Source organism: Triticum urartu, chromosome 4A, assembly GCF_056163025.1.
Source record: "Triticum urartu cultivar PI428250 chromosome 4A, HENAU_Tu73, whole genome shotgun sequence".
Lineage (NCBI taxonomy): Eukaryota > Viridiplantae > Streptophyta > Magnoliopsida > Poales > Poaceae > Triticum > Triticum urartu.
The window spans coordinates 609,815,596-609,959,774 of NC_141876.1; positions in this window are offsets into that span (position 1 = coordinate 609,815,596).

Here is a 144,179-nt window from a genome sequence, read left to right on the forward strand (position 1 = left end):
CCGACCTCCCACCGTAACCGGGAACTCCCCGAAATTTTCCTCGCCCTCGCTTCTACCATGGTTTTTTTCCGTCATGGATGGCCCAAAGAATGTCGTGCAGCTGCGTCTCCGGCCCGCCCAGGACTAAAAGCCCATTTTCTGTCATGCTTTTTTGTCATAGAAGTAGGAGCCCACCACATCTATGATGATACCGGGTTTTGTCACAATTATCGTCATAGAAGTGTCATATGTATGATAGAAAAAAATTTCGTTCGGCCCAAAATGTCACGGATGTGTCTTTTTTTTGTAGTGTTATCGATAGAAGTAGACGAAAGAGGGGATGCCTTCCGGTGCATCCCCAAGCTTTGGCTTTTAGGTGTCCTTAGATTATCTTGGGGGTGCCATGTGCATCCCCAAGCTTAGGCTCTTTCCATTCCTTGTTCCATAATCCATCAAATCTTTACCCAAAACTTGAAAACTTCACAACACAAAACTTAAAGTAGAAAATCTTGTGGGCTCCGTTAGCGAAAGAAAACAAAATACCACTTCAAGGTACTGTAATGAACTCATTCTTTATTTATATTGGTGTTAAACCTACTGTATTCCAACTTCTCTATGGATTATAAACTATTTTACTAGCCATAGATTCATCAAAATAAGCAAACAACACACGAAAAACAGAATCTGTCAAAAACAGAACAGTCTGTAGTAATATGTAGCTAGCGCAAGATCCGGAACCCCAAAAATTCTAAAATAAATTTCTGGACGTGAGTAATTTATCTATTAATCATATGCAAAAAGAATTAACTAAATAGCACTTTCCAAATAAAAATGACAGCAGTACCCATGAGCGCTAATGTTCCTGTTTTTTACAGCAAGTTCAACAAGAATTTCCCCAAGTCTTCCCAACGGTTCTACTTGGCACAAACACTAATTAAACACAAAAAACACAACCAAAACAGAGGCTAGCTAATTTATTTATTACTAAACAGGAGCAAAAAGAAAGGAATAAAAATAAAATTGGGTTGCCTCCCAACAAGCGCTATCGTTTAACGCCCCTAGCTAGGCATAACAAGCAAGAATAGATCTAGGTATCGACATCTTTGGTTTTCAATTTTTTAGCGGAATTAAGCTCGAATCCGGGAGGTTCTTTATGTTTCCCTTCATATTCTGAAATTTTTAGATCTAAAGAATCCAACTGCTTCTTTCAAAGGGTTATCAACATATTCGTGCGGTGAATATTTCCACTAATGTTCTTAAGATGTTCAAGAGATTTCTGCAAGATTTTAGTAACTTCACAATTTTTTTCAAAAACTTGTGTCTCTTCCTGAGTAGGATGAGGCCCCTTTTGTTGAGGTAGTGTTCCCACTATACCTTCTATAATTTCAAGTGCAATATGGGGATCAATTTCAATAAAATTGCCTTTGGCAACGCAATCCAAGAGTTGTCTATGAGACATATTTAATCCAACATAAAAATTGTGAAGCAAAATTCTCAGATTTATTTTAGAGGTACAATTATGATGAGATTCCATTATTCTCAACCAGGCATCTTTTAGGTTTTCTCCTAACCTTTGTTTAAAGTGAAAGATTTCAAACTCAGGGGTCAACGGAGAAGATAAGGGACTAGCCATAACGACAAGCAAACAAACTAACACACGAGCAAACAAAAAGCAAACAGGCAAAAAAAGCAAATAGAGAGAGAGGGCGAATAAAACGGCAAGGGTGAAGTGGGGGAGAGGAAAACGAGAGGCAAATGGCAAATAATGTAATGCGGGGGATAGGATTTGTGATGGGTACTTGGTATGTTGACTTTTGCGCAGACTCCCTGGCAACGGCGCTAGAAATTCTTCTTGCTACCTCTTGAGCACTACGTTGGATTTCCCCGAAGAGGAGAGGATGATGCAGCAGAGTAGCGTAAGTATTTCCCTCAGTTTTTGAAAACCATGGTATCAATCCAGTAGGAGGCTACGCGCGAGTCCCTCGTACCTACACAAAAACAATAGCTCAACGCAACCAACGCGCTTAGGGGTTGTCAATCCCTTCACGGTCACTTACGAAAATGAGATCTGATGGAGATGATAAATAATATTTTTTTGGTATTTTTTGGTATAGAGATGCAAAGTAAAAAGTAAAAGCTAAGTAAAAGAGAAGCAATAATAAAGTGATGGAGATTGATATGATGAGAAAGAGACCCGGGGGCCATAGGTTTCACTAGTGGCTTCTCTGAAGAGCATAAGTATTCTACGGTGGGTGAACAAATTACTGTTGAGCAATTGACAGAATTGAGCATAGTTATGAGAATATCTAGGTATGATCATGTATATAGGCATCACGTCCGAGACAAGTAGACCGACTCCTGCCTCCATCTACTACTATTACTCCACTCATCGACCGCTATCCAGCATGCATCTAGAGTATTAAGTTAAAAACAGAGTAACGCCTTAAGAAAGATGACATGATGTAAAGGGATAGTTTCATGCAATATGATAAAAACCCCATCTTGTTATCCTCGATGGCATCAATACAATACGTGCCTTGCTGCCCCTTCTGTCACTGGGAAAGGACACCACAAGATCGAACACAAAGCTAAGCACTTCTCCCATGGCAAGAAAAACCAATCTAGTAGGCCAAACCAAACTGATAATTCAAAGAGACTTGCAAAGATAACCAATCATACATAAAAGAATTCAGAGAAGATTCAAATATTATTCATAGATAGACTGGATCATAAACCCACAATTCATCTGTCTCAACAAACACACCACAAAAAGAAGATTACATCGAATAGATCGCCACAAGAGAGGGGGAGAACATTGTATTGGGATCCAAAAAGAGAGAAGAAGCCATCTAGCTACTAACTATGGACCCGTAGGTCTGAAGTAAACTACTCACACTTCATCGGAGGGGCTTGGATGATGATGTAGAAGCCCTCCGTGATCGATGCCCCCTCCGGCGGAGCTCCGGAACAGGCCCCAAGATGGGATCTCGTGGATACAGAAAGTTTCGGCGGTGGAATTAGGTTTTTGGCTCCGTCCCCGATCGTTTGGGGGTACGTAGGTACATATAGGAGGAAGAAGTACGTCGGTGGAGCTTTGAGGGGCCCACGATGTAGGGGGGGCGCCCTCCACCCTCGTGGCGGCCTCATGGCTTTCTTGACGGAGGGTCCAAGTCTCCTGGATCTTATCTGATGAGAAATCACGTTTCCGAAGGTTTCATTTCGTTTGGACTCCATTTGATATTCTGTTTCTCCGATACACTAAAATAGGCAAAAAACAGCAATTCTGGGCTGGGCCTCCGGTTAATAAGTTAGACCCAAAAATAATATGAAAGTGGAAAATAAAGCCAAATATAGTCCAAAACAGTAGATAATATAGCATGGAGCAATCAAAAATTATAGATACGTTGGAGACGTATCACAAGGTATCAATCCAGTAGGAGGCTACGCGCGAGTGCCTCGCACCTGCACAAAACAAATAAATCCTCGCAACCAACACAAATAGGGGTTGTCAATCCCTATAGGGCCACTTACGAGAGTGAGATCTGATAGATATGATAAGATAATATTTTTGGTATTTTTATGATAAAGATGCAAAGTAAAATAAAGGCAAAGTAAATAGCAAAGTAAATAACAAAGTAGTAGGAGATTTATATGATAAAGATAGACCCGGGGGCCATAGGTCTCACTTGTGGCTTCTCTCGAGAGCATAAGTATTCTACGGTGGGTGAACAAATTACTGTTGAGCAATTGACAAAATTGAGCATAGTTATGAGAATATCTAGGTATGATCATGTATATAGGCATCACGTCCGAGACAAGTAGACCGACTCCATCCTGCATCTACTACTATTACTCCACTCATCGACTGCTATCCAGCATGCGTCTAGAGTATTAAGTTAAAAACAGAGTAACGCCTTAAGCAAGATGACATGATGTAGATGTGACGCCCCGAGACCGATGTGCCAGGTGTCTTCCAGTTATTCGCTGACGTTGTCATGTCATTTGCTTGCGTCTTGCATCTTATCATGTCATCATGTGCATTGCATCATCATGTTTTCAAAACTTGCATCCGTCCCGGTCTCCTTGTTCCTTCCATTGTCCGTTCTGAGCCCAGACACACTTGCACGCGCCCGCGGCACCTCTGAAATATTATTTTATAAGTGGGCGGAAACTTTTCTCGGAATGGGTTGAAAGTTGGCGTGCGTTGTTGTTTTGTTGTCAGTAGACCGCCTGCCAAGTTTCATTGCATTCGGAGTCTGTTTGACGCCTCAACCGTTAAACTATAGCGGCATTAGAGCCGGTCTAACGTCGGACGTTTTCGGTCTCCGAAAACAGTCGTTGGGTCTCTCTCTTCTCTTCTCTCAGCTCTAGACCGTCAACACAGTCCACTACCTACTGCCAAACCCAACGTAGGCTCTATCATTAGCCCGCGGACCTCCTCGCGCGCGCGTCCAAAAACTGTCCCGGACCCGACCCGAGCAGTCGTGACCGATGGGTCCGGAACATCCCCAAACATCTACAAAACGTCACCGTTTTCTTATTTGGGCTCCCTAGCCTATTTTTCCTGACCGTCCGATTTTGATCGAAGGGACGAGTTATCCCCTAATCTAACCCACACCCACCTACTATAAATAGCAGTGCAATCATCGGACCAATCCCTAATTTCTAGGGATCCTACCCTAGCGCCGCCGCCCACTTTCTCCTCAATTTCAGCGCCCCCCAGTCGCCACCTGCCTTCCTTGATCCACCCCGCCCCCTACTTCCTAAGCCCAGGCAGCCCTGCCCCGAGCACCCCCGTAAGCAGCAGCTCCAGCGAGCCCTGCCGTCGGTGGCCACCACCAGGCTGCACCTCTCCTTCCCTTCTTCCCCTATGCTTTTCTCTCCTTCCCCTTCGATCTCTCTCACGATCTCCCTCTCTCTCTGTACTTCATCGCCGCAGGAACGCCCGCCGCTCGCGGAAGCCACCAACGTCCGCCTCTGGCCAGATCCGACCATCTCCGACGCCTCCTCGTCGGATCCCGCCGTCAAGTCCCCATCCCGTTGTCGCGTGGAGCTCTACTGCCCAAGTCCTTCGTCCTGTCGCTGCGCCAAGTCCCCGCTCGGTTCCCCCTGCGTTGCTGCGCCGCCCCGCCTCGCATGCTCCTCAAGACAGCCGTCGCCGACCTCCGTTCCGTCCTGTGCACCGCCAAATCAAGTCTGATGCCCAAGCACCGGATCTAGTCGAGCTCGCCGCCCCTCGCCTTCGTGCACGACGTTCCCGTCCCGACCGAACCTGTCGTCGCCCCTGCCTCCTCCGCATCGGTCTGCTGCGCGAGGGAACAAGCGCCCCTGCTTTGACTTCTCATCGAGACGCTCCAGCCGCGCCGGAGCCGCTCCTTCTCCCGCCCCGCGAGCTTGCCAGCAGCCGCCGCCGTTGACTCTACCTTGCGCCGCCTCCTCTGTTCTACGCTCGTTCGAGCGGGGAGGACAAGCGCTGGTGCGTATGGGCTTCCCCATGAGCATCGTCAAGGCCCAGCGTGTCGCCAGCCCACTTTGCCCTGCTTCCCCTCTCCACCCACCGGGCCAAGCCCAGGGTGAGCTCTGCTGCCCCCACCTTATGCACTGTAGGCCCAAGCACAGTTTTGGCCCATGTCATGTTTTTTTCCTGTAGATGATTTTGTCTATTATTCCAGAGAACGCCCGTTTTGCAGAAAAGTCCCTAAACATCATGCATATTATATCCCACCAACCGTGCATCATATTAAAGTAAGTTATATATATAATGCTTAGAATTTTGTGTAGATTAATAATATTCAACTTTCATGCATGTTTAAAATGTCTAAAATGTTGTTTGGTTAAATTTGCTCCCATGTCATGCAAAAATGCTTTAATTCATAACTAAATAACCGTAACTCTGAACCTAACAAACTTTATATGTAAATGGGGTAGAATTTTGCCTAGTTTAACATGGTGGCATCATCTTGCATGTTTAATAACTATAAAATATGGTTTAGGGAAGAACAGTACCAAACCTAATATATGCATATGAGGATTTTCCGGAATTGTTGTTCGTTGTCTTCGGCCTCATTTAAACTTGACTAGATAGGTAGTTTTCATTTGCTTCACCCTCTTGCCATGTTTAACAACATTTAATATTGTTGGGTACATAAACAAGATCGAACTAAATAAGTCACGTGGTGTTTCGTCAATATGCAACAGAGTTGCATATTGAGCTCCACTTAATCTGTAGGGTTGCTTGTGCACTTTGCCATGCCATGCTTCATTAAACCGGACATGCATCATACTTGAGTGTGCATCATGCCATGCTCATGCGAAGGTTGTTTACCATGATTGTTTGCTTCTTTCCGGTGTTGCTTCTTCGGGTTGGTTCCGATAACATCGTATTTTGAGGATTCGTTCGACTACGTCCGTTTGTCTTCATGGACTCGTTCTTCTTCCATGCGGGATCTCAGGCAAGATGACCATACCCTCGAAATCACTTCTATCTTTGCTTGCTAGATGCTTGCTCTTTGGCTATGCCTATGCTGCGATACCTGCCACTTGCTTATCATGCCTCCCATATTGCTAAACCAAGCCTCTAACCCACCTTGTCCTGGCAAACCGTTGTTTGGCTATGTTACCACTTTGCTCAGCCCCCTCTTATAGCGTTGTTAGTTGCAGGTGAAGATTGGAGTTTGTTCCATGTTTGGAACATGGATATTTTGTTGGGATATCACAATATCTCTTATTAAATTAATGCATCTATACACTTGGTAAAGGGTGGAAGGCTCGGCCTTATGCCTGGTGTTTTGTTCCACTCTTGCCACCCTAGTTTCCATCATATCGGTGTTATGTTCCCGGATTTTGCGTTCCTTACACGGTTGGGTTATAATGGGAACCCCTTGACAGTTCGCCTTGAATAAAACTCCTCCAGCAAGGCCAAACATTGGTTTTACCATTTGGCACCTAGCCTTTTCTTTCCCTTGGGTAGGCCTGCCCAAGGGTCATCTTTGTTTAAACCCCCGGGCCAGTGCTTCTCTAAGTGTTGGTCCAACCCAGAGCACCGTGCGGGGCCGTCCCTTGGCAACTTGGGTTACGTTGGCTCCCGTACGCTTAGCTTATCCGGTGTGCCCTGAGAACGAGATATGTGGAGCTCCTATTGGGATTTGTTGGCACAGCGGGTGGTCTTGTTGGACTTGTTTTACCATTGTCGAGGATGTCTTGTAACCGGGATGCTGAGCCTGATCGGATTGTCTTGGGAGAAGGAATATTCTTCGTTGACCGTGAGAGCTTGTGATGGGCTAAGTTGGGACACCCCTGCAGGGAACTGAACTTTCGAGAGCCGTGCCCGCGGTTATGGGCAGATGGGAATTTGTCAATGTCCAGTTGTAGAAAACCTAAAGTCTATTTTAATTAAAATACATCAACCGTGTGTGTGTAGCCGTGATGGTCTCTTCTCGGTGGAGTCCGGGAAGTGAACACGGTGTTGGACTTATGTTTGACGTAGGTTGTTCTAGGATCACTTTTGATCATAGTTCATCGATCGTGCTTTGCCCTCTCTTCTCGCTCTCTTTTGCGTACATGTTAGCCACCAAATATGCTAGTCGCTTGCTGCAGCTCCACCTCATACCTTTACCTTCCCTATAAGCTTAAATAGTCTTGATCGCGAGGGTGTGAGATTGCTGAGTCCCCGTGACTCACAGATACTTCCAAAACCAGTTTGCAGGTGTCGATGTTACCGAGCAGGTGACGCAACCAAGCTCAAGGAGGAGCTTGATGAAGATCTTGGTCTTTGTGTTGTTCCATTCTAGTTGATCAGTAGTGGAGCCCAGTTGGGATGATCGGGGATCTGTGTAGCATTTGGGGTAGTCTTCTTTTATTTTGGGTTTCGTAGTCGGACCTTGATTGTATCTGGATGATGTAATGCTTTATTCATGTATTCTACGAAGTGGCGATTGTAAGCCAACTATGTATCTTTTCCCCTTATTTATTACATGGGTTGTTGTGAAGATTACCTCACTTGCGATATTGCTTTCAATGCGGTTATGCCTCTAAGTCGTGCTTCGACATGTGGGAGATATAGCCGCATCGAGGGCGTTACAAGTTGGTATCAGAGCCTTCCCCGACCTTAGGAGCCCCCCGCTTTATCGAATCGTTGGCGTTGTTGAGTCTAGAAAAAATGTTTTGAGTCATTTAGGAATTATACATATATCGAAGAGTTAGGAATTCTTTTTACTCCTCAGTCCCTTCGTCGCTCTGGTGAGGCATCCTGACGTAGAGTTTTGACTCTTCTCTTCTCAAATTTCACTAAAAAAATTTAGGATCATGCGGGTATCTTGGAATCGTTCCGATGGTTTTGTGACGAGAACATTGTTCTTGGTGCCTCCTGACATTTAGGGGTTGTGGCAGTGTCCTGGGAGTTGAGCTCCGAGGTGTTGTCGTCACAATTTTATCGTTGCAGTTCTGGAACACCTGAGTTTAGTTTCGCCGACATCGAAAATCTCTTTTATGTAGTTGTTGGTGAGATAACCTCGAGGCCACCCAGTACTGGGGCGGGAGTTCGGGAGTATTGCCATTACTCTTATAACGGATGCTTTTCGAAGGTTGAGGTAAATGATTTCCAAAGGTTTCTTGGTTATGTGTTGAAGGATGGATACAGCTGGATGTAGGATTTGCTAGTTTTGGGTGAGATATTATGCTTCCCCTGTATCCCCAACACCTGATTGCATAACCAGAAAGTTTCGGGAGTTTATAAGTGGGAATTCAAGTAGCTCTTAGGATATCTTTTCGACATATGTATGATATGAAATTGGGGTTTGACGTCTAGTGGTCCACCTATTCACGGTCAGTTTTACAGTGGTCTCGTTGTGTGTTAAAGAGTCCTTAGCTATGCCGACTCGGGGACGCTTCGAATGTCATGTGTGCACTGCCTTATACATGATGGTGCTGTGCGATCGAGCCCGTGTAGACCCCACCACGAAAACTTCAAACGAAATCTCTATCATATGTTTGTTCTGGCTTATTCTGCAAGCCAATCCTTTGTTTTGTTTTGAGTTGTGGTATTCGAGTTGCTTCGAAGTCAAATGTTGATTCCATACCTTCCCCAAATGTTGTTCTCATATTTCTATGCGGATACCAATCCTTCATGATAATCGAGATTGTCATGTCAATCTTTTTCTACCGGCGTGTTTCTCTTCAAGTGGATCCGATCATTTTCAACATCGGCAAGATCAACTCAGTTTTCGTCAACGGTGTTTGTTTCATCCGTCTCCAAGTTGCCTTTGTTTTCCCGCCCACCCACCCCTTTTTTTCTTCAATGACTCAGATTTCTTAATGAAGTATGCATTTTATTCATGTGAAGTCTCTTCATTTTTTTTCTTTCTATGTTCTTATCCGGTGATTCTCATGAAGATCCTAACGGAGCCTCAAGTTCATCATTATTCGTTCTTTTTCTTCTTCGGTGGGTTCAAGTCAAACTTTGTTCATCATATTCTTTTCCTTGTTTCAAATGTTTTCTCGTGTCGGTGCACCTCTTAATCATCCACTTCTCGCCATTCATTTGTTCCGGAGTGCTGAAGATATCTCAGAAGGCTCGTCTTGTCATTCAAGATCCATTCAAGCTATTTTGGGGTTGTTATCTCAGTCAAGCCATTTAAATCTCACCGGTGCATTCTCTCTTTTAAATTGTTTAATGGTGTTTCTTTTGAGTGGGGCCTAACCCACAGGTCTCTTTCCAGGATCTTACCTGACTCCTCTATTTTCCCGGAGCTATTCCCAAATCTTTCCATGTTTGACGTAAGAATGATTTATCATCAGTCAAATGCCTTTCTCCAAGATCGGTTAAATTATTTTCATCGTTCGCTCAATCTCTTCGCTTTTGATTCTTCCGGAGTGCCTCTACAATTAATGGTGGTGTTTCTCATCATCATTCTCCGCGTTTGAAGACCGAAGAAGAGTTTTACCTCCATATCTTATCCGTTCTCTCAGAGATTCATGGTTCTAGTTCAAGGCCATCCTCTCATAATTGTTTTCGATTGTGAGAATTCTTTTCACCCATCTGGAACAATTCAGGAGTATTTTTCAGTTTGGTTATCCGGATGCCATCATCTCAGAATTATTCATTCCATCTTTCAGCGATCATTCTCCAAATCTTACCGGTGCATCGCTCAAGTATTCGTTAATTAGCTCAAGATCTCTTCATTATCTTGTTTCTAAATTCTCTCAAGCATCTTCGTTCATTTGCTAATTCTTCCCGGTGCTTCTTTACCTTTTCTTCAATCGTTTTCAATTCTTACGGTGGTTCGTTAAAGATTTCTCTTCCTTTATTATTGTATCAATTCATTCGTTGTTTCAATCCTACCGGTGGTCCATTAAGTTTGCGCTATATCTATCTAAATCCTTTCTACGAGAATAAGTCGTATGCGATCCGTTGCTTGTCATCAATTTAAATTGGTGAAGATATGCTTAACGTAATTCTTATTCTTGCTTCACCCAAGTGATTAATTCCTTATTCTGGAGGCTCATAAAATTCTCGGTTTCTCTTGTTTCATCTTTTCTTTTCCGGAGTTCCAAGTTTCCACTTTATCTCGTCGCAAAGCTTCATTTAATCTTTGCAAGGTTTCACTTTGTGTTTTCAACTACTCTCTCTTCTCGTTATGCTTTTGTTACCGGAGTTCTTCATGGAGACTCTACATGATGGTTCTTAAAGGATTAAATTCCTTCTCGAAGTGTTCATCAACATTCTTTTCAGAGGAGCTCAAGTATTCTTCATCTTGCAATCTGGAGTGCAATTCTTCCTTCCGTATCAACAGAGGTGGTATTTTGTCATTTTTGATAATTTGAGTTCATGTCTCATGAGTCACATGTTGTCAAGAATGAGTTATTTAAATCCATCAATCTCGTCATTGGAGTTATCTTGGGTTATATTTCACCTAAAGCTTTCCCTAAGGATCATCGTTATTTGTGGTGCTCATAAATGAACCAAGTTCTTAATTATCCTCCCGGTGAGATGAGTTTCTCGTCTTCTTGTTCATATCAATCTTACTTTTTTCCCGTGAGTGGCAGGTTGTCACCGCATAATTTTGAGATGTATTCCATAAGACCATATCAAGCTTATTCTTTTCGTTGTTGGTTTTCCCAACAACTCCGTTCTAGCATTTGTTGTAAGCGTGCTCTCTTAAGATCTTGTTTCCCTTCGTTCATTCCAGTCCATTCTCACTTTTGTTCCAGAGGCATTGTATTGTTGCTCTCTTCGACCCATCTTCTTGTTTTGTCAGGATCGTGTTCTTTTATTGTTTTATCCATTTAACCGGAGTGTTGTGTCCCCTTGCTCAAGCTCTTTCATTTTATCAAGTCTTTCATCTCTTTTCAACCGAACTATTACCGAATTTGTTCTTCCTTGTTCCTCTTTTCTAATGGAGTGTTTTCAACTTCGTTCATCTCTGCTGTGTTCTTTCTTTCAATTTGTTCAACTTTTCAAGGTTCTTTGGTTTCACTCGTTTTTCGAAGAAGCAACTTAGTTTTACCTCTTATCTTCCTCTTCCTTTTCCCTCCGGTGCCATCCTAGATCTCGGGGCGAGATCCTCTTGTAGTGGTGGAGTGTTGTGATGCCCCGAGACTGATGTGCCAGGTGTCTTCCAGTTATTCGCTGAAATTGTCATGTCATTTGCTTGCGTGTTGCATCTTATCATGTCATCATGTGCATTGCATCATCATGTTTCCAAAACTTGCATCCGTCCCGGTCTCCTCGTTCCTTCTGTTGTCCGTTCTGAGCCCAGACACACTTGCACGCGCCCGCGGTACCTCCGAAATATTATTTTATAAGTGGGTGGAAAATGTTCTCGAAATGGGTTGAAAGTTGGCGTGCGGTGTTGTTTTGTTGTCAGTAGACCGCCTGCCAAGTTTCATCGCATTCGGAGTCTGTTTGACGCCTCAACCGTTAAACTATAGCGGCATTAGAGCCGGTCTAACGTCGGACGTTTTTGGTCTCTGGAAACAGTCGTCGGGTCTCTCTCTTCTCTTCTCTCAGCTCTAGACCGTCTATACAGTTCACTACCTACTGCCAGACCCAACGTAAGCTCTCTCATCAGCCCGTGGACCTCCTTGCGCGCGTCCGAAAACTGTCCCGGACCCGAATCGAGCAGTCGTGACCGATGGGTCCGGAACATCCCCAAACATCTACAAAACATCACCGTTTTCTTATTTGGGCTCCCTAGCCTATTTTTCCTGACCGTCCGATTTTGATCGAAGGGACGAGTTATCCCCTAATATAACCCACACCCACCTACTATAAATAGCAGTGCAATCATCGGACCAATCCCTAATTTCTAGGGATCCTACCCTAGCGCCGCCGCCCACTTTCTCCTCAATTTCAGCGCCCCCCAGTCGCCACCTGCCTTCCTTGATCCACCCCGCCCCCTGCTTTCTAAGCCCAGGCAGCCCTGCCCCGTGCACCCCCGTAAGCAGAAGCTCCAGCGAGCCCTGCCGTCGGTGGCCACCACCAGGCTGCACCTCTCCTTCCCTTCTTCCCCTATGCTTTTCTCTCCTTCCCCTTCGATCTCTCTCACGATCTCCCTCTCTCTCTGTACTTCATCGCCGCAGGAACGGCCGCCGCTCGCGGAAGCCACCAACGTCCGCCTCTGGCCAGATCTGACCATCTCCGACGCCTCCTCGTCGGATCCCGCCGACAAGTCCCCATCCCGTTGTCGCGTGGAGCTCTACTGCCCAAGTCCTTAGTCCTGTCGCTGCGCCAAGTCCCCGCTCGGTTCCCCCTGCGTTGCTGCGCCGCCCCGCCTCGCATGCTCCTCAAGACAGCCGTCGCCGACCTCCGTTCTGTCCTGTGCACCGCCAAGTCAAGTCCGATGCCCAAGCACCGGATCTAGTCGAGCTCGCCGCCCCTCGCCTTCGTGCACGACGTTCCCGTCCCGACCGAACCTGTCGTCGCCCCTGCCTCCTCCGCATCGGTCTGCTGCGCGAGGGAACAAGCGCCCCTGCGTTGACTTCTCATCGAGACGCTCCAGCCGCGCCAAGTCCGTCTCCAGCCGCGCCGGAGCCGCTCCTTCTCCCGCCCCGCGAGCTTGCCACCAGCCGCCGCCGTTGACTCTACCTTGCGCCGCCTCCTCTGTTCTACGCTCGTTCGAGCGGGGAGGACAAGCGCTGGTGCGTATGGGCTTCCCCATGAGTATCGTCAAGGCCTAGAGTGTCGCCAGCCCACTTTGCCCTGCTTCCCCTCTCCACCCACCGGGCCAAGCCCAGGGTGAGCTCTGCTGCCCCCACCTTATGCACTGTTGGCCCAAGCACAGTTTTGGCCCATGTCATGTTTTTTTCCTGTAGATGATTTTGTCTATTATTCCAGAGAACGCCCGTTTTGCAGAAAAGTCCCTAAACATCATGCATATTATATCCCACCAACCGTGCATCATATTAAAGTAAGTTATATATATAATGCTTAGAATTTTGTGAAGATTAATAATATTCAACTTTCATGCATGTTTAAAATGTCTAAAATGTTGTTTGGTTAAATTTGCTCCCATGTCATGCAAAAATGCTTTAATTCATAACTAAATAACCGTAACTCTGAACCTAACAAACTTTATATGTAAATGGGGTAGAATTTTTCCTAGTTTAACATGGTGGCATCATCTTGCATGTTTAATAACTATAAAATATGGTTTAGGGCAGAACAGTACCAAACCTAATATATGCATATGAGGATTTTCCGGAATTGTTATTCGTTGTCTTCGGCCTCATTTAAACTTGACTAGATAGGTAGTTTTCATTTGCTTCACCCTCTTGCCATGTTTAACAACATTTAATATTGTTGGGTACATAAACAAGATCGAACTAAATAAGTCACGTGGTGTTTCGTCAATATGCAACGGAGTTGCATATTGAGCTCCACTTAATCTGTAGGGTTGCTTGTGCACTTTGCCATGCCATGCTTCATTAAACCGGACATGCATCATACTTGAGTGTGCATCATGCCATGCTCATGCGAAGGTTGTTTACCATGATTGTTTGCTTCTTTCCGGTGTTGCTTCTTCGGGTTGGTTCCGATAACGTCGTATTTTGAGGATTCGTTCGACTACGTCCGTTTGTCTTCATGGAATCGTTCTTCTTCCTTGCGGGATCTCAGGCAGGATGACCATACCCTCGAAATCACTTCTATCTTTGCTTGCTAGATGCTTGCTCTTTGGCTATGCCTATGCTGCGATACCTACCACTTGCTTATCATGCCTCCCATATTGCTAAACCAAGCCTCTAACCCACCTTGTCCTGGCAAACCGTTGTTTGGCTATGTTACCACTTTGCTCAGCCCCCTCTTATAGCGTTGTTAGTTGCAGGTGAAGATTGGAGTTTGTTCCATGTTTGGAACATGGATATTTTGTTGGGATATCACAATATCTCTTATTAAATTAATGCATCTATACACTTGGTAAAGGGTGGAAGGCTCGGCCTTATGCCTGGTGTTTTGTTCCACTCTTGCCACCCTAGTTTCCATCATATCGGTGTTATGTTCCCGGATTTTGCGTTCCTTACACGGTTGGGTTATAATGGGAACCCCTTGACAGTTCGCCTTGAATAAAACTCCTCCAGCAAGGCCAAACATTGGTTTTACCATTTGGCACCTAGCCTTTTCTTTCCCTTGGGTAGGCCTGCCCAAGGGTCATCTTTGTTTAAACCCCCGGGCCAGTGCTTCTCTAAGTGTTGGTCCAACCCAGAGCACCGTGCGGGGCCGTCCCTTGGCAACTTGGGTTACGTTGGCTCCCGTACGCTTAGCTTATCCGGTGTGCCCTGAGAACGAGATATGTGCAGCTCCTATCGGGATTTGTTGGCACAGCGGGTGGTCTTGTTGGACTTGTTTTACCATTGTCGAGGATGTCTTGTAACCGGGATGCCGAGCCTGATCGGATTGTCTTGGGAGAAGGAATATTATTCGTTGACCGTGAGAGCTTGTGATAGGCTAAGTTGGGACACCCCTGCAGGGATCTGAACTTTCGAGAGCCGTGCCCGCGGTTATGGGCAGATGGGAATTTGTTAATGTCCAGTTGTAGAAAACCTAAAGTCTATTTTAATTAAAATACATCAACCGTGTGTGTGTAGCCGTGATGGTGTCTTCTCGGTGGAGTCCGGGAAGTGAACACGGTGTTGGACTTATGTTTGACGTAGGTTGTTCTAGGATCACTTTTGATCATAGTTCATCGATCGTGCTTTGCCCTCTCTTCTCGCTCTCTTTCGCGTATATGTTAGCCACCAAATATGCTAGTCGCTTGCTGCAGCTCCACCTCATACCTTTACCTTCCCTATAAGCTTAAATAGTCTTGATCGCGAGGGTGTGAGATTGCTGAGTCCTCGTGACTCACAGATACTTCCAAAACCAGTTTGCAGGTGTCGATGTTACCGAGCAGGTGACGCAACCAAGCTCAAGGAGGAGCTTGATGAAGATCTTGGTCTTTGTGTTGTTCCATTCTAGTTGATCAGTAGTGGAGCCCAGTTGGGACGATCGGGGATCTGTGTAGCATTTGGGGTAGTCTTCTTTTGTTTTGGGTTTCGTAGTCGGACCTTGATTGTATCTGGATGATGTAATGCTTTATTCATGTATTCTGCGAAGTGGCGATTGTAAGCCAACTATGTATCTTTTCCCCTTATTTATTACATGGGTTGTTGTGAAGATTACCTCACTTGTGATATTGCTTTCAATGCGGTTATGCCTCTAAGTCGTGCTTCGACATGTGGGAGATATAGCCGCATCGAGGGCGTTACAAGTTGGTATCAGAGCCTTCCCGACCTTAGGAGCCCCCCGCTTGATCGAATCATTGGCGTTGTTGAGTCTAGAAAAAATGTTTTGAGTCATTTAGGAATTATACATATATCGAAGAGTTAGGAATTCTTTTTACTCCTCAGTCCCTTCGTCGCTCTGGTGAGGCATCCTGACGTAGAGTTTTGACTCTTCTCTTCTCAAATTTCACTAAAAAAATTTAGGATCATGCGGGTATCTTGGAATCGTTCCGATGGTTTTGTGACGAGAACATTGTTCTTGGTGCCTCCTGACCTTTAGGGGTTGTGGCAGTGTCCTGGGGAGTTGAGCTCCGAGGTGTTGTCGTCACAATTTTATCGTTGCAGTTCTGGAACACCTGAGTTTAGTTTCGCCGACATCGAAAATCTCTTTTATGTAGTTGTTGGTGAGATAACCTGGACGCCACCCAGTACTGGGGCGGGAGTTCGGGAGTATTGCCATAACTCTTATAACGGATGCTTTTCGAAGGTTGAGGTAAATGATTTCCAAAGGTTTCTTGGTTATGTGTTGAAGGATGGATACAGCTGGATGTAGGATTTGCTAGTTTTGGGTGAGATATTATGCTTCCCCTGTATCCCCAACACCTGATTGCATAACCAGAAAGTTTCGGGAGTTTATAAGTGGGAATTCAAGTAGCTCTTAGGATATCTTTTCGACAGATGTATGATATGAAATTGGGGTTTGACGTCTAGTGGTCCACCTATTCACGGTCAGTTTTACAGTGGTCTCGTTGTGTGTTAAAGAGTCCTTAGCTATGCCGACTCGGGGACGCTTTGAAAGTCATGTGTGCACTGCCTTATACATGATGGTGTTGTACGATTGAGCCCGTGTAGGCCCCACCACGAAAACTTTGAACGAAATCTCTATCATATGTTTGTTCTGGCTTATTCTGCAAGCCAATCCTTTGTTTTGTTTTGAGTTGTGGTATTCGAGTTGCTTCGAAGTCAAATGTTGATTCCATACCTTCCCCAAATGTTGTTCTCATATTTCTATGCGGATACCAATCCTTCATGATAATCGAGATTGTCATGTCAATCTTTTTCTACCGGCGTGTTTCTCTTAAAGTGGATCCGATCATTTTCAACATCGGCAAGATCAACTCAGTTTTCGTCAACAGTGTTTGTTTCATCCGTCTCCAAGTTGCCTTTGTTTTCCCGCCCACCCACCCCTTTTTTTCTTCAACGACTCAGATTTCTTAATGAAGTATGCATTTTATTCATGTGAAGTCTCTTCATTCTTTTCTTTCTATGTTCTTATCCGGTGATTCTCATGAAGATCCTAACGGAGCCTCAAGTTCATCATTATTCGTTCTTTTTCTTCTTCGGTGGGTTCAAGTCAAACTTTGTTCATCATATTCTTTTCCTTGTTTCAAATGTTTTCTCGTGTCGGTGCACCTCTTAATCATCCACTTCTCGCCATTCATTTGTTCCGGAGTGCTGAAGATATCTCAGAAGGCTCGTCTTGTCATTCAAGATCCATTCAAGCTATTTCGGGGTTGTTATCTCAGTCAAGCCATTTAAATCTCACCGGTGCATTCTCTCTTTTAAATTGTTTAACGGTGTTTCTTTTGAGTGGGCCCTAACCCACAGGTCTTTTTCCAGGATCTTACCTGACTCCTCTATTTTCCCGGAGCTATTCCCAAATCTTTCCATGTTTGACGTAAGAATGATTTATCATCAGTCAAATGCCTTTCTCCAAGATCGGTTAAATTATTTTCATCGTTTGCTCAATCTCTTCGCTTTTGATTCTTCCAGAGTGCCTCTACAATTAATGGTGGTGTTTCTCATCATCATTCTCCGCGTTTGAAGACCGAAGAAGAGTTTTACCTCCATATCTTATCCGTTCTCTCAGAGATTCATGGTTCTAGTTCAAGGCCATCCTCTCATAATTGTTTTCGATTGTGAGAATTCTTTTCACCCATCTGGAACAATTCAGGAGTATTTTTCAGTTTGGTTATCCGGATGCCATCATCTCAGAATTATTCATTCCATCTTTCAGCGATCATTCTCCAAATCTTACCGGTGCATCGCTCAAGTATTCGTTAATTAGCTCAAGATCTCTTCATTATCTTGTTTCTAAATTCTCTCAAGCATCTTCGTTCATTTGCTAATTCTTCCCGGTGCTTCTTTACCTTTTCTTCAATCGTTTTCAATTCTTACGGTGGTTCGTTAAAGATTTCTCTTCCTTTATTATTGTATCAATTCATTCGTTGTTTCAATCCTACCGGTGGTCCATTAAGTTTGCGCTATATCTATCTAAATCCTTTCTACGAGAATAAGTCGTATGCGATCCGTTGCTTGTCATCAATTTAAATTGGTGAAGATATGCTTAACGTAATTCTTATTCTTGCTTCACCCAAGTGATTAATTCCTTATTCTGGAGGCTCATAAAATTCTCGGTTTCTCTTGTTTCATCTTTTCTTTTCCGGAGTTCCAAGTTTCCACTTTATCTCGTCGCAAAGCTTCATTTAATCTTTGCAAGGTTTCACTTTGTGTTTTCAACTACTCTCTCTTCTCGTTATGCTTTTGTTACCGGAGTTCTTCATGGAGACTCTACATGATGGTTCTTAAAGGATTAAATTCCTTCTCGAAGTGTTCATCAACATTCTTTTCAGAGGAGCTCAAGTATTCTTCATCTTGCAATCTGGAGTGCAATTCTTCCTTCCGTATCAACAGAGGTGGTATTTTGTCATTTTTGATAATTTGAGTTCATGTCTCATGAGTCACATGTTGTCAAGAATGAGTTATTTAAATCCATCAATCTCGTCATTGGAGTTATCTTGGGTTATATTTCACCTAAAGCTTTCCCTAAGGATCATCGTTATTTGTGGTGCTCATAAATGAACCAAGTTCTTAATTATCCTCCCGGTGAGATGAGTTTCTCGTCTTCTTGTTCATATCAATCCAACTTTTTTCCCGTGAGTGGCAGGTTGTCACCGCATAATTTTGAGATGTATTCCATAAGACCATATCAAGCTTATTCTTTTTGTTGTTGGTTTTCCCAACAACTCCGTTCTAGCATTTGTTGTAAGCGTGCTCTCTTAAGATCTTGGTTCCCTTCGTTCATTCCAGTCCATTCTCACTTTTGTTCCAGAGGCATTGTATTGTTGCTCTCTTCGACCCATCTTCTTGTTTTGTCAGGATCGTGTTCTTTTATTGTTTTATCCATTTAACCGGAGTGTTGTGTCCCCTTGCTCAAGCTCTTTCATTTTATCAAGACTTTCATCTCTTTTCAACCGAAGTGTTACCGAATTTGTTCTTCCTTGTTCCTCTTTTCTAATGGAGTGTTTTCAACTTCGTTCATCTCCGCTGTGTTCTTTCTTTCAATTTGTTCAACTTTTCAAGGTTCTTTGGTTTCACTCGTTTTTCGAAGAAGCAACTTAGTTTTACCTCTTATCTTCCTCTTCCTTTTCCCTCCGGTGCCATCCTAGATATCGGGGCGAGATCCTCTTGGAGTGGTGGAGTGTTGTGATGCCCCGAGACTGATGTGCCAGGTGTCTTCCAGTTATTCGCTGACATTGTCATGTCATTTGCTTGCGTGTTGCATCTTATCATGTCATCATGTGCATTGCATCATCATGTTTTCAAAACTTGCATCCGTCCCGGTCTCCTCGTTCCTTCTGTTGTCCGTTCTGAGCCCAGACACACTTGCACGCGCCCGCGGTACCTCCGAAACATTATTTTATAAGTGGGTGGAAAATGTTCTCGGAATGGGTTGAAAGTTGGCGTGCGGTGTTGTTTTGTTGTCAGTAGACCGCCTGCCAAGTTTCATCGCATTTGGAGTCTGTTTGACGCTTCAACCGTTAAACTATAGCGGCATTAGAGCCGGTCTAACGTCGGACGTTTTTGGTCTCCGGAAACAGTCGTCGGGTCTCTCTCTTCTCTTCTCTCAGCTCTAGACCGTCTACACAGTTCACTACCTACTGCCAGACCCAACGTAAGCTCTCTCATCAGCCCGTGGAACTCCTTGCGCGCGTCCGAAAACTGTCCCGGACCCGACCCGAGCAGTCGTGACCGATGGGTCCGGAACATCCCCAAACATCTACAAAACATCACCGTTTTCTTATTTGGGCTCCCTAGCCTATTTTTCCTGACCGTCCGATTTTGATTGAAGGGACGAGTTATCCCCTAATATAACCCACACCCACCTACTATAAATAGCAGTGTAATCATCGGACTAATCCCTAATTTCTAGGGATCCTACCCTAGCGCCGCCGCCCACTTTCTCCTCAATTTCAGCGTCCCCCAGTCGCCACCTGCCTTCCTCGATCCACCCCGCCCCTACTTCCTGAGCCCATGCAGCCCTGCCCCGAGCACCCCCGCAAGCAGCAGCTCTGGCCAGCCCTGTCGTCGGTGGCCACCACCAGGCTGCACCTCTCATTCGCTTCTTCCCCTATGGTTTTCTCTCCTTCCCCTTCGATCTCTCTCACGATCTCCCTCTCTCTCTGTACTTCATCGCTGCAGGAACGGCCGCCGCTCGCGGAAGCCACCAACGTCCACCTCTGGCCAGATCCGACCATCTCCGACGCCTCCTCGTCGGATCCCGCCGTCAAGTCCCCATCCCGTCGTCGCGTGGAGCTCCACCGCCCAAGTCCTTAGTCCTGTCGCTGCGCCAAGTCCCCGCTCGGTTCCCCCTGCGTTGTTGCGCCGCCCCACCACGTATGCTCCTCAAGACAGCCGTCGCCGACCTCCGTTCCGTCCTGTGCACCGCCAAGTCAAGTCCGATGCCCAAGCGCCGGATCTAGTCGAGCTCGCCGCCCCTCGCCTTCGTGCATGACGTTCCCGTCCCGACCGAACCTGTCGTCGCCCCTGCCTCCTCCACATCGGTCTGCTGCGCGAGGGAACGAGCGCCCCTGCGTTAACTTCTCATCGAGACGCTCCAGCCGCGCCAAGTCCGTCTACAGCCACGCCGGAGCCGCTCCTTATCCCGCCCCGCGAGCCTGCCAGCAGCCACCGCCGTTGACTCTGCCTTGCGCTGCCTCCTCTGTTCTGCGCTCGTTTGAGCGGGGAGGACGAGCGCTGGTGCGTATGGGCTGCCCCCTTCGCATCTTCAAGGCCCAGCGTGTCGCCAGCCCATGGTGAGCTCTGCTGCCCCCACCTTTTGCACTGTTGGCCCAAGCGCAGTTTTTGACCATGTCATGTTTTTTTCCTCTAGATGATTTTGTCTATTACTCTAGAGAACGCCCGTTTTGCAGAAAAGTCCCTAAACATCATGCATATTATATCTCAACAACCGTGCATCATATTAAAATAAGTTATATATATAATGCTTAGAATTTTGTGTAGATTAATAGTATTCAACTTTCATGCATGTTTAAAATGTCTAAAATGTTGTTTGGTTAAATTTGCTCCCATGTCATGCAAAAATGCTTTAATTCATAACTAAATAACCGTAACTCTGAACCTAACAAACTTTATATGTAAATGGGGTAGAATTTTGCCTAGTTTAACATGGTGGCATCATCTTGCATGTTTAATAACTATCAAATATGGTTTAGGGTAGAACAGTACCAAACCTAATATATGCATATGAGGATTTTCCAGAATTGTTGTTCGTAGTCTTCGACCTCATTTAAACTTGACTAGATAGGTAGTTTTCATTTGCTTCACCCTCTTGCCATATTTAACAACATTTAATATTGTTGGGTACATAAACAAGATCGAACTAAATAAGTCACGTGGTGTTTCGTCAATATGCAACGGAGTTGCATATTGAGTTCCACTTAATCTGTAGGGTTGCTTGTGCACTTTGCCATGCCATGCTTCATTAAACCGGACATGCATCATACTTAATTGTGCATCATGCCATGCTCATGTGAAGGTTGTTTACCAGGATTGTTTGCTTCTTTCCGGTGTTGCTTCTTCAGGTTGGTTCTGATAATGTCGTATTTTGAGGATTCGTTCAACTACGTCCGTTTGTCTTCATGGACTCGTTCTTCTTCCTTGCGGGATCTTAGGCAAGATGACCATACCCTCGAAATCACTTCTATCTTTGCTTGCTAGATGCTTGCTCTTTGGCTATGCCTATGCTGCGATACCTACCACTTGCTTATCATGCCTCCCATATTGCTAAACCAAGCCTCTAACCCACCTTGTCCTGGCAAACCGTTGTTTGGCTATGTTACCACTTTGCTCAGCCCCCTCTTATAGCGTTGTTAGTTGCAGGTGAAGATTGGAGTTTGTTCCATGTTTGGAACATGGATATTTTGTTGGGATATCACAATATCTCTTATTAAATTAATGCATCTATACACTTGGTAAAGGGTGGAAGGCTCGGCCTTATGCCTGGTGTTTTGTTCCACTCTTGCCACCCTAGTTTCCCTCATATCGGTGTTATGTTCCCGGATTTTGCGTTCCTTACACGGTTGGGTTATAATGGGAACCCCTTGACAGTTCGCCTTGAATAAAACTCCTCCAGCAAGGCCAAACATTGGTTTTACCATTTGGCACCTAGCCTTTTCTTTCCCTTGGGTAGGCCTGCCCAAGGGTCATCTTTGTTTAAACCCCCGGGCCAGTGCTTCTCTAAGTGTTGGTCCAACCCAGAGCACCGTGCGGGGCCGTCCCTTGGCAACTTGGGTTACGTTGGCTCCTGTACGCTTAGCTTATCCGGTGTGCCCTGAGAACGAGATATGTGCAGCTCCTATCGGGATTTGTCGGCACAGCGGGTGGTCTTGCTGGACTTGTTTTACCATTGTCGAGGATGTCTTGTAACCGGGATGCCGAGCCTGATCGGATTGTCTTGGGAGAAGGAATATCCTTCGTTGACCGTGAGAGCTTGTGATGGGCTAAGTTGGGACACTCCTGCAGGGATCTGAACTTTCGAGAGCCGTGCCCGCGGTTATGGGCAGATGGGAATTTGTTAATGTCCGGTTGTAGAAAACCTGAAGTCTATTTTAATTAAAATACAACAACCGCGTGTGTAGCCGTGATGGTCTCTTCTCGGCGGAGTCCGGGAAGTGAACACGGTGTTGGAGTTATGTTTGACGTAGGTTGTTCTAGGATCACTTTTGATCATAATTCATCGATCGTGCTTTGCCCTCTCTTCTCGCTCTCTTTTGCGTACATGTTAGCCACCAAATATGCTAGTCGCTTGCTGCAGCTCCACCTCATACCTTTACCTTCCCTATAAGCTTAAATAGTCTTGATCGCGAGGGTGTGAGATTTGCTGAGTCCCCGTGACTCACAGATACTTCCAAAACCAGTTTGCAGGTGTCGATGTTACCGAGCAGGTGACACATCTAAGCTCAAGGAGGATCTCGATGAAGATCTTGGTATTTGTGTCATTCCAACCTAGTTGATCAGTAGTGGAGCCCAGTTGGGACGATCGGGGATCTGTGTAGCATTTGGGGTAGTCTTCTTTTATTTTGGGTTCAGTAGTCGGACCTTGATTGTACCTAGATGATGTAATGCTTTATTCATGTATTGTGTGAAGTGGCGATTGTAAGCCAACTATGTATCTTTTCCCCTTATTTATTACATGGGTTGTTGTGAAGATTACCTCACTTGCGACATTGCTTTCAATGCGGTTATGCCTCTAAGTCGTGCTTCGACACGTGGGAGATATAGCCGCATCGAGGGCGTTACAGTAGAAGGATAGACTCATGCAATATGAAGAAAACCCCATCTTGTTATCCTCGATGGCAACAATACAATACATGCGTTGCTGCCCTTACTGTCACCGGGAAAGGACACCGCAAGATTGAACCCAAAGCTAAGCACTTCTCGCATTGCAAGAAAGATCAATCTAGTTGGCCAAACCAAACTGATAATTCGAAGAGACTTGCAAAGATAGCCAATCATACATAAAAGAATTCAGAGAAGATTCAAATATTATTCATAGATAGATTTGATCATAAACCCGCAATTCATCGGTCTCAACAAACACACCGCAAAAAGAAGATTACATCGAATAGATCTCCAAAAGAGAGGGGGAGAACTTTGTATTGAGATCCAAAAAGAGATAAGAAGCCATCTAGCTACTAACTATGGACCCGTAGGTCTGAGGTAAACTACTCACACTTCATCGGAAGGGCTATGGTGTTGATGTAGAAGCCCTTCGTGATAGATGCCCCCTCCGGCGGAGCTCTAGAACATGCCTCAAGATGGGATCTCGTGGATACAGAAAGTTGCGGCGGTGGAATTAGGGTTTTGGCTCTGTATTTGATCGTTTGGGTGTACGTGGGTATATATAGCAGGAAGAAGTACGTTGGTGGAGCAACAGGGGCCCCACGAGGGTGGAGGGCGCGCCTGGGGGGGGGGGGTAGGCGTGCCCCCCTACCTCATGGCCACCTGTTACGTGTCTTGACATAGGTACCAAGTCTCCTGAGTTGTATTCGATGAGAAAATCACGTTCCCAAAGGTTTCATTCCGTTTGGACTCCGTTTGATATTCCTTTTCATCGAAACCCTAAAACATGCAAAAAAACAACAATTCTGGCTGGGCCTCCGGTTAATAGATTAGTCCCAAAAATAATATAAAAGTGGATAATAAAGCCCAATAATGTCCAAAACAGTAGATAATATAGCCTGGAGCAACAAAAAAATTATTGATACGTTGGAGACATATCAGGAGGATGGAGGAGGTGGACGGTGGAGATGAACAGTATCCCGTGGAGTCCCGTTTTGCGGTACGCCACACCCCTCCCGATGAGCAGGACCCCCGTTTCGACCGTAGGAGGTCCGTTTCGTCCGTTTTGCGGTATGCCACACCCCTCCCGATCAACAGGACCCCTGTTTCGACCGTAGGAGGTCCGTTTCCTCCGTTTTGCGGTACGCCACACCCCTCTCGATCAACAGGACCCCTGTTTCGACCGTAGGAGGTCCGTTTCCTCCGTTCTGCGGTACGCCAGGCCTCGTTTCCATCGCCTGTTCCGTCCAAGCCCTCCCAATGAACATGACCACGCATTCCGTTCCGACCCAGCCGGTTGGCTCCCATGCGTTCCGTTGCCTCCCGTTGAACACGACGCATTCCGTTGCCTCCCCATGAACACAATGCATTCCGTTGCCTCCCCATGAACACGACGACGACGTTGTTTCTCCGTTCCGACCCAGCCATGTACACGAGCCCTGGCCGTATGTATGCGCGAGTAGGCGTTCGAGACCCTGCCCGTACGTACGTACGTGGCCGTATTTTCTTTCTTGCACCCTGGCCGTTGTACGTACGTGTACATGCTACGTGCGCGCCTCTACTACGACACGTATGCGCCTCTACTATGACACGTGCGCGCCTCTACATCGACCAGTATATATGTACGTACACGTTCGCGACCAGAATGACAACTCTACGTACGCTTCGACAAGATCCCATCTTGAGGCCTGTTCCGGAGCTCCGCCGGAGGGGGCATTGATCACGGAGGGCTTCTACATCAACACCATAGCCCTTCCGATGAAGTGTGAGTAGTTTACCTCAGACCTACGGGTCCATAGTTAGTAGCTAGATGGCTTCTTCTCTCTTTTTGGATCTCAATACAATGTTCTCCCCCTCTCTTGTGGAGATCTATTCGATGTAATCTTCTTTTTGCGGTGTATTTGTTGAGACCGATGAATTGTGGGTTTATGATCCAGTCTATCTATGAATAATATTTGAATCTTCTCTGAATTCTTTTATGTATGATTGGTTATCTTTGCAAGTCTCTTTGAATTATCAGTTTGGTTTGGCCTACTAGATTGGTTTTTCTTGCCATGGGAGAAGTGCTTAGCTTTGTGTTCGATCTTGTGGTGTCCTTTCCCAGTGACAGAAGGGGCAGCAAGGCACGTATTGTATTGATGCCATCGAGGATAACAAGATGGGGTTTTTATCATATTGCATGAAACTATCCCTTTACATCATGTCATCTTTCTTAAGGCGTTACTCTGTTTTTAACTTAATACTCTAGATGCATGCTGGATAGCGGTCGATGAGTGGAGTAATAGTAGTAGATGGAGGCAGGAGTCGGTCTACTTGTCTCGGACGTGATGCCTATATACATGATCATACCTAGATATTCTCATAACTATGCTCAATTCTGTCAATTCCTCAACAGTAATTTGTTCACCCACCGTAGAATACTTATGCTCTTCAGAGAAGCCACTAGTGAAACCTATGGCCCCCGGGTCTCTTTCTCATCATATCAATCTCCATCACTTTATTATTGCTTCTCTTTTACTTAGCTTTTACTTTTTACTTTGCATCTCTATACCAAAAAATACCAAAAAAATAATATTTATCATCTCCATCAGATCTCATTTTCGTAAGTGTCCGTGAAGGGATTGACAACCCCTAAGCGCGTTGGTTGCGTTGAGCTATTGTTTTTGTGTAGGTACGAGGGACTCGCGCGTAGCCTCCTACTGGATTGATACCATGGTTTTCAAAAACTGAGGGAAATACTTACGCTACTCTGCTGCATCATCCTCTCCTCTTCGGGGAAATCCAACGTAGTGCTCAAGAGGTAGCAAGAAGAATTTCTAGCGCCGTTGCCAGGGAGTCTGCGCAAAAGTCAACATACCAAGTACCCATCACAAATCCTATCTCCCGCATTACATTATTTGCCATTTGCCTCTCGTTTTCCTCTCCCCCACTTCACCCTTGCCGTTTTATTCGCCCTCTCTCTCTATTTGCTTTTTTTGCCTGTTTGCTTTTTGTTTGCTCGTGTGTTAGTTTGTTTGCTTGTCGTTATGGCTAGTCCCTTATCTTCTCCGTTGACCCCTGAGTTCGAAATCTTTCACTTTAAACAAAGGTTAGGAGAAAACCTAAAAGATGCCTGGTTGAGAATAATGGAATCTCATCATAATTGTACCTCTAAAATAAATCTGAGAATTTTGCTTCACAATTTTTATGTTGGATTAAATATGTCTCATAGACAACTCTTGGATTGCGTTGCCAAAGGCAATTTTATTGAAATTGATCCCCATATTGCACTTGAAATTATAGAAGGTATAGTGGGAACACTACCTCAACAAAAGGGGCCTCATCCTACTCAGGAAGAGACACAAGTTTTTGAAAAAAATTGTGAAGTTACTAAAATCTTGCAGAAATCTCTTGAACATCTTAAGAACATTAGTGGAAATATTCACCGCACGAATATGTTGATTACCCTTTGAAAGAAGCAGTTGGATTCTTTAGATCTAAAAATTTCAGAATATGAAGGGAAACATAAAGAACCTCCCGGATTCGAGCTTAATTCCGCTAAAAAATTGAAAACCAAAGATGTCGATACCTAGATCTATTCTTGCTTGTTATGCCTAGCTAGGGGCGTTAAATGATAGCGCTTGTTGGGAGGCAACCCAATTTTATTTTTATTCCTTTCTTTTTGCTCCTGTTTAGTAATAAATAAATTAGCTAGCCTCTGTTTTGGTTGTGTTTTTTGTGTTTAATTAGTGTTTGTGCCAAGTAGAACCGTTGGGAAGACTTGGGGAAAGTCTTGTTGAACTTGCTGTAAAAAACAGGAACATTAGCGCTCATGGGTACTGCTGTCATTTTTATTTGGAAAGTGCTATTTAGTTAATTCTTTTTGCATATGATTAATAGATAAATTACTCACGTCCAGCAATTTATTTTAGAATTTTTGGGGTTCCGGATCTTGCGCTAGCTACATATTACTACAGACTGTTCTGTTTTTGACAGATTCTGTTTTTCGTGTGTTGTTTGCTTATTTTGATGAATCTATGGCTAGTAAAATAGTTTATAATCCATAGAGAAGTTGGAATACAGTAGGTTTAACACCAATATAAATAAAGAATGAGTTCATTACAGTACCTTGAAGTGGTCTTTTGTTTTCTTTCGCTAACGGAGCCCACAAGATTTTCTACTTTAAGTTTTGTGTTGTGAAGTTTTCAAGTTTTGGGTAAAGATTTGATGGATTATGGAACAAGGAGTGGAAAGAGCCTAAGCTTGGGGATGCACATGGCACCCCCAAGATAATCTAAGGACACCTAAAAGCCAAAGCTTGGGGATGCACCGGAAGGCATCCCCTCTTTCGTCTACTTCTATCGATAACACTACAAAAAAAAGACACATCCGTGACATTTTGGGCCGAACGAAATTTTTTTCTATCATACATATGACACTTCTATGACGATAATTGTGACAAAACCCGGTATCATCATAGATGTGGTGGGCTCCTACTTCTATGACAAAAAAGCATGACAGAAAATGGGCTTTTAGTCCTGGGCGGGCCGGAGACGCAGCTGCACGACATTCTTTGGGCCATCCATGACGGAAAAAAACCATGGTAGAAGCGAGGGCGAGGAAAATTTCGGGGAGTTCCCGGTTACGGTGGGAGGTCGGGGGCCGAGCGATGTGTGCTTCTCTCGTACACGTACGCGCGTGTGTGCGACACGTTGGCTCTAACTGAACCCGAGCGAGGCGTTGGGCTCTAACTGAACCCGAGCGATTGCACTGCAGGCTACGCGTTACTGAACCTGAGTGATCGATCGATGGCTGTTAACTGAACCCGATCAAGCGATTACTTCGCTATTGCTGCTAACTGAAGCCGATCGATGCTGCCTCTGGATGAACAATGAGCATTGCGGGGGGGTTGGATGAACAGTTCCCGGTGGGGGTTGGATGAACTGGACCCCGTGGTGTTGCCTCTGGATGAACAGGACCCCGATCGATCAAGCCGGCTGGGGCTAGATGAACAGGACCCCGTGGAGGGCTGGATGAACAGTAGACGGTGGAGGGAAGGATGAATAGTAGCCCGTGGAGAGGTGGTTGAACAGGAGCCCATGGAGAGGGCTGGTTGAACAGTAGCCGGTGGAGTAGCGCGCGGTGGAGGCTGGATGAACAGGAGCCCGTGGATGAACAGTCGCAGGTGGAGGCTGGAGGACGTCGACGGTGGATGAACAGTAGCTCGTGGAGGCTGGAGGGGGTCGACAGTGGAGATGAACAGTATCCCGTGGAGTCCCGTTTTGCGGTACGCCACACCCCTCCCGATGAACAGGACCCCCGTTTCGACCGTAGCGCTCCAATACAAGTCCGTTTCCTCCGTTTTGCGGTACGCCACACCCCTCCCGATGAACAAGACCCCTGCTTCGACCGTAGGAGGTCCGTTTCCAACGTTTTGCGGTACGCCAGACCCCTCCCGATCAATAGGACCCCGTTCCGAATGTAGGAGGTCCATTTCCTCCGTTGTGCGGTACGCCAGGCCTCGTTTCCATTGCCTGTTCTGTCCAAGCCCTCCCGATGAACACGACCACGCATTCTGTTCCGACCCAGCCGGTTGGCTCCAACGCGTTCCGTTGCCTCCCGATGAACACGACGCATTCTTTTGCCTCCCCATGAACATGACGCATTCCGTTGCCTCCCCATGACCACGACGCATTCCGTTGCCTCCCCATGAACACGACGACGACGCTGTCTCTCCATTCTGACCCAGCCATGTACACGAGCCCTGGCCGTACGTATGCGCGAGTAGGCGTTCGAGACCCCGCCCGTATGTACACATACGTGGCCGTATTTTCTTTCTTGCACCCTGGCCGCTGTACGTACGTGTACATGCCATGTGCGCGCCTCTACTATGACACGTGCACGCCTCTACATCGACCAGTATGTACGTACACGTTCGCGACCAGAATGACAATGCTACGTACGCTTCGACCAGGTGGGACCCGACTGTCAGGCACTTCCTTGCCTGCGAAGATGTAGCTGGTGGGTCCCAGCAGTCAGGGGGTGAATCCTTGTTTTTTTTTGCCCGGACGCACTTCCTTGTGTGCGAAGATGTAGCTGGTGGGTCCCAGAAGTCAGGGGGAAAAGTTTTTTTGCGAAATATAGTGGCCCGTCCGGTGGGTCCCAGCTGTCAGGTGGAGGAATCATTATTTTCCGTGTAATAAGGAGGCACTTCCTTGCTGCGGCCATGGACCCAGTTGTCAGCCTCTCCATGTACAGTCCACGTCCGATGGAAGTCGTTCCTTGACCACGTTGACTACGCCGCGTCTAGAGCACCAGGGCGGTCGACGACGGCGAGGCCTAGGAAGGGGACGACACGGAGGCAGGGAAGAATCGGCAGTTGTTTCCCACGCGGAGGGGAGTACGACTGTACGAGGGTTCACTGGTTCGTCTGCCGTCGCCGAAGAATAACAGCAGGTGTGAGTGAGTAGAGGGGTCGCTACGCCAGCGATGGGAGTATGGTCGGGCGGTGAGGCCTGCGCGGCAGCACAGCCGGCCACGAGGAGGAGGAAGCAGGCAGTCCCGCCAACAGTCAGTGCTTGTGCGTCAACCTTTTTTTAGGAAAGCCTCAAATCTGTGGAAAACAGCATACAACCCATCTGCCATTATTTCTAATAATTTACAGCCCATTTGCTAATTGTTAAGGTTTGATGTGTTTTGCATATTTCGGTGCGGTCCGAACTGTTTTTAATCCCAAAATTTGGACTGACATTCAAACTAATTTTAAAAATAAATGTATATAAATATAAAATCCAACAAATTCTCCACATATAAAAATTAATGTAATTTAAAATCTTGAAATGAAAAAAAAAGATATTTGAAACTAATTGTCGGTTTGATGTGTTTTAAAAATGTACAACCCATTTCTCATTACTGATGGGCCATTTTCTTGGCCAGCTGAATGAAAGCTCTCCTCGTCTTGAAAGATTTGCAGCCCAACAGGCCTGACAAAGCGACTTACTTGGCAGTCACAAAAAGACTGGGCTGTGGCCGTGGACCCAGCTTTCAGCCTCTCCACGTACAGTACTCTTCCGATGGAAGTTGTTCCTTGACCACATTGACCACGCCACATGGAGAGCACCACGGCGGTGGACGATGGCGAGGCCTAGGAAGGGGACGACGCGGCAGTGGAAGCCCGCGCGGAGAGGACTACGAGGGTTCACTTGTTCGGCTGCGGTGTGCGGCTGCCGTCGCCGCAGGGCCTGGCCAGCGGTGGGAATAGTAGGGGGCGGTGAGGCCTCTGCGGCAGCGCAGCCGGCCACGGGAGGCAGGAGCATGCGGCACGACCGGCGCTGCTTTGGGCGGCTGGCGCAAGACGACCAGAGGTTGAAGAAGCACTACAGCCGTTGGATGGACATCGTACGGTCACTGGAGCTAGAATCATTCATATTGACTAAGTTGACAAAGCCCTTCATCCCCGTCAACTTAGTAGGCCCACAAGTCAGCCTCCCAGCAAGGTGGGTCCCAGCTAGCCGGGGGAGTATTCATTTTTTTGTGCGTAATAAGGAGGCACTTCCGGTGGGTCCGAGCTGACAGCGGGGGGACGTTTTTTTCGTGAAATACGGGGCCCGTCCGGTGGGTCCCAGCAGTCAGGGGGAAACGATTTTTTCGCAAAATACTGGTGGCCCGGCCGATGGGTCCCCGCTGTCAGGTGGAGGAATAATTATTTTGCACGTAATAAGGAGGCACTTCCTTGCTGCGGCCGTAGACCCAGCTGTCAGCCTCTCCACGTACAGTCCACGTCTGATGGAAGCCGTTCCTTAACCACGTTGACCCCGCCGCGCCGAGAGCACCAGGGCGGTGGACGAGGGCGAGGCCTAGGAAGGGGACGACGTGGAGCCGGGGAAGACGCGACAGTGGATGCCCACGAGTAGAGGAGTACGAGGGTTCACTGGTTCGTTACGGTGTGAGGCTGCCGTCGCCGCAGACTAACAGGGGGTGTGGGTGAGTAGAGGGATGGCCTGGCCAGCGGTGGGAGTAGTAGGGGGCGGTGAGGCCTACGCCGCATCGCAGCTGGCCACGGGAGGCAGGAGCATGAGGCACGACCGGCGCTGGTTTGGGCGGCTGGAGCAAGAAGACCAGAGGTTGAAGAAGCACTACGGCCGTTGGATGGACATTGTACGGTCACTGGAGCTAGAATCGTGCATATTTACTAAGTTGACAAAGCCCTCCGTCCCTGTCAACTTAGTAGGCCCAGAAGTCAGCCTGCCACTAAGGTGTGTCCCAGCTAGCAGGGGTATTCATTTTTTTGTGTGTAATAAGGAGGCACTTCCGGTGGGTCCGAGCTGACAGCAGTGGGAACATTTTTTTTGCAAAATACGGTGGCCCGTCGGGTGGGTCCCAGCAGTCAGGGGCAAACGTTTATTCCGCGATATACTGGTGGGCATCCGGTGGGTCCCTGCTGTGAGGTGGAGATATAATTATTTTCCGCTTAATAAGGAGGCACTTCCTAGCGGCTACCGTGGACCCAGCTGTCAGCCTCTCCACGTATAGTATTTTTCCGATGGAATTCGGTCGTTGACCACGCGGCGCCGACAGCACCACCGAGGTGGACGACGGCGAGGCCTAGGAAGGGGACGACGCGGAGCCGGGGAAGACGTGGCAGTGGATGCCCACGTGGAGGGGAGTACGAGAGTTCACTGGTTCGGCTACGCTGCCGTCGCCGCAGAATAACAAGGGGTGTGGGTGAGTGGAGTGGAGGGATGGCCTGGCCAACGGTGGTAGTATGGGGCGGTGAGGCCTACGCGGCAGCACAGCCGGCCACGGGAGGCAGGAGCAGGCGGCACAATCGACGCTGCTTTGGGCGGCTGGAGCAAGAAGACCAGAGGTTGAAGAAGCACTACGGCCGTTGGATGGACATCGTACAGTCAGTCGATCTAGAATCGTGCATATTTACTAAGTTGACAAAGCCCTTCGTCCCCGTCAACTTAGTAGGCCCACTATACTGGGTCCCAGCTAGTAGGGGGAGTATTCATTTTTTTGTGCGTAATAAGGAGGCACTTCCTTGCGTGCGAAGATGTAGCTGGTGGGTCCCAGCAGTCAGGGGGGTGAATCGTTTTTTCCCGGACGCACTTCCTTGCGTGCGAAGGTGTTGCTGGTGGGTCCCAGCAGTCATGGGGAAACGTTTTTTCGCGAAATACGGTGGCCCGTCCGGTGGAGGAATAATTATTTTGCACGTAATAAGGAGGCACTTCCTTGCTGCGGCCGTGGACCCAGCTAGTAGCCTCTCCACGTACAGTTCACGTCCCATGGAAGCCGTTCCTTGACCACATTGACCACGCCGTGCCGAGAGCACCAGGGCGGTGGACGACGGCAAGGCCTAGGAAGGGGACGACGTGGAGCCGGGGAAGACGCAGCAATGGATGCCCACGCGTAGAGGAGTACGAGGGTTCATTGGTTCGCTGCGGTGTGAGGGTGCCGTCGCCGCAGAATAACAGGGGGTGTGGGTGAGCAGAGGGATGGCCTGGCCAGCGGTGGGAGTAGTAGGGACAGTGAGGCCTCCGCCGCATCGCAGTCGGCCACGGGAGGCAGGAGCACGAGGCACGACCGGCGCTGGTTTGGGCGGCTGGAGCAAGAACACCAGAGGTTGAAGAAGCACTACGGCCGTTGGATAGACATCGTATGGTCACTGGAGCTAGAATCGTGCATATATTGACTAAGTTGACAAAGCCCTCCGTCCCTGTCAACTTAGTAGGCCCACAAGTCAGCCTGCCACTATACTTGGTCCCAGCTAACAGGGGGAGTATTCATTTTTTGTGCGTAATAAGGAGGCACTTCCTTGCATGTGAAGATATAGCTGGTGGGTCCGAGCTGTCAGTGTCGGTAATGTTTTTTTCGTGAAATACAGAGGCCCTTTCAGTGGGTCCCTGATGTCAGGTGGAGGAATCATTATTTTGCGCGTAATAAGGAGGCATTTGCTTGCGTGCGGCCGTGGACCCAGCTGTCGGCCTCTCCACGTACAGTCCACTTCAGATGCATGTCGGTCGTTGACCACGTTGACTAGGCCGCGCCGAGAGCACCAGGGTGGTGGACGACGGCGAGGCCTAGGAAGGCAATGACACGGAGGCAGGGAAGACTCGGCAGTTGTTTCCCACACGGAGGCAGGGGAGTACGACTGTATGAGGGTTTACTGGTTCGTCTGCCATCGCCGGAGAATAACAGCAGGTGTGGGTGAGTAGAGGGATGGCTAGGCCAGCGATGGGAGTACGGTGGGGCGGTGAGGCCTGCGCGGCAGCACAGCCGGCCGCGGGGAGGAGGGAGCAGACAGACCTCCCGCTGCCGCTTGTTTGAGCGGCTGGAGCAGGAAGATCAAAGATTGAAGAAGCACGGCGACCGTTGAATGGAGATCCAACAGTCACTGCTTGTGCGTCAACCTTTTTTTTAGGAAAGCCTCAAATGTGTGGAAAATAGCATACAACCCATTTGCTGATTCTTGCGGTTTTTTTTGGAGCCCATATTCTTTTTGTTAGCATTACAGCCCATATTGTGGCCACAGTTAAAAAATTATACGAAATTTTGCATATTTCGGTGTGGTCCGAACTATTTTTAATCCCAAAATTTGGACTCACATTCAAATTGATTTTAAAAATAAATGTATATCAATATAAAATCCAACAAATTCTCCACGCATAAAAATTAATGTAGTTTAAAATCTCAAAATTAAAAAAAGATATTTAAAACTAATTGCCAGTTTGATGTGTTTTAAAAATGTACAACCCATTTCTCATTACTGATGTGTCATTTTCTCGGCCAGCCAAATGAAAGCTCTCCTCGTCTTGAAAGATTTGCAGCACAACAGGCCTGACAAAGCAACTTACTTGGCAAATCACAAAAAAGATGGGTTGTGGCCATGGACCCAGTTGTCAGCCTCTCCACGTATAGTACTCTTCCGATGGAAGTCGTTCCTTGACCATGTTGACCACGCCGCGCGGAGAGCACCACGACGGTGGACGACGGCGAGGCCTAGGAAGGGGACGACGCGGAGCCGGGGAAGACGCAGCAGAGGAAGCCCGCGCGGTGAGGAGTATGAGGGTTCACTGGTTCGGCTGCGGTGTGAGGCTGCCGTCGCCGCAGGGCCTGGCCAGCGGTGGGAATAGTAGGGGCGGTGAGGCCTCCGCGGCAGCACAGCCGGCCACGGGAGGCAGGAGCATGCGGCACGACCGGCGCTGCTTTGGGCGGCTGGAGCAATAAGACCAGAGGTTGAGGAAGCACTACGGCCGTTGGATGGACATCGTACGGTCACTGGAGCTAGAATTGTTCATACTGACTAAGTTGACAAAGCCCTCTATCCCCGTCAACTTAGTAGGCTCATAAGTCAGCCTCCCACAATGGTGGGTCCCAACTAGCAGGGGGGTATTCATTTTTTGTGCGTAATAAGGAGGCACTTCCTTGCGTGCGAAGATATAGCTGGTGGGTCCGACATGTCAGCGGGGGGAATGTTTTTTCGTGAAATACAGAGGCCCTTCCAGCGGGTCCCAGCTACCAGGTGGAGGAATCATTATTTTGCACGTACAGTCCACAACCGATGGATGTCGTTCGTTGACCACGTTGACCAGGCCGCGTCGAGAGCACCATGGTGGTGGACGACGGCGAGGCCTAGCAAGGGAACAACGCGGAGTTGGGGAAGACTCGGCAATGGTTCCCACGCGGTGGGGAGTATGAGGGTTTACTGGTCCGGCTGCCGTCGCCGGAAAATAACAGGAGGTGTGGGTGAGTAGAGGAATGGCCTGACCAGCAATGAAGTAGGGTGGGGCAGTGCGGGCTGTGCGGTAGCACAGCCGGCCACGGGAGGCGGGAGCAGGCAGTCCCACCGGAGCTGGTTTGGGCGGCTGGAGCAAGAAGATTAGATATTGAAGAAGCAGCACGGCTGTTGGATTAACATCCAATGGTCACTGCTGCTAGAATCGTTTGTGGACTAAGTTGACAAAGCCAAAAGTACATGTCAACCTAGTAGACCCACAAGTCAGCCTCCAAATCTGTCCCAAATAGCATACAGCCCGAAATTTCTAGCCAGATTCAAATTAATTTTAAATCTAAATATACCTTAATTTAAATTTGATGAAATTTTACCCGCACAAAAACAATGAAATTTAAAATATCAAAATCCGAAAGAAAATAGTATTTTGGAACTAATTGCCTGTGTGCTGTATTTTTTCATTTTACAGCCCATTTATTATTACTGATAGCCCATTTCTTATTACTTATAGCCAATTTTCTAGGCAAAATGCATCCCTCCTCTTCTTGAAAGAATTCCGGCCCAGCAGGGCATAGAAAAGCAAGTAGGCCTACGTTGGTTATTCTGCAAAAAACAAAATAGCTGGCTAGCCATTTTCAGAAAGGAAAAAACAAACAGGGCTGGTCATGTGCTAAACATATGAAATAAAAGCCTGGGCTAGACGGGCCACGGGTCCCGCACAACCCAGTTGATACCCTTCTCCGTACCGAAAAAACAAAATTACTGCGCGCGCTGCTGGGTCCCTATTGTCATCCTCACCATGTACATTCATCCCCTTATTCCTCTCGGTTGTTGACCATGCTGGTTCGAATCCAAACCTAGACTACGACTATCTATGCTACTCTTCAAGTAATGAAACTGACATATCCAACGTTCGCTTCTCCTCTTCTCTACTTACTCTGCCTAGCATCAGAAGCTCTGGCCATAGCAACCATGTCCGCTGGTTGCTCGTCCACCTGCTCTTCAGCAGGCAACAACCAAATATGCGCCAAGTTGCCACTGTACAATCGCCTGTGGGTCTCATCACACCCCCGCCGGCACACGCACCGCAGCCTATTGCTCATTGCAACCCGCTGCCGTTGGTGTGGTGCCACTGCTGCAAATCACGCAGAGTCATCCGTCACATCTCAACCACAATCCGCAACCCTGGCCGAGTCTTCTACAAATGTCCGAATCATGGGGTAATAATATGTTTAAGTGTTGTTCTGCTGCTTTCAGTTGCTGATTTTTTTAATAGTTTGGTTGATGATCTTCCAATTTGATTCGTGCAGAAAAAGGAAGATTCGTGTGATTTGTATTTTTGGGAAGTTGCTGATGTGGGGGAATGAAACTACGCCTATTATTTGGTTAGCCGAGGAATCCTAATAACAGCAGGTTGGGGTGTTGGACAAGTAACTAAAGGAACGACAGAAGAGGAAGATGCAGAGCAGAAGGTTAAAGATGCAGTTCCTCTGATCATGGCCAAGCAACAGCTGCTGAATGGCCTTGATAGCAATGAGGAGATGAAAGAGGTTGTGAAGATAATGGGCAAAATCGATGTGCTCTGTAGGATGATTGTCTCTTTATTTGTAGTGTATGTAGCACTCGTGATGTATTCAGTGGCTACGGCATGAGCACTTTGCTTAAACTAGTAATGAATGAAACCTATGTAGCAGGCTGGGCGTAGTGTTGTGAACATCTAATGATTTCTATTAACGGAAATCAGGAGGTATCCCCTTTTGCTCATATAAATAAATAAATAGCAGAGGCCCTGTCGGGTCAGCTTTGTTCTCATTCAAAGACGTCGAGCAAATTGCAGTCCAACAGCAAACTATGTCATCAAATTCAAGTTTCACAGCCAAATATGAGTACAACTAAACAACAATGTCATCATGTTTTAGTTGTCATACAATCACCAAACACAAATCAGCATACATAACAAGTGATGTTCTCACAGCAAAATACTAAACAACATGTTCATCAGGTTTCAGTTGTCATAGCAAACACAATTTCACATAGTATATAAAAAACGTCTTCTGACAGGCAAATACGACAAAAGCAATGTAATCATCATCCGCAACAGCAGCGTCAACATCTTCGCCATGTGTATCAGTCTGAATCGTAATTCCCCATGGTGTCATCTTCTTCTTCGTCCTCAACGTCCTCGAATGTTGGCTTCTTCTTGATCAACTCTTGTATGTCCACAGCACGACAGGCAATCTTTTCGTCGGCGTCATTGACGTGATGGTTCTCAAAGATATTAGGAACATATGTGTTATCTTGTACATCAGGAGCAGTGTAAGCATCATCTTGTTGTGCAACTTCATTAAACGAATTCCTCTGCTCAAACCTTTGCAATACTCTCCAGTCATCTCTACGTGCAAATGTGTCTTCCAAGAAAAATATCTATGTTGCTTGATTTGCCAAAATAAAAGGCTCATTGGTTTGGTACGCCGCCTTGACATTGATGGATTTGAAATAATCATCAGCTCTGGGTTTTGCGATCCTGGAAAACAGGTTATACCAACGACAGCACAACAGAACCACACACCGATGATCCTCGAAACTGGAGATATACTGCAACTGAACAATGTCTGTTATGTTAGCATACATTTCAGTTGTCTCTTTGTCATACGTATCTATGCTCATGATGACACTGTTTTGTGTCTTCCTGCCTTCGTCTCGTGCAAGGGTGTTGTAGCGCACATCTCCAACAACACAAGATTCATAATGTCTTACCCGAGTATCAGGACCCATTGCTAGTGAGTAAAGGGCATCATCAACTGCCTGCCCATCCTGCCGCATCTTCTTAACCTATGGTTAGAAAATAGACAAGCTGATCATCTTATGTACTCAATATATTAAAAAACTGACAGTGCACTTCAAAAGCTTACATGGTTCTTGAACCATTTCGCAAATCCTGCCATAACCAGTTTGTCAATGTTTCTTGGATTTTGTGGCAGTAACTCCTCTTTGTAGATGCTGTACAACATAGTGATCACGTAAAACATCTAAATATATAAGAATGTGCTGCAAGTTTAGTAGATTACGATGTATAAACTGCAGTACTGCACTTACTTGATATAAGGTAGTATCTCAGGACAGTTATTCAACACATACCAAACCATTTTGTCCAAATCTTTAGGTTTGTCCTCTTGTCGACTCTTCCCTGTAACTCGAATAGAATAATCGAAAACATTGAGCCCGGGATTGTCTTCACCCACCTCTTTGCTAAGCCGATCAGGTGTTTCAATGTATTTTGAGCAGAATGTCATCGCTTCTGTGGCAATGTAGGCCTCTGCAATGGAACCCTCGGGTCTAGCTCTGTTCCTAACATAGCCCTTGAAAGTGCCTAGCCGCCTTTCAATAGGGTACATCCAGCCATACTGTACTGGACCTCTAAGTAGTGCCTCATCAGGTAGATGAACAGCCAAATGCACCATCACATCAAAGAAGGATGGAGGATATATCTTCTCAAGGTCGCATAGGATAGTTGGTATCTTGTCTCTAAGACACTCGAAAGCATCTATCCTAATATTCCTACTGCAGAATTCCCTGAAGAATTGTTCCAACTCTACAACTGCTCTGTATAAGTCAGGGTGGCCCAATCCTCTAAGGATAACAGGTAAAACCCTTTGAAGTAGGATGTGGCAGTCATGAGTTTTCATCCCTTGTACCTTGTTTCCATCTGCACTGACTCTCCTTTCAGGGTCGGAAGAAAATCCATGTGGGAATCTCACACGTGATAGGACCTCGTAGAATTCTTTTCTTTTTACCTTGTCCAAGACATACACAGCTGGTGCCATATCCCGTGGTTTATCTTCATCTTGCACCTGCAAATCCTTTCTGATACCCAGGTGTGTCAAATCAATCCTAGATTTTAAGGTATCTTTCGTCTTGCCTTCAATATTAAGAAGTGTGCCGATAATGCTATCACATATATTTTTCTCGATGTGCATCACATCAAGATTATGCCACAAATCTAAATCTTTCCAATACTCCAAGTCCCACAGAGTGGACCTGCGGGTAAACAATAATCTCTCTTCTACCCTGCCACACTTCCTTTTCCCGCTACCATTACCAGGATGGTTTCCTGGTGTAATATGCATGACCTTCTCTAATTCCACTTGCAACTCATCGGTGGTGAGCCTCTTTGGCGCATCACGGTTTTCATGCTTTGCATTGAACACATGTCTTCGGTATTTTCTAGGATGCGGCTTGTCCTTGGCAAGGAAATGGCGGTGTCAAATATAACAGATCTTGCTAAGTATTGCGTATGACAGCGGATTCCTATCACAGCGAACACATGCATTGTAACCATGTGTCGTTCGCCCTGACATAGTGCCCAAAGCCGGATAATCATGGATGCACCAAATTATAACAGCACGCAGAAAGAAATCAGCTAGTGGGCTGCTATATAGGTCTCGAGTGAGAACACCCTTCCATAGCTGTTGAAGTTCCTCCACAAGAGGCTCCATGAACAAATCAAAACCCTTTCCAGGACTTTTTGGACCTGGGATGAGCAAGGCCATCATGTAGTTTGATTCTTTGGTGCAGACATTTGGAGGCATGTTGTAAGGGATAACAAGCACTGACCACATACTATATGTGGCGCTCTGGTGGCCAAATGGGTTAAATCCATTTGAAGCTAAGCCAAGTCTAATGTTTCTCGGGTCAGCAGCAAACTCTTTGTGTTTACCATTGAAGCTTTTACACTCACTACCATGAGATGGATGGCTCATTACATTCTGATCTGTGTACTCCTGGTTCCTAGAATGCCACAGTACATCCTCTCTTATTTCAGCATCATGTAACAACCTCTGCAATCTTGGTGTAATTGGAAAATGTCTCAGAACATTATGAGGAATCCTCTTCACAGCATCGCCACCTTTCCATCTTGATGATTTGCATTTCGGGCATTCACTTAAGTTGGCATAATCCTTCCGGAACAGAACACAATTATTCTTACAAACATGGATCATATCATATCCAATTCCAACCACACGATGGAAATTCTTCATTTTACTATAGGTGTGTGGCAGCTCAGACGCATCTGGGAAAGATATGTGGAAAGCAGCCAACATCGCATCGAATGATTTGTTGGTCATCCGCTCATATATCTTCACCTGAAGAAAGGTGACCATAGCTGAGAATACTCACAGCTTATTTCCTGGGGTGACAGCAACGTTTCATTGTTCCAACATGCGGGCCCACCGTTTTTCTTCTGCAGATGAAAGTTCACGGAATGCACGAGCATTTCGTAGCATTGTTTCAATGTTGGTCAAACCCACTAGCTCCGCCACCACCACCTCCTCCTCCTCTTCCACCTGAGCATCAGGCAGATCAAGATGGTGATCTGCTGCTTCCACGTAGTCAATAACATTGATGTTCACAGCTTCACCATGATGAACCCACCTAGTATATGTGACCGACATCCCATACAAGTGTAGATGATTTTGCACAGTTGACTAGGGTCTTGTAACTGAATTCATACAATTGCTACACGGGCAGAGTCCATCTGATTTCGGACCACTGTACTCAGCTCTGATAAAGTTCATGAAGTTTTCAACACCCTCGACATATGCAGCGGAGAATCTTCGAGCAGAAGTCATCCAAGTCCCGTCCATCTGTTAGACATACAAATTAGTTCTTCTACTAGATATTACAGGAAAAACATATATGCTTTTTTATGAAGTCCAGAAAAAAATACCTAGGTCGATTTCTAAAGCTATGGCAAGATATTTGGACGAGCAGATCTAAGTAACGAAATATATCTAAAGCTAATTCAGCAAACAGATTTGAGTGCCAAATTATGGCAGGCTGTTTCAGCAGTCAATGAGGCCGAGCACATAGCCATCGAACTATCGAAGGCCATCGCAGCAACAAAGATCGAGTATAAAACAGTGTAGAGCTATTTCACCTAACAGATTGGCTACTAGACCATGGCAATCTACGTCACAATAAATATATGGCAGGATATTTTAGCAACTAATCGGCCTTGGCATGCCATCTCATCTAAGCAGATTGAGTGCAGAACAGGGCAAGGAAGCTTCTTAAGCAGAGCATATTGATAGTAAACTACTTCAGCAAACAGTGAGATTAACAGCGTCTATCAACTAACATTCAGCGCTACACCGACATGAATGGGGCCACAGACTAGAATGCGCGTACCGTGGGAGAAGCTGACCACCGTGCGTCTCGACACGAACGTCGCCAGCGGTGGCGGCGCTAACCGCCGTGCGCCTCCACAAGAACATAGCCAGAGGTGGCGGCGCGGCTAAAGGACGGCAGTCTACGAGAGCGTACTGTGGGAGAGAGAGGATCGCCGAACCGCGGCGCCGACGTATCGGCGGCGGGGAGGGTGGCTCTGGCGGAGCGAATGGTTTGGGGAATATTATTGGCTAGTTGGCCAAAGGGTGGTTGAATCATATTTGGGGGAAATTTTTGGGTGTGTGGGGGGAAGGATTTTTGCGCGGTGGGCGGGGGGAGTTTGGCGCATGGTTGGTTTCTCCAAGTGTAGTCCCACGTGTCAGTGAAGAGGCAAGCCGAAGCGCGTTCCGTTTGCATGAGCAGTGTGCAGGACCGAACGTTTGTGTGGTGCAATGCGACCGCGACAGGAGTGCTGTGAGCGTACCGTCTTTTTTCCTTCTAAACTAGGTGCTTTGCCCTCTCAAAAAAATTGTTGCTTCGCGCGGTCCATCGATACTACTACTAGTAATCCGGTAATCCCGACTAAAACGGCGCGGCCGGGTCTTTTCCCGCGCGATATGTTGGGAGGTTGGCTTAGTTGGGTTTTTTAGGACGAGTAATGCTACACCTACGTAATCCCAGTTACGTAATTAACGTAATGTGAAACATGTGAGCTGTTGATTGTAGATTGGGGGGAGGGAGGGGCCCGCCACCATGAAAATCAGGGGAGGAGAGAGAGAGAGGCAATTTACGTTAACCCTTTCGTAGGTTCCCGTAGATGTAGAAAGATGTGAAATGCGTGGATGTGTAGTGGACGTACTATTGGAGTGCCTAAGATAATTTGTGTATGTATAGACCCTATGTGTTTATTTTACCTCGCATGTTAGATTTGTCTCGGTTCAATAAAAAGCAGAGTTGGTGATGATGGTGTGCCTGTCATCCTGCAATTTAGGCCGTCCGATCTATATCTAACGGATAGGAAGGAAACTATGACAATTTACCCGCACTCCTCTCCACATTTGCAGATAAGGCTTTCCCTCGTTCATCCTTTTCTCCCACAAGATCTTGGTCTTCCGTGCAACGCACATGCATCTTGCTAGTACTCCTACAATATGTATATTATTGTGAAAGTTCATATACACTGCCCGAGATTAATGCAAACACGGCAGATTTTCAATACATTTCGAACTTTTATACGACAGAAAAATAAAAGAAACCCGACCCTAAACTTATTCTACGGCGGCGACCGACGTCCTCCATCTATGATCTCTATGTACGGGGGCGGGGTTCAAGACCCGTGAAATGAAGGTGCGGTCTCCCGTGTGGAAGAGTAGAACACGGGATACGGACCGGCCTGTTGGCACACCATGCCCTGCCGCCTCCCATGCCCTACTCATCCTCGGAGGAGTCCCCGACCTCGGCGGTGCCGGACATTGGACGGCGGCAAGTAGGACGCGTGGCTGATGGTGCTCCCGTCATCGGCCGCCAGCGTGGCCACCGCTTATGCGGTCGCGTCCGCGTCCGGCTACGCCGCTATTGCATCGCGAGAGGCGACTTGACCGAGGGCGGCGACCTCAAGCTTCATCCCCGAAGACAAGCTCTCCCGCAGAGCGTTCGCACTTGCAGTCATGGCGGATGTGGTGCCAGGTAGGAGGACGATGCGCTATGGTGTGGAGGTTAGCTGGGTGTTGCCGCTTTAAGTAGAGCATTCCGGTGAGGCCAAGCGTCCGCGTGCATCATTAAGTCGCCGGAGTTGGTTCCTCGGGCACCAAGCCTCTTAACAACGACATACGAATGGACGGCATGAATGCGGGCAGCTGGCACCGGCTCGGAACGCACCGCGCAACGGTGCGAGGGACGAGGGTTTGGGTGTGCCAGGGTAGTCAGCTACGGTCGTGGCAACGTTGGAGATGCCCTTTGCTCACATGCGATCCCCACATGTCATTGAAAAAGCAAGACGACCCGGCATGATCTCAGGTCCAGAGGATGCAGTTGGCCGTGCTACATCACTCCGCGGACGCGTCGCGGCGCCCCGTGCATCCTCGACGAGCCGGGTGTTGGGGTGTGTTTGGATTGTGGCCAATGTGCACCTTACCAAAATTTTGGTCATGACCCAAAGATTGGTCTTTGTTTGGATGGTTGCCCTTTTTTTGGCATGCCAATGAACTCTAGCCAACTCTAGTTCATTTTTCTTGCCAATGTCGGCCAAACCATGGGCAACCAATACCTCAACCAAAATATTGGTCATGACCCAAAGATTGGTCTTTGTTTGGATGGTTGCCATTTCTTTGGCATGCCAATGAACTCTAGCCAACTCTAGTTCATTTTTCTTGCCAATGTCGGCCAAATCATGGGCAACCGATACCTCAACCAAAATTTTGGCTACCCAATGCTTTGATGGGGCAACCTTGGGAACAAACCAAACATACCATTGGTCATGCCACAGCACTAACGCCACCCTCGGCACACTGAAACCGACCGTGTCTAGCTACGATATGAGCGTGTCGCTCACCGCGGTCGCCGTGTCCAGAGGCGGTGCTGGAGCTGCGCCCCGTTGTTGGCCACAACGACCCACATGAATGGTTGTCGGTGGCGAGGAGGTCCTGGGCCAACTCCTGCATTGGACTAGTCTGCCCCACATGTCGGTTTCCCTATTTCCCGGCCATATTCGAGCGTCAGTGCTCCGCGTTGCGCATTAGGCCTTTTAGTATGTAGGACAAGCGAGACAACTTATTGTTTATTTGAGCCGTTCAAGTATAATCATGTGGCGTTTGCTTATTGCTCATTCCTCTCCAACCCTCTTCTCCATCAATCATGTCGCCCTCCAGTCGAGTCCATCCTCCCGCATGCCTCATTTGAACATTCCGCCGAGTATCATTCGCATGTACCCACCCTAGTCCTCTTTCAATAGATCTCCGGACCCCGAGATGAAATCGAGAGGGAACGAGTGGGGGCACGTGATACCTAAGGCAGATTCAAAATTTTGAACTGGTGATCATAGCATCCGCAAATCACATATAAAGGGTATTCAATGTTCGTTTTGTTTTTGAACGTACAATATACTCCCTCCTATCCTTTCTAGTTTACATACAAGTTTTATGGGTGGTCAAAGTATCTCTACTTTGATCAAAAAGGTATCAACATTCAACAATGCCCAATCAATATTGTTAGATTCGTACGTACTCCTAGATTTGTACTCAAGATGGTTTCCAATTTGACTATTGACAAGATTAATAGTACATGAGATGTATAATGTGAAAATTATATCATTGGAAACTCCTTTCACATACGAATTTGACCGTATGCTTTGTGTAAGTTGCATGCCATATATTATTACTCCAACATTTGGTCAAAGTTAGCCTGGAAAAACGCATTAGGCCCTGTATGCTTTGTGTAAGTTGCATGTCATATATTATTCCTCTAACATTTGTGTAAGTTGCATGTCATATATTAGTACTCTAACATTTGGTCAAAGTAGTATAGTGGAAGTGGATCCTCTGACATAGGTATCCCTACATTTCCCTCCCTTTTGGTCACTTACTGGCGGACCCAATGCTTGCTAGGCCCCGCATGTCAGTTACTCAACGGGTTCGACCACGTCAGGGGATCCTCATCCATAGTATACTCCCTCTGTTTTTATTTACTCCGCATAAGATGAAGGGAGTGGTGGTATAATAAATGACGCGGGCGGGGGAGGGGGAGGGACGTCGGTTTGCTCTCAACTGCGGTCCCACAAGCGAGCAAAAACGCAAGACGAAGCGCGTTCCATTTGGTGAGCGACGTGGAGGGTCTAGTGTGCTGGGCTGCAACGCGAACGCGACAAGAGCGATGTATAGTCAAAACCGATTGACCGGTCGTCATCGGAACCACTATTCACACCAGAACCTTCGCTGCTCGGCCTATGCCAGCCACTGCCCTAAAACCACACCGAATCTCCATCCCATTCCCCCACCTTTCGAACCCCTAGCCCGCATCAAGCGTCCCCTAGTTCGTCGGAAAGCCATGGTGCGCCGCAAGATCACTTACTACAAGATGCTGACGTCGGAGCACCGCGTAGAAATCGCAGCGGCGGCCGGCGCCACAGACCTTCGTTCCCAAGCTCGCTTTGCGGCGGGCCAATCCCCAAGTTCTCTGGAGCCAAGCTACGAGGAGGAGGAAGCCAATCCAATGTTCATGGCGGAGGTCCTGGCGCAGAAGGCCCCCGATGGGTATGAGACGATGGACGTCGACTTCGTGCCGGCGTCCGAGTCCCCCATGGTGCAGGCGGACCAGCGGTTCAACATGGCGATACTAAAGGAGGACCGGGAGGTAGAGGCTCAAGTCGACACGGAGCACGTGCATGCCGCTGCCATCGAGGCTCTCCTGCAGGCGGAACCGGATGTCGTGGATGTGAACCGGGCAGCAGAGGCTCAACTTGAGGCGGAGCGCACGGATGCCGCTGCCATCGAGGCCCTCCTGCAGGCCGAACCGGACGTCCTGGACTTGAACCGGGCGGGAGAGGCTCGACTGGACGCAGAGCACGCGGATGCCGCTCTCATCGACGCCGTCGTGCAGGCGGAACCGGACGTCCTGGACTTGAACCGGGCGGCGGAGGCTCGACTCGACGCGGAGCGCGCGGATGCTGCTGCCATCTAGGCCCTCCTGCAGGCGGAACCAGATGTTGTCGAGTTGAACCGGGTTGTGCTGTCATCCGTGCAGGGTGAAGGAAATATGCCCTAGAGGCAATAATAAAGTTATTATTTATTTTCTTATTTCATGATAAATGTTTATTATTCATGCTAGAATTGTATTAACCGAAAACATAATACATGTGTGAATACATACACAAACAAAGTGTCACTAGTATGCCTCTACTTGACTAGCTCGTTAATCAAAGATGGTTATGTTTCCTAACCATAGACATGTGTTGTCATTTGATTAACGGGATCACATCATTAGGAAAATGATGTGATTGACATGACCCATTCCATTAGCTTAGCACCCGATCGTTTAGTATGTTGCTATTGCTTTCTTCGTGACTTATACATGTTCCTATAACTATGAGATTATGCAACTCCCGTTTACCAGAGGAACACTTTGTGTGCTACCAAACGTCACAACGTAACTGGGTGATTATAAAGGAGCTCTACAGGTGTCTCCAAAGGTACATGTTGGGTTGGCGTATTTCGAGATTAGGATTTGTCACTCCGATTGTCGGGAAGGTATCTCTGGGCCCTCTCGGTAATGCACATCACATAAGCCTTGCAAGCATTACAACTAATGAGTTAGTTGCAAGATGATGTATTACGAAACGAGTAAAGAGACTTTCCGGTAACGAGATTGAACTAGGTATTGAGATATTGACGATCGAATCTTGGGCAAGTAACATACCGATGACAAAGGGAACAACGTATGTTGTTATGCGGTCTGACCGATAAAGATCTTCGTAGAATATGTGGGAGCCAATATGAGCATCCAGGTTCCGCTATTGGTTATTGACTGGAGACGTGTCTCGGTCATGTCTACATTGTTCTCGAACCCGTAGGCTCCGCACACTTAAGGTTACGATGACAGTTATATTATGAGTTTATGAGTTTTGATGTACCGAAGGAGTTCGGAGTCCCGGATGAGATCAGGGACATGACGAGGAGTCTCGAAATGGTTGAGACATAAAGATCGATATATTGGACGACTGTATTTGGACATCGGAAAGGTTCCGAGTGATTCGGGTATTTTTCGGAGTACCGGAGAGTTACGGGAATACGTATTGGGCCTTATTGGGCCATACGGGAAAGAAGAAAAAGGGCCTCAAGGGTGGCACCCCCTTGGTCTGGTCCGAATTGGACTAGGGAAGGGGGGCACCCCCTTCCTTCCTTCTCCTTTTCCCTTCCTCTTTTCCTATTCCATGTGGGAGGTGGAATCCTACTAGGACTAGGGAGTCCTAGTAGGACTCCACACTTGGTGCGCCCCCTCCTAGGGCCGGCCTCCTCCTCCCTTGCTCGTTTATATATGGGGGCAGGGGGCACCTCTAGATACACAAGTTGATCCGCGTGATCATATTCTTAGCCGTGTGCGGTGCCCCCTTCCACCATAATCCTCGATAATATTGTAGCGGTGTTTAGGCGAAGCCCTGCGACGGTAGTACATCAAGATCGTCACCACGCCGTCGTGCTGACGGAACTCTTCCCCAACACTTTGCTGGATCGGAGTCCGGGGATCGTCATCGAGCTGAACGTGTGCTAGAACTCGGAGGTGCCGTAGTTTCGGTGCTTGATCGGTCGGGCCGTGAAGACATACGACTACATCAACCGCGTTGTGCTAACGCTTCCGCTGTTGATCTACAAGGGTACGTAGATCACACTTTCCCTCTCGTTGCTATGCATCACCATGATCTTGCGTGTGCGTAGGAAATGTTTTGAAATTACTACGTTCCCCAACACAGAGCGCCTGCACGCTCCGCTTGAACGAGTAGCTGGAGGCAGAGGACAACCACGGTGCAGAGACACACGTCGGCAGCGACGGCTGGCTCGCGCCGGCAGCCAAAGACGATGAGGCCGTCTCTTTCTGCGAGCAGTGATAGTTTTTCTTTATGTTGTTGTTTTTATGGATCTTTTGCTATGTAAAAACATATATTTGTTATGCAAGTCGCCTGACTTGGGTCAGTCTACCATTTTAGGCGGTTGGATGAATATCCTACGTCTCCTAACCCTTCTTTCCTTCTTCCTCACCTCTTCTTCTTCCTAAACAGACCATCGGACGGGCCGTACGGATACTCCCCAACATGCGGTTGGATAAACATACTCTATGAATGAAAAATTATGTGTCACTGATAGGATGGCTGAGTTTGGTTTGTTCAACTGCGACAGCACATGTCAGTGAGGGTGCGTTCCCTTGGTTGGGTTTTCGGCGTGCAGGAGCGACTGTGTGAGGGTGCAGTGCGACCGCGGCATGCAGGAGCGACCGTGTGAGGGTGCGGTACAACCGCGACAGTCGTGCGCAAGTGTACCTCACTACTAGGGAAAAGCTTATACACAGGATCTTACCAGCAGCGAGTTTTAAAATAAGGCACTGCTGCAATGTAGCAATAGCGCGCTCCGTCAATACGCGCTGCTGAAATAGACATATCAGTAGCGCGCCTCCTCTAAGCCGCGCTACTGCTATAATTCCCACGACCCCGCTGCGAAGCTAGTTCTAGCAGCAGCGCGTTTACTGGGACCGCGCTACTGATAGGTAGTTCAGCAGTAGCGCCTTTGCCTTTAGAGCGCTACTGCTAAAACTAGCTATCTCCACCCCCACGTACTCTCCTCTCCGCGATCCACACTCACACACTCAGACTCACACCCCCTCAACCCCCCCTCACGCGCCGGTCCTCCCCCGCCGGTCGCCGTCGCCTACCCCTATTCCCTCTGTGCCGCCGTCAACTCCTCCTCCTCACTGGACTCGGTACCGCGCTCCTCCTCCGTCCTCCCTCGACTAGCCACCGACCGGCCCCTCCTCACTCTGCCTTCCTCCTCCGTCCTACTCTCTTCTCCCTCCTCGAGTTGCCCCTCCTTCTCCCTCCTCCCTGCTACATTTAGATTTAGTAGGCTAGTTCATATGCAACATTTTGATTTAGTTGAATTAGTAGGCTAGTTGATTTAGTTGATTTAGAACATTTTGATTTAGTAGATTTAGTAGGCTAGTTGATTTAGTTGATTTAGAACATTTTGATTTAGTTGATTTAGTAGGCTAGTTGATTTAGTTGATTTAGTAGGCTAGTTGATTTAGTATGCACCATTTTATTGTTATTTTTTCTGTACATGGATATCTAATGTTTTTATTTTTTTGTAATAAGTTATTTTTTGGCAAAATGTAGGTGCCAATTTAGTTAAAATCACATGGTACTATTTTTCTTTCCTGTGAAGTGGATCGTTAATCCTTTGCTGATATTGCTTTAGGAAAATGGCGCCGCCACCACCACCACTATGTCGACTGTGCAAGTCAAGGTGCGCCAGCAGCCTTGCAACTGGAAAGCTGTTCGGCATCTACTTCCAGCCGAGTTTTCGTCATGCGGCGGTAAGAAATTAGATGAAATGTAACAACTATTTTATTTTTAGTGTTGAAATTACTGCATTGTGTCATTTTGCTTTTTTACACAGATCGTCCCATGCAATGTGAGGTTGAAATTCAACAAGCTGACATGAGACACTGTGACATTTGAGGCTCCTAGGGGGCCGTACACTATGGAGGTCGAGAAAGGAAGCAATATGTCGCAGATTGGAGGAGATGGATGGGCCCGTTTCGTCGCCCACATGCATCTTACTGGTGGTGAGTTGATCAGGTTCTCCTTCAGAGCAGAAAGACCCAAGCTGGCTGTCATTTATCTCAACCTGGTGGAAGATGACGAAGATGACGAAGATGATGAAGATGACGAAGATGATGAAGATGATGAGAACCCACTTCATGAAGCCATCATAGCCCAAAGAATGAGGCTGAGCGAGGAGGAGGAGGTGCGCAACCTATGGGACATAATTCCGCCACGTGATGACTTTGTCGGGGTGCCATTCGTGACCCGCCTGACAAGTACCATGGTCGATCAGCATGAAATGGTATGTTATACTGACTGTAGTAAGTTGATGATATATATATATGCTTTATTGTTATACTTACAAATGCAAATTATCCGATGATATGCTTAGTGTAGAGTCCAATGATATGCTATGTGGAATCTAGTCAATGATATGCTATGTGGAATCTAGTAGATAATCCATATATACTTATTGGTAGAATTCATGATTAAATAGTACAAATGCATAGTACTGTGTCTTTTGATAGTGTAGAAATATAGACTTAATAGAAATATATTTGTAAGAGTATGTGCGAAGCTATTGATTAATTGATATGTTTTTCTTATTCAGAAATTGCCAAAGAACCTATCTGCGAGTTGTGGTATCGAGCCTGATGAAGAAGGCTCAGCTGGACTATGCCTTACCGCAAGGGGCTCCATCACCACCTGTACTTACCACATGGACACAGACGACGGTCGCACACACTTAAACTCGGTTGGCTGGAAGAGATTCCTCGTTGGCAAGAATCTTTGTGTTGGACAGGCCATCCTAATTACTATCAGGAACACCCACTGCCCAGGCTTGAGGATGATGATCATCATCGATATCATCTAGAACTGCATATATGTGTGTGTGTGGCTATATCATCTAGAACTACATACGATGATTGTCGTCGATATCATGTAGAACTACAGATGATGGTCGTCGTCGATATCATCTAAAACTACATATGATGATCGTCGTCGATATCACCTAGTACTGCTTGAGGATGCATGTTGAGTATATATGAAATTGTTATCTAGTACTCCCTCCATTTCAAATTACTCGTCGTGGTTTTAGTTCAAATTTGAACTAAAACCACGACGAGTAATTTGGAACCGAGGGAATACTACCTAGTACCTATAATGCTTTATGGCTTTATGAAATTGATATCTAGTAGTACCTAGTATCTCAAAATTGTAGTTTATTGAAGCTGAAACGGGGTTGAAATGATGAAAGATATAGCAGTAGCGCGGGGCTAGGAAATCGCTATAGCTAACTAATAGTAGCGCGTTCTGTACAAGCGCTGCTGCTATAGTCAATAGTAGTAGCACGGGTACATACAGCGCTACTACGAAGAGTTAGCTGTAGCGCCTTATTGGTAGCGCGGCCACCCGCGCTGCTGATAGCCTAAAAACCCGCGCTACTACTAGGGTTTTCCCTAGTAGTGCCTCCTTCTCATTTTGCAAACTTTAGGCAAGCTTGGCAAAAATGTGTGGCGAAGTTGGGCAATGCAAGGCCTAGACCCAAACAGGATAAGTACGTACGTACTAGGAGTAATAGTGTTAAAAAAGAAAGGCGGGGTTTTCCTTCGCGGGGTTTAATCGATATAAATCCTCGTTTCACGTGCCAATTAATGCGTATTTCTTTTCTCCAAAGACCAAAGAGCTAACCATCTCACTCCTCATCGCTTGATTAATGCAGCACCATGCAAACAAACCTTCTCACTTCCGCATGCATGCATGTCGTCTCACTCTCTCCCTTGCCCATCTCTCTACACGCATGCGCCTCTCGCTCTCTCTCCTGTTTCTGCATGCAAGTAGCTCTCTCTGCCTTGGGAAGATGCGAAGCACATGGGAAAGAGAGATGGGATTACTGCAGGCACGCATGCGGTGGAAAGAGATGGAGGTCCCGGTTGGAAAGAGCAGCGAAAAAATGCCAATGCACAGAGCATTGCAGGGAAAATGAAATTTTCTTAGACGCAGACAAAAAAGGACCGGAGGGAGTACTACTAGGTGTACTAGTGCAGTGAGATGGTTTCTCGAAGAAGACGATTTAGAAGCGGAGTCAGAAGAGTGAAATGATGGTTGCTTCGTCCGTACTTTTGTGATTTGACGCCTCACTGCTTTGTGATTTGTGATAGAAGGGACATGGGAGTAGACTTTGTGCTCTATACTGTACTACATGCGCCAAAGCATGGGAGAAAGAGGAGACAAGTTGCATTTTTATATTCCTTCAATCAATCAATCAGGGAGCTTTAGTTCCTTCTTTTTGGCTTTGGCAACACCGTCCACAATGGTTCCCACGATACCAAAAGCTATTTTCACATTTGGCTACACATTGTGGATGCCCTTAACCGTACCACTTGGTTTTGCTCATGTGTGCTATCTATACAAATCTCAATTGTATTGATCTAAAAAATTATAGAATCAAGATTAGTAAAAAGGAGGTGATTTTTCCGCGCGGATGGCGGGGGAGGTTTCTTATTTGAGCAATGCTACGTCCACGTAATGGTTTACGTAAAGTTACGAACTGATGTGATGTGGGACTATTTGATTGGATTAAAGGAGAGGATTAGGCCCACCCCACCTAAAAATCAAGGGGGCATATATAGATTAGATGAAAAGTATATGTAGCAGCTATGTAGCCCTTTGTAAGTCTAGGATTAGGCTTCTTATTTTTGGAGGACGTTGTCCTCGCGGTTTGCTAACATGCGGTCCCACGTGTCAGTGCTTTACCAAGCCGATCCACGTCCCACATGAGGTAGAACAACGGCAGAAGCAACACGTGGTTAAGTTGAAGAAGATGAGGGAGAAGCAGATTCAAAAACGAGTGAAATGATGGTTGCTTCGTCCCTCCAACTTAACTGCGGGAAAGGTGCAACTTTGTGATTTGACGCCTCATTACTCATTACTACGCCGGCGCCATGACTGGGGTGCTTCACCCCGGCTGCTCTGCACTGTATTCCGGTATGGCGCGTGGACCCAGTAGCTTGATGTCCCACATGTCGGCGAAAGGGACTAGAAGATTTATGAAAGCGGGCGCTCCACTCTTACGACGGAGGAGTAGACGAGACGACGGCCCAGTGAACTGTCACTTGTACTGTATAGTACTATAGTTTTGCTGTTTCGGACGATCCATCGATACAAACCCGATTAAACAGGAAAGGGCAGGATTTTTCCCGCGCGGTAGATGATACTGGCCATACATTTCAAAGGCAATTTTAATGTATGCAAACTGAATAATTATAAGTAACAATATGATATCTAGTAAAACTAAAAACACATATGATTTATTGTGTTAGAGTGTAGTAGTAGTGCTGTATTGCATAGTTGTTAGATGTAACATGCGAGAACGTGTAGAGATGTAGTTTTGGAGGGCCTACAGAGAGAAAAGCGTAATACGGTCACCGAACTTCAGAATAAGCTGATTACGGTCACTATATACGTTTTGCGGCGATTATACGGTCACTTGCTCACAGTTCAGCATCGGATTGCACTCTGTTGACCAGCCAAATAGTATGTGTGGCTCCATGTTGACTAGTTAAATTGACCACGTTCCTTGTGGCTCCCACATGTCAGTTCGCATAAGCAAAAGGTCAGTCCAACCCATGCGCGGGAATCACCTGGTTGTGTATGTGTCTGTCAGGGCCTGATGTGTCCGCATGCACATGTAGGTTGAGCACTTGAGCGTGAGAGTGTGTGTTGGTCGTGTGGTGTACTGGTGTGTGCATGCATGCGTGCGTGTGTGCGTGTGAGTATTGCGTGCGTGGCTGCGTGTGTACGTGTGAGCGTTGCGTGCGTGCGTGGGTGCATGTGTTGCGTGGATGCAGTTCGTGTGCATGCATGCGTGTGTGTATAATCACCACACCAGCTTCTGTGTGTTAAAACAGACGACTCGGCATACCAATACAAGGCCACCTTGTCCGCTGTGCCCGCGGTCATGACTTCGAACCACCGTCCAAATATTTTTTTGTCGTTTGTTTTCATTCTTACTAGCAAGATCCCCGTGCGTTGCACGTTACATCAAGATGCATTTGTATGACTTGTTTATCTTGTGAGAGAAAATGATGAACGAGGGAAGGCCTTATTTGCAAATGTGGAGAGGTGTGTGTGTACCTTTTTGCAAAGTTGCCATAGTTTCTTTCCTATCCGTCAGATATAAATCGGATGGCCTATATTGCAGGATGGCAGGCACACCATCATCACCAACTCTGTTTTTTATAACAGTGTATTTTATGTATTTTATAAGAGTGTAGATGTAGAGTAGAAACAAGTCGACAGGTGGGCACGATGGTAGTGAGATAATGTGATGCAACACTAGAGGTGCCACGTGGAGCGTTTAACTGGTCAACTAGTCATGTCATGAGCAAAATACAGAGTTGTACGGTGAGCCCGTGACTGTATAATAACCACTAAACGTAAATGGTGAACGTAATGAGTGGATTCTGAAGTCCAATGTACGTATCGTGCTTTCGCTTCAAATACAATGATCGTCATTGCATATATCGTGAGAGAAAGATGAAACATGCATGAATTTTCTGGGGTCTTACTTTTAGAGGACCTGGAGATAGTTTTGTGTGCATACGTGTAAGGTGCATACAGGGTGGGTATGCGATGGAGAGAGAGATGCTCTTCATTTCTCTTTATTATGACTAACTTTGTATATAGTGTAAAAATATACAAATTCACAGTGCGGAATAAATATCATTGTGGGCACCATGCAATGCAAATTAGCGTTCGTACTCCTCCATATAACTTTGTAATGTTGTATATATGTAGAAACTCTAAAATAATTTTTTGGCCACACTTTATTCAAAAGGAATGTTGTATGCGAAATAAACGTGAAGAGAGAGCTTTTTAGATCAATGGGGTACGTGATGTAACATGTGTGAATGTGTAGTTGATGCATTTGGCGGGACCTAGAGAGGTATGTGTGTGTATTACGTATTCGAGAGAGGCATGGATAGAGGGGCCGAAGGGGGGGGCGTGGGAGAGATAGCACGAGAAATGAGAGTGGTCTAGAGAGAGACGAATATGACGTTACGACAAGAGATTCCATTCCCTTGAGTGTGTATATGCAAGGGGGAGAGAATAGAGGCATCAGGAGAAATTTTCTATGTGTGTGGTGTTTGTGTTGGTATGTGTGCGTGTGCACTACTAGGGAAAACCCTAGTAGTAGCGCGGGTAATTGCCTAACAGTAGCGCGGGGGCCTGCGCTACTGCTAGGGCGCTACAGCTAACTTTTAGCAGTAGCACGGGTGGTACCCGCGCTACTGCTACTTCTAGTAGTAGTAGCGTGGTTTCCACCCGCACTACTACTACTACTTAGTTGTAGGGTGTTTCAAGGCCCCGCGCTACTACTAACTAATTGAGAATTAAAAAAAAATCCATCCATGGCGGCTGCTTTTGCTGGGCATCGTCCTCTCCATCCATGGCTGCTACTTGTCCGGGAGGGGATGAAGTTGTCCGTGGTGATGGTGCTTCCCCACCCAACTTGTGCCCGTACCTCTCGTCTACTGCTGCTACAAGAGAAGAGAAAATTATTAGAAAGAGCAATAGAGAGATAGAGAGAAGTAGGAGGAGGAACTCACCGATGGCCGCCAGAGTTGGAGCTGACGCCCGGAACCCTAAATGAAGCTCGATGACCTGCTGCTGCTTGTCGTGGGACCCTTGACCCGGTGAGGAGGTGCAAGTGGCTGCGTCCATGGCAGATCTGTCTGCCGCCATGGATGATGCTTTGCTGGTTTCCGTCTCCTTGCACCAGCGGAGAAGAGGGAGCATGGACGGGGAGGGGAGGGGTCTGCAGTGCCGTAGAGGATGGAGGATGGAGGGGAAGGGGGAGAGGAGGTCGCCGGATTTTTGAGTGCCGCCGAGGTGCGAGGCCGGTAGTGGCGGTGGGTGAGGAAGGGAATGGCGAGTGGGGGGAGAAGGGGAATCAGAAGAGTGTGGGTTTGGATTTGGGCCTCAACACGCTATGTGTACATATGTCTTGGTGGGTCGATAGTAGTAGCGCGGGTTTATACCCCTCGCTACTACTATGGCATGTCCCGGGTGGGCACGGTAGAGACCACTTAGTAGTAGCGAGGGATATAAATCCGCGCTACTACTATCAACTTAGTAGTAGCGCGGGTTTATACCCCTCGCTACTACTATGGCATGTTCCGGGGGCGCACGGCAGAGACCACTTAGTAGTAGCGAGGGTTAAAAACCCACGCTACTGCTATCAACTTAGTAGTAGCGAGGGGTAAAAACAAACGCTACTAGTAAGTAGCAGTAGCGAGGGTTATAAACCCTCGCTACTAGTAAGCGTCTGCCTATAAGCTTTTCCCTAGTAGTGGTGAGAAGATAATGAGACGTGGGGGCAGAGGGTGTGTCACCGCGTGAGGTCCGGTGGGTCGAGGTGAGGCCCTTCGTTCGGTTCTGTCCTGCGCCACATTGGTCGGCCTGTGACGCATTTAGGAAGACCCATGGATGACTAGTCGTACAAGACAAAGATAGCAGAATTGTGAAGGACTCTGTGTCCACTAACAAAGCCGGCTAGGATTTGTAACCCTAGGTTCTCGGAATAAGGTAACCCCTTTATCTCTGATATTACTATTCATCCAATCTAACTTTAAGGGGCATCCTACAGAATGCTCTGCTAGAATCATACTCGTCGATTAGGAAGAGAGGTGTGAGACAATGCGTGAGAGACAGCCGTAAAGATAATGTGCGTACATGTGACACGTAGGCAGGTCCATGTATATAGAAAGGGTCGATGAGGATTGTGCGTGTGTATGTTTGCGAGAGGAAGAGTGCTTGTGATAAAGGTTAGTGGAAACAGTTGTAAATGATTACGAGGGGGAGGGAGGGTTATATCTAGAGCATGTGTGCGAGAAAGACACCTCGGGAGAGAGTGTGTGAGCATGTGTGAGAGACCACCGATGGAGAGTGAAACTACACGTGAAAGACTGCTCTACACATTGATTAAATATATAAATTGTATCCAAATATTAGGATGGGATCATGATATTTGCAATTCACGTAAGGAGGGGTAATTGATCCATTAGACATCTAGATTCTATCGAATTTGAGCATGTCTATGTTATTATTCGACACAACTGATCCACATAGTTAGTATTTTGAAGTCCAGACAATGCATCGCTTTAGCAATCGAATATAAACATGAGTATAGTTCATGTTGTGTGCGTAAAGCACATTATACATACGAAAGTTACACAATGGACATTATAAATAGATACTTATGAACTAGCATACATTTGACTTCAACTTAAGGTGGTTTAAAAAAATCGAATTGAACATGAAGTCCATTCAATTATTTGAATTTGATATCATGGCATTTGTAAACAATACCTAAATTATGGGGGCACCAATCTTTGCTCTGATTTTGTACATAATAGCATATGTGGTCGTGTACAAAATAGATTCATATTTAGCTCCTCCATTCCAAAATAATCGTAGTTATAGGATTTTCAAGTGTCAAAATTTCAAAAAGAAGCAGATAATTTAATGAGGTTTTCAAACATACAAGGTGAAATATAACGTTGTCTATTTAGGTCAATCCTAATAGTTCAAGAGTACTCTAAACGTGAATGCTTGTGTTTCAAAATTTCGAACGAAGCACCAAAAGAGCCTCTACTTGCCCGAAACCGCGTGAGACCAATGTTTGGTAGTACAAGGAAATTACTTTTCTAATAACTCCAACCCGTGAAACCTACCGGCCCGACATCCAAAGGTCTAAACCGGGGTAGGTTTGTAGCTTCATCTAGACGCCACACAACCGCATCCGAAAAACATTCATACACAATGGCCTCCTAAGCACACATGGCGCGGCCGAAATCGCTCCCGCCCACTATTTGGGACACCTGGGATTACCATCCTACCCCCGACCCGCAGTAGGTCCGAAATTTAAGAGGTGGGCAAAGTTTGTACTTTCCCCAAATTTCAAACAAGCGCGTCCCATTTTCTGTTCAAAAAAGCCAAAAACAACCGTGTCCCAGACCGAAACATGCCCCCCCCCGCCCGTCCAATTCCCCATTCGTACTCCGTGGGTGCCAAAACTACCTCTCCACCAGCCGCGAAACCCCGGTGTCCTCCATCCGCCATCCCATCCCACCCATCAACAGCCGCCCTCCTCCATCACGCCGGAGCCGATACCCCGACGTCGTCGTCCACCGCAACCTCAACCGCAACGCCCTCCATCGCTAGTAGTTGAAGCCGAGGCCGAGCCGTCCGTACCCGAGCCAGTTCAACCACGCCGTCCTGCGCCTCACCGCTGCCGCTCCAACTTTGCCACCCTCCACCGCACTGAAGCTGTTCCTGCTAAGCCGTCCTTCGCCGCCTCGGATCTGCTTCCCCTCCGCCGGCATACGGCCACGGCAACACAGTCAACAATTTGGCCATGGGTTCGTCCAATCCTGCACCCTCCAGAACATCGGTTTCCCCGATAGAAAGAAGAAGATCGCCGCGACATGTGGAGGTGACCACACCGGCAACCGAAAAAGGTACTCCTCTTCCCTTATTCGTGCAAATCTTACGTCTCTGCTTGCACGGTATTCATCCCACAGAAGACACTAGTTGACCGCTTCTTCTTGATACTAGATGTTCCTAGTAACTCGCGATGCACAAGGTTTCTCCTCATATACTATTTCACCTTAGCTAGTGGTCCGTCGATCCCCTGAATTTCAATTTCTGGCCAGTTGATTCCCAATTAACGGAAGCATTCCCCGGCGTAATAGGCGCTAGTACGCCTATTACGCCAGGGAAGCAGCGCCTTGGTGTTTATCTTAGGGGTGTGTGCGGCCTAGAGCTACTGGCGCCCGATCTAGAGGTCGGACGGTATTAAAGGGATGGCCTGGGGGCGCTGCCAAGCACGGCGGTGGTGTGAGGTCGATGGGAGGGCGGGGCAGCGGAGGCAGGGGTCTAGGCCGGTGGTCGCTGGCGGTTCGAGAAAGATCGTCAACTGTGACTGGCGGGAGGTAGACGAAGGCCATATGACCGTTCCTTATAGATCAGATGGTTCACTAAAAAATCGTGAGGGAGTCCTGGATTAGCGGGTGTTCGGGTAGCCGGACTCCTGGACTATGAAGATACAAGATAGAAGACTTCGTCCCGTGTCCGGATGGGACTTTCCTTGGCGTGGAAGGCAAGCTTGGCGATGCGGATATTCAAGATCTCCTACTATTGTAACCGACTCTATGTAACCCTAACCCTATCCAGTGTCTATATACACCGGAGGGTTGTAGTCCGTAGGCAATCAACTCCATATACAACAATCATACCATAGGCTAGCTTCTAGGGTTTAGCCTCCTTGATCTCGTGGTAGATCAACTCTTGTACTACCCATATCATCAATATTAATCAAGCAGGACGTAGGGTTTTACCTCCATCAAGAGGGCCCGAACCTGGGTAAAACATCGTGTTCCCTGCCTCCTGTTACCATCCAGCCTAGACGCACAGTTCGGGACCCACTACCCAAGATCCGCCGGTTTTGAACCCGACATTGGTGCTTTCATTGAGAGTTCCTCTGTGCCGTCACAATCAGGAAGGATGCCTCCTCCCGTCTTTAAAGATGGCGCCGTTGCTAAGGGAGCCTGGGCTGTCGGCCAAACCCTCCGGCTAGGTGGTTTCCTCATGACCGCCTGTTCGGCTATTGCGCCGACGGTGACCTCTCGGGTCATCAAAAGCCACCTACACGTCAGCTCAGAGCTCGTCGAGAAGCTAGATCCAATGGAGCTCTCTTCCGTAAACAAGCTCTTGGATCGCGTCGCCGCCCTGGGGGTCGCTACAGATTACGACCGGGTTGGGCTTAAACCCGATCTAAGAGAAATTAACTCTCCCCAAGTCACCCACCACGTTGCCGTGGTAGAGATGCAGTGAGGCGACCCTGCATCTATTTTAAGGACTAGCTACGTCTGAATTCCCAACCCCTCCAAGCCGGATACCCGCGGAGGGGGAGATGTAACTCAATACCTGAGCTTAGGATCAGGCAACGGGCCAGATTCACTTGACAACATCCAAGAGTCCGAACTTCAGAGTTCGGAAACTCTTCGGGCTCCGAATCTTGGATTGGGTGAGGTTTCAGATTTAACGACACCCGCCCACCCGATCATAAGTGATCTCTCCCAAATCAGGCAGAGGCCTGAGGAAACAGTACATCATTACTGGGCCAGATTCCTCCTGGTTATGAACAGGATAAAGGATTGCCGCGAGGAAGACGCAATCTCAATTTTCTGCAGTAATTGCACGGACAAGGGAATCCTTAACGCCGTAAGTCGTCGTGATATCACACGCTTCGCTGACTTGGCGTCCATAGTACAAAAATACTGTGCGATGGAAAGCGCTTGGAAAACCGAAATAAATTTTTGGGATAATCCGGCCTTGAATAGTAATCCCGTCTGAACTAAGAGGTTGCATTATCACAGGACACCCGGGATAAACACCAAAAAGCCAAAACCCTCTACAGGGCATGGAACCATACTGGAAAGATGGCTTGATGGACCCTGTAGAATTCACAGTACAGAGGACGCCACACCAACTCACAGCCTTAGAGCATGTTGGATACTCCGGCAGGTGGCCAAAATCAGCGAGGACCTCTTAATTTCGGAGGCCGCAGAATGCCAGCCCAAGGACACTAGTACCATTCTCACAGTCTTCGAGACTTTCGCATCAAACAATGTGCAAAAAAGAACACTCCGCAGCCTCGCCGAAGTTTATCAAGTTGCAACAGTAAATCCATGGAGCGACACTATCATTACCTTCAACGCAAGTGATGAACCTAGATTCCGAACAGCCCGAGCACCAGCCGCATTGGTCCTTAGTCCCATAGTGGACGGCTTTCGCTTCACCAAGGTGCTCATGGATGGAGGCAGCGGACTGAACCTCATTTATGAGGAAACCCTTCAAAAAATGGAAATAGACTGGAACGGCGTCGAGCGAAGAAGCACAACCTTTAGAGGAATAATCCCCAGTTGGGAAGCGTGCTGCACAGGAAAAAGCACACTAGATGTGGTGTTCGGCACGCCGGATAATTACAGGTCCGAAGAAGTCACGTTTCAGGTGGCCCCGTTCAAAAGCGGATATCACGCTTTACTAGGGCGGGAAGCATTCACAATCTTCCAAGCAATACCCCATTACGGGTACATGAAGCTTAAGATGCCCGGGCCGAACGGAATTATCACTCTAGCTAGTGATCCAGACATAGCACTCCGCACCGAAAACAAGACGGCCGCATTAGCCCTTGAGGCACTATCCGAAGCCTTAGCGGCCAAGGAACTGACTGCGCTGCGCTCCACGGTTAACAGGGATGATGTCATACTCGACAAGAGATCCAAATCCATATCCTTCAAGCCAGCTGACGAAATAGTCAAATTCCAGGTCCATCCAACGGACCCCAATAAAACAGCTTCCATCGGGGCACGACTGAACCCTGATGAAGACGCCGCACTGCGAGAGTTCCTACGAGAGAACTGGGACATTTTTGCCTGGCACCCTTCAGACATGTCAGGGATCCCACGCAGGCTGGCCGAACACAGCTTAAATATCCTAAAAGGATTCAAACCTGTCAAACAAGCCCTTCGGCGTTTTTCCGAACCCAAGAGACAGGCTATGGGATAGGAGCTAGCCAAGCTATTGGAGGCCGGATTCATTAGAGACATAAAACATCTGGACTGGCTAGCAAACCTGGTGATGGTACCAAAGAAGGACAAATCCTGGCGCATGTGTGTCGATTTTAAAGACCTTAACAAGGCTTGCCCAAAGGATCCATTCCCCTCCCCCGTATCGATCAAATTATCGATGCTACCGCAGGACACGAATCATTGTGTTTCCTCGACGCATACTCCGGTTACCATCAAATCAAGATGGCAGAATCAGACCAAGCCGCAACAGCATTCATCACACCATACGGCCCATTCTGCTTCAACACAATGCCCTTCGGGCTGAAAAACGCCGGCGCAACATATCAGCGCATGATCCAGACATGTCTGGCAAACCAGATCGGCAAAACAGTGGATGGGTATGTGGATGATGTGGTCATCAAATCAAGACATGTCGAATCTCTAGTAGACGACTTGAGGCTTGCATTCGATAACCTCCGAAAATATGACATCAAGCTCAACCCGAAAAAATGCGTCTTCGGCGTTCCAGCCGGAAAGCTCTTGGGCTTCATTGTATCCGGTAGAGGAATTGAAGCAAATCCAGCCAAGATCCGAGATTTGTCACAATTGGATATCCCAAAGGACCTCAAACAAATACAAAAATTAACCGGATGCGTGGCGGCTTTAAGCCGCTTCATCTCCCGCTTGGGAGAAAAGGCACTACCCCTCTATCGCCTCCTTCGGCGCACCGAACACTTCGAGTGGACGGATGCCGCCACGGCCGGACTTGATGAAATAAAAGCCATATTGGCAACAAACCCAGTCCTGGCCGCGCCAAACACCGGCGAACCAATGTTATTGTACATTGCAGCAACACATCAAGTTGTCAGCGCAGTGCTTGTTGTCGAGCGGGAAACGGATGGACACAAATTCCCCCTTCAAAGGCCGGTCTACTACGTATCCACTATCCTCACTCCATGCAAATCACGGTACCCGCATTATCAAAAGATTGCATACGCGGTATTCATGGCATCCCGGAAGCTACGACACTACTTTCAAGAGTGTTCCGTAACAGTAGCCTCAGAAGTACCACTCAACGATATTATCAACAACCGCGATGCAACGGGCCGGATTGCAAAATGGGCCATCGAGCTTCTCCCGTTCGATATAACCTATAAGCCACGGCGAGCTATTAAATCGCAAGTTTTGGCCGACTTCGTCGCAGAATGGACGGAGGCCGAGCTCCCTAAAGAGTACGGCACATATTCAAACTGGATTTTGCATTTCGACTGCTCCAAAATGTTAGCCAGACTGGGGGCTGGCGTCGTCCTGACGTCCCCCATAGGAGACACAGTCCAATATGTGCTCCAGATCATGTACACGGATTCCAACAATGTAGCCGAATATGAGGCCCTCCTACATGGTCTCCGGATAGCAGTATCCATGGGTATCCTGCGCCTAGAGGTACACGGGGATTCAAACCTCGCGATATCCCAAATAAATGGAGACTTCAACGCCAAGGACCCAAAAATGGCAGCTTACCACAACGCCGACCTAAAAATGTCATCTCGGTTCGAAGGGCTGGAGTTTCACCATATAGCCCGAGAAAACAATCAAGCAGTGGACGTCCTGGCACGCATCGGAGCAAAACGCGATGCAGTCCCCCCCAACATCTTTTTGGAAAGATTGTTCAAACCATCCGTAGCATGGGAGGGGGAACCCGCAGATAACAGCCCGGACCCAGTCGCACCACTCGACGCCGAATAATCTGACACAATTGGAGGCTCTGCCAATGAAATTACACCTTCAGCCCACGTAATAATGGCGGTTATCGCCCCGTGGACAGAACCATTCCTAGCCTACCTTACTAGGCAGGAACTCCCGGAGGACCAAAACGAGGCCCGCTGCATAGTGCGGCGATCTAAAGCCTATAGAGTCCATGAGGGAGAGCTTTATAAGAAAAGCACTACCGAAGTCCTTCAAAGGTGCATCTCCGAAGAGGAAGGGCGGAACCTTCTGGCTGAAATTCATGCCGGACTCGGTGGTCACCACGCCGCTGCTCGGTCCCTTGTTAGCAAGGCTTTCCGTACAGGCTTTTATTGGCCGACGGCCCGGGCAGACGCTCAGGACCTAGTCCAACGATGCGCTGGTTGCCAACTTTTTGCCAACCAAAGCCATATGCCACCCACCGCACTCCAAACTATACCCATCACCTGGCCTTTTGCGGTCTAGGGGCTTGACATGGTCGGACCCCTTAAAGGTGGGACCGATAGGAAAAAATACTTACTGGTCATGGTGGATAAATTCACCAAATGGATAGAAGCCAAGCCTGTTAAAACGGACGAATCTGGACCTGTGATAGACTTCATATCCGGGGTTGTACACCATTATGGCGTCCCCCACAGCATCATAACCGATAACGGTACAAACTTTACCGCCGACGAGGTAAAACTCTGGTGCAAAAACATGGGCATCAAGCTCGATTATGCTTCCGTCTATCACCCACAAACCAACGGCCAGGTCGAACGTGCAAATGGTCTTATCATGAGCGGCATTAAACCCAGACTGGTGCGGTCCCTCAAGGAATCTAACACGCACTGGGTAGAGGAGCTTGACTCCATGCTATGGGGGCTGCGGACCATGCCAAATCGCACCACCGGATACACACCATTTTTATGGTGTACGGCGCAGAGGCAGTTCTGCCCTGCGACATAATTCATGAGTCACCTAGAGTGCGCATGTACGAAGAAAGAGAAGCCGAGCTCGATCGGCGGGACAACTTGGACGCCTTGGAGGAGGAGCGTGACGTGGCAAAAGCCTGTTCCGCATTTTATCAACAGCAGGCCCGAAGGTATCAAAGCAGAGAAGTACGGGCCAAAAATTACAATGTTGGCGAACTAGTTCTATGCCTGCCGGATAAGAAAAAGGACAAACTCAAGCCCAAGTGGGAAGGTCCATTCATAATCGACCAAGTCCTGACTGGTGGGGCGTACCGCTTGCGAGATGCGTCGGATAACCGACTCGAGCCGAACCCATGGAACGCCACCCGTCTCCGAAGATTCTATGCCTAGAGCCGGACTCTGTGTTCGTCTCCTTCCTCTGTCCATTTTTTGCATTTTTCTGTCTTACATTTCTCTCCTTCCCCTCTCTTCTTTTATAGCCCTTAAAGGCTCATCTAGTGACGCGCCACACGCGCTCATTAAACCTGGGGGCTTCTTTAATAGAAGCTTATTTATACGGGCTTCACGCCCAACACATGCGTCAAACTTCCGCATGTACCTTTTTCTTCACCATTATATGCATCGATATGACTTAAGTTTTGGCCAAGATGGGTTGCCCGGCTCCTGTGCTTACCCCTATGTTCCCGATTGTTCAGCTAGGCGGTAAAGGGAGCACCTCTGTGATTGATACTGCCGGGTCAGCCGGATGTGTACCTCAGACTGGGTGAAGCCGAAAGCTAGCATTCTTAAGGGAATATTCGGTCGGTGAAATAAAAGATGATCTTTTTACTCATTTTATGCGCCCCCAGATGCTTTTTTCGGCGTCTTTTCACGCAGTCCGGACATGCACTTTAGGGCATGCCTCCCAGCGAAAGGAACCCCTAACGGAACTATTCTCTCTGGAAGATGTTTCTTACTAACCATGTAATATAACATAACTAGTTGGGCACTTGTCTGATAAAGCACTAATGACCCCTACGCCTAGTCTCCACGCATACCCCGGTTCTTATATAACCGCTATGGTATTCGGACACACTTCGGACCGTCAGGTCCCGAGGTTGAAGCGAAAAGGTCGGCAACGACAAACGATCTACAATCCTGCTAGAAGGCATTACACATGTCAATTCAAAATTACATAGTCATTCTGACTAATTGTATTCCTCTTCTATACCATCTAATAGGCTGTCTAATTTACAGTCCTACTGGGAATACTTCGCGGCCAACTCTACTTGGCTGTATACTAAGCTCACAGGGATCTCCTTCCCGTTAGGCCCCACTGGTCCGACCTCGGCCATGTGGTTTGGGTCAGACTTCGTAAAACGGGTCTTCACCATGGCCCAGGCCTCCCTAGCGCCTTGTCGGCAGGCCGATATCTTCCACAACTGGGAGCGCCGCCGAGCTCCCTTTAGCTTCTCCGCAAGCTCTCCAAGGCCCTCGGGCACGGAGTGGGCAGGACATAAGGCTTGGGCAATACCCCGCATCGCCTGCCGAATTCGCTCGTGCAGTTGCAAGAGTTCGGGAAGAAGGTCACCCGTAGAACCGGGCATCTCCTCTGCAGGACGACCTGTGAGCATACCTACAGACATTACTCTGTTAGTCGACTTCCTCGCCGAACTTTTTTTTTGAAGTTCGTTCAAGCACTTACTAAAAATGCCGCGTCGAAGCCGCTGATTCTCCTTCGTGGAGTCCGACAGCTGGCCACGAACATCTTTAAGTTCGACGTCCAGCTTGGTGTTGGCATCCTGAAGATCATTCTTCTCTTGCCTCACCTTTGTCAACGTACTCTCACCGGCCTTTAGCCGGCGTAAGAGTTGTTGCTTGTCCGGATCGAGTCCGGCGCCATCTGCAATAAGATTTGTCAGATTTGCACCCACACCGCATAATACTAATCTTTCTAAGTGTATCTTACCTGAGGGGGTCTCTTTGGGCTCCCCTGTTGCGGCTAGTGCGGCCTCTAGTTGGGCCTTGCACTTTTCCCGCTCCTGTGACAGTACGGTATTCTTCTCTGTAAGAACCTGCATATTAAATGATCCTTAAATCAGTTGCTCTAACTACTTCAAGTCTCGGGGGCTACTGGCATATATATGTTTAACCAAAATTTTCTTACCCGTATGTCTTTTACATACTGCTCCGTGGCTCTGGCTAAACCATTTTGAGCGGCACGGAGGTACGCATCTCCCAAATTAAAGGCATCTAAAGCCTCTTGGGAGAAACAAGCGTCGCGTAGAACTGTCCGGCGACGCCTGTGGTTCATGGCACTCTCCACTTCAGAATTTGTGGCAGACAGCCTATCCGCATCCTCTATCGGAGGACCGTCCGGTGCGCGCCTTGTGCTCGCCTCCGCTTCCTGGCCAGACGTTGGAGCCTAGCTGGTGGAGGCGCGATTGGCAATCTCTCCGGATGTAGTCTGGCGAGGTCTCTTCGTTCTGAAGATAGCACGAACGTTAATATGCCCTAACAGAATGACACTAGGGAAACAGAGGGTGCGCTATACCTTTGCACCGGCATCTCAGTCCGGACTGCATTCCTTTTTGTCCCACGGGGCCTTGCGGCCCCTCGTTGGCTAAACGCCGCAGGTTCGGCCTCCTACCTCGGAAATCTCCCCTGCAAAACACAGTTGTCGTCAGAAACACCGGAATACGTGAGAGTGGAATCTCTCTCAAGGGAATAAGACTCCGATTTTTGTCACCTGGGAGGCCGGGATTAACCCTGGGTAATCAGCCGTGATGGCTACCAAGGAATTGTCCTTGCTTAGCTGATGGAACACCCCGTCGATAAGCTCCACCGATATGTCCGGATCCTCTTCGGAGTCCGGATCGAGGGACCGTTCTAGGTCCTCGGGCTGTGGAGGGCGGCTGTTTATATCCTTTACCTCCTGTCGCAGTTCGTGCACTGAAGTCGTTAGACTACATATCTAACCGTGGGAGTATAAAAAAAATGGGCAAGCGCAATTGTTCACTTACCCAACTTGGAGGATCATACATAGTAAATCCGGCCTACGGGTTGACGCGGAGGAATTCCTCCTTTTCTCCCTTGTACAAAGAGGATAATATCTTTACTAGAGCGGCAGCTGAGGCCGGCCCCTTACGACCGTAACATGTGGCGTCATCCTCCCTGTTGAAATCCCACATGGGGTGCCTCTATATTGAAGCGGCTGCACCCCCCGCATAATGCATGCGGCCATGACTCCAATCATGGTTAGTTTGGAATGAGCCAACAGTCTTATCCGGCCCATCAGGTAAAGGACGTTAATGTCGCTTTCTCTCTGAGAGCTCCGCGGACGCCAGCTCAAGCGTTTCTTCAATGGAGCACTGTTGAACTCAGGGAGACTGACCCGGATAGGGTCCGGTAGCGGGACGTCATCTATGTAAAACCATTCCGAAGGCCAGTCCTCGGACGCCTTCTTTGGGGTTCCGGATAGGTATCCGGTCCCGGCGATGCGCCATACTTCGGCTGCGCCCACTTGGTATATAGACCCCTCTCGAGAACGGGGCACCAGGCAGAATAACCTCTTCCACAGCGTGAAATGGGCCTCAACGCCTAAAAATAGCTCGCAAAGGGCGACGAAACCAGCAATATGTAATACGGAGGCGGGCGTGAGATTGTGCAGCTGGAGGCCGTAGAACTCCAGAAGCCCGCGGAGAAATGGATGAATTGGAAACCCCAGTCCCCTTATTAGATAGGGGACGAGGCACACCCGCTCTCCTTTAGAAGGATTGGGGGTGCTCTCCGCTTGTTTTCCGCCATTATAGGTGGCGAGACCGGCTTGGACCGGGACCATGTATGCCTGAGGGAGAAATTCCTTGGCCTGGAGCGACACTAACTCGCTATGCGGGATGGTGCAACTCTCCCAGTCCCCGGGTTTTGGACCGGAGGGGCGAGGGGAGGAGCTGCGACGGCTGGTCATGTTGGAATGGACCTTTGCTGGAAGCGCTCTGATGATAACTCGCGGAGAGGAGAAGATGTGGTTTCGACCTAAATCCGCATCCCGTTAAATAGGCGGCTTGTTTACACGGCTAGGGGTGTGGATGTAAAAACGCCCTGGCTTTTAGCATTCGTTTGACACGTGGAAGACGGCCATTATTGGGCGTGGGAGCCGAGGAGCGCTACATTACAAAAATCGGACATTATTCCTACAGGTACACAGGATTTGGAGAAGAACCCGCCTTGCAATGCCGAACAATCTGCGCGCCAGACTCATCGTCATTGAAGCCTGGTTCGGGGGCTACTGAGGGAGTCCTAGATTAGGGGGTGTTCGGGTAGCCGGACTATACCTTCAGTCGGACTCCTGGACTATGAAGATACAAGATAGAAGACTTCGTCCCGTGTCCGGATGGTACTTTCCTTGGCGTGGAAGGAAAGCTTGGCGATGCGGATATTCAAGATCTCCTACTATTGTAACCGACTCTATGTAACCCTAAACCTATCCGATGTCTATATAAACTGGAGGGTTGTAGTCTGTAGGCAATCAACTCCATATACAACAATCATACCATAGGCTAGCTTCTAGGGTTTAGCCTCCTTGATCTCGTGGTAGATCAACTCTTGTACTGCTCATATCATCAATATTAATCAAGCAGGACGTAGGGTTTTACCTCCATCAAGACGGCCCGAACCTGGGTAAAACATCGTGTTCCCTGCCTCCTGTTACCATCCGGCCTAGACGCACAGTTCGGGACCCACTACCCGGGATCCGCCGGTTTTGAACCCGACAAATCGACTGACCTATTTATTTTCAGTCGACTGTTATCTTAGATATGACCACATGTGGTGGTGTGCTGGAGGAGTACCTGCATTTCCTGTGCTCATATATTACAAAACCATACGGAGTAGAATCTAATTTTGTTTGCCATGCAATGTTGTAGAGCTATCATATGTCTCCTATCATTTATTTTTCAGCCACCTGCTATCTACTACTTTTATAGTGCACTAGTTCTGCACACACTTCACCCTTACTCTCACTATTGTGTTTTTATGCAATGGTATTTCAGACTCTGCTGCCATGAGAGAAGCCAAAAAGAAAAGAGAGAAGTCGCTCCAGCTTCGTATGCGGGTAGGCAAGACACGTTACAACGCTATAAAGGGTGCAGTGTCAGCAGATGGAGACGGTAAACATAGCTTTAGAGTTGATGACCTCGCTCGCAATGAACCACTATCCTAGGTGCTTGCTTTAACTTCGCGGTGTCATATGTGGTTGCATGTCCATATGGTGTCTAGCTTGTATTTGAAAGGCCGAAGTCGGTGAGATAAGGGAAGATATTTTTTACATGAACCACCATCCCGTGAGCACCAGAAGACAAATAGCTAGTCAAGGCTCTGGCCGAGCCAGTGACAAGCCCAGCAAAGATAGGGATCACCTGGAAGCCAACTAAAAAGTTGCGATGGTGGCGAAGCAGCCCGCCTCCCACCAGGCTCTCAGGTCCTAGATGATCATGCTCACCACTCCAGCCGGATCTCTAGCTTGTATTGCTTCCAATTTGGTTAAATTGCATCTATTTAGCTTACACATTATACCTTTGAATATGACATGCCTTTTTGTTTTTGGTACATACTAGTACATCTGTATATTAACCATGTTCTTACTTACATCATTTCCCCTACACTAGCATCGCAGGTGCTTGCTCTAACTTGGCAGCGTGATATGTGGTTGCATGTTGCATATGGTGTCTAGATTGTAATTCTTCCAATCTGGTTAAACTGCATGTGCTAGTCTGCTTAGCTTATACATTATACCTGTTAATGTGACATGCCTTCCTGTATTTAGTACATAGTACATCTGCCTATTAAGCATGTCCTTACATAAAACTATTGTTTTTTTGTATCCCGCATCAATCAACATGACGAGACACCTTTAGTATATGCATTGCGATATTAGTTGCATCTTTCATATGATTTATAGCATGCGCTGCTTCTAATTTGTTGAAATTCCATTTATGATGGGACGCTTTTAACTTGGCAGAGTCATACTGGTTGCATCTTTCATGTGGTGTCTAGCTTGCATTGCTTCTTATTTGCTGGAATGGTTTCTGCTTAGTTTACACAAACAGTTATGAACATGCCATGCCGTCCTATTTTTCGTACATATTCCATCCTGGTATCATGTGTTCGCCTTACATCAAAGTAGTGATTGTCAGTATCATGCATGAATGAGTTCTGAAGAGAGAACTTTATTGCCTTTTCTTGTCGGTTTTACTTCACAATTCAAAATCAATAAAGCGGAAGGAAGTTAGCAAGGCAGCCAATAAAGGTGCTCCTTCCGAACGGAGGGCCTCTACAGTTTCTACTCCTCCACACCCCCAAGATGATTTCCAAGACAACACATGCATAGACACTCAACAAAGCTGTGTTTATGATGAGCACGTCTCCCCTAGTGCAGCATCACCGGTGCTCCCTCTAACTTGGCACTGTTATATGTGGTTGCATGTTATGTGTGATGTCTAGCTTGTATTGCTTCTAATTTTGTCGAATTCCATCTGCTTACGTTACACATTATACTTGAATAAGACACGTGTTCCTGTTTCAAGAACATACAATATCTGTCTATCACACCATGTTCTTACATCAAATTACTACTATTGTGTAACCTGCAACAATCACTTATCATAAGACACGGTTGACTTTGGAGTGTGATATAGGTTACATCTCACATTCTTTTCTAGCTTGTACTACTAATTTGTTGAAATGGCACTTATGACGAGATAGTTTTAACTTGGTAGAGTGATATTCGTTGCATGTTTCATATGGTGTCTAGCTTTCATTGCTTCTAATTTGTTGAAATGCCTTCTCCTTAGTTTACACATCATAAGCTGTGAATATGCAATGCTGTGAATATGCAATGGCACTAATGACGACAGACCTCTAACATGGTAGTGTGATGTTGTTTGCATCTTGCATATGATTTATTTCTTGTACTGCTTCGCATTTGTTTAAACGCCATTTATGATGAGACACTGTTAACTTGGCAGAGCGATATTTGTAGCATCTTTTATATGGTGTCTACCTTCCATTGCATTGCTTCTAATTTGGTGAAATGTCTTCTTCTTAGTTTACACATCATAGTTCTGGTTATCTCTTCCGTCCTGTTTTTCATACATATTACATCCTCCTATCATGTGGTTGCCTAACATCAAAGTTCAGTTCGTCTACATCACGCATCAATTTGTTCTGAAGAACTAAATTGTTATTCATTTTTCTTATCGGCTTGACTTAACATGGCACAGAGAAAGAGGAAGAAACACAGAATGGCAGGGAATGAGAAGCGGATGAATCCTGCAGATTCTGCTGGTACTGATGGTGCAATAGAAGGTCAAAGTCTAGCGGAAAATTCTACAAACACGGCATCCCATGCAACACGAGTTGCAAAAAAAGCCAAACAGAAACAAATAGCTGCCACCAAACAAGCAGAGACAGCCCTAGTTCTTGCAACACCTACCATAGTACTACCAGCTGCACGACTTACTCCTGCGTCAACTGAGCTAGCAGCACGTTCCCAAGCTCCCTTGCCACCTGACACTACTTCCCAAGCACTCTTGACACAAGACGAGCTGGCAATAACAGATGAACCTTGTGAGCTTCAACAGCAAGAAGGTAGTTGCTGGAGTCAAGTTACAGTTGCATGCTTCTTTATATGTAGTCTCACAGTTTGATGTACACTAACACTTCCTATGTTCGTTGTTGGACTAGCACCTAGGCGCAAGAGGAAACAAACATCAGGGATAATGCTCGATAGGTTAACTAAATCTAGAGGAGGAAGAATAGAGATCCTTTTGAGGCAGGTTTAAAAAGGCCACGTGATGCTACAGAGTCGGCCAAGTTAGTATCAGAGGTAGCGGTTGCCGTTAGGTGTCATGTACGTATCCTCCCAACATGGATTCAGTACAGGAATTACAAAGACGAAACCCAGTTCAACACCTTCCTCAACCATTTATCTGTAAGTATGGTTATGTATGGAAACTAGTAATATCGCCTTGCTCTGTCCCATACTTTCTAGGTTGCTGATAATGAGACTCCCATAATTTTCAACAGATGAGGTTCAAGTTGGATAGCCAAGATGATGCAACCAGAAAGGCTTGCACCCACGTTTTCAAGTCTGCTCTGCGACAGTATCGGTATAACTTGAGGAAAACTCACTTTGAAGGCAAGGCTAACAGTGAACTTTCCCAAACATCTCCAGTGGAAAATATATCGGATGAAGACTGGAGGGGCCTTGTTAAACACTGGTCTAATCCGAAGTATCAGGTACATAATATATATGTGATCAGATCACATGTTGAAGTCCTATTTACGCATGTGCCACACAAATCTATCTTCTTGTAGGTGAACTGTTCAAAGAACAAGGCCAACCGTACGAAAGTGAAATTCCAACAGACGACAGGATCTCGTAGCTATATTGCACACTGCGAGGCTCTTGTAATTAGCTGTTGTTTCACTCTTTTCGTTGTACCATATTATCAGATCTATATTGACTTGTTCGAAATGCAAAGGAAAGCCCGCAAGGACCAAAAAGTACCTGAACCAAATGCTGTGGAAATCTTCAAGGACTGTCACACCAGCAAGAAGAAGGGCATGACTACACCAGTCAAAGCCACTGTTGTAAGTCCTTAATCCTCGTGCCTTTTAAATACTACTTACTCTGACTTGTGCCTTGAACTGCATGGTTTGCAGCCAATGTCTATTACTCTTTTCAATTTTATACACAATTGTCTTAGTGTATCATTGCACCTTACACGGTTTAAAAGAGAGGAGTGATGTTCCTTTGATCTTGACCCGTAATCTAGTTCCGTGCTGGACTTGCCCACACAACATTACAATTGCATGTTTTTCTGTTCTCAGTTGTTTTGTGATATGAATGATGTCATACTATGCTTACCGTATTATAAACTTCGTCTCTTTATCCTTAGCCCTCAATACAATGTGAAGAAATAGACAATACATTAGCGGTGGTACATGGTCATATGTTTGGAACCTGGTTTTATTTTGTACTTTGCAATGAAATACAACTAATATTTTACATGGGTTCACCAGAATAAGTTCTGTATATAGACCAAAGCTATTTTGTTTGGTTTTGCTGCCTCCTTAATATCTTCTGTTCTGGTACTACTAATGTAAAACCTCAACTTTTCAGCGAGCTATGGAAAAAATGGTGGAACCGCCACCTTCTGAAGGTGGCGAGGCAACTATAACCGCAATGTCAGCTCTTGCTGCAGTGGGCCAGTACCTGTCCACTAATAGTGCCAAAAGCACGTTCCTGCGTAATACTGGGTTGGTTGTTAAGGCAATATCGTCCAAACTGCCTCATGATCAAGATATGCAAGCTCAAAGCAATGTTGTATCTGCGCTCTAGACACAAGTCCATTCCCTAACAGAGACCCTTTGTGAAACAAGGAGAAACATTGCTCAATGTCGTCAAGATATGCATGGTTTTGAAACCAGACTATCAGACATTTGCTATGTTGTTCAGGAGCGTAGGGGAAATGAAGGCGAGGGTTATGGTGCTCCATCGGACAATACAACATGAAAATGTAACAGTCAGGTCAAATGAACTGAGCTTCTGAACTTCTGGTGGTGCATTTATCTGCTAGACTGTTAAGTTTTATGCCAACCTTCCTTTTGTTATATAGTTGTCATTTGTTTTGGTGTGATACGAAATTTATTCTTAACGTGCAGCCATCGGCTGAAGAAAACAGCAAGCCATTTTTGTATAGTGTAGGGTGTTCCCTATATTTGCACTGGTGGCGATCTTTGATGTCGAGTGGATGTAATCTGTGCAATTGCCTTAATAGCCTAGCGTTAGTTTTGGCCTTATTTATTTCCTAGTCTTCTTTTTCCCTGGTTTGCTAGTGGCCGCAACTACCATGGGCCATATACGGGCCGTAAGATCCATGGGTCTCCTACGGGCCGTCGACAAATGGGCCTGTAATCGGTGGGCCTCGGGCCGTCGAATAAATGGGTCTACATGGGCCGTAATCGGGCGTAATTGGTATCGACCTAGCATGGTAACAGGCCGTAGGACAGCAAAGGCTTAATTCTGTCACAGGCATAACGGGTCGTTAATGGGCCAGAATATAGGACGGGCTGGAAATGGCGCAACGGGTTAACAGGCCAGAAATGGGCCGACTCTTGCCATGGGCCGAATTTGGCCCATTAGGGTAACATGCCAGTAATGGGCCGACTCTTGCCATGGGCCGAATTTGGCCCATTAGGGGCACAAGCTAGTAACGGGCCGACTCTTGCCATGGGCCGAATTTGGCCCATTAGGGGAACAGGCCAGTAACGGGCCGGAAGTAATCGAGGGCCGAAAAGGAGCCCAAGAACGTATGGGCCGTCAATAGGCCGAAAGCTAACACGGGCTGGAAACAGCCCATGTAAATCACGGGCCGTTAACGGGTATAAAGAAAATTACTGTTCATTATGGGCTAGAGTCACCGTGGGCCTGTAAAGGACCGAAAGATACGAAGGCCTCATATAGGCCGAAAGACATCATGGGCCATACATGGGCCGAAAGTGAAATGGGCTGGTGTTATATTTGATGACCCACATGACGTTGGGACGATTTCCTTTAGGGCCTAACGGGCCGTGATTTAACGGGCCATAAAATGGGCTATTTGTGAAGAGACCGTTAACAGGCTTTTCATGGGCCAGCCTGTTAACTTTTGACCAAGTCAAACGGGCTAGCTTTTAAGCTAAATGGGCCAGTGGTGGGCCGTGGCACCTATCGACATATCATAGGCGCCTATTTCACCCACTGACGAGCTGACACGTGTTTCGTTCGGCTAATAAGAATTTTACACGTGGAAATTTCCCATTGGTCGGGGTTGTTAACGGGTTATCGGAGCCAAAACCCGACCCGATAGCTTAACGGCGTTCTGTTACGGTGGATGCCACGTGTCGGTCACTCTTGATGAAAGCACTTCTGTGACGCGCGATTTATCGTCATGGAAGTGGACACTTCCGTGATGATAAGTTTGGTAATGTCATGGAACACTTCTACGACAGCACAGGTATGACTATCTTGATTTTGTCATAAATTTGTCATGGATGTACATGCATGACAAAAAACGCGACCTACTGTGATAAACACGTATCATCACGGAAGTGTATTTTTTTGTAGTGTTACTTCCTAAAGTTGACACTCTTCCAAACCCACTTTCATCAATATAATCATCATAAGTAGGAGGCATGCTATCATCATAATAAATTTGCATATCAAAACTTGGGAGACTACAAATATCGTCTTATTTAAACATAGCATACCCAAGCTTGGGACTAACATTAATTGCAGCAAATACATTTTCAAACATGTCATTCTCATCAAACATAGCATCCCCAAGCTTGGGCCTTTTCATATCATAAGCATAATCACTCTCATCATTAATAGTATGGATAGCACCAATAGTATAGCAATTATCATCATCGCAATGAGTAATAGGAGAAACATCATTTGGGAGGGATACATTTTTACCTTTGCTTCTCCGTCTTTTCTTTTTCTTCTTCACATCATGTGTGGGTTTAATCCTCTTATCGGAGCTCCTTATTAATGAGATTGGTTGAATAGGAGGCTCCTCCTCGTTACCTGATTCATCATAAGAAATAATAGGAGAATACTGGGAAGTCCCTTCCCTTTCATTAGTATTCTCTTCATCTTCTATTTGTTTTCTTGTCTTTATGTAATTGGCAATATAAGGATTCTCAATGCAATTCACTGCACAATACATAAAAATTTCTTCTAGATCCAAATCAAGAAATCTATCAAGATTAAATTTTGGAATACCCTCAATTATATGTTTCATTTCTTCATACCCCATAAGAAGACTAAGCTCTTTATGATGCTCAAGGGTAATCAAGTTATCACAATTTTTGGACATGATTGGATCATGAAACAAATAGCATTGGAGCTTTAAATGACCATGTTCATTGCAAAGTTCACAAGGATGGCGATAGATATTGAATCTTTCAGCACAATCATCTAGCCTTTCTTGCAACCGTTTAGTTTCCAAATACTTATGCCTCTTGCAAAATCTATCTTCCCTATTTGGTGTGTGCTTGCAAGCTCTATGTATTCCACAAAAGTTAACAAGCTTATAAGAGACATTTTCATCATGACTAGTGCAATCATCATTAGTACTGTGGATATTCAAAGAGTTCATACTAATAACATTGCAATCGTGCTCATCATTCAAAGATTTAGTGCCAAACATTCTAATGCATTCTTCTTCTAACACTTTGGCACAATTATCGGAATCCTTATTTTCATTGAATACATTAAAAAGATGAAGCATATGAGGCACCCTTAATTCCATTTTTAGTTTTATTTTATAGACTAAACTAGTGATAAAACAAGAAACAAAAAGATTCAATTGCAAGAACTAAAGATATACGTTTCACCGCTAACCTCCCCGGCAACGGCGCCAGAAAAAAGCTTGTTGTCTACTACACAACCTTCTTCTTGTAGACGTTGTTGGGCCTCCAAGTGCAGAGGTTTGTAGGACAGTAGAAAATTTCCCTCAAGTGGATGACCTAACATTTATCAATCTGTGGGAGGCGTAGGATGAAGATGGTCTCTCTCAAGCAACCCTGCAACCAAAAAACAAAGAGTCTCTTGTGTCCCCAACACACCCAATACAATGGTAAATTGTATAGGTGCACTAGTTCGGTGAAGAGATGGTGATACAAGTGCAATATGGATAGTAGATAATGGTTTTTGTAATCTGAAAATATAAAAACAGCAAGGTAGCAAGTGGTAAAAGTGAGCAAAAATGGTATTGCAATGCTAGGAAACAAGGCCTAGGGTTCATACTTTCACTAGTGCAAGTTCTCTCAACAATAATAGCATAATTGGATCATATAACTATCCCTCAACATGCAACAAAGAGTCACTCCAAAGTCACTAAAAGAGGAGAACAAACGAAGAGATTATTGTAGGGTACTAAACCACCTCAAAGTTATTCTTTCCGATTAGTCCGTTGGGCTATTCCTATAAGTGTCGCAAACAACCCTAGAGTTCATAGTAAAATAACACCTTAAGACGCAAATCAACCAAAACCCTAATGTCACCTAGATACTCCAGTGTCACCTCTAGTATCCGTGGGTATGATTATATGATATGCATCACACAATCCCAGATTCATCTATTCAACCAACACAAAGAACTTCAAAGAGTGCCCCAAAGTTTCTACCGGAGAGTCAAGACGAAAACTTGTGCCAACCCCTATGCATAAGTTCACGAGGTCACGGAACTCGCAAGTTGATCGCCAAAACATACATCAAGTGGATCACGTGATATCCCATTGTCACCACAGATAAGCACATGCAAGACATACATCAAGTGTTCTCAAATCCTTGAAGACTCAATCCGACAAGATAACTTCAAAGGGAAAACTCAATTCATCACAAGAGAGTAGAGGGGTAGAAACATCATAAGATCCAAATATAATAGCAAAGCTCGCGATACATCAAGATCTTGCCGACTCAAGAACATGAGAGAGAGAGAGATCAAACACATAGCTACTGATACATACCCTCAACCCCGTGGGTGAACTACTCCCTCCTCGTCATGGAGAGCGCCGGGATGATGAAGATGGCCACTGGAGAGGGATTCCCCCCTCCGGCAGGGTGCCGGAAACGGGTCTAGAACTATTTTCGGTGGCTACGGAGGCTTCTGGCAGTGGGACTCCCGATCTAGGTTATAATAGAGAGTAGAGGGGTAGAAACATCATAAGATCCAAATATAATAGCAAAGCTCGCGATACATCAAGATCTTGCCGACTCAACAACATGAGAGAGAGAGAGAGAGATCAAACACATAGCTACTGATACATACCCTCAACCCCGTGGGTGAACTACTCCCTCCTCGTCATGGAGAGCGCCGGGATGATGAAGATGGCCACTGGAGAGGGATTCCCCCCTCCGGCAGGGTGCCGGAAACGGGTCTAGAACTATTTTCGGTGGCTACGGAGGCTTCTGGCAGTGGGACTCCCGATCTAGGTTATTTTCCGGAGGTTTATATATTTATAGGAATTTTTGGCGTTGGTCTCACGTCAAGAAGATGCCCGAGTCATCCACGAGGTAGGCCCACGCGCTCGGGGGGGTGGGTGGGCGCGCCCCCACCCTCGTGGACGGCCCGGGACTCTTCTGGCCCAACGCTTCTACTCCGGGGTCTTCATTTGGTCCATAAAAAATCGTCAAAAATTGGCACATCAATTGGACTCCATTTGGTATTCCTTTTCTGTAAAACTAAAAAACAAGGAAAAAACAGAAACTGGCACTGGGCTCTAGGTTAATAGGCTATCCCCAAAAATCATATAAAATAGCATATAAATGCATATAAAACATCCAAGGTTGATAATATAATAGCATGGAACAATAAAAAAATTATAGATATGTTGGAGACGTATCACAGGGCTTCACCTAAGCACTACGACGCTATGACCAGAGGCGTAAACTGTGGAGGGGGGCACCGCACACGGCTAAGAAACAACTGTTGTGCCTTTGGGGTGCCCCCCTGCCCACATATATAAAGGAGGGTGAAAGTGCGTTATATCGACTACAGGGGGTGAATAGGCGATTTTTACAAATTCGTCACTTAGGAATTTCAGGGTGAGGAAATTCCTAAGCTATGAACTACTTAGCAGTGGAATAAGTACATAGATGCAAGCATAACAGAGTACTAGCATAGTCATCATGATGAAATGAAAACAAGCACCGAGTTCAAGTAGCGTAAACACATGATAAACAGGCTGAAGACAAACTGACTGAAGAAATAGGATTGAGGAAATTGAGAAAGTCTTCATTCAAACTCTTCAAACAGTAACAATCAAGTACTTCTACACAGAAATGAGGAAATGAAAGAGTTGAGGAAATAGAACCAGTAGCTTGGTGAAGATGATGATTTGGTAGACTAGTGCCAACAGCTGTGACAGTCATACGTCTGGTTGGAGCGGCTAGGTATTTAAACCCAAGGACACACAGTCCAGGACACACAGTCCTCACTGTATTCTCCTAGAGCTAAGGGCACACAGACCTCTCCCAATCACTCATGGTAAGTCTTCGGGTAACTTCCAAACCTTCACAGACTCGGTCACTCGGCGATCCACAATTTCCTCTTGGATGCTCTAGACCATGACGCCTAACCGTCTGGAGGATGCACAGTCCTCAAAGGTAACAAGCGTTGGTTCCACACTGGAACAATCTCTTCAGTTATGCTCAATAACTTTGGGTTTGTAGGTGTTTGGTTGGGGTTTTGGGTTTTTCCTCAGTTGATGATTTTCGCTCAAAGTCCACGGAGCATGGGATGCTCTCAATGACAAGTGTCGATTTCTCGTGGAATAGCCAACCAGCTAGTGGTTGTAGGGGGCGGCTATTTATAGCCTAGGGAGGAGCCCGACATGATAAGACATAAATGCCCTTCAGTGATATGACCGTTAGGTGGGTAGATATTTTGGGACAACTGGCGCAGAGCACAGCAACGGTCAGAAACTTAGCTATCAAATTCCTCAGGGCTATCATGTTCCTCACTTGTAGGCAATCCGCACTGGTGAATTCCTAACTCCTCAGTCAGTACAAATTCCTCAGATACCAGAAGATCTTCGTCTCTGTCACTGAAGAAATTGACTGGACTGTATGAGATTTCCAATGGCTTCACTCGAAAGGATTGGTCGGTGTAGGATTTTGAGATGAGCATCACTTGGAAACTTTTCGTTAGTTTTACCTCGATCTCCTATAACAGTACGGTGTTTCCTATGACTCAAGAAAGAGAAAAATGAAACTACGAAAACAAAAGTCTTCACGCTTCATATTCCTCACATGAATATCATGTCTTCGGGATCACACCAATTTATTTACTTTCAAATTCTTTAGAAAGCCAAAGTCTTCTGTTGAAGACATTCATTTTTAGGGGTCCACTTTCTCTGTAAATATCAAACTCCTCATAGACTTATAGACATGTGTACACTCACAAACACATTAGTCCCTTAACCTATAAGTCTTCAGTACACCAAAATCACTATGGGGCACTAGATGCACTTACAATCTCCCCTTTTTTGGTGATTGATGACAGTATATGTTAAGTTTTCAACAGGGATAAACATATGAAGTGTAAATTATGATACTGAGGAATTTGATTGCAAGATATAGAACTCCCCCTGAATATGTGCATATGTGAGGAATTTGCCTTGAAGAGCAAATGCACATGGTAGAATAGAATCATGGAGATCCCCCCTATATCTTGTAATTCATACACGAATTTAACATGTGATATGAAGAATTTGAAGTGCATGATGAAATATGGTGACTGGTGTAATTCAGCATGCGTGAATTAACATATATGAGGAAATAGCATGCAGAAAAACAAAGCAAAAGTATCAGACCACCATCAGACTTAAGTTTACAACTTGATCCAACAAATACTTCAGAAGAACGAGAGTTGTAACTTAGCAAAAAAATGCCCATATATATACCCTCTTGAAGACTAATGATAACCCACAAGTATAGGGGATCGCAATCGTTTTCGAGGGTAGATTATTCAACCGAGATTTGTTGATTCGACACGGGGAGCCAAAGAATATTCTCAAGTATTAGCAGCTGAGTTGTCAATTCAACCACACCTGGAAACTGAATATCTGCAGCAAAGTGTTTAGTAGCAAAGTAATATGATAGTAGTGGTAACGATAGCAAAAGTAACGGTAACAAAATTAGTGTTTTTGGTATTTTGTAGTGATGATAACAATAAGAATGGAAAAGTAAATAAGCGAAGAACAATATATGGAAAGCTCGTAGGCAATGGATCGGTGATAGAGAATTATGCCGAATGCGGTTCATCATGTAACAGTCATAACCTAGGGTGACACAGAACTAGCTCCAATTCATCAATGTAATGTAGGCATGTATTCCGAATATAGTCATACGTGCTTATGGAAAAGAACTTGCATGACATCTTTTGTCCTACCCTCCCGTGGTAGCGGGGTCCTTGCGGAAACTAAGGGATATTAAGGCCTCCTTTTAATAGAGTACCGGACCAAAGCATTAACACATAGTGAATACATGAACTCCTCAAACTAAGGTCATCACCGGAAGTGGTCCCGATTACTGTCACTTTGGGGTTGCCGGATCATAACAGATAGTAGGTGACTATAGACTTGCAAGATAGGATCAAGAACTCTCATATATTTATGAAAACATAATAGGTTCAGATCTGAAATCATGGCACTCGGGCCCTTGTGATAAGCATTAAGCATAGCACATTCATAGCAACATCGATCTCAGAACATAGTGGATACTAGGGATCAAACCCTAACAAAACTAACTCGATTACATGATAAATGTCATCCAACCCATCACCGTACAGCAAGCCAATGATGGAATTACTCATCCACGGCGGTGAACAACATGAAATTGGTGATGGAGGATGGTTGATGATGATGATGGTGATGGATTCCCCTCTCTGGAGCCCCGAACGGACTCCAGATCAGCCCTCCCGAGAGATTTTAGGGCTTGGCGGTGGCTCCGTATCGTAAAATTCTACCTCTTTTAGCACTGCGTTGGTTTTCCCTGATGAGGAAGGGATGATGCAGCAAAGTAGCATAAATATTTTCCTCAGTTTTTGAGAACCAAGGAATCAATCCAGTAGGAGGCTACGTGCGAGTCCCTCGTACCTGCACAAAACAAATAAATCCTCGGAACCAACGCAAATAGGGGTTGTCAATCCCTATAGGGCCACTTACGAGAGTGAGATCTGATAGATATGATAAGATAATATTTTTGGTATTTTTATGATAAAGATGCAAGGTAAAATAAAGGCAAAGTAAATAGCAAAGTAAATAACTAAGTAGTAGGAGATCAATATGATAAAGATAGACCTAGGGGACATAGGTTTCACTAGTGGCTTCTCTCGAGAGCATAAGTATTCTACGGTGGGTGAACAAATTACTGTTGAGCAATTGACAGAATTGAGCATAGTTATGAGAATATCTAGGTATGATCATGTATATAGGCATCACATCCGAGACAAGTAGACCGACTCCTGCCTGCATCTATTACTATTACTCCACTCATCGACCGCTATCCAGCATGCATCTAGAGTATTAAGTTAAAAACAGAGTAACGCCTTAACCAAGATGACATGATGTAGAGGGATAGCCTCATGCAATATGAAGAAAACCCTATCTTGTTATCCTCGAGGGCAACAATACAATATGTGCCTTGCTTCCCTTACTGTCACCAGGAAAGGACACTGCAAGCTTGAACCCAAAGCTAAGCACTTCTCCCATTGCAAGAAAGATCAATCTAGTAGGCCAAACCAAACTGATAATTCAAAGAGAATTGCATAGATAACAAATCATACATAAAAGAATTCAGAGAAGATTCAAATATTATTCATAGATAGACTTGATCATAAACCCACAATTTATCGCTCTCAACAAACAAACCGGAAAAAGAAGATTACATCAAATAGATCTCCAGAAGAGAGGGGGAGAACATTGTATTGAGTTCCAAGAAGAGAGAAGAAGCCATCTAGCTACTAACTATGGACCCGTAGGTCTGAAGTAAACTACTCAAACTTCATCGGAGAGGCTATGGTGTTGATGTAGAAGCCCTCCGTGATCGATGCCCCCTCCGGCGGAGCTCCGGAACAGGCCCCAAGATGGGATCTCGTGGATATAGAAAGTTACGGCGGTGGAATTATGGTTTTGGCTCCTGTTCTGATCGTTTGGGGGTACGTGGGTTTATATAGGAGGAAGAAGTATGTCGGTGGAGCAACAGGGGGCCCACGAGGGTGGAGGGCGCGCTTGTGGTGGTGGGGGGGGCAGGCACGCCCCCTACCTCGTGGCCTCCTGTTAGTTGGATTGACGTAGGGTCCAAGTCTCCTGAGTTGTATTCGGTGAGAAAATCACGTTCCCGAAGGTTTCATTCCGTTTGGACTCCGTTTGATATTCCTTTTCTTCGAAACCCTAAAACAGGCAAAAAATAGCAATTCTGGGCTGGGCCTCCGGTTAATAGGTCAGTCCCAAAAATAATATAAAAGTGGATAGTCAAGCCCAATAATGTCCAAAACAGTAGATAATATAGCATGGAGCAATCAAAAATTATAGATACGTTGGAGACGCATCATAAAACGCAATGAATCTTTCTCCCTAATTTTTTCTCTCCGAACACGAATATATAGAGTTGGAGTTGAGGTCGGAGGAGCTCCAGGGGGCCCATGAGGTAGGGGGCACGCCCCCCACCCTCGTGGCTAGGGTGTGGGCCCCTAGCCTTGATCTTTTGCTAGTATTTTTTATTATTTACAAAAATACGCTCCGTGGAGTTTCAGGTCATTCGAAGAACTTCTGTTTCTGCACATAAATAATACCATGGCAATTCTGCTGAAAACAACGTCGGTACGGGTTAGTTTCATTCAAATCATGCAAGTTAGAGTCCAAAACAAGGGCAAAAGTGTTTGGAAAAGCAGATACGACGGAGACGTATCAACTCCCGCAAGTTTAAACCTTTGCTTGTCCTCAAGCAATTCAGTTGGCAAACTGAAAGTGATAAAGAAAAACTTTTACAAACTCTATTTGCTCTTGTTGTTGTAAATATGTAAAGCCAGCATTCAAGTTTTTAGCAAAGAATATAAACTAACCATATTCACAATAACTCTTAGGTCTCATGTTTACTCATATCAATAGCATAATAAACTAGCGAGCAATAATAATAAATCTCGGATGACAACACTTTCTCAAAACAATCATAATATGATATAACAAGATGGTATCTCGCTAGCCCTTTCTGAGACTGCAAAACATAAATGCAGAGCACCTTAAAAGATCAAGGACTGACTAGACATTGTAATTCATGGTAAAATAGATCCAGTCAAGTCATACTCAATGTAAACTAAAAGTAATGAATGCAAATGACAGAGGTGCTCTCCAACTAGTGCTTTTTAATAAGAGGATGATGAATCAACATAAAAGTAAATAGATAGGTCCTTCGCAGAAGGAAGCAGGGATTTGTAGAGGTGCCAGAGCTCGGTTTTGAAATAGAGGTGAATAATATTTTGAGCGGTATACTTTCATTGTCAATAAAACAACCAAGAGATGGCGATATCTTCCATGCTACACACATTATAGGCGGTTCCCAAACAGAATGGTAAAGTTTATACTCCTCCTCCACCAACAAGCATCAATCCATGGCTTGCTCGAAACAACGAGTGCCTCCAACTAACAAGAGTCCCAGGGGGAGTTTTGTTTGGAATTATTTTGATTTGATTTGCATAAAGCATGGGACTGGGCATCCCGGTGACTAGCCATTTTCTCGTGAGTGAGGAGCGGAGTCCACTCCTCTTGAGAATAACCCGCCTAACATGGAGGATATGGACAACCCTAGTTGATACATGAGCTATTCGAGCATACAAAACATGATGTTTATTTGAAGGTTTAGAGTTTGGCACATACAAATTTTCTTGGAATGGCAGGTAGATACCGTATATAGGTGATACGTCTCCAACATATCTATAATTTTTGATTGCTCCATGCAATATTATCTACTGTTTTGGACATTATTGGGCTTTATTATCCACTTTTATATTATTTTTGGGACTAAACTATTAACCGAAGGCCCAGCCCAGAATTGTTGTTTTTTGCCTGTTTTAGGGTTTCAAAGAAAAGGAATATCAAACGGAGTCCAAACGGAATGAAACCTTCGGGAACATGATTTTCTCACCGAATACAACTCAGGAGACTTGGACCCTACGTCAAGCCAACTAACAGGAGGCCACGAGGTAGGGGGGCATGCCTGCCCCCCCCCCAGGCACGCCCTCCACCCTCGTGGGCCCCCTGTTGCTCCACTGACGTACTTCTTCCTCGTATATATGCCCACGTACCCCCAAACGATCAAAACAGGAGCCAAAACCCTAATTCCACCGCCATAACTTTCTGTATCCTCGAGATCCCATCTTGGGGCCTGTTCGGGAGCTCCGCCGGAGGGGCATCGTTCACGGAGGGCTTCTACATCAACACCATAGCCTCTCTGATGAAGTGTGAGTAGTTTACTTCAGACCTACAGGTCCATAGTTAGTAGCTAGATGGCTTCTTCTCCCTTTTTGGATCTCAATACAATGTTCTCCCCCTCTCTTGTGGAGATCTATTCGACGTAATCTTCTTTTTGCGGTGTGTTTGTTGAGAACGATGAATTGTGGGTTTATGATCAAGTCTATATATGAATAATATTTGAATCTTCTCTGAATTCTTTTATGTATGATTGGTTATCTTTGCAAGTCTCTTCGAATTATCAATTTGGTTTGGCCTACTAGATTGATCTTTCTTGCAATGGGAGAAGTTCTTAGCTTTGGGTTCAATCTTGCTGTGTCCTTTCCCGGTGATAGTAAGGGCAGCAAAGCATGTATTGTATTGTTGCCATCAAGGATAACAAGATGGGGTTTTCTTCATATTGCATGAGTCTATCCCTCTACATCATGTCATCTTGCTTAAGGCGTTACTCTGTTTTTTAACTTAATACTCTAGATGCATGCTGGATAGCGGTCGATGAGTGGAGTAATAGTACTAGATGCAGGCAGGAGTCGGTCTACTTGTCTCGGGCGTGATTCCTATATACATGATCATACCTATATATTCTCATAACTATGCTCAATTCTGTCAATTGCTCAATAGTAATTTGTTCACCCACCGTAGAATACTTATGCTCTCGAGAGAAGCCACTAGTGAATCCTATGGCCCCCGGGTCTATCTTTATCATATTGATCTCCTACTTCTTAGTTATTTACTTTGCTATTTACTTTGCCTTTATTTTACCTTGCATCTTTATCATAAAAATACCAAAAATATTATTTTATCATATCTATCAGATCTCACTCTCGTAAGTGGCCCTATAGGGATTAACAACCCCTATTTGCGTTGGTTGCGAGGATTTATTTGTTTTGTGCAGGTACGAGGGACTCGCGCGTAGCCTCCTACTGGATTGATACCTTGGTTCTCAAAAACTGAGGGAAATACTTACGCTACTTTGCTGCATCGTCCCTTCCTCTTCGGGGAAAACCAATGCAGTGCTAAAATAGGTAGCAAGAAGGATTTCTGGCGCCGTTGCCGGGGAGGTCTACGCAAAAGTCAACATACCAAGTACCCATCACATACCCTTATCTCCCGCATTACATTATTTGCCATTTGCCTCTCGTTTTCCTCTCCCCCCAATTCACCCTTGCCGTTTAATTCACCGTCTCTCTCTATCCTCCCTCTCTTTCTCTATTTGCCTTTTTTGTCCACTTGCCTTTTTGTTTGCTTGTGTGTTAGTTTGCTTGCTTGTCGCGATGGCTCTACCTAAATTTGGTGACCTTCACCTTAAAAGGTTAGAAGAAATCAAAAGAAATGTTAGGAGTTTCATGGTTTTGCAATTTGAACATAATAGATTCTTCAGAAACGAGGTTAAAGAACAGAAAAAATTTATGAGTTTTATGAATAAAGAGCTTGATGATATGTCTAAAGAATTCAATGGTTTAAGATCCCAACTTGCTCATCTTGAGAAATTAACTGCTGAAATTTCGGATAAGCAGGCTACCCTAGTTAATAAGATGGCTGCTAAACCGAGTTGCTATGAAAATAACGATGAAGATCTAAAAGTTATTGATGTGTCCCCTATTAAATCTTTGTTTTGCAATATGAATCTTAATAATGATGGGACTGAATATGATCCACCTTTACCTAGAAGGCGTTCCAAGAATTCTGAATCTTTTGATCTTGATGCTAAAATTGATAAAAGTGGGATTGAAGAAATTAAAACCCTAGATGTTGCTAAACCAACTATTATGGATTACATGGAATTTAACTATGAAAATTGATCTTTGATTGATTGTATTTCCTTGTTGCAATCCGTACTAAATTCTCCTCCCGCTTATAGTCAAAATAAAGCGTTTACTAAACATATCGTTGATGCATTGATGCAATCTTATGAAGAAAAGCTTCAATTGGAAGTTTCTATCCCTAGAAAACTTTATGATGAGTGGGAACCAACTATTAAAATTAAAATTAAAGGTCATGAATGCTATGCTTTATGTGATTTGGGTGCTAGTGTTTCCACGATTCCAAAGACTTTGTGTGATTTGTTAGGTTTCCGTGATTTTGATGATTGCTCTCTAAACATACACCTTGTGGATTCCACTATTAAGAAACTTATGGGAAGAATTAACGATGTTCTTATTGTTGCGAATAGAAATTATGTGCCCATAGATTTTATTGTTCTTGACATAGATTGCAATCCTTCATGTCCTATTATTCTTGGTAGACCTTTCCTTAGAACGATTGGTGCAATTATTGATATGAAGGAAAGAAATATTAGATTCCAATTTCCGTTAAGGGAAGGCATGGAACACTTTGCTAGAAAGAAAATTAAATTACCTTATGAATCTATTATGATAGCCACTTATGGATTGCCTACCAAAGATGGAAATACCTAGATCTATTCTTCCTTGTTATGCCTAGCTAGGGGCGTTAAACGATAGCGCTTGTTGGGAGGCAACCCAATTTTATTTTTATTCCTTGCTTTTTGGTCCTGATTAATAATAAATAAATTATTTAGAATCTGTTTTGGTTGTTTTTTTGTGTTTTTAATTAGTGTTTGTGCCAAGTAGAACCGTTGGGAAGACTTGGGGAAAGTCTTGTTGAACATGCTGTAAAAAACAGAAACTTTAGCGCTCATGAGACCTGCTGTAGTTTTTATTTGGAAACTGATATTTAGTTAATTCTTTTTGCATATGATTAATAGATAAATTCCTCACGTCCAGAAATTTATATTAGAATTTTTGGGGTTCCATATCTTGCACTAGCTACAGATTACTACAGACTGTTCTGTTTTTGGCAGATTCTGTTTTGCGTGTGTTGTTTGTTTATTTTGATGAATCTATGGCTAGTAAAATAGTTTATAAACCATAGAGAAGTTGGAATACTGTAGGTATAACACCCATATAAATAAATAATGAGTTCATTACAGTACCTTGAAGTGGTCTTTTATTTTCTTTCGCTAACGGAGCTCACGAGATTTTCTACTTTAAGTTTTTGTGTTGTGAAGTTTTCAAGTTTTGGGTAAAGATTTGATGGATTATGGAAAAAGGAGTGTCAAGAGCCTAATCTTGGGGATTCCCATGGCACCCCCAAGATAATCTAAGGACACCCAGAAGCCAAAGCTTGGGGATGCCCCGGAAGGCATCCCCTCTTTCGTCTACTTCTATCGGTAACTTTACTTGGAGCTATATTTTTATTCGCCACATGATATGTGTTTTGCTTGGAGCGTCTTGTATGATTTAAGTCTTTGCTTGTTAGTTCACCACAAACATCCTTGCTGTACACACCTTTTGATAGAGCTATACATGATTTTGAAATTGTTAGAATACTCTATGTGCTTCGCTTATATCTTTTGAGTTATATAATTTTGCTCTAGTACTTCACTTATATCTTTTTAGAGCACGGTGGTGTATTTGTTTTATAGAAACTATTGATCTCTCATGCTTGACTTAGATTATTTCGAGAGTCTTAATAGCATGGTAATTTTCTTAAAATCCTAATATGCTTGGTATGCAACATTAATAATAAAACTCTCTTATGAGTGTGTTGAATACTATGATAAGTTTGATACTTGATAATTGTTTTGAGATATGGAGATGGTGATATTAAAGTCATGCTAGTTGAGTAGTTGTGAATTTGAGAAATACTTGTGTTGAAGCTTGTGATTCCCGTAGCATGCACGTATGGTGATCCGTTATGTGATGAAGTCGGAGCATGATTTATTTATTGATTGCCTTCCTTATGAGTGGCGGTCGGGGACGAGCGATGGTCTTTTCCTACCAATCTATCCCCCTAGGAGCATGCGCGTAATACTTTGCTTTGATAACTTGTAGATTTTTGCAATAAGTATATGAGTTATTTATGACTAATGTTGAGTCCATGGATTATACGCACTCTCACCCTTCCACCTTTGCTAGCCTCTCTAATACCGCGCACCTTTCATCGGTATCATACACCCAGCATATACCGTCCTCAAAACAGCCACCATACCTACCTATTATGGCATTTCCATAGCCATTCCGAGATATATTTCCATGCAACTTCCCACCGTTCCGTTTATTATGACACACTCCATCATTGTCATATTGCATATCCCGGTACACCGCCGGAGGCATTCATATAGAGTCATATTTTGTTCTAAGTATCGAGTTGTAATTATTGAGTTGTAAGAAAAATAAAAGTGTGATGATCATCATTATTAGAGCATTGTCCCAAGTGAGGAAAGTATGATGGGGACTATGATTACCCCACAAGTCGGGATGAGACTCCGGACGAAAAATAAATAAAAGAGGCCAAAGAAGCCCAAATAAAAAAAGAAGATAAAAGGCCCAAATAAAAAAATAAAAAAATGAGAGAAAAGGAGAGAAGGGACAATGTTACTATCCTTTTACCACACTTGTTCTTCAAAGTAGCACCATGATCTTCATAGTAGAGAGTCTCTCATGTTATCACTTTCATATACTAGTGGGAATTTTTTATAGAACTTGGCTTGTATATTCCAATGATGGGCTTCCTCAAAATGCCCTAGGTCTTCATGAGAAAGCAAGTTGGATGCACACCCACTTAGTTTCTTTTTGAGCTTTCATATACTTATAGCTCTAGTGCATCCGTTGCATGGCAATCCCTACTCACTCCCATTGATATCTATTGATGGGCATCTCCATAGCCCGTTGATACGCCTAGTTTATGTGAGACTATCTTCTCCCTTTTTGTCTTCTCCACAACCACCACTCTATTCCACCTATAGTGCTATATCCATGGCTCACGCTCATGTATTGCGTGAAGATTGAAAAAGTTTCGAGAATGTCAAGAGTATGAAACAATTGCTTGGCTTGTCATCGGGGTTGTGCATGATTTAAATATTTTGTGTGGTGAAGATAGAGCATAGCCAGACTATATGATTTTGTAGGGATAACATTATTGGGCTTTATTATCCACTTTTATATTATTTTTGGGACTAAGCTATTAACCGGAGGCCCAACCCAGAGTTGTTGTTTTTTGCCTGTTTTAGGGTTTCGAAGAAAAGGAATATCAAATGGAGTCCAAACGGAATGAAACCTTCGGGAACGTGATTTTCTCACCGAATACAACTCAGGAGACTTGGACCCTACGTCAAGACAACTAACAGGAGGCCACGAGGTAGGGGGGCACGCCTGCCCCCCCCAGGCATGCCCTCCACCCTCGTGGGCCCCCTGTTGCTCCACCGACAAACTTCTTCCTCCTATATATACCCACGTACCCCCAAACGATCAGAACAGGAGCCGAAACCCTAATTCCACCGCCGTAACTTTCTGTATCCACGAGATCCCATCTTGGGGCCTGTTTCGGAGCTCCGCCGGAGGGGGCATCGATCACGGAGGGCTTCTACATCAACACCATAGCCTCTCCGATGAAGTGTGAGTAGTTTACTTCAGACCTACGGGTCCATAGTTAGTAGCTAGATGGCTTCTTCTCTCTTTTTGGATCTCAATACAATGTTCTCCCCCTCTCTTGTGGAGATCTATTCGATGTAATCTTCATTTTGCGGTGTGTTTGTTGAGACCGATGAATTGTGGGTTTATGATCAAGTCTATCTATGAATAATATTTGAATCTTCTCTGAATTCTTTTATGTATGATTGGTTATCTTTGCAGGTCTCTTTGAATTATCAGTTTCGTTTGGCCTACTAGATTGATCTTTATTGCAATGGGAGAAGTGCTTAGCTTTGGGTTCAATCTTGCGGTGTCCTTTCCCGGTGACAGTAAGGGCAGCAAGGCACGTATTGTATTGTTGCCATCGAGGATAACAAGATGGGGTTTTCTTCATATTGCATGAGTCTATCCCTCTACATCATGTCATCTTGCTTAAGGCGTTACTCTGTTTTTAACTTAGTACTCTAGATGCATGCTGGATAGCGGTCGATGAGTGGAGTAATAGTAGTAGATGCAGGCAGGAGTCGGTCTACTTGTATCGGACGTGATGCCTATATACAAGATCATACCTAGATATTCTCATAACTATGCTCAATTCTATCAATTGCTTAATAGTAATTTGTTCACCCACCGTAGAATACTTATGCTCTCGAGAGAAGCCACTAGTGAAACCTATGGCCCCCGGGTCTATCTTTATCATATTGATCTCCTACTGCTTAGTTATTTACTTTGCTATTTACTTTGCCTTTATTTTACCTTGCATCTTTATCATAAAAATACCAAAAATATTATCTTATCATATCTATCAGATCTCACTCTCGTAAGTGGCCCTATAGGGATTGACAACCCCTATTTGCGTTGGTTGCGAGAATTTATTTATGCTACGTTGCTGCATCATCTCTTCCTCTTCGGGGAAAAGCAACGCAGTGCTAAAAGAGGTAGCAATAGGTAGGTATGGTGGACTCATATGGATTAACCTTAGGGTTTATGGGATTGGATGCACAAGCAGTATTCCCACTTAGTACAGGTGAAGGCTAGAAAAAGACTGGGAAGCGACCAGATAGAGAGCGACAACAGTCATGAAATGCATTAAAATTAATCAACACCAAATGCAAGCATTAGTAGGATATAATGCACCATGAACATAAATATCGTAGAGGCTATGTTGATTTTGTTTCAACTACATGCGTGAACATGTGCCAAGTCAAGCCACTCGAATCGTCCAAAAGAGGATACCACCCTATCATACCACATCACAACCATTTTAATAGCATGTTGGCACGCAAGGTAAACCATTATAAGCTCCTAGCTAATTAAGCATGGCATAAGGAACTATGATCTCTAATTGTCATCGCAAACATGTTTATTCATAATAGGCTGAATCAGGAATGATGAACTAATCATATTTACAAAAACAAGAGAGGTCGAGTTCATACCAGCTTTTCTCATCTCAATCAGTCCATAATATATCATCATAATTGCCTTTAACTTGCACGACCGAATAATGTGAATAATAATAATAATAATAATAGTGCATGTGCATTGGACTAAGCTGGAATCTGCAAGCATTCAATAAACAGGAGAAGACAAGGCAATATGGGCTCTTTTGTCAGATCAACAATAATGCATATAAGAGCCACTTCAACAATTTAATCATGATATTCTCCTATCGACCCCCCCCCCCAAAAAAAAGAAAAGAAATAAAACTATATACACGAGAAAGCTCCCAACAAGCAAAAGAAGAACAAGAAATCTTTTTGGTTTTTCTTTTTAATTACTACTACAAGCATGGAAAGTAAGACTAGCTAAAAGCTACAACTAATTCTTTTTGTTTTTCTTAAGGTTTATTAAACACACAGGAAGAAAGCATAAAAGGGAAATAAACTAGCACGGATATTACAATGAAAAAGTATGAGCACCGACATCTAGCGATGAGTGTGTGAACATTAATGTAATGTCGGTGGGAAATACGTATTCCCCCAAGCTTAGGCTTTTGGCCTAAGTTGGTCTATGGCCACAGTTGGCCTGGCGGATATCCATTGTAATAGTTGGGGTCGTACTAAGAAGAAGAGGACTCTGATTGCCATTGGTTGGCAATCATCTCCCGATCCCACTGGTAATTAGACTACCGTGGAGGATCAACTTGTGGTTTCGACTCTGGCTCTGTGCCTGATGTAGGGTTCCGGTAGGCGTGAATAGCCTCCAACGGAACAAGGTACTTGCCCGTAGATAAATCAAACAAAGAAGGAGCAGGCAGGGTAATAGTCCCAGGATGATGTTTATCAAAGAACAATTTGTATTTGAGCTCATTTCCCCTATTCTTAATAATAAAATCATGTGCTACCATACTCTTATAATCTAAATAAACAGGTGGCAGCAATTTTTCTTCCTTCTCATAATGCCTAATAGGTATGTTAAAATGTGCAGCTAGGCGCGAGGCGAAGATGCCTCCAAAGACGGGGCCCTTAGTACGGTTAAGATTTGACCGCTTTGCAATAATAGCACCCATGACGAATGTATCATCACGAAGTAAGGCATGGCACAAAACAACAGTATCAGGGGCACTCAGGTTTCCACAGTTTCCGCGCCCAATTATGCATCTACTAGTAAATATAGCAAAGTAACGTAGAACAGGAAAGTGTATGCTAGTAGTTCGTGCATCGGAAACCTTCCTCGTTTCCCCTACAGTGATGGTATCAGTAAACTCATCCACATCGCCGTGATGTGGTTCCTCTATGATGCCCTCGAAACGGATCAAACAAACCTGACAAAAATCATGAAGTGACATCTCCTTATGCTCATCATATAAATAAAACTCCACCGTAGGTGGTGAGCTCGATCCTAGCATGGAAATGAAAGTTTTGCACAAAGATATTGGTGAGTAAGAGATACTGTTCGCGCTGGTCATGGAGGAAGGCGGTGAGGCATGCATTCTCAACCAATTCATAGAAATCATCATAAATCCCGGCTGCTCTCAAGAAATCATCACAAGGCCATTCACACGGCCGAACCTCCGCGATGCGAGGCAGATTATATTTGGGCTTCTTTGCTTCTTCATTTTGCTTTTCCTTCGAGCTTCGGCTCGATGAGCCCCTCAAAAATCTCTTCATTATGTTCTGAAAATTTCTTAAATTTTTAGTAACTTCAAATAAAAGTGAATCAAACTCAACAAAATTGATAGCAACTACTCCTACAAGTGCCTAGAGCCTATATCATGCATCAAAACTACTTGGAACCACAAAAATTTGACATGCAAGCTCAAGAACACGGTCACCTAGGCAGCACAAATTTGCAATGAATAAAACATTAGAACAAAAACTAATTGGACCAATGGAGGTGTCACATACCAAGGAACAATCCCCCAAAGCAGTTTTGTGAGAGATGCTTTGAGCAATGATATCGAAAATCGCAGCAAAATGAGCTAGAACTCGTGCTTGAGCTAGATAATGGTGTTTGTGGGAGGAAGGAGGAGTGTGTGGGTGTAGTAATAAGTGGAGGAGAGCCATCGTGGGCCCACGAGGCAGGGGGCGCGCCCAAGGGGTAGGGCGCGCCCTCCACCCTCGTGGCCAGGTGGATGCCCCTCTGTTGTGTTCTCAGTGCCAAATATTCTCAAATATTCCAGAAAAAATCATATTTAAATTTCAGGGCATTTGGAGAACTTTTATTTTCGGGGTATTTTTACATTGCACGGATAATTCAGATAACAGAGAGTTGTGTTTTCTAAATTCATCCATCTCATGATCATCAAAAGGAATCTATTAACAAGGTTGATCAAGTCTTGTTAACAAACTCATTTCGAATAACATGGAACCGGAGAATTTTCAAATAACACTAGTGTCGGTGTACTAGAGTAAGGGTACCCTAGTATCCCGAGCTCGTGCACGGGCAGTCGCAGCGTCCCGCGGCAAGGCTTGCCGGGTGACCGCCAAGATCCTCCGTGGTTCCTTTGGAGCCATTCAAGAACAAAGTGTCCAAGCCAAGAAGACAAGACCCCGGCAAGAGGAGCTTGCCGGGAAGGCTAACAAAAGCATCCCAAGACCCCGGCAAGAGGAGCTTGCCGGGAAGGCCACTCAAGGCATTTCATGGAACTTGCCGCGGTGCACCACGCGTTCCGGCAAGACCCGGTGAGCGACAAGCTCCCAGACGCGACAAGACAATGACCGCGGCAAGGCGCTTGCCGCGGCAAGCCACCTCTCTGCGCCCGCGCTCCAGCACATCCACCAACGTGTCGCTCTGGGGCCCTTCCAGGCGTACGTGGCGGAAGGCTGTGCAGCTAGGGACGTGCGGTGGCAAGCGGCGCTGACAAGATCGCCATCATGGCGAACGGTGGCGTCCCTGGCGGTCCCTTTTCGCACTGTTTAGGCGACACAGACGGGCATTTAAGGCCCTTGTCCCCTGCCGTCAGGGTTAGGTATGATACACTGTAGCAGGTAGCTATGCCTACCACAGCACCTTTCCATTTTTGCCCTTTACCTCCGTTGCCACCTGTCGGTAGCCCCTTGAGAATATAAAAGGAGGCCCGTGTGCAACGTAGAGAGGGGGTGAGCCAGTTCGAACACTCACGCTCGGTCTTGCTAGCCGCTGGTGTGTACTATAGCACTCCGCGCTCCCGAGCTAGAAATCAATACAAAACCACAAAGCAGGAGTAGGGTTTTACGCATCCGTGCGGCCCAAACCTGGGTAAATCGCTCGCGTGCTTCGCCTCGATTTGCTCTTTTTTGCACGATCTCCGCCCCCATCGAACCGAAAGGGACCCGGCCCGCCGGTCCCATAGGTGCCCGTGGATCAGCACCCCGGCATCTTTGGCGCGCCAGGTAGGGGGCGTCAAAGTTGTATGAACCAGATCCGGCGTTCTCGCGAGCTAGATCTTCATCATCTTCATCAACATGCCGCCGAAGAAGAAAGTTTCGGAGGCAGCTGCTCCGTCCGCGCCGAGCCAGCCACCGCCGGAGCAAACGGTTGGTGGGGCAGGCGCCGGCGGAAGGACACGCGTCGACGAGGGAACTCACGGTGCTGCCAGGTCCCAGGACAAGGCTGCGCTGCCCATCGGCGGCGTAGCCGGCTCCCACAATGACCGGGCGCACTCCAAGACCTCGGCGTCCGTGCAGGCACCGTGCCCATCTCAGGAGGCGTGGGACCGGCAGCGTCATGGTACTCACGGTACTATGCGTTCGCTAGATCAAGATCGAGCTGGTGGATCTCGGAGCGCTCAGGACCACCATGCACGTCAACCTGCTGGCGCGAGCGAGACACGGTCGCCTGGACGAGATACTGCTCCTTCTAACGTAGTTAGAAGTCCGAGCATATCCCGCTCCTCGCACCGTTCGCCACCACCACCCGCCACCGCAGTAGAAGCTCTGGCGCGAGCTCAGTTGCTCCTAGACTACCCTCCAGCGGCGGACAAGATCGACGACTGGAGGGCCACTATCCAGAGTCTCATCGGCTTCGCCAACGGCGGCACTCCACGGCAGCGGAGCACGTCTCAGCCGCGGCAAGCCAGCCAGGCACGAGCTAGAGACGACAAGACTGGTGGGGGTGCAACTATTGTGCAGTCTCCACCCCGAAGGCCAAGAACGCCGACTCGCCGGGTCCACCTCGACAGCGACTCCACCGCGTCGTCAGATCCGCGAGCTCGTCGCGATCAGCGCCAAGTTCTTCAAGAACAACAACAAGAAGACGCTCGTACTCGCATCGAGCGCCGGAGAGAAGCGCGGCGTCAATCAGACCAGCGCGCTGGGCCCTGTGTTGACATGCATGCGCCAGGGGAACCAGGCGGCTTGCCGTACGCGGTAGGTTGCCCTGCGTTCACTCGTGAGCTGCGGCAAGTCCAGTGGCCCAGTACGAAGAATTTCAAACCAGATGTACCCGAGAAGTACGACGGCAAGACGCATCCGTCGGAGTTCCTCAGCATCTACACCATCGCGGTGCAGGCTGCCGGGGGGCGGGACAACAAGATCCTTGCCAACTACTTCCCGTTGGTGCTCAAGCCCAACGTCAGGTCCTGGCTCATGCACTTGCCGGACAACTCCATATCCTCCTGGGCTGACCTGTGCCATCAGTTTGTCGGCGCCTTTACAGGCGGCCACAAACCTCATGACCAAGAGAACGACCTTCATCTGCTCGCCCAGAAGGAAGGAGAGCCCCTGCGAAAGTACATTCAGAGGTTCAGCCGTGTACAGTACAACATCCCAGACGTCCACCCCGCTGCGGTCATCAGCGCGTTTCATCAGAACGTGCGTAACCGCAGGATGCGGGAGGAGATGGCGATGCGCAGGATCAGAGACGTCAGCGAGCTATATGCCCTGGCTGACAAGTGTGCACGCGCTGAGGAAGGGAGGCGACTCCCCGGAGAGAAGATCGGAGCAGAAGGATCTGACAGTGAGGATGCTGCCCCGGCAAAGAAGAACCGGCGGCGGAACAGGAAGAAGAAAGGCAAAGAGGTGCTAGTCGTTGAGCAGTCCGGCAACGAAGGTGGCGCCAAGAAGGCCAAAGTTGGTAGCTCTGGCAAGGAGATTGCCGCGTGCGCCAACTGCCAGGCTGTGGCGACCGCCGACAAGCAGGACGGCTCCGACAAGCAATACTGCAAGATTCACCGCACCAAGGGCCATGACCTCCAGAGCTGCAAAAAGGTCGAGCAGCTCGTCCAGCAGCAAAAGGCTGAGTACGAGCAGCGAGACAAGGAGAGGGCCCAAGGTGGCGCTGCAGAATCTGGCAAGAAGCGCGCCGGCCGAGGAGGACGCCACGGTAAGGCCAAGCAGCGGCAAGGAGACAGACCTCCCCACGGCCGCGACAACGATGAAGACGACGACGACGACGAAGACATGGATGATGTTGAGACCAGTGAGCAGGAGTTTCAGAAAGCCACAAAGGTCTTGTGCGTTGACGGTGGTGCTTCTCTGCATACCTCGCACCGCCAACTCAAACAGTGGGTGCGGGAAGTTAATGCAGCAGAACCACCTATCGAATCACGCAAGCTTCTGAAGTGGTCCAGCACGCCTATCATCTTCGACATTGAGGATCACCCTGATCGCACAACTGCGGTCGGGTGTTTGCCGATGTTGGTATCACCAACTATCGGCAACCTCAAAGTCACCAAGATGCTAGTTGACGGCGGGGCCGGCTTAAACCTGATCTCCTCCGCTATACTCCAGAAACTCCAAATCCCTGACAGCGAGCTCGAAGAGACCGGCACATTCCAAGGAATCAATCCGGGAAGGAGCAAGCCGAAGGGGAAGGTCACGCTGCCGGTAACATTTGGCAGCGAGCTAAACTTCAGGACTGAGAAGGTCACATTCGACGTTGCCGATATTCCATTGCCTTACAATGGGATACTTGGCCGTCCAACACTCGCCAAGTTCATGGCAGCCTCTCACTACGCATATAACATGCTGAAGATGCCAGGCCCGATAAGCGTCATTTCTGTCCCCGGCGACAAGAAGGATGCTCTTATCTGTGCCGACAAGATCTACCGGGAAGCAGCAGCCATGGCAGATCGCAATCCACTTGCCGCTGAAGCTCCCGGGGGGAAGAAGACCAAGTCCGGCAAGAGTTCTGATGCCCACTCCGGCAAGCGCACCTCTTCGGAGTGCTGCGCTGCCGTCGAGGACGCACCATCGAGCTCCACCGGCAAGTGTAAGAAGACGATGGCAGCTCCGCCAGAGATGAAGAAAGTGTCCGCCAAGGAGGACGGCACCGGTGGTACTTTCACCATCAGTGCCACGCTCGACCCTAAATAGGAAAGCGCGCTCGTTACTTTCCTGTGGGCAAATGTCGACGTGTTTGCATGGCAGCCGTCTGACATCCCCGGTGTTCCCAGGAAAGTGATTGAGCACCACCTTGCCGTTTGTCCCCATGCGCGGCCCGTCAAGCAGAAAGTCAGGAAGCAGGCAGTGGAGCGCTAAGAATTCATTGCAGAAGAGATCAAGAAACTGGAAGCAGCAGGCCTTGTCAGAGGAGTGCTCCATCCCACGTGGTTGGCCAATCCTGTAGTCGTGCGCAAGGCAAACGGGAAATGGAGACTTTGTATCGATTTCACCGATGTTAACAAAGCTTGTTCCAAAACCCATTTCCTTTGCCGCGCATTGAGAAGATTGTTGACTCCACAGCCGGATGTGATTTGCTTTCATTTCTTGATGCATACTCAGGATATCATCAGATCTTCATGGCAGAAGAGGATGAGGAGAAGACCGCATTTATTACTCCATGTGGCACGTACTGTTTCGTACGGATGCCTTTCGGATTAAAAAATGCTGGTTCGACATTTGCAAGAGTAGTCCATGTTGCTCTTGAGCCGCAAATACACAGAAATGTGGAAGCCTACATGGATGATATAGTGGTCAAGAGCAAGGACAGAGAAACCCTGATTCAAGATTTAGACGAGACCTTTGCAAATCTACGCAAGATCAGCCTCAAGCTCAACCCAGAGAAGTGTGTGTTTGGAGTTCCCTCCGCCAAGCTTCTCGGGTTCTTCGTGTCTCAGCGGAGAATTGAAGCCAATCCCGACAAGATCAAGGCCATTGAGCAGATTGAAGCACCAAAGCGCGTCAAGGATGTACAGAAACTTGCCGCTTGCGTGGCTGCTCAGCAGGTTTATCTCTCGGTCTGCTGAGCGCGCCCTGCCGTTTTTCAAATTATTGAAAAAGGCAGGTCCAATGAAATGGACTCCGGAAGCGGAGGCTGCGCTGCAAGACCTGAAGAGATACCTGTCCTCCCCTCCAATACTTGCCGCACCTAAGCCACAAGAGAAGTTGCTGCTGTACATAGCGGCAACCAATCAAGTGGTTAGTGCTGCGTTAGTAGCAGAGAGGGAGGCAGATGATGAGCCAGCAACCGCGGCAAGCGCATCCAGCGACAAGCAGGGAGCTTCCCCGACAAGCTCTGGTCCCGACAAAGATGGATCTGCGCAGATACACGACGAGATACACAAGAAGATGGTGCAGCGCCCAGTTTACTTTGTCAGATCCCTTCTGCAGGGGTCTAGGTCAAGGTACTCTGGTGTGCAGAAATTGCTTTTCGGCCTTCTCATGGCCTCGAGAAAGCTGCACCATTACTTCCAAGCACATGAGATCACAGTTGTCACTCGCTTTCCGCTGAAGAGGATACTGCAGAATCCAGAAGCGACAGGCAGGATTGTTGAGTGGGCACTGGAACTGTCAAGCTTTGGCCTCAAGTTTGAAAGCACTTCAACTATCCAGAGCAGAGCATTGGCAGAATTCATAGCAGAATGGACGCCAACACCAGATGAAGAAATTCCAGAAACGAGCATCCCCGACAAGGAAGCAGGCAAAGAGTGGCTGATGTACTTTGATGGTGCCTTTTCGCTGCAAGGCGCCGGCGCTGGCGTGCTGCTTGTCGCACCCACCGGTGAGCACCTCAAGTACGTAGTCCATATGCACTTCCCCAAGGAGCAAGAAATGAACAATACTGCAGAATATGAGGGCTTGCTTGCCGGTCTCCGGATCGCGGCAGACCATGGGATCAAGAAGCTCATTGTCAGGGGTGACTCACAGCTTGTCGTCCGCCAAGTAAACAAGAGTTATCAGAGTCCGTTGATGGAAGCTTACGTCGACGAAGTGAGAAAGCTAGAAGAACACTTTGACGGCCTACAAATGGAGCATGTCCTAAGAGCTCAAAACGCCATTGCAGATGGCCTGTCAAAGTGTGCCGCACTTAAGTTACCTGTGGAACCAGGGATCTTTGTGCTCAAGCTAACTCAGCCGTCCATAACGCCATCAACTGGACAAAGCAAGAAGAGGAAGTTGGTTTCTGGTGACTATTTGCCGGTGGAGCTCCCCGAAGCCGCCGCCAAGAAGGTCTCCAAGATCAACACCAAGAGCGCTGAGGAGCAGTCTGCTCTGGCAGACCCTAGGGTTTTTTCCGTTGAAGCAAGAGCTCCCGACAAGTTTTGCTCCGGCAAGCTTGCCGGGGAACGTCACGCTCCGGCAAAGCCGAAGGTTCTTACCGTAGAAGCGGATATTCCCGCAGCAGTCTCCAAGATCAACACCAAGAGCGCTGAGGAGCAGTCTGCTCCGGCAGACCCTAGGGTTTGTTCCGTTGAAGCAAGAACTCCCGACAAGTTTTGCTCCGGCAAGCTTGTCGGGGAACGTCAAGCTCCGGCAGAGCCGCAGGTTCTTGCCGTGGAAGCGGATGTTCCCGCAACAGCAGATTTGCCTTTGTCCTTGTTGTCGAGCCACAAGCTCCAACATGGGCATAGCAGATTGTCCATTTCCTTCAGACAGGAGGACTTCCCGAAGAGCAAGAAGAAGCGGAGAGAGTATCCCGGCAGTCAAGTATGTACCAGTTTGTCGACAAGACACTGTACAGAAGAAGACTCAACGGTATGAAATTGAAGTGTATTCCCCGGGAAGATGGACAAAAGCTGTTGGCAGAAATACATGGAGGCATATGTGGTCACCACGTTGGCGCAAGAGCACTTGTCGGTAAAGCTTTCCGGCAAGGTTTCTTCTGGCCAACAGCCCTCCAGGATGCAACTGCACAAGTAACCAAGTGTGAAGCGTGTCAGTTTCATTCCAAGCAGATACACCAACCAGCTCAAGCTCTCCAGATGATCCCTTTATCCTGGCCATTCTCGGTCTGGGGGCTCGACATCCTCGGCCCCTTTCCCCGAGCTGTTGGAGGCTTTGAGTACTTGTACGTTGCAATCGACAAGTTCACAAAGTGGCCGGAAGTGGAACCAGTGAGGAAGGTGACAGCACAGTCAGCAGTCAAGTTCTTCAGGTCGATTGTTTGCCGCTTCGGGATCCCTAACAGGATAATCACCGACAACGTCACACAATTTACGAGCCGCACCTTCAAGCAGTACGTCCAAGATCTTGGCGCCAAGGTCTGCTTCGCTTCTGTTGCTCACCCGAGAAGCAACGGTCAAGCGGAGAGGGCAAATGCTGAAGTGCTGCACGGGCTCAAGACCAGAACTTTCGACAGGCTGCACAAGTGCGGAAGAAACTAGATCGAGGAGCTGCCGGTGGTTCTTTGGTCGATCAGAACGACGCCAAATCGAGCCACTAGACAAACACCTTTTGCTCTAGTCTATGGAGCAGAGGCAGTTATCCCCACGGAACTCGTATACGGGTCACCTCGAGTGCTCGCTTATGATGAGCTCGAGCAAGAGCGGCTGCGACAAGATGACGCGTTGCTCCTTGAGGAAGATCGTCTTCAGGCTGCTGTGCGAGCTGCTCGCTACCAGCAAGCTTTGCGCCGCAACCATAGCCGCAAAGTTAACGTCAGAAGTCTCGAGGAAGGCGACCTTGTTCTTCTGCGCGTTCAGTCTGCCAAGAATTCCAACAAGTTGACGCCGAAGTGGGAAGGCCCTTACCGGGTGAAACGAGTCACTAGGCCTGGTGCTGTCCGCCTTGAGACCGAAGATGGCATTCCGGTGAGCAACTCCTGGAACATTGAGCATCTTCGTAAGTTTTACCCGTAAGGCGTGGTTGTCGGAACCTGTTCTGGCAACCACCTTTTGTACAAGTCTTGCCGCTGTTGCATGTAATCCTTTGTACAAAGCCGGGCGCAGATCCCGCGCATAAGTAAAGCTCATGTGCTACGCACATTTTGTCAATTTTATGCTTTCTATTTTCTGGCATATATGATCTGACACTTTGTGCAGCACCTACTCCACGGTAAGCAATAACGAGCCATAAAGCTCCATATCTGTATTGTCTCTTCTTCCTTTTGAAAGCAAGGTTCCCCTCGCCCACAAGTTTGCCGGGGGGAAAGGAGAAGACGATGGATGGTATGGGCCAGGCGTCGTTCAAGAAAGTTTCGCCTTGCCGGGAAGCAAACAACAGAAAAGCTAAGTTGCCAAAGTTTGAGCAATCAAATTTTTTAATTTTTAAGTTATCTCCCTTGAACGACCACACTTTGTATGGGAAACCTGTGCGCGGAGGAACCAACTCATAGCTAGTTGCGCCCCTACTTTGTTTCGAGTCCGCTCAACAATTTAAGTGAGCTGCTAGCGCCCTTACTTTGCTTCGAGTCCGCTCAGCAACTTAAGTGAGCCGCTAGCGCCCTTACTTTGTTTCGAGTTCGCTCAGCAACTTAAGTGAGCTGCAACTAGTTGCGACAAGGTTTCTTGCCGGTAGCGGCACCACCAGCAGGCTGCTGACGTTCCGCACTCAGCGCTCGCGGCTCAGGTGCCTGCACCGGCAAGTTCCCTAAAAGCGTAGGGCAAAAACATACAAAGGGAGGAATCAAGTAAAGGGAGTAATGTTGCAATCATTGCCCACAATCAAGTTACATTACAAAGATAGCTTGTCGCAGCTCTAATAGATTGTTTTCATGACATGATGGGCAGAGACAAGAAAAGAAGAAATGAGCGGCCTAATCTACGCGATCGCCTTCGACCCGCTTGATCCCGCTCACCTTGTCCACAATGGGTGCGACAAGGGCCTTGAGCTCCTCCAGATCAGCTTCTGGTGGCATGGACCTGAGGATGTTGGTGAGGCGGAGGCCCGGATTGCGGAGGGCCACCTTCATCAACACTTTCTCGAGGGCTCCTGCGCAGATCTCGCGCGACTCGTCAGCTAGTTGCTTGGGTATCCTCTCTCGGAGTCGCTGAAGGGCCGTCGCCACGCCCTTGAAGAATAGGACGAGCTTGACGCTAAGCTGGAGGTTGTCGTCGGAGGGATACCCAAGATCTTCCATCCCCAGCTGCGCCAGCTCCTTGTCGATATCTGTGGCGGCGTTCACCAGACTCTCCGTCCAGTGCGTCACAGTCTCCCTAAAGGTGTTCTGGGCGGTGGCAGCGCTCTCCAGCAGCGCCTTGTCGGCCTTGATTTCCTCCTTCAAGGCCGCCTCCCGCCTCTTGGCGCTGTCCAGAGTCTTGGTCAAAGTGGTTAGCTTCAACTCAAGATCCATGTTGGAGACCTTGGCGGCACTGAGCTCCTTGCCCTTCTCGGAGAGATCGGCCTCCAGCCGCGCCACCTTCATCTTCAACTCCTCCTTGGCGGCCTCGGCGGCGGCGGCAGCGTCCTCCGCTTGCTTGAGGGCTCCGCCAAGCTTCTCCTCTCGCGAGGCAAGCTCCTCCTCGTGGGCATCGAGATTGACCTTCCGCTGCGCCAGCTCGCCCTCTTCCGCGGCTAGCTTCACAGAGGCAAGTCGCTGGCGCTCTTCGGCTTCAGCCTTCTCGAGGAGAAAGGCCTTCCGTGCTTCAGTGAGTTGCTCCCGCTCCTCCGCCAGGGATTGGAGGGCTTCCCGGTGGAAACCCCCGAGCTCGTCCGCGTGCTTTTCAATGTCTGCTCCCGCCTTCGCGACAAGCGCCTCGCGGGACTCCAGCTTGGCTTGTCGCGCGCGGTAGAGCGACATCAACCTGCGCAGCAGCCGCTCTTCTTCGGGCCCGTTGCTGCTGCTGCTTGGCGCGTCGACCAGCTTCAGCCCCGCGGAGGCGAGCACTTCTCCGTCGAAGACCTCCCCCTCGACCGGCGCTCTGGAGCTTGATGCCCAGGGAAGATTGATGAAGACGTCGTCGCCGGCCTTCAAATAAACGCCCGGCTGGGGATCCTTGGAACTTGCCGCTGCGGCTTCGGCGGATGGGTCGGCGGTCGGCGTAGCGCTTGGCGCTCCTGCGGCCTCTGGGCCGTCAGTACGATCGCCAGATTCCTCGCCAGTTGCTGCGGCGTCAGCCTTGGCGGCCTCTACGCCGGTGGCGTCTCCAGCACCAGCTGCTTCGTCGGCGGCGACCTCTGTCTCCATCGGCTCCGCAGCGGATGGATCTGACAGCCGGAAAAGGCGAGAAGAGTCAAACAAAATCCAGCAGAAACCCATAAAGATCAAGAAAAGAAGGATCCAACAGAAGTTTTGAAGCAAGGGGAGTACCTGCACCAGGCTCTGCAGTCGTGGTCTCCGTCGCCGGGGGGCCGCTGGCGCTGTCCCTCGCCGGAGAACCCTCCCTTGCCAGAGACTTCTCCCTCACCGGGAAGCCTTCCCTTGCCGGAGAATTCTCCCTTGTCGGGGGATTCTCCCTTGGCTCCTGGTGGGGCTGCTCGGCTCCTACACAAGTCAACAAGCAGATATCAACAAAGACAAGTACCCATGCGCGCCTCGCCGCGGAAAATAATTCACACACTTACACTGGGGGCTGCCATGGAGGAAAGTCGCCGGCTCCGGCAAGGTTGTCTCGGGCGCGCCACCTGTTGTCGCAGTGGGCTTGTCCTCGATGATGATCACCGGGGCCTTAGCTCTCTTTGCCGCTCTCTGGGCCAGATTCCTAAAAAGGAACAGATTCAGGGAAAAGCAAGTGAGAAACAAGACCAACAGCAAGAACTGAAGAAATGCAAGTACAACAACAGAAGCTTACTCTTCTTCTTCTTCCTCGTCGGAGCTTAACGCGGAGAAGTCGAAGCCTGGCGCGCGCCCGGAGCAAGGAGGCGGAGGAGAAGCTTCCCTTGGCCGCTTGGCGGGATCAGTGGCGGCGGTCTGAGACGACCCCGCTCCGGCTGTCGGCGCGGCGTGAGTAGCGGCAGGGACTGAAGCGGTGTTCCGGCTAGACTCCGCTCCAGTTGTCGTCGTAGCACGAGGCGCTCCCGCGGCAATGGTGTTTGCCGTGGTCGAGCGTGTCACGCGGCGTGGCGACTGTTGGCCCGCTTGCCGCTCCGCCACATCACCAACCTTGCGGAGACGCCTTCTTAGTGGGGATGGAGGCTCTGCTTCTGGTGGGCTGTCTGAAGACGAGGTGGAAGAAGAGTCGATTTGCAACGAGCCGCTCGCGTCCTTGGCGGGCTCGCTCGGCTCGGTGTCTTTCCCGGCAAGCCCCTTCTTGCTGGCAGGCTCCCCTCGCTCGGCACGGCTTGCCGCTTCTGCTGCATCGGCCTCCTCCACAGTGAACCCGAACTCGCCCGCGGCTGCGGCTGCCGCTGCCTCCTCCAGCCTAGTGGCGATGAGCGCCATCTCTGCATCCGTGGTGTCGCGGGTGAGGCCGTCCTTCTCGTCGAGGCGGACTGGCACTTCCACCAAGTCGTCGAAGAATTGCTGCACGACCTCGTCTGCAGGCTCCTGCCAAGTTGGCACAATCCCATGCGAGTCGCACTCCGGCATCATTTGCACGGATGCGGTCGAGCGCAGAATTGTTGCACAAAGGCACGACGCCCCCCGGCAACCTGAACACCTCGGGATGCTGGGGGTCATATTTGAACACCTCCTGCAGCATCGCGCTGAGCTCCAGGACTGTGAAGTTGTAATTGAGGCCTGGCCGCAGCCTCATGATGTCTGCCGCGTTCTTGAACTCCCAAGTGGGCCTCCCCCGTTCCTGCAGGGGGGCGATGCGGCGGCGAAGGAAGTCTGCGCCAACAGCGCCAACAGTAAGCCCGGCAAGCCTCGGGCGCAGGATCCTGGTGACGGCAATCTTCAGCCTGGCGTCCTCTGGAGCCATGTCACTCCAATCGCTCCCGCGTGCTACTAGGGTTCGGCGCCGGATGGTAAATGGCTGCGGGCTCTCCTCGTCAATCCAGCACCAATCAGCTCTCCACTCCTCCCACTTGCCGCAGAATTCTCCCTCCAGATAGGTCTCTTTCTTGCCGGGCCTTGAGATCCAGGCAATCCCGCCGGATAGAGGCTCTCCTCTCTCTACTCGGGGTATGAAAAAGTGGTGGAAGAGGGCTACATTGGGTAGAACTCCGACAAAGTTTTCGCAGAGGTGTGCGAAAACTGCCATTGTCAGGACGGCGTTGGGGGTGAAGTCAAGGAGATGGAATCCATAGGTGTTCATGATGTCGCAGAAGAAATCAGAGAAGGGCGGGCAGAGCCCACAATAGAAGAACAATGCGAAGAAGGGGTACCCATTCGGAGCCTTCTTCCAAGCGGCGGCGGGGAGAACCTTTGTGCGCGGATGCGCGCGCGTCTCCGCCGACCAGAACAGATAGTAGTTCTCCCTCAGCTCCTTCGCGCCGAGCTTGGGAGGGAAAACGGACCGCTCCTTCCGCAGCGCTGCGAGCCGCTGCGCCTCGGTCGTCTTCATGGTCTTCCCCTTGTCGGCTTTTGGAGCCATGGCGGAAGTAGTGGAGGAGGTCGACGGCGTTGGTGGTGCTAGTGGCGATGGGGGGCGGAGCGCTTCTCTCTCTCTCAGCTTTGGGGAGGCAAGGGAGCGGCGGAGATTTCTGAGATTGGGAACGGCAACGGGCGAGTGGGCCAACTGCCCCTGTTTCCCCTGCTTATAAAGGGGGAGGGGGCGGACGTTCCGCATTTCCGAATAAAGAAACCCCCACGACCTCTCCCACGACGCCGCATTCAACGTGTGCCGTTCGGGGAGGGCGCAGTGGATACGGAGTGAGATACGGCGTAACGTAGGCCGTGCGTGCCCGTGCCCTGTTTTGGGCCTAGCCCAACAGCGCTCGGCACCGTGTATGGCCCAGGCTCGGGGGCTCCTGTCGGTGTACTAGAGTAGGGGTACCCTAGTATCCCGAACTCGTGCACGGGCAGTCGCAGCGTCCCGCGGCAAGGCTTGCCGGGTGACCGCCAAGATCCTCCGTGGTTCCTTTGGAGCCATTCATGAACAAAGTGTCCAAGCCAAGAAGACAAGACCCCGGCAAGAGGACCTTGCCGGGAAGGCTAACAAAAGCATCCCAAGACCCCGGCAAGAGGAGCTTGCCGGGAAGGCCACTCAAGGCATTTCAAGGAACTTGCCGCGGCGCACCACGCGTTCCGGCAAGACCCGGTGAGCGACAAGCTCCCGGACGCGACAAGACAACGACCGCGGCAAGGCGCTTGCCACGGCAAGCCACCTCTCCGCGCCCGCGCTCCAGCACATCCACCAACGTGTCGCTCTGGGGCCCTTCCAGGCGTACATGGCGGAAGGCTGTGCAGCTAGGGACGTGCGGTGGCAAGCGGCGCTGACAAGATCGCCATCGTGGCGAACGGTGGCGTCCCTGGCGGTCCCTTTTCGCACTGTTTAGGCGACACAGACGGGCATTTAAGGCCCTTGTCCCCTGCCGTCAGGGTTAGGTATGATACACTGTAGCAGGTAGCTGTGCCTACCACAGCACCTTTCCATTTTTGCCCTTTACCTCTGTTGCCACCTGTCGGTAGCCCCTTGAGCATATAAAAGGAGGCCCGTGTGCAACGTAGAGAGGGGGTGAGCCAGTTTGAACACTCACGCTCGGTCTTGCTAGCCGCTGGTGTGTACTGTAGCACTCCGTGCTCCCGAGCTAGAAATCAATACAAAACCACAAAGCAGGAGTAGGGTTTTACGCATCCGTGCGGCCCGAACCTGGGTAAATCGCTCGCGTGCTTCGCCTCGATTTGCTCTTTGCACGATCTCCACCCCCACCGAACCGAAAGGGACTCGGCCCGCCGGTCCCATAGGTGCCCGTGGATCAGCAGCCCGGCAACTAGGTTACCTCAATGGGGATAAGCACATCCCCAACAATAAGAATATCATATTTCTTCTTGACAGTAGGTAGAGGAAATTCAAAACCTCCAAAAATAATCGATGGAATTTTTCCAATAGAATTGATACTGTGGACTTGAGGTTGTTTCCTCGGAAAGTGTACCGTATGCTCATTACCATTAACAAGAAAAGTGGCATTGCCTTTGGTGCAATCAATAACAGCTCCTACAGTATTCAAAAAGGGTCTTCCAAGAATAATAGACATACTATCGTCCTCGGGAATATCAAGAATAACAAAGTCTGTTAAAATAGTAATGTTTGCAACTACAACAGGCACACCCTCACAAATACCGACAGGTATAGCAGTTGATTTATCAGCCATTTGCAAAGATATTTCAGTAGGTGTCAACTTATTCAAATCAAGTCTACGATATAAAGAGAGAGGCACAACACTAACACCGGCTCCAATATCACATAAAGCAGTTTTAACATAGTTTCTTTTAATGGAGCATGGCATAGTGGGTACTCCTGGATCTCCAAGTTTCTTTGGTATTCCACCCTTAAAAGTGTAATTAGCAAGCATGGTGGAAATTTCAGCTTCCGGTATCTTTCTTTTATTAGTAACAATTTCTTTCATGTACTTAGCATAAGGATTCATTTTGAGCATATCAGTTAATCGCATACGCAAAAAGATAGGTCTAATCATTTCAGGAAAGCGCTCAAAATCCTCATCATCCTTTTTCTTGGATGGTTTGGGAGGAAAAGTCATGGGTTTTTGAACCCATGGTTCTCTTTCTTTACCGTGTTTCCTAGCAACAAAATATTTCTTATCATAACATTGATTCTTTGATTGTGGGTTATCACAATCTACACCAGGCTCAATTTCTATATCATTATCATTACTAGGTTGAGCATCAACATGAACATTATCATTTACATTATCACTAGTTCCATGTTCATTACCAGATTGTGTTTCAGCATCAGAAATAGAAATATCATTTGGATTCTCAGGTGTTTCAGCAATAGGTTCACTAGAAGCATGCAAACTCCTGTCATTTCTCTTTTTCTTCCTTTTAGAAGGACTAGGTGCATCTATATTATTTCTCTGAGAATCTTGCTCAATTCTCTTAGGGTGGCCTTCAGGGTACAAAGGTTCCTGAGTCATTTTACCAGTTCGAGTAGCCACTCTAACAGCATAGTCCTTATTCTTATTATTCAATTCATTGAGCAAATCATTTTGAGCTTTAAGTACTTGTTCAACTTGAGTGGTAACCATAGAAGCATGTTTACTAATAAGTTTAAGTTCACCTTTGCATATCAGCACTGTGTTTTAATTCTCTACCAAAATAAACATTGAAGTCTTCTTGCTTAATTATAAATTTATCAAACTCATCTAAGCATGGGCTAGCAAACTTAGTAAATGGGATTTCAGTTTTATTATATCTATAGAGAGAATTTACCTTCACTACTTGTGTCGGGTTATCAAGACCATGTGTTTCTTCAATAGGTGATGGATTAAAACCATATATTTCTTCAATAGGCGATAAATTAAGACCATGTATTTCTTCAATAGGAGGTAAATTCTTAACATCTTCAGCTTTAATACCCTTTTCTTTCACAGATTTCTTTGCCTCTTGCATATCTTCAGGACTGAGAAATAGAACACCCCTTTTCTTCGGAGTTGGTTTAGGAATAGGCTTGGGAGTTGGCTTAGGAAGTGTCCAATTATTTTCATTTGTCAACATATTATTCCATAGAATTTCAGCTTCATCTGGTGTTCTTTCCCTAAAAACAGAACCAACACAACTATCTAGGTAATCTCTGGAAGCATCGGTTATTCCATTATAAAAGATATCAAGTATTTCATTTTTCTTAAGAGGATGATCAGGCAAAGCATTAAGTAATTGGAGAAGCCTCCCCCAAGCTTGTGGGAGACACTCTTCTTCAATTTGCACAAAATTATATATATCCCTTAAGGAAGCTTGTTTCTTATGAGCAGGGAAATATTTAGCAGAGAAGTAATAAATCATATCCTGGAGACTACGCACAGAACCAGGATCAAGAGAATTAAACCATATCTTAGCATCACCCTTTAATGAGAACGAAATTATTTTAAGAATATAAAAGTAGTGAGTTCTCTCATCATTAGTGAATAGGGTGGCTATATCATTTAATTAAGTAAGATGTGCCACAACAGTTTCAGATTCATAGCCATAAAAAGGATCAGATTCAACCAAAGTAATTATATCAGGATCAGTAGAGAATTCATAATCCTTATCAGTAACAAAGATAGGTGAAGTAGCATAAGCAGGATCATATTTCATTCTAGCATTCAGAGTTTTTTGTTTAAGCTTAGCTAATAATTTTTGAAGATCACTTCTATCATTGCAAGCAAGAAAGTCTCTTTTAGTTTCTTCATCCATAACATAGCCCTTAGGCACCACAGGTAATTCATATTTATTAGGAGAGCCTTCATAATCACTTTCATCAGTATTATCAGTTTCAATAATTTCATTCTCTCTAGCCCTAGCAAGTTGTTCATCAAGAAATTCACCAAGTGGCACAGTAGTATCAGGCATAGAAGAAGTGGCATCATCAATAATATGCGACATATCAGAATCAATAGCAGAAGCAGGTTTAGGTGTCGCAAGCTTACTCAAAACGGAAGGTGAATCAGGTGCAGACCTAGATGGTTGTTCCTTACCTCCCGCCTCTTTCAAGTTCTTCATAGTGACCAGCAGATATAAATCCCAAGTGACTCAAAGAATAGAGCTATGCTCCCCGGCAACGGCGCCAGAAAATAGTCTTGATAGCCCACAAGTATAGGGGATCGCAACAGTTCTCGAGGGTAGAGTATTCAACCCAAATTTATTGACTCAACACAAGGGGAGCCAAAGAATATTCTCAAGTATTAGTAGCTGAGTTGTTAATTCAACCACACCTGGAAACTTAATATATGTAGCAAAGTGTTTAGTAGGCAAGTAATATGATAGTAGTGGTAAAGATATCAAAAGTAATGGTAAGAAAAGTAATGTTTTTCGTATTTTGTAGTGATGATAATGATGTCTACTACACAACCTTCTTCTTGTAGACGTTGTTGGGCCTCCAAGTGCAGAGGTTTGTAGGACAGTAGCAAGTTTCCCATAAGTGGATGACCTATGGTTTATCAATCCGTAGGAGGCGTAGGATGAAGATGGTCTCTCTCAAGCAACCCTGCAACCAAATACCAAAGAGTCTCTTGTGTCCCCAACACACCCAATACAATGGTAAATTGTATAGTTGCACTAGTTCGGCAAAGAGATGGTGATACAAGTGGTATATGGATAGTAGATAATAGTTTTTGTAATCTGAAATAATAAAAACAGCAAGGTAGCAAGTGATAAAAGTGAGCATAAACGGTATTGCAATGATGGTAAACAAGGCCTAGGGTTCATACTTTCGCTAGTGTAAGTTCCCTCAACAATACTAACATAATTGGATCACATAACTATCCCTCAACATGCAACAAGGAGTCACGCCAAAGTCACTAATAGCGGAGAACGAACGAAGAGATTATGGTAGGGTACGAAAGCACCTCAAAGTTATTCTTTCCAATCAATCCGTTGGGCTATTCCTATAAGTGTCACAAACAGCCCTAGAGTTCGTACTAGAATAATACCTTAAGACACAAATCAACCAAAACCCTAATGTCACCTAGATACTCCAATGTCACCTCAAGTATCCGTGGGTATGATTATACGATATGCATCACACAATCTCAGATTCATCTATTCAACCAAGAGATAGAACCTCATAGAGTGCCCCAAAGTTCTACCGGAGAATCACGACGAAAACGTGTGCCAACCCCTATGCATAGGTTCATGGGCGGAACCCGCAAGTTGGTCACCAAAACATACATCAAGTGGCACGTGGTATCCCATTGTCACCATAGATATCCACGGCAAGACATACATCAAGTGTTCTCAAATCTTTAAAGACTTCAATCCGATAAGATTACTTCAAAGGGGAAACTCAATTCATTACAAGAGAGAAGAGGGGGAGGAGAAACATAAGATCCAACTATAATAGCAAAGCTCACGATACATCAAGATCGTATCATCTCAAGAACACGAGAGAGAGAGAGAGAGATCAAACACATAGCTCCTTGTACATACCCTCAGCCCCGAGGGAGAACTACTCCCTCCTCATCATGGAGAGCACCGGGATGATGAAGATGGCGACCGGAGAAGGATTGCGCCCTCCGGCAGGGTGCCGGAACGGGTCTAGATTGGTTTTTGGTGGCTATGGAGGCTTCTGGCGGCGGAACTCTCGATCTATCTTGCGTTCTGGAAGTTTTAGGGTACGTGGATTTATATGGGTGTAGGGAGGACGTCGGAGGAGCCACGGGGGCCCCACGAGACAGGGGGGCGCGCCCTAGGGAGGGCGCCCCCCATCCTCGTGAGCACCTCGTGTCTCCCCTGACGTGGGGTCCAAGTCCATCAGGTGTGTTTCCTTCCAAAAATAACTTCTCCAGTTGATTTCATTCCGTTTTGAATCCGTCTGATATTCCTTTTCTTCGAAACACTGAAATAGGCATAAAACAGCAAATCTGGGCTGGGCCTACGGTTAATAGGTTAGTCCCAAATGTAATATAAAAGTGGATAATAAAGCCCAATATTGCCCAAAACAGTAGATAATATAGCATGGAGCAATCAAAAATTATAGATACGTTGGAGACGTATCAAGCATCCCCAAGCTTAATTCCTGCTCGTCCTCGAGGAGGTAAATGATAAAAAAGATAATTTTTGATGTGGAATGCTAGTTGGCATAATTCCAATGTAATTCTTCTTAATCGTGGCATGAATATTCAAGACAAAAGTTTAATATTGAAATAAAAACAATAATACTTCAAGCATACTAACTAAGCAATTATGTTTTCTCAAAATAACATGGCCAAAGAAAGTTATCCCTACAAAATCATATAGTCTGGCTATGCTCTATCTTCCCCACACAATATATTTAAATCATGCACAACCCCGATGACAAGCCAACCAATTGTTTCATACTTTTGATGTTCTCAAAATTTTTCAATCTTCACGCAATACATGAGCGTGAGCCATGGACATAGCACTATAAGTGGAATAGAATGGTGGTTGTGGAGAAGAAAAAAAGGGAGAAGATAGTCTCACATCGACTAGGCGTATCAACGGGCTATGGAGATGCCCATCAATAGATATCAATATGAGTGAGTAGGGATTGCCATGCAATGGATGCACTAGAGCTATAAGTATGTGAAAGCTCAAAAAGAAACTAAGTGGGTGTGCATCCAACTTGCTTGCTCATGAAGACCTAGGGCATTTTGAGGAAGCCCATCATTGGAATATACAAGCCAAGTTCTATAATGAAAGATTCCCACTAGTATATTAAAGTGACAACATAGGAGAATCTCTATCATGAAGATCATGGTGCTACTTTCAAGCACAATATATGAGACTCGCTATATCATGGTGCTACTTTGAAGCACAAGTGTGGAAAAAAGGATAGTAGCATTGCCCCTTTTTATTTTTTATTCTTTTGGGCCTTTTTTGGCCTTTCTCTTTTTTTGGGACAATGCTCTATTGAATGATGATCATCACACTTCTATTTATTCACAACTCAATGATTACAACTCGATACTAGAACAAAGTATGACTCTATATGAATGCCTCCGGCGGTGTACCGGGATGTGCATTGATGCATGAGTGACATGTATGAAAGAATTATGAACGGTGGCTTTGCCACAAATACGATGTCAACTACATGATCATGCAAAACAATATGACAATGATGGAGCGTGTCATAATAATGGAACGGTGGAAAGTTGCATGGCAATATATCTCGGAATGGCTATGGAAATGCCATAATAGGTAGGTATGGTGGCTGTTTTGAGGAAGGTATATGGTGGGTTTATGGTACCGGCGAAAGTTGCGCGGTACTAGAGAGGCTAGCAAAGGTGGAAGGGTGAGAGTGCGTATAATCCATGGAATCAAAATTAGTCATAAAGAACTCACATACTTATTGCAAAAATCTATTAGTTATCAAAGCAAAGTATTACGCGCATACTCCTAGGGGGATAGATTGGTAGGAAAAGACCATCGCTCGTCCCCGACCGCCACTCATAAGGAAGACAATCAATAAATAAATCATGCTCCGACTTCGTCACATAACGGTTCACCATACGTGCATGCTACGGGAATCACAAACTTCAACACAAGTATTTCTCAAATTCACAACTACCCAGCTAGCATGACTCTAATATCACTATCTTCATATCTCAAAAAAATTATCAAGTATCAAACTTCTCTTAGTATTCAACACACTCATAAGAGAATTTTATTATTCTTGAATACCTAGCATATTAGGATTTTAAGAAAATTACCATGCTATTTAAGACTCTCAAAATAATCTAAGTGAATCATGAGAGTTCATCTATTTCTATAAAATAAAACTACCACCATGCTCTAAAAGGTATAAGTGAAGCACTAGAGCATCGACAAACTAAGTGAAGATCAATGAGTAGTTGAATAATTATGCAACTATGTGAAGACTCTCTAACATTTAGTAATTTCACATCTTGGTATTCTATTCAAACAGCAAGAAAAGCAAAATAAAATGACATTCTAAGAATAGCAAACATCATGTGAAGAAACAAAAACTTAGGATCAACCGATACTAACCGATAGTTGTTGAAGAAGAAAGGTGGGATGCCAATCGGGGCATCCCCAAGCTTAGATGCTTGAGACTTCTTGAAATATTATCTTGGGGTGACTTGGGAATCCCCAAGCTTGAGCTTTTGTGTATCCTTAATTCCTCTCATATCATGGTCTCCCTAAATCTCAAAAGCTTCATCCACACAAAACTCAACAAGGACTCGTGAGATAAGTTAGCATAAACCATTGCAAAAACCTTATCATACTCTGCTGTAGCAAATCACTAAAATTATTATTCAACATTTCATACTAAATTTCTCTTCATATTTAATAGTCCTATCCTCAAATAGAATCATTAAAGAAGCAAACATATGCAAACAATGCAAACATAACAGCAATCTGCCTAAACAGGATAATCTGTAAAGAATGCTGCAACATCCATACTTCCCTAACTCCAAAAATTATGAAATAAAATTCCCACTGTAGTAAATTTATCAGATCTTAATATGCAAAAGGTTTCAACATTTTATCACATTCTGACTTTTCTAGGGAATTATTGTAACAGCGGTAAACTTTCTGTTTTCAAACAGCAACATGTATACTTGTAACATAGGCATAGTAAAGGCTATCAATGCCACTTTTTATTGAAATAAAATATGAAAAAGATTTTTCTAAATAACAGCAAGAAAATATTAACAAAATAAATTGATGCTCCAAGCACAACACATATTATGTGGCGAATAAAAATATAGCTCCAAGTAAAGTTACCGATGAACGAAGACGAAAGAGGGGATGCCTTCCGGGGCATCCCCAAGCTTAGGCTCTTGGTTGTCCTTGAATATTACCTTGGGGTGCCTTGGGCATCCCCAAGCTTAGGCTCTTGCCACTCCTTGTTCCATAGTCCATCGAATCCTTACCCAAAACTTCAAAACTTCACAACACAAAACTTAAAGTAGAAAACTCGTAAGCTCCGTTAGTATAAGAAAACAAAAGACCATTTCAAGGTACTGTAATGAACTCATTATTTATTCATATTGGTGTTAAACATACTGTATTCCAACTTCTCTATGGTTTATAAACTCTTTTACTAGCCATAGATTCATCAAAATAAGTAAATAACACATGAAAAACAGAATCTGTCAAAAACAGAACAGTCTGTATTAATCTGAATCAAACGTATACTTCTGGAACTCATAAAATTCTCAAATAAATTTCTGGACCTGAGGAATTTATCTATTAATCATCTGCAAAACGAATTAACTAAATAGCACTCTCCAAATAAAAATGGCAGCAATTCTCGTGAGCGCTAAAGTTTCTGTTTTTTACAGCATGATCAACAAGACTTTCCCCAAGTCTTCCCAAAGGTTCTACTTGGCACAAACACTAATTAAAAGCATAAAACAACATCTAAACAGAGTCTAGATGAATTATTTATTACTAAACAGGAACAAAAAGCAAGGATCTAAATAAAATTGGGTTGCCTCCCAACAAGCGCTATCGTTTAATGCCCCTAGCTAGGCATGATGATTTCAATGATACTCACATAAAGGATAAGAATTGTAACATAAAGAGAGCATCATGAAGAATATGACTAGAAAATTTAAGTCTAACATACTTCATATGCATAGGGATTTTGTGAGCAAACAACTTATGGGGACAAGAATCAACTTGCATAGGAAGGTAATACAAGCATAACTTCAAAATTTTAAGCACATAGAGAGGAAGCTTGATATTATTGCAACTCCTACAAGCATATATTCCTCCCTCATAATAATTTTCAGTAGCATCATGAATGAATTCAACAGTATAACCAGTGCCTAAAGCGTTCTTCTCATGATCTACAAGCATAGAAAATTTACTACTCTCCACACAAGCAAAATTCTTCTCATGAATAATAGTGGGAGCAAACTCAACAAAATAACTATCATGTGATTGAAAATTAAGATCAAGAAGAAAAGTTTCATGGTTATCATTATTCTTTAAAGCATATGTGTCATCGCAATAATCATCATCGATAGGAGGCATGCTTTCATCATAATAAATTTGCTCATCAAAACTTGGGGGACAAAAAATATCATCTTCATCAAACATAGCTTCCCCAAGCTTGTGGCTTTGCATATCATTAGCATCATAGATATTCAAGGAATTCATACTAACAGCATTGCAATCATGCTCATCATTCAAATATTTAGTGCAAAACATTTTATAGATTTCTTCTTCTAGCACTTGACCACAATTATCCTTTCCATCATAATCACGAAAGATATTAAAAAGGTGAAGCGTATGAGACAAACTCAATTCCATTTTTTTATAGTTTTATTTTATAAACTAAACTAGTGATAAAACAAGAAACTAAAAGACTCGATTGCAAGATCTAAATATATACCTTCAAGCACTCACCTCCCCGGCAACGGCGCCAGAAAAGAGCTTGATGTCTACTACACAACCTTCTTCTTACAGACGTTGTTGGGCCTCCAAGTGCAGAGGTTTGTAGGACAGTAGCAAGTTTCCCTCGAGTGGATGACCTAAGGTTTATCAATCCGTAGGAGGCGTAGGATGAAGATGGTCTCTCTCAAGCAACCCTGCAACCAAATACCAAAGAGTCTCTTGTGTCCCCAACACACCCAATACAATGGTAAATTGTATAGTTGCACTAGTTCGGCGAAGAGATGGTGATACAAGTGGTATATGGATAGTAGATAATAGTTTTTGTAATCTGAAATAATAAAAACAGCAAGGTAGCAAGTGATAAAAGTGAGCGTAAACGGTATTGCAATGATGGTAAACAAGGCCTAGGGTTCATACTTTCGCTAGTGTAAGTTCCCTCAACAATACTAACATAATTGGATCACATAACTATCCCTCAACATGCAACAAGGAGTCACTCCAAAGTCACTAGTAGTGGAGAACGAACGAACACTAGTGCAGAACCAGGCAATAGCACCGGTTCGTAAGGCCCTTTAGTGCCGGTTCCATAACCGGCACTAAAGTGTGGTCACTAAAGCCCCCCCCCCTTAGTACTGGTTCAGCACGAACCGGTGCTAAAGGGCAACCACGTGGCACGAGCCAGCTCCGAGGGCCGGGAGCCCTTTAGTATCGGTTGGTAACACCAACCGGTACTAAAATGTTTGGGGTTTTTTTGGTTTTATGATTTCTTTTTCATTTAATTTTGTGTTTTCCATTTTAATTCTTTTTCGTTTGCTGGTATTTTAAGATACTACACATTGTACACGTTATGCATATATATATAAATAGAATTTCTAGTAGAACCAATCATATATATATCATCAATGTCTCACAAACCACCATATTAATTCACACATACACACATGTATAGCTATATACAATTTCTCCTACATATGCATGTTGCCTTCGGAGAACCAGGATCAAGAGAATTAAACCATATCTTAGCATCACCCTTTAGTGAGAACGAAATTATTTTAAGAATATAAAAGTAGTGAGTTCTCTCATCATTAGTGAATAGGATGGCTATATCATTTAATTAAGTAAGATGTGCCACAACAGTTTCAGATTCATAGCCATAAAAAGGATCAGATTCAACCAAAGTAATTATATCAGGATCAGTAGAGAATTCATAATCCTTATCAGTAACAAAGATAGGTGAAGTAGCATAAGCAGGATCATATTTCATTCTAGCATTCAGAGTTTTTTGTTTAAGCTTAGCTAATAATTTTTGAAGATCACTTCTATCATTGCAAGCAAGAAAGTCTCTTTTAGTTTCTTCATCCATAACATAGCCCTTAGGCACCACAGGTAATTCATATTTATTAGGAGAGCCTTCATAATCACTTTCATCAGTATTATCAGTTTCAATAATTTCATTCTCTCTAGCCCTAGCAAGTTGTTCATCAAGAAATTCACCAAGTGGCACAGTAGTATCAGGCATAGAAGAAGTGGCATCATCAATAATATGCGACATATCAGAATCAATAGCAGAAGCAGGTTTAGGTGTCGCAAGCTTACTCAAAACGGAAGGTGAATCAGGTGCAGACCTAGATGGTTGTTCCTTACCTCCCGCCTCTTTCAAGTTCTTCATAGTGACCAGCAGATATAAATCCCAAGTGACTCAAAGAATAGAGCTATGCTCCCCGGCAACAGCGCCAGAAAATAGTCTTGATAGCCCACAAGTATAGGGGATCGCAACAGTTCTCGAGGGTAGAGTATTCAACCAAAATTTATTGATTCAACACAAGGGGAGCCAAAGAATATTCTCAAGTATTAGCAGCTGAGTTGTTAATTCAACCACACCTGGAAACTTAATATATGTAGCAAAGTGTTTAGTAGGCAAGTAATATGATAGTAGTGGTAAAGATATCAAAAGTAACGGTAACAAAAGTAATGTTTTTCGTATTTTGTAGTGATGATAATGATGTCTACTACACAACCTTCTTCTTGTAGACGTTGTTGGGCCTCCAAGTGCAGAGGTTTGTAGGACAGTAGCAAGTTTCCCATAAGTGGATGACCTAAGGTTTATCAATCCGTAGGAGGCGTAGGATGAAGATGGTCTCTCTCAAGCAACCCTGCAACCAAATACCAAAGAGTCTCTTGTGTCCCCAACACACCCAATACAATGGTAAATTGTATAGTTGCACTAGTTCGGCAAAGAGATGGTGATACAAGTGGTATATGGATAGTAGATAATAGTTTTTGTAATCTGAAATAATAAAAACAGCAAGGTAGCAAGTGATAAAAGTGAGCATAAACGGTATTGCAATGATGGTAAACAAGGCCTAGGGTTCATACTTTCGCTAGTGTAAGTTCCCTCAACAATACTAACATAATTGGATCACATAACTATCCCTCAACATGCAACAAAGAGTCACTCCAAAGTCACTAATAGCGGAGAACGAACGAACACTAGTGCAGAACCAGGCAATAGCACCGGTTCGTAAGGCCCTTTAGTGCCGGTTCCATAACCGGCACTAAAGTGTGGTCACTAAAGCCCCCCCCCCCTTTAGTACCGGTTCAGCACGAACCGGTGCTAAAGGGCAACCACGTGGCACGAGCCAGCTCCGTGGGCCGGGAGCCCTTTAGTACCGGTTGGTAACACCAACCGGTACTAAAATGTTTGGGGTTTTTTTGGTTTTATGATTTACCAACCGGTACTAAAATGTTTGGGGTTTTTTTGGTTTTATGATTTCTTTTTCATTTAATTTTGTGTTTTCCATTTTAATTCTTTTTCGTTTGCTGGTATTTTACGATACTACACATTGTACACGTTATGCATATATATATATATATATATATATAAATAGAATTTCTAGTAGAACCAATCATATATATATCATCAATGTCTCACAAACCACCATATTAATTCACACATACACACATGTATAGCTATATACAATTTCTCCTACATATGCATGTTGCCTTCAGAGCCAGTGGCATTAGCCTAATTGGTGCCTTCGGAGCACGATGACAATTGGAAGTGGTTCATGACCTGGTCGATGGGGGCGGTAGTGGGTAATAGTATTCTCCCTTCGGATTTATGACCTGGTCGAGCAAAAATCCCGCTATTTCCTCTTGAAATGCTTCTACGCGCTCCGTTTCTAGGAGCTTGTCACGCACCTCTTTGAACTGTTAAGAAGGAGATCAATATGCATGTGTATTAGTTGTGTGACTAGATATCGATAATGGTGTAAAAATTGTGAATAGTGTTTTGACAAGTGTACCCATTCCTGTCTTTGAGATCTGCTCCTTTCGGACGCCATCATGCGAATGTTCTTGCAAACGCAGAATGCACACAGATTAGTCCCCTGCACCTGCTTCAGGGCCTTTATTACGAGAATGGAATTTAATTTGATCAGATAATAATTAATCAAGCATGATAATTAAAGAGATGGCAGCTAGCTAGCTAGCTAGTACTACTTAATTACTTACCTTGGGTCGAAACCATTTCAGCTGTCGTTTCCATTCGCCTTCCGTGATGCTGATGAACCTTGCCCAAGCCCTACCCGCCAACAAAGAAAATGAATAAAGGGGTTATTAAATAGTTCATATCATGAAATGACGAACTTAATAGGCTGAGATATATAGTTAATAATGATTGAAATTACCTGTTGACTATCCCAAACAAGATGTTATAGTCACTATTTGCTTTGAGTAGTGAGTCCAGTATTTGAACTGTTCCGGCGTCAACTTTAATGATACACAAGATCCAGTGAAATCTGCATGCACACACGTTTGCATGTCTTAATTAAGCGGGCATATGTAAGCAAAAACATGTAGCTAGCTAGTAGGCAAAAACAGAGAATTTGTAGTACAAGAAAGTGTTACTCACTGGAAGTTGTAAGGAAGTAGTATATCTTCATTGTATTTGAGGCGCTTCAAGAACTCTAGCATGCTGTCCTCTACCTGCTTTTCATAATGCTTGTTTATTTTCCATGTGTATTCATTAACGGTGTTTGGGTCAATGAACCCAATGCCATAGCGTCCACCTTTTCTCATTTCATACATCTTCATCCTGCATAATACCACAGAAAAGAATATAGTGAGGATAATTACGGGTAATGATTGATCAAAAGGATCACTATAGCTAGCTTGAGACTTAAATTACAGAAAGAAATCACTTACAGACAATAGCAACTGACGATAGATTTGTCGAGTGCGTCTTGATTGTATAACTGAAATAGTTCAGAATACTCAACGGTCACAGCATTCTCATGGTAGTAATGATCCTTCTTGACTTGCACCATGAGGGACTCTCGATCGGATCTCTTGGTAATGTCCATGTACCATTGATGCAATTCATACATTCTCGTTGGGAGCTTCTTGACCTCTTCTGGCTTGACCAAAGGTTGGCCCCGGGCATATTTCTGTTTTATTTCCTCCTCTGTAAGCACAGGCATGTCCTCGATCTCGAGGAGTTGTCCAACAGTGATGTTGAGAGTTTCAGCCTGCATTATATGCTCCTGGGTTATTACCACATCGCCCACCTCGGGAACGTAAACTGTTTGCCACAATAATATTGGGCGCGCGTACTGTCACGTGTTGTTCGCGACACAACAAGTGGGGGGATCGATTGCGCCGCCTGTTCTCCCAGCTGGGCAACGGTTTTCCCGCATTTTTTGACAGCTGCTTGTTGTTTGCTCGAGCTCGAGCTCGCCTTCTTCTGTAGACGTTGTCGATGTAACTTCCTGATGTGGCGCTCATAGTCTGTGTCAACAGGCTTAGGAGCTGGTGGTTGAGCCATACGAATGAAGTGGTCAACTACTTCCACAGGCACTTTCTCCCTTGGCGGCGGTGGCGGTTTCGGTCCAAAATGGGCGTCGACTTCTGCTCGCACTATGGCATTGGTTTGCTCCTCGGTCCTGTCGTAAGCCCTCTCAGGAAGAGGAGTAGTGAGGTTTGGACCATATTTATATCGCTTGCCTCCGCCTGTACTTCCTGTACTATGACCTCGACTCGTACCGCTACGCACCATAGCTGCGGGGTGTCTCTTCTGCGATTGCTGAGGCGGCGGAGATGGCTGACCGGGCTGAGTTGGACGAGGAGGAGTGGCCTGAAGCTGTGTCGGACTTGCAGTGGCCTGAGGTTGTGCCAGACTTGGAGGAGGAGTGGACGTCTGACGCTGTGTCGGACTTGGAGGAGGAATGGCTTGACACTTTGCCGGACTTGGAGGAGGAGGAGTGGCCTCACGCGTTGGTGGACTTAGAGGAGCGGGAGTCTGCTGACTCGGTGGCGGACTTCAACGAGGACTCGGGTGACGTGATGTCGGTGGCCTTTGAAAGATGATGCAATCCTTTCTCCATAGGATGATACGATGTTTGGCATCTCCGAGTGTGTGCTCCTCGTCACCTCCAGGAATGTCAAGCTCTAGCCCCGAATATTGGTCCACCACCGCATCAACCATGACACGAGCATAGCCTGCTGGAATCGGGTTGCAATGGAAGGTTGCATCGGGAGAATTTGTATAAGCAACGCCGTCCGCCACCTTCAAGGATATGTTCTTACTTTTGAAGTGTAGCTCGCAGTTAGTGTTCTCCGCGATATCATCAACGGGGTATCTATCCAGCATTGCGTCAAACGGGGCGGAACCCATGCTGCTTCTCGACATGGATGGGGCGGTGGTATCCAATGCTGGATCATCCGCTAGCCGCTGCAGCTGCTGAGACCCCCTTTGCTGGCTAAGTGAGTCGATCTGCTCCTGCTGCCGCTGGAATTTGATTGCCAAGTCCGCGTGCGCTGATTCTAGGCCTTGAAGGCGTTCATAGTCGAGCTTCCTCTGCTCCTCCTCCATCTTCCTCTTCTTCTCCTCCGCAATCTTCTTTCTCGCACGGGTTCTGTAGTCAGCGTTCCAGTCCGAAAACCCCTCATACCACGGAATAGCGCCCATGCCTCGTGTTCTTCCCGGGTGTTAAGGATTTCCCAGGGCACGCGTAAGCTCGTCGTTCTCTCTGTTGGGCTCAAACAACCCGGATCGAGCCTCTTCTATTGCAACAAGTAGCTTATCTTCGACTCCGTCCAGACATGCCTTCTTGGAAACTTTGCCTGTCATCGGATCCAACTCCCCCCCATGCGCATAGAACCAAGTCCTGCACCTGGGGGGCCAGCTCAATGTTTCTGGAGTGACACTTGCATCCAGCATCTCTTTCTCAGACATATCCCACTTAGGCATTCCCACCACATAGCCACCTGGCCCCAGCTGATGGATCTTATCCTTTTTTGCGGCATTGGCCTTGTTTATTCTTGACCGTTCCTTAGATAATTCTGAATCCTTGAATTTCACGAAATCGTCCCAATGAGCACTTTGATTCTCTAGTATTCCCTCGAATACTGGAGTCTTCCTTCCTCCCTTGACGTACTTGTCCCATTCACGATTCTTGTGGTTCTTGAATGCAACCGCCATCTTCCTAAGAGCAGCGTCCTTGACTTTCTGCACATCTGCTTCTGTGAAATGATCTGGTAGGGTGAAATGTTCCATGAGAGTATCCCAAAGCAGACTTTTTTGTCTGTCGTCGACAAAAGTAAGATTTGGACGTGGCTTTGCTGGCTCTCTCCATTGTTGAAGGGAGATCGGGAGTTGGTCCTTCACAAGAACTGCCCACTGACGAACGAACTTGTCTGCAATCTTCTTAGGCGCTAATGGTTCGCCATTAGGTCTGATTGCCTCGATATTATACTTTACGCCCTCCTTCAACTTTTTGTTCAGGCCTCGTTTCGTCCTGTTGCCTGAAGATTTGCTCGATTCGGATGGCTGAAAGAAGAAAGATCGATTCATTAATATATCTTCAACTCATTTAAAACATGTGATGATCACCAGATGCCTGCTTATATAAATATATATACCTCTCCGGTGTTGTCATAATCGTAGTTCACGACTTCATCAATTCGGTCGTCGCGATCGAATATCATATCACCCTCTCCGGTGTTGTTTAGAAATTCGGAGCCGTCATAATCTTCTTCATTCTGATCATCATCTGGCCCGCGTATTATATCGAACATGGTCTGTTCTCCCTCTCTGTTGGTATTGTCCTCCATAGCTTTTATTTAACTATGCCAAAAGAAATATAAAACAATTTAGTATTCAAATTACATCGTCTCGAATAATAGATATAATCTCGAATACATCGTCTCGAATAATAGATATAATCTCGAATACATCGTCTCGAATAATAGATATAATCTCGAATACATCGTCTCGAATAATATATAATCTCGAATACATCGTCTTGAATATTATATATCGAGTACATCACTGGCTAGGTAGCTAATAAAGATCGAATACTACAGAAGAATCTAGGACACTCGTGGTTCCTGCGACGCGGGCGGTGGACACCCAAAGAGAAGGAACCCTCATAGGATCATAGCTGAAGTGAGATCCTTGAAGAAACTGCCAGGTATTGGAGAACCTGCCGCCCTCTAACGCAACCATGTAGCGATGGACGTGCTCGTCCTCCTCCCTGACACGGCGACGTACCACCTCCGGCGGGGCCGGCTCCCTCCGCACCGAAACTGGCCCATGCGGACGCCACCAAATGAGATCAGGGTCGATGACAGGACCCGGGGCCGGGTTCCTCATCAAGCGGCGCGCCCCCCCAGGCAGCACCTCCCAGTGCCAGCCCGGCGGAGCCCAGTCCCGGACATGGGTCAGCCGGACATTGTCGCGGACGGGTCGACGGCGAGGATGCGGGCCGGGCATCGTCGAGAACAAATACTAGCTATATGCCCGCAAAAAGTAACATTTTTTTAATGATTGGACTTTGATAACTAAAATTTCTAAAATTTCTATATAACTAACATTTCTATAACATCTCTAATATTTATAGAACTAAAAAAGAAAAATTTCTAACTTTTTTATAACTATTTCTATAACTCAAAAACAGAAAAATTTCTAACAATTCTAACTTTTTTATAACTATTTCTATAACTAAAAAACAGAAAAATTTCTAACAATTCTAACATTTCTAACTATTCTAACAATTCTAAAATTTCTAACTATTCTAACAATTCTAACATTTCTAACTATTTCTAAAAAATAGAAAAATTTCTAACAATTTCTAAAAAACAGAAAAATTTCTAACTATTTGTATAACTAAAAACAAAAAATGTATGTGTGTGTGTGCGCTCACCGGCGAGGCGAGAGGCGACGGGGGGCGGTGACGGGCGCGGCGACGACGGGGATGATGACGATGGGGACAGGGATGGGGCAGCGATGACGGGGACGGGGACGTACGGGCCGGGGCGGCGACGACGACGGGGACGTACGGGGCGGCGACGACGGGGACGGGGACGACGCGGGACGGGCCGGGACGGGGCGGCGGTGACGACGGGGACGACGGGGACGGGGACGATGGGGCGGCGACAACGGGGACGGGGCGGCGACGGGGGCGGCGACGAGGGATGGAGACGTACGGGGGGTGCGGCGGGCGACGGTGCAGAGGAGAAGAAGTAGATGAGAAACTGAAATTTTCGTAAGTGTTGTTTATATAGGAGGGGCCTTTAGTACCGGTTCGAGCCACCAACCGGTACTAAAGGCCCCCCCTTTAGTACCGGTTGGTGCCACGACCCGGTACTAAAGGGGGTGCGCTGGCGCAGGTGCGGTGCGGCAAGTTTAGTCCCACCTCGCCAGCCGAGGGGCGACCGCACTGGTTTATAAACCCCCGTGCGGTAGCTCTCTCGAGCTCCTCTCCAAAGCAGGCCTACTGGGCCTACATGTTCTGTGCTGCCCTGTTGGCCTACTAGGCCTTTGCGGGCCTGCATCCTGGCCCAACAACAGGTTGGGTTTCTAGTCGTATGCCAGCCGCTTTGGCCTAGTAGGTGGGCTTTTTTATTTTTTTGCTTTATTTATTTTTGAGCTGTTTTTTTGTGTATTTAGAGTTTCTTTGTGAATATTTTTGCTTTAGGTACAAAAAATTACAAACTTTCTGTTAGTTTTAAATTTTGAATTATTTGAAATTAGTGTGAATCACTAGTTTGTGAATAACTTAACTTTAAAAATCAGTAAAGGCATGAAAGAATTTGTTTGCACATAAAATTTATTCGCGTTTCAAATGCCAAAACACATAATTAACTACCCTAACTATTACAGAGATTCCCTTCTGCGTGTGAAACACAGAAGAAAGTGATGATTGTGAAGTCGATCACATCCCAGATCTTTGGGTGTGAAACTTTTTCTTCGCGTGTGTCCCTTTGCGCCGTAACCATGGAAAATCTTCATCATTTAACGGGATGCTTGGGTCAATATTCACTGTGAATGGAGCAATTTCATCAAACTTTTCATAATCTTCTGACTTGTCTGTCTTGTCATCCACTCCCACGATGTTTCTCTTCCCAGAAAGAACTATGTGCCGCTTTGGCTCATCGTACGATGCATTCGCTTCCTTATCTTTTCTTTTTCTTGGCTTGGTAGACATGTCCTTCACATAGAAAACCTGTGCCACATCATTGGCTAGGACGAATGGTTCGTCTGCATACGCAAGATTGTTGAGATCCACTGTTGTCATTCCGTACTGCGGGTCTTCCGTTACCCCGCCTCGTGTCATATTGACCCATTTGCACCGAAACAAAGGGACCTTCAAACCACATTGATAGTCAAGTTCCCATATGTCCTGTATATAACCATAATATGTTTCCTTTCCAGTCTTGGTTTCTGCATCAAAGCGGACACCACTGTTTTGGTTGGTGCTCTTCTTATCTTGGGCGATCGTGTAAAATATATTACCATTTATCTCGTACCCTTTGAAAGTCATTATATTCGAAGATGGCAACTGGGACAGCAAGTACAGGTCATCTTCAATAGAGGTTTCATGCATGGTACGTGTCTGCAACCAGCTGGCAAAACTCCTGGTTTGTTCATGTGTAATCCAGTCATCAGACCGCTCCGGGTGTTTGGAGCGTAGCAAATTCTTGTGTTCATCCATATACGGAGCCACCAAGGCGGAATTCTGTAGAACTGTGTAGTGTGCTACAGTGAGAGAATGTCCGTCCATACATATTATTTGTTCCCCTCCTAGCGTGCCTTTTCCATCCAGTCTGCCCTTATGCCGCAATTCAGGAACACCAATCGGCTTATGGTCAGGAATAAAGTCAATACAAAACTCAATGACCTCATTTTGACGGCCCTTGGAGATGCTTCCTTCTGGCCTAGCACGGTTATGAACATATTTCTTTAAGACTCCCATGAACCTCTCAAAGGGGAACATATTGTGTAGAAATACAGGACCCAAAATGTTAATCTCTTCGCATAGGTGAACTAGGACGTGCGTCATGATGTTGAAGAAGGATGGTGGGAACACCAACTCCAAACTGACAAGACATTACACCAAATCATTCTCTAACCTTGGTATGATTTCTGGATCGATTACCTTCTGAGAGATTGCATTGAGAAATGCACATAGCTTCACAATGGCTAATCGAACGTTTTCCGGTAGAAGCCCCCTCAATGCAACCGGAAGCAGTTGCGTCATAATCACGTGGCAGTCATGAGACTTTAGGTTCTAGAATTTTTTTCTCTGCCATGTTTATTATTCCCTTTATATTCGACGAGAAGCCAGACGGTACCTTAATACTGAGCAGGCATTCAAAGAAGATTTCCTTCTCTTCTTTGGTAAGAGCGTAGCTTGCATGACCCTGATGTATGCCGTCTTTTCCGTGCATACATTGCTGGTCCTCTCGTGCCTCAGGTGTATCTTTTGTCTTCCCATACACGCCCAAGAAGCCAAGCAGGGTCACACAAAGATTCTTCGTCACGTGCGTCACGTCGATTGTGGAGCGGACCTCTAGGTCTTTCCAATAGGGCAGGTCCCAAAATATAGATTTCTTCTTCCACATGGGTGCACGTCCGTCAGCGTCATTCGGAACAGGTTGTCCACTAGGACCCTTTCCAAAGACCACCTTCAAATCCTTGACCATATCATGTACATCAGCACCAGTACGGTGGCGAGGCTTCATCCGGTGATCCGCCTCACCTTTGAAATGCTCGCCTTTCTTTCTTACGGGATGCCTGCTCGGAAGAAATTGACGATGTCCCAGGTACACATTCTTCTTACAATTAGCCAAATATATACTGTCGGTATCGTCCAAACAGTGCGTGCATGCGCGGTATCCCTTGTTTGTCTGTCCTGAAAGGTTACTGAGAGCAGGCCAATCATTGATGGTCACGAACAGCAACGCCTTTAGGTCAAATTCTTCCCCCATGTGCTCATCCCACGCACGTACACCTGTTCCATTCCACAGTTGTAAGAGTTCTTCAACTAATGGCCTTAGGTACACATCAATGTCGTTGCCGGGTTGCTTAGGGCCTTGGATGAGCACTGGCATCATAATGAACTTCCGCTTCATGCACAACCAAGGAGGAAGGTTATACAAACATAGAGTCACAGGCTAGGTGCTATGGTTGCTGCTCTGCTCCCCAAAAGGATTAATGCCATCTGCGCTTAGACCAAACCATACGCTCCTTGCGTCATCTGCAAACTCCTTCCCGTACTTTCTTTCGATTTTTCTCCACTGCGACCCGTCAGCGGGTACTCTCAACTTTCCGTCTTTCTTATGGTCTTCTCTGTGCCATCGCATCGCCTTGGCATGCTCTTTGTTTTGGAACAAACGTTTCAACCGTGGTATTATAGGAGCATACCACATCACCTTGGCAGGAATCTTCTTCCTGGGGCGCTCGCCCTCGACATCACCAGGGTCATCGTGGCTGACCTTATAGCGCAATGCACCACATACCGGGCAAGGGTTCAAATCCTCGTACTCACCGCGGTTGTCGCGACCCGACCCGAATGGATCAAGCACTCTGTGCTCAGGTGTCATCGCTGGATCAGTAATGCTGACACCACACAGTACATCGAAGGATTTATAGCAGAGTGGCAATCACACACTTATTACATCGTTGTCTCAAAAGAGAACTTATTACAATAAACATGGCTTAAGGCCATCTAGTGTCGATAACAGCGGAAGACTTGGAAGATAAATGGGTCCATCAACTCCAACGGCATCACTGAGTATAGAACCACGACCTAAAAGCACTTACTCGTCGTTTGAAAAGTCTGCAACATGAGAAGTTGCAGCCCGAAAACGGGTCAGCACATGGAATATGCTGGCAAAGTAACACATAGAGAGTAATGGAATTTAACAGCTATACTATATGCATATATGGCTGGTGGAAAGCTCTATGGTTACAGTTTTGCGTAAAGCCAATTTTTCCCTACTACAAAGGAATAAATTTATTTAACTATCATGGTGGTTGTGAAACATCGAGAATGGTTGACAGCATTTCGATCCCAATTAAGTAATTAAAACCCAACAACATTAATTAGAAGTAACATGTTGAGATTCACATGATATTCAAGTACTAGATACTCAAGATGTCCATAACTGGGGACACGGCTAATCATGATTAGTTTGTACACTCTGCAGAGGTTTGCAACTTTTCCCCACAAGACTCGATTGCCTCCGTTTGGTTTCTCGCACTGCAGGGTGTTTGAGAAGACGGATGACCGAGACATAGTCTTTCAGAAGCGCTAGCACCTTACGATCGGGTAGACCGGTACACCTACATCCCCTACATCTGCTAGTCTACCACTGTAAGAGTTCGCACAACTTAGTCAACTATGCCAGAGCCCATAATGGCTTGTGGCTTCACACGGAAGTTTCTAGCATGAAAGATCTTATGATCCCTTTGAGCCTGGGTGGCAGTCCAAAAAAAACAGGCAAGTCCTGGTAACCCCAGGTGCCTCAATCCACCCAGATGTGTGTTAGGTTGCCACCTTAGATAAACCCTTAATTAACAATCTCACATTTGTCATGGATATCACTCACCCAATCCACGTCTACTAGCATAGCATGGCATAATAAGCAAACGTAGAGGTAACTCCCAAAGGTTTCATAGTAATACAGGTGATAGGTACTACCTCATCTACTTCCCATCCCACAGTTTAATTAGATCCTAATCATGCAATGTGTGAGGATTGATCTAATGCAATAAAACTGGGTTGTAGAAAAGGTATGATCAAAGTGTTACTTGCCTTGCTGATGATCCGCGAGACCTAGGGTTTCGAAGTAACAAGCGGCGCAATCCGGGTGATCTATCGCACACAAACAACAAGCACACAATAAGTACTCATCTAATGCACAGGTAAAACTTGAACAAGAGAACGAACCAGGAAGTTCAACTTAAGAACTCCGGTTGCAAAGAAAGAACGAACCGAACAAAGAAACGGAAAACAAACGGCAGAAGAAAACAACTCGGTTCTAGCAAGTTGAAACTAGGTCAAATTTTACCGAGGCAAAAGCTTGTTTAAGTTGATTAGACGGAATGGCGGTTTCGAAACGAAACTCCAGGCGCTTGAATCACCTGATTCCGATAAACGAGCGAGAAGAAAGACTAGAACGAAGATCAGATCTGAGATCACGATCGCGGAATAAATCCGACAGAAAGAAAACGAAGAACGGTTAAACGAACGGACGTTCGTTAACCTAGAAGAATCCGGTGATCATGTTCGTTAGGACGAACGGTCCGAAAGAAGAACGAAAACGGATCTAGGAAACGAATCAGAGGAGAAGAAAAGAATCGGAACGATTAGAAGAAAACGATCCGAGGAAAAGAGACGCGGGGCAACCTCCGGCGAGGTCTCCGGCGAGGGGCTCCGGCGGCGTGGCGTGGGCAAGGTGCGGCGGCGCGGGTGTGGGGTGGTGCGGCGGCGGTGTAGGGCGCGGGGTGGGGCGCGGCTTGGGGCTTGGGGGCTTGGGGTTTGATTTGATGGGTTTAGAGGGGGGGGTGTTGGGGTATTTATATTGGTGAGGGGAGAGGAGACTTGGGGTAGGGGACAAGAAAAGAGAGGAAAAAGCGTCCTAGAAGAAAAAGGAAAACGAAACAAAGGAAAGGGAGGGGCTACCAGCCTTGAGTCCTACTAGGACTCGGCCTAGAGGCGAGGCGAGGCGGCAGCGCTGCCTGCGCCTGGCGCGCGCGCGCAGGGGCTGGGGCGGCCGGCTGGCTGGGCCTTTGGACCGGCTGGCCTGGCGGGAGGCTCCTTTTGTTTTTTTATAAATAATTCTGCACGCAGAAAAAAAAGAAAAAGAAAACTAAACGGGCTCCAAAAATTCTAAAGTAAATTTTCCCCGACTCCTAAAAATGAGTCGAACAAAATGAACTTTTCTCCAGGCCTAAAATGCAATTTTTGAAAACACGCATTTTTTCCCTATCCAAATAAAACGCAAACAAAACTCCAGCAAAACCAAAACTTGATCTATTTATTAAATCTTCATTTTTCCTCAATTTTGGGAAAGTCATATTAGTCCCTCTCCTATATTTTTGATATCGGAAAAATTATTGAAGATGAAATAAATAAATCAAATGATCCCTTTTTTCAAATTCGAGAAAACTCTCAAATATGAAAATAACGAAACTCCAACTCTCTCCGTGGGTCCTTGAGTTGCGGGAAATTTCTAGGATCAACCAAAATGCAAGAAAATATGATATGCATGATGATCTAGTGTATAACATTCCAAATTGCAAATTTGGGATGTTACAAACCTACCCCCCTTAAGATGAATCTCGCCCTCGAGATTCGGGTTGGCTAGAAAATAGGTGAGGGTGGTCCTTGAGCAAATCTTCTTCTCTCTCCCAGGTGGCTTCATCCTCTGAGTGGTGGTTCCACTGAACTTTGCAAAACTTGATAACCTTGCTGCGAGTAACTCTACTGGCATATTTGAGAATCTTGACTGGCTTCTCCTCATATGTTAAGTCGTCCTTCAACTAAATCGCTTCCAGCGGCACTGTATCTCTTAGCGGTTTCTCTGCCATCTCGGCATGACATCTCTTCGGCTGAGAAACATGGAATACATCATGAACTCCTGACAGTCCCTCTGGTAATTCCAACTTATAAGCGACTTCTCCCATACGTTGCAAAATCTTATATGGTCCAACGAAACGCGGTGCTAATTTTCCCTTAACTCCAAAGCGCTTAACTCCTCGAAGTGGGGATACTCGAAGATAAACCCTGTCTCCGGTTTCGTAAACTGTATCCTTGCGTTTAGAATCTGCGTAGCTCTTCTGCCTGGACTGGGCTACCTTGAGCCTATCGCGAATCAACTTAACTTTCCGTTCAGACTCCTTAATCAAATCTGGTCCAAAGAATTGACGGTCTCCAACTTCGTCCCATGACAACGGTGTCCTGCACCTCCTTCCATATAAAGCTTCTAAAGGTGCCATCTTCAACCTGGTTTGATAGCTATTGTTGTAGGAAAACTCCGCATATGGCAAGTTATCGTCCCAACTTGATCCATAATCTAGTGCACAAGCTCTCAGCATATATTCCAAAATCTGATTGACTCTCTCGGTCTGTCCATCTGTCTGTGGGTGAAGAGCTGTGCTGAACTCTAGTCTGGTTCCTAAAGTTTTATGCAACTGATTCCAAAACTTTGAGGTAAAATGGGTTCCTCTATCTAATACGATACTCCTCGGAACTCCATGCAAACAAATGATCCTAGTCATGTATATCTTTGCCAACTTAGCACTGGTGTAAGTGGTCTTAACTGGAATGAAATGTGCTACCTTCGTCAAACGATCAACTACTACCCATATCGAGTCATATCCTGCTTTTGTCCTGGGTAGTCCTGTGATAAAATCCATGCCTATCTTATCCCACTTCCATTCGGGTATCGGCAATGGTTGTAACAATCCTGCTGGCTTTTGATGCTCTGCCTTACTCTCTCACATACGTCACAAACTGCTACATATGCTGCAATATCCTTCTTCATTCTGGTCCACCAGAATGTTTCCTTCAAATCCAAATACATCTTGGTATTCCCTGGGTGAATCGAATACGGTGAATCATGTGCCTCCTGCAAAATCAACTTCCTGATCTCCGGGTCATTGGGCACATAAACACGGTCCTCAAACCATAAGGTATCGTGCTCATCCTCACGAAATCCCTTTGCTTTTCCTTTGCTCATTCTCTCTTTTATAGCAGCAATCTCCTTGTCAGATTTCTGAGCTTCTCTGATCTTATCCATCTATGTTGACTGAATCTCCAATGCTGCTACATAGCCTCTCGGAACTATTTCCAAACATAGCTCACAAAGGTTTTCTGCTAACTCCTTAGGTACTTCTCCTGTCATTACCATATTGACATGGCTCTTACGGCTCAATGCATCAGCTACTACATTAGCTTTTCCGGGATGGTAATGCAATCTCATGTCATAATCCTTGATGAGCTCCAACCATCTCCTCTGTCTGAGGTTCAACTCCTTCTGCGTGAAAATGTACTTCAAACTCTTGTGATCCGTGTACACCTCACAATGATTTCCAATGAGGAAATGTCTCCACGTTTTCAATGCATGCACTATGGCTACTAACTCCAAATCATGCGTGGCATAATTCAACTCATGAGGCTTCAGTTGTCGTGAAGCATACGAAACAACTCTTCCTTCCTGCATAAGCACTGCTCCAAGTCCTCGACGTGAAGCGTCGTAATACACCTCATAATCCTTGGTTTGATCTGGCAAAATCAATACTGGTGAGGTAACCAAACGTTTCTTCAATTCCTGGAAACTAGCCTCACACTCCTCAGTCCATTTCAACTTAGTATCCTTCTTCCTTCTGGTGTGGTAAGCAAAATTGACTTACTAGCACATTCAATGTTCCCTTCATACTTCGATAACCAATCCATGCCTAATATCACATCCAATCCTTGAGATTCCAATATTATTAGGTCTGAGGGAAACACATAGTTACCAATCCTTAATGGTAACCGATCACACCATCGTCTAGCCATAAACTCCGCTCCTGGTGAGCTTACTAACATGGGTGACCTAAGGGCTTGGGTTGGCAGGTTATATTTGTCCACAAATCCCCTTGATATGTATGAATGCGATGCACCAGTATCAAAAAGAACGAGTGCGGTAAATGACTTAACCAAAAACTTACCGATTACTGCATCAGGTTGATCTTCAACCTCCTCCACATTAATGTGGTTCACCTGTCCCCTATTGAAAGGGTTCGGCTTCTTCCCAGAGCTTCCATTGCCATTTCCAATCTGGCCTTCAGGACATTCATTGGCATAATGTCCGGTCTTGGAACACTTATAGCAAGTGACGTGGCTCAAATCCTTCTTGGCTGGGGTTGATGGGGTGCTGCGGTTCTGTCCATTGCTTCCTCCATTCCCATTACCATTCTTGTGGCCATTATGGTTGTGCGAGCTACCTCCTCCATGGGTATGCTAAAACTGAAATCCTGGTTTAGGGGCAAAACGGGGCTTCTGCTGGGCTCCAGAGTTATACTTCCCCTGTCCATACTTCCTCTTACGGTTCTCAATCTGCTGTTGCTTCCCTTCAAGCATGATGGCATGATCTACCAACTCCTAGTAGTTGTTGAAACTCGCTACCATCAACTGCATGCTTAGCTCATCGTTCAATCCTTCCAGAAACTTCTCCTGCTTAGCTGCATCCGTAGCAACGTCATCAGGGGCATAACGTGCTAATTTTCTGAAGTCGTCAACGTACTGGCCAACTATCCTTCCTTCTTGGTGTAAGTTGCGAAACTCACGCTTCTTTATGGCCATAGCTCCTACTGAAACATGGGCAGTGCGGAAAGCTTGCTGAAACTGATCCCATGTGACAGTGTCAACTGGGTAAGTGGCTGTGAAATTCTCCCACCATGCTGTCGCGGGTCCGTCAAGCTGATGTGCGGCAAACTTCACTTTCTCACCATCCGTGCATCCTGCAGTGGTCAACTCCCTTCCTATCTTGCGGAGCCAATCGTCTGCTACTATCGGCTCGGTGCTACTGGAAAACACCGGCGGATTCAGCCTAAGGAAACGGGCTAAGTGGTCAACAGGTGGTGGTGGTGGTGGGTTGTTGTGGTTGTTCTGCTGGTTCTGGACTAACATCTGCATCAATTGATTCTGCTGTTGGATCAACTAAGTGAGCTCCGGTGGAAATCCATTGTCATGTCTCGGATGCATCTGAGGGTTTAGAAAAGATGAGATATAAGAATAGAGTGAGGTCTAAAGGGAAAACACTACCCATATGCACATGAGGCAAAAGCACACAATTTCCTTCAATCAATCAAACAAGGGCTTACAAACGGTCTAACTATCGCAAAAGTGCTCGGCTATATTGTGTTTACATGGGGGAATACTACTACTATCTGGTGGTCATCTAGAAATTTGAACCGGTGGAAGACTCCATGATATCTCCTCCAGCTTCGTCTTCAAAGTCGGGTTCACTTGGATCCGAATCAGTGTCGTCGATCATGATGTAGTTGTCCGGACATGCGACGTACTCGTCGTCCTCCTTGGATGCTAACTTCCTCTTGAGTTCTTCAATCTCCTGCTTAAGATCGCCATTGTGTCTTGCTAGAGCTACGATCTCGTCCATGTAGTCCTTGCGTATAGACTTCAGTTCTCCTTCTAGCTCGATGATCCTTGCCTTCGCATTCTTCAATTCTATCATATCATTGCACATCTGGTTCTCGTGGCGTCGAATGTGCTGGTTTAACTCCTGGATGAATGATGCAATGGATCTATCCTTCTTGGTGTTGACTAACTCCCATTGTTCATCTCGGCGTCCGCAAATCTGGTAGATAGTGTCCTTGAGGTCTTCTTGATAAACTTCTCCAATGCGTCCTATGGTGATATGAGCTGCCACGCTCCTTCCTAGACTCCAGGTTGGTGCATTGAAAACACTATCTATAGGCTTTGTGATTGGCGCGAATGTTCTTCCCGGAACGTGAGCTTGAATCTTCCAGCGCTCCTCTTCAGGCAGAGTGGCGTTGAAGGTTCCCGTGAAGCTTGGTAGTCCAATGTTCAGGTACTTGGTGACTTCCTTCAGGTGAAATCCAAATGGTGTGCCTTCATCCGGTTGAGCGTACTTAATCTTCACGTTCGTCATCCTAATAGAGTAGAAAAGATGAGGAGTTAGAAAATGAGAAGAGAATGGTGTTCTATGGCTTTAACTTAGTGGTCGTGTCCTACAGTCAGCGTGTGCTCTGATACCATTCTCTGTCGCGACCCGACCCGAATGGATCAAGCGCTCTGTGCTCAGGTGTCATCCCTGGATCAGTAATGCTAACACCACACAGTACATCGAAGGATTTATAGCAGAGTGGCAATCACACACTTATTACATCGTTGTCTCAAAAGAGAACTTATTACAATAAACATGGCTTAAGGCCATCTAGTGTCGATAACAGCGGAAGACTTGGAAGATAAATGGGTCCATCAACTCCAACGGCATCACTGAGTATAGAACCACGACCTAAAAGCACTTACTCGTCGTTTGAAAAGTCTGCAACATGAGAAGTTGCAGCCCGAAAACGGGTCAGCACATGGAATATGCTGGCAAAGTAACACATAGAGAGTAATGGAATGAAACAGCTATACTATATGCATATATGGCTGGTGGAAAGCTCTATGGTTACAGTTTTGCGTAAAGCCAATTTTTCCCTACTGCAAAGGAATAAATTTATTTAACTATCATGGTGGTTGTGAAACATCGAGAATGGTTGACAGCATTTCGATCCCAATTAAGTAATTAAAACCCAACAACATTAATTAGAAGTAACATGTTGAGATTCACATGATATTCAAGTACTAGATACTCAAGATGTCCATAACCGGGGACACGGCTTATCATGATTAGTTTGTACACTCTGCAGAGGTTTGCGCACTTTTCCCCACAAGACTCGATCGCCTCCGTTTGGTTTCTCGCACTGCAGGGTGTTTGAGAAGACGGATGACCGAGACATAGTCTTTCAAAAGCGCTAGCACCTTACGATCGGGTAGACCGGTACACCTACATCCCCTACATCTGCTAGTCTACCACTGTAAGAGTTCGCTCAACTTAGTCAACTATGCCAGAGCCCATAATGGCTTGTGGCTGCACACGGAAGTTTCTAGCATGAAAGATCTTATGATCCCTTTGAGCCTGGGTGGAGGTCCAAAAAAACAGGCAAGTCCTGGTAACCCCAGGTGCCTCAATCCACCCAGATGTGTGTTAGGTTGCCACCTTAGATAAACCCTTAATTAACAATCTCACATTTGTCATGGATATCACTCACCCAATCCACGTCTACTAGCATAGCATGGCATAATAAGCAAACGTAGAGGTAACTCCCAAAGGTTTCATAGTAATACAGGTGATAGGTACTACCTCATCTACTTCCCATCCCACAGTTTAATTAGATCCTAATCATGCAATGTGTGAGGATTGATCTAATGCAATAAAACTGGGTTGTAGAAAAGGTATGATCAAAGTGTTACTTGCCTTGCTGATGATCCGCGAGACCTAGGGTTTTGAAGTAACAAGCGGCGCAATCCGGGTGATCTATCGCACACAAACAACAAGCACACAATAAGTACTCATCTAATGCACAGGTAAAACTTGAACAAGAGAACGAACCAGGAAGTTCAACTTAAGAACTCCGGTTGCAAAGAAAGAACGAACCGAACAAAGAAACGGAAAACAAATGGCGGAAGAAAACAACTCGGTTCTAGCAAGTTGAAACTAGGTCAAATTTTACCGGGGCAAAAGCTTGTTTAAGTTGATTAGACGGAACGGCGGTTTCGAAATGAAACTCCAGGCGCTTGAATCACCTGATTCCGATAAACGAGCGAGAAGAAAGACTAGAACAAAGATCGGATCTGAGATCACGATCGCGGAATAAATCTGACAGAAAGAAAACGAAGAACGGTTAAACGAACGGACGTTCGTTAACCTAGAAGAATCCGGTGATCACGTTCGTTAGGACGAACGGTCCGAAAGAAGAATGAAAACCGATCTAGAAAACGAATCAGAGGAGAAGAAAAGAACCGGAACGATTAGAAGAAAACGATCCGAGGAAAAGAGACGCGGGGCAACCTCCGGCGAGGTCTCGGCGAGGGGCTCCGGCGGCATGGCGTGGGCAAGGTGCGGCGGCGCGGGTGTGGGGTGGCACGGCGGCGGTGTAGGGCGCGGGGTGGGGCGCGGCTTGGGGCTTGGGGGCTTGGGGTTTGATTTGATGGGTTTAGAGGGGTGGGTGTTGGGGTATTTATATTGGTGAGGGGAGTGGAGACTTGGGGTAGGGGACAAGAAAAGAGAGGAAAAAGAGTCCTAGAAGAAAAAGGAAAACGGAACAAAGGAAAGGGAGGGGCTACCGGCCTTGAGTCCTACTAGGACTCGGCCTAGAGGCGAGGCGAGGCGGCGGCGCTGCCTGCGCCTGGCGCTCGCGCAGGGGCTGGGGCAGCCGGCTGGCTGGGCCTTTGGCCCGGCTGTCCTGGCGGGAGGCTCCTTTTGTTTTTTTTATAAATAATTCCGCGCGCAAATAAACAAAGAAAAAGAAAACTAAACGGGCTCCAAAAATTCTAAAGTAAATTTTCCCCGACTCCTAAAAATGAGTCGAACAAAATGAAATTTTCTCCGGGCCTAAAATGCAATTTTTGAAAACACGCATTTTTTCCCTATCCAAATAAAACGCAAACAAAACTCCGGCAAAACCAAAACTTGATCTATTTATTAAATCTTCATTTTTCCTCAATTTTGGGAAAGTCATATTATTCCCTCTCCTATATTTTTGATATCGGAAAAATTATTGAAGATGAAATAAATAAATCAAATGATCCCTTTTTTTCAAATTCGAGAAAACTCTCAAATATGAAAATAACGAAATCTCCAACTCTCTCCGTGGGTCCTTGAGTTGCGGGAAATTTCTAGGATCAACCAAAATGCAAGAAAATATGATATGCATGATGATCTAGTGTATAACATTCCAAATTGCAAATTTGGGATGTTACAACGGTAGAGGATGCAATCATTAGGGCATGCATGTATCTTCTGCACCTCTAACCCTAGAGGGCAGACAGCCTTCTTTGCTTCGTACGTACTCTCGGGCAATTCGTTGTCCTTTGGAAGCATATCCTTTATCATTACCAGCAACTTTACAAATCCCTTGTCAGATACACCATTCTCTGCCTTCCATTGCAGCAATTCCAGTGTGGTGCCCAGCTTTTTCTTGTCACCTACGCAATTCGGGTACAACAATTTTTTGTGATCCTCTAACATGCGCTGCAACTTTTTCTTCTCCAAATCACTTGCGCAGTTTCTCTTTGCATCGGCAATGGCCCGACCTAGATCATCAACGGCCTCATCTGATGCCTCTTCTTCAGCTTCTTCCCGCATTGCCGGCTCAGCTTCTTCCCGCATTACCGGCTCAGCTTCTTCCCCCATTGTTGTATCATCGTATTCAGGGAACCCATGGCCAGGATAGCTGTCGTCGTCCTCTTCTTCTTCATTGTCTTCCATCATAACCCCTCTTTCTCCGTGCTTGGTCCAAACATTATAGTGGGGCATGAAACCGGACTTAAACAGGTGGACGTGAATGGTTCTTGACGTAGAGTAATTGTGACCATTCTTACAGAGAGCACATGGACACGGCATAAAACCATACGCCCGCTTGTTTGCCTCAGCCGCAAGCAGAAAAGTATGCACGCCCTCAACGAACTGGGGAGAGCATCGGTCATCGTACATCCATTGCCGGCTCATCTTCATTACACAACACCGAATAGACCAAATTAATACAAGTTCATACATAAAGTTCATACAACACTTAAATGCAACAAACAAATAACTCTCTAGCTAAAGCATTTAAATGCAACAACAAATACAATCAAGATCGCAACTAAGGTAACAATGGATCCAACAGCATAATGATACCAAGCCTCACTATCGATGGCATATTTTCTAATCTTTCTAATCTTCAAGCGCATTTTCTCCATCTTGATCTTGTGATCATCGACGACATCGGCAACATGCAACTCCAGTTCCATCTTCTCCCCCTCAATTCTTTTCAATTTTTCTTTCAACTACTCATTTTCTCTTTCAACTAAATTTAACTTCTCGACAATAGGGTCGGTTGGAATTTCTGGTTCACATACCTCCTAGAAAAAATTTCTATGTCAACTTGATGGGCATAATTTGTCATAAACATGAAATGCAACTAGTTTTAAAAGAGAATATATATACCACATCCGAATCATAACAAGGACGAGGCCCGACGGGGACGGATATCAAAACCATGGCACTATATGTATAACAAACAACGTACGGGTAAGATAATTATACGAGTAACTATATATCCAAATCACAGAAACATCAATTTTTATATAAAATTTCATGAACAAGAGGCTCACCACAAGGTGGTGCCGGTGACGGGACGGTGCGGGCGATCGACGGTGCTTACGACGGAGATTTAGAAGGCACTAAGTAAACCACACCTACATATGCAAACTAAGTGTTATTTTTGACCTCAAATTGCATATAAATCAAATACTAGCACATATATATATCCTCCCAAATTACTAAACTCACAAATTAATCACTATATAAAGCATTGCAAGAGCTAATCTAGTAATGAGAGATGAAAGGACAAAGTTGCTAGCCTTTGTGATCATTTGAATGGATGGGGGCCTTCAAATCTTGACAAATTTTGGGCAAAATGTGTGATGAGCTCGAGAGGAAGAGGGGAAGAACAGAGAGGAGAGGGGAAAGGGGAAGAACAGAGCGAGCTCGGTGGACGAAGGGTTTATGTAGGATGACCTTTAGTACCGGTTTGTGCAAAGAACCGGTACTAAAGGGGCTGGAGGGGCCCCAGTCTGACAACATCCTGCCACCACTCTCATTAGTACCGGTTCGTGGCACGAACCGGTGCTTAAGGTTCGCCACGAACCGGTACTAATGAAAGCGGCCCGGCTAGCCGTTGGAACCGGCACTAATGTATACATTAGTGCCGGCTCAAATACAAACCGGCACTAATGTGCTTCACGTTTGACCCTTTTTCTACTAGTGGAAGAGATTATGGTAGGGTACGAAACCACCTCAAAGTTATTATTTCCAATCAATCCGTTGGGCTATTCCTATAAGTGTCACAAACAGCCCTAGAGTTCGTACTAGAATAACACCTTAAGACACAAATCAACCAAAACCCTAATGTCACCTACATACTCCAATGTCACCTCAAGTATACATGGGTATGATTATACAATATGCATCACACAATCTCAGATTCATCTATTCAACCAACACATAGAACTTCATAGAGTGCCCCAAAGTTCTACCGGAGAATCACGATGAAAATGTGTGCCAACCCCTATGCATAGGTTCATGGGCGGAACCCGCAAGTTGGTCACCAAAACATACATCAAGTGGCACGCGGTATCTCATTGTCACCACAGATATCCATGGCAAGACATCCATTAAGTGTTCTCAAATCTTTAAAGACTTCAATCTAATAAGATTACTTCAAAGGGAAAACTCAATTAATTACAAGAGAGAAGAGGGGGAGGAGAAACATAAGATCCAACTATAATAGCAAAGCTCGCGATACATCAAGATCGTATCATCTCAAGAACATGAGAGAGAGAGAGAGAGATCAAACACATAGCTACTGGTACATACCCTCAGCCCCGAGGGAGAACTACTCCCTCCTCGTCATGGAGAGCACCGGGATGATGAAGATGGCCACCGGAGAAGGATTGCCCCCTCCGGCAGGGTGCCGGAACAGGTCTAGATTAGTTTTTGGTGGCTACGGAGGCTTCTGGCGGCGGAACTCCCGATCTATCTTGCATTCTGGAAGTTTTAGGGTACGTGGATTTATATGGGTGCAGGGTGGACGTCGGAGGAGCCACGGGGGCCCCACGAGACAGGGGGCGCGTCCTAGGGGGGCCCCACCCTCGTGAGCACCTCGTGTCTCCCCTGATGTGGGGTCCAAGTCCATCAGGTGTGTTTCCTTCCAAAAATAACTTCTCCAGTTGATTTCGTTCCATTTTGACTCCGTCTGATATTCCTTTTCTTCGAAACACTGAAATAGGCATAAAACAGCAAATCTTGGCCGGGCCTCCGGTTAATAGGTTAGTCCCAAAAGTAATATAAAAGTGGATAATAAAGCCCAATATTACCCAAAATAGTAGATAATATAGCATGGAGCAATCAAAAATTATAGATACGCTGCAGACGTATCAGATAACAATAGCAACGGAAAAGTAAATAAGCGAAGAACAATATATGGAAAGCTCGTAGGCAATGGATTGGTGATAGAGAATTATGCCGGATGCGGTTCATCATGTAATAGTCATAACCTAGGGTGACACAGAACTAGCTCCAATTCATCAATGTAATGTAGGCATGTATTCCAAATATAGTCATACGTGCTTATGGAAAAGAACTTGCATGCCATCTTTTGTCCTACCCTCCCGTGGCAGCGGGGTCCTTAAGGAAACTAAGGGATATTAAGGCCTCCTTTTAATAGAGTACCGGACCAAAGCATTAACACATAGTGAATACATGAACTCCTCAAACTAAGGACATCACCGAAAGTGGTCCCGATTACTGTCACTTCAGGGTTGCCGGATCATAACACATAGTAGGTGACTATAGACTTGCAAGATAGAATCAAGAACTCTCATATATTTATGAGAACATAATAGGTTCAGATCTGAAATCATGGCACTCGGGCCCTTGTGACAAGCATTAAGCATAGCAAAGTCATAGCAACATCAATCTCAGAACATAGTGGATACTAGGGATCAAACCCTAACAAAACTAACTCAATTACATGATAAATCTCATCCAACCCATCACCGTCCAGCAAGCCTACGATAGAATTACTCACGCACGGCGGTGAGCATCATGAAATTGGTGTTGGAGGATGGTTGATGATGACGATGGCGACGGATTCCCCTCTCCAGAGCCCCGAACGGACTCTAGATCAGCCCTCCCGAGAGAGTTTAGGGCTTGGCGGCGGCTCCATATCGTAAAATGCGATGAATCTTTCTCCCTAATTTTTTCTCTCTCCGAACACGAATATATAGAGTTGGAGTTAAGGTCGGAGGAGCTTCATTGGGCCCATGAGGTAGGGTGGCGCACCCAGGGGGGCAGGCGCGCCCCCGCCCTCGTGGCTAGGGTATGGGCCCCCTGGCCTTGATCTTTTTCCAATATTTTTTATTATTTCCAAAAATACGCTCCGTGGAGTTTCAGGTCATTCCGAGAACTTCTGTTTCTGCACATAAATAACACCATGGCAATTCTGCTGAAAACAGCGTCAGTCTGGGTTAGTTTCATTCAAATCATGCAAGTTAGAGTCCAAAACAAGGGCAAAAGTGTTTGGAAAAGTAGATACGACGGATACGTATCAACTAACTCAAATTTCCCCCCTTTTTCATCGAATGACCAAAAGGGACGAAATATGAGGACTGACGCCCCTAAAGAGAAGTCACGAAGTTGATGCTGGAGCGCCAGCATTGTTGGGGTCGTCTGTTGATGCAGGGCCCACCGCAGTGTCGTTCAAGTCTTCATGCTCATCAGTCTCGCGTGATGAAGAATATGAACTAGCCACAAGTTGAGGAACTTTGACCTTCTTGAATTTCTTCGAAGGTGGTTGTGCCCAGTCAAAGTCCTGTTGAAATTCCATCTTCTTGAGATCTTCAGCACTGTAGAGGTTAGACGGAATAGCCCATGTGCAGTCAAAGACTTCATGCAGATAATAGTGATTCTTCTTCACAATGTTTTGAGTGACTGTCATGTTCTGAAGAATAGCACTGAACTGACGCTTGACCCACTTGTGGTTGCGATCAACCTGCTGGTGAAGATTGAGGAGAAGCTCACAATCAGTCATCACCCTGGGAGCAGTGGCTTGAGGGTTTTGCTTTCAGGCATTTACGGCAGAGTCATGAGTGGCATAGTCCTCATTGGTGGAATAAGAAGCAGCTTAGCGAAACTATCCATCCAATGGACGAGTGCCTTCATCAATTATAGCAGCCTTGCCCTTCTCACCAGCTGAGGAAATAGTCCGTTTGAGGACTTAAAGTGGGGGCAAGTAGCTGACATGATTTTGCAAATCATCCTTGTAATGAATGGAAGACCTTGTTCTCATGAATCTCATCATCCAGGGAGCGTAAGGCTTCAATTCAAAAGGTGATAGAGGGACATTGGCCAGATTCCTCATGAAGAAATTGTGGTAGTTGATGGGAATACCATGGATGATGTTGAAAGGAAGATTCTTCATGATGCCAACAACTTCTTCATCAACAGACTTGTGGCCCTTAATTGGACTGAGGGTTTTGGTCAATATCATGTATATGGTCCTTGGCACATAGAGCAGTTCCTTGATGAGGAATTGGGTCCTTGGAGCTTGGCCAGGCTTCAATGGCTTCATCAGCCTTTGCATCAGATGGTTTGATAGTATAGGTTCATCATAGATGCACCTTGCACCTTTAGTGGGAGTACTGACTGGAACGGTGTGAAGCAATTCAGAGGCTGGTGCTTTGTAGTGAGTATTGTCAGTCATCCAGTCCAATACCCATGAGTTGACGTCTTCAACATTGCGAGT